The sequence below is a fragment of the Falco cherrug genome, chromosome 1 (assembly GCF_023634085.1).
Source record: "Falco cherrug isolate bFalChe1 chromosome 1, bFalChe1.pri, whole genome shotgun sequence".
NCBI lineage: Eukaryota > Metazoa > Chordata > Aves > Falconiformes > Falconidae > Falco > Falco cherrug.
This window is the reverse complement of record NC_073697.1, coordinates 72,140,457-72,284,635: the sequence shown is the minus strand read 5'-3', so window position 1 is coordinate 72,284,635 and position 144,179 is coordinate 72,140,457. Positions and strand designations below refer to the sequence as shown.

The following is a 144,179-nucleotide window of genomic DNA, read 5'->3' as shown; positions in this document are numbered from 1 at the left end:
AATGCAAAGAGATAATAATAATTTGTATACTTAAATTTATATAAACGATTGAGTATCTTGAACTGAAACCTGTGCTTGCTACTCCCTGGGAAGCTATAAATATATATACACACACACAATTATTCAACACTTCAATATTCAAAAGTTCCTAGACACCTGACAAACTCTAGATTGAACAGCCCAAAGCCTGTATAATATTTTATTAGGCATGATACAGAAACTGAAAACAGAGATTTAGAGTTAAGAAAGAAATGGGTTAGAGTAATCAGATCATACCGTTTCTCAGTTCTGGTATATGCACATAATGACAACTCCATTAAAGTAAATTTTTATGGCATAGTAACTCAATTCTTGAAGGCAAAACAAAAGGACTATATTCCTAAAAGATCTGCTTGAGGAAAGATGGTAGTTTCATCACTTGTTTTAGAATGGCACGTAGTAAGTACTATTTTCAGAATACGGAACAATATTCTTAAGTTAAAATACAGTTTAAATGCATCAAATCAGAACATGAAGCCTAACAGAGTACTTTTTAAAGTAATGATATCTACTTCTTTCTAAACTCAGTAAGGTTTGAGGGGGTTTTTCCCCCTTTGAAGACAGGTATGATCTAATACAAAAATGTGAGCAAACAGGAACTAATGTTAGTTCCCAGCAAATAATATGCACTAATTAGCAGTGTGATTATGTATGCATCTGGATTATGATGACATGCAGTATCAGCTTCCAAAAGGAGAAATATTATAAAAACAACAAGTTGAAAAGTTCAGGAATATTTTCAGTGACAAAACAGAGTTCATTCCTGCTACACTCATTTGTGCCAAGTAACTGTGTTTGGACTAAAATGTTCCAACTACCCCAGTGTAAATTACATCTAAAGGCACAGGTGTTTCATGTTATTATTAAACTACAACTATGAGGTTCTAAACTTTTCTAAGCTATGTAAATGTGATTTTACTATTAATCTTCATTTTAATTTACCAAGAAGCATTCATAAAGAATTAACATCTTATTCTGCTTAATTACACTAGCACTCTTTTTTAACATACAATAAATTCAACCATGATAAAACATAACTTCTGAAACAGTGAAATTCAATATCTAAGTATTTATAAATGTATCTATATAAGTGACTTACAGCCAACAGAAATGTGACAGTTATAAATTGCATTTGTAGTGATTGAAGCGACTCAGTTGTAAAGATGGCCCAGTTCAGTACACTTCTTCAAACTCTAAACAGTAAGTGTTTTCTTGTATATACATCTTTAAAATCTGCAGTAACAATGATATAAATGGACTGTTACTTAACTTACTAACCTGTACATTAGTCAGGTAAAGTATCCTATCCGTAATGGAATTAAAAAGCTTTTTAAAAATACTGACAGAGACTGAAGAATAAATTGATGCACTCTTAATAACTCTAAATCATCTAGCTCTTTATGCCAAGAAGTGTTGACAATACCAACTTCAAGGTCATTGTCAACTTGGTAAGTCATTAGCAAATAAAATATGGCTTAATTGGAGCAAACTCAGCAAGGAGCTGCATTATTTTAAGTGAACACTGCAATATAACTTGAAGAAAAATTACTAATCGCCACTCCCGTTGACAATGAAATGGATGAAGAAGGTGCCTTATAACTTTTTTTCTATGACTTTCCCGTAATTAAATATGGAAATAGATTCTGTGAAGAATTAAAAGTCCCTGAGTGCATTAATTCAGGCACTAATGGACTGCCTTCCAGTGTTAGAGCACACAGGTAGTTCCCAGCACGTTACCAACATTAGCTAATCTATCAGTGTCAGACTCCAGCAGTACCTTTAGTTTGAATACCCAGCTCTGTAAAGCAGATTTAGGCTGATTACACATGCTGTTTTAAATGGATATATTTTTCACATTCTGAAATACTACCTGAAACTTTACATGCATTGATGATACAGCTTGAGTAAGACCCAAGATCCAGTTACCTGAATGTATGCAGATGTATTACACATATACAGTGCTCAATGTAGCTTTTATAGCCACCTCACTAACCTCTAACATAACAATTGTCCATGACTACAAAAAAAAAAGGAAAAATAAATAAAACACATTTCAAAAATAACCCCATTCGCATATCTTTCCTCTTTCCCAGCACAATACATCACAAACTGCCCAACACAATGCCATTAAGAGTTATAACATTTAAAATAAAGGAGTTCCTCTCAGCACAGACTTCTTGATAATGCCTCTTTGGTCAAACTCTCCATTTTCTCACTTTATGCCACAGAATTATTCACTTCCTCCAGCTCTCCCTCCAAACCTTATTTTGTGGGCAAGCAGCCCTAACCTTGCAGAGGTCCCTAGGTCCCAGCCTGGTACACTAGCCCTTACACATTTTGAAAGCAACCGCCAGTCTATCAAAGCATGGTAATGTTCACCATAATAGCAAGTGAAAATGAAGAGCTGGTTTGTGTTTTTTTAACTAACTCTGTGATATTTAGAGTGCAAATGTTTAAATAGCTAAAATATTTGCATTACAAAATAGGATTTTAATTACTTTTTTTAATTGAAGACTTTGCAGATCTATATCTGTATCAGAGGGCCAAGCTCAGCAACATAATGCAAATTTGTTGCTCTTCATTGGCATTACGTGTGGGCACCAATCCACTAAAACACTTCAGTATGTATGTAGCTTCAAATATGAAAGCAGTCCTACTGCAGTCAAATGCAACAGTTACATGTTAATAATTAAATACATAGTTAGGTGCTTTGCTGGACTGAGGCCTACATTTGTTTGATACTGAAAATGTGCTTTAGGAATTCATTACTTATGTAAAATATGTACCCTTAGTAAGAAAAGGGCAGCAACTTGAGGAAACTGAGATGAGTGGGTCAGGCTTTGAAGGCACACTAAGGGAGCTCTGACCTAAAAATGGTTTTGTAAAATAAAAAAGATTCAATCCAACAATTACTACACGTATTCCGTCAATTCTTTAGGAAAAAAGGGCCAAAACAGCTGCTGCAAATGCTGAAAGAACACTCAAAATGGTTTATTATCCACTTAACACCTTACATATTGTATCCGTTTTCCATGTTGTTCCTTCTTGTGCTATTAAATTTTAACTGTGGAAACTGATTAAATTATTAAAACTTACATACTGCATTTACTTAAGCAAATTTCTATTAAACAAATAAAAATACATAATAGGGTATGTTTTGCTAACAAGAAATCACTGTGAAAAATCCCAGAAGACAATTGTTTTCAGAGTATTTGAAAGCCTTTTCTTTCCTGAGGATCACACTACTTTAGTTTTAGGCTGTTTGTGTGTCTCTCTAAAACTTGATAGCTATTATTGCTCATATATATCCACACTTGATGGCTATTATTGCTCTCTATATATATACATACAAAAAGTATTAACTGATCCCATTGATCCTGTAATAAGTATTAAGAGAAACGTGCATCTGCAGCAGGTTTTCTGCTATGAAGTATAACCTTGCAAACAAGTCCTTAGAACTAGTGAAAAATTGTCCAGTTCTAAGAGAAACAGGAAGATGACAAGACTCAGGCATGATTATCTCTACCCATACAGAGTCAGAAACATACCCTGAAAAATATGTTACTAAAACCAATGCATAGATACAGAACAAAAAGTTCAACATGTGAATGAACAGTCTCCAATTAATCACTGAAACATTTTCTCCTCTAACCCTCCATTTTGACTACATTAAAAGTATGATCACAAACTGTGACCAGTATTTCTGTGTTGCATTCAACTCCCAAACCCAACTAAAACAGGGCAATGAATCCGAGATCACACACACACACACACAATATCTATAAACAGAAACAAAGAGGAACTAGACAAGAAACACAGACAAATCAAAACCAAACAGGACCATACTACAACATTTCTATAACCTATGCATAAGAACAAATGGAGATTGGGCAATGACTGCTGAGACAATCACAAGGACTTGACTTAGAAAAGTACTGAGCCACTCAAACACTTTGCTCTGGCTATGGGTCAGTTTCTTAAACAGAAACTAATAATTACATTCATGAAAGTTGCCTACCTTTTCCCACAAAGGTGTTCATTATTTCCCTTAACAGAGATAAATAAAGCTCTTTGTCCTCCAAAGTCTTAATTTTTCCAAAAAATTCAACATACAAATATAGTAGGCAAATTAACATTAGAGTCCTTCAAGAGCTTTATAATTTTTAAAATCCTTTCATGGAGAATAACTACCTCAGAAGTAGCCAACCTTCTTCAAATACCAGCAGTCTTGAAAATAAACTAAAGCTTTCACAATGGAAGATCAAGATATCTTACAGTGTCTAGGACCCCAGATCTGACAAGTTTCCTGCTCTTCTTATACAGTTTCTTCAAGCTCCATTGTACCAGTATTTGCTAATATTCCTTCTACAACAACAGCAATAATTGGTATTTACAAAGGAATTGGCATCCATACAGAACTCACCACCACGGAGTTCTGAAACTCTTGTGCACTCATACACCAGAATACAGAATACTCTAGTTGTTACGATTTTTAACAGTGATTAAATGGTCAACATTCCTTAAAACACAAAAGTGCATTAAATTCTCATTACAAGCTGTCTTTCAACACCATCACTTAAATCTCAATTTCAAAAATTGTTTCTGAATGTTATGTAAAAGGAACACAAATTTTTAAGATAAACTTCAGTGATCAAGAAACTTATAGAATGTGCCTTTTGTCTCTCTCCCCAAAAGATAAAGCATACAGATAGCTAAAACACAACCTGAAATAATCCAAATCTAGAAATCTGAAGCTTACTTCAGATTGAAATCCTCACATTCCCAAACACCTTTTCAGTATACCATTTAATCTCCTTGCCTTAGCTCTCCATTTGTATAACTACAATAATTACAGATAACTACACATTCTACATATAATTACTTAAAGACTATTCATTTTGCTTATTCAGTGCTGAGAAAACATGATGCCTTGTATTTGTGCAACAGCATTCACAGAAAATATCGTTCCTAACAAAAATGGTGAATACCGAAGTGTTAGCATGAAACACTTAAGAAATGGTTGCAATCTGGATCACTACATGATCCTGCTGCCCCCTAATGCATTTATTCGAAAAATAATTATGGGGGAAATAGCAACCAAGAAGTAATCCCTTATTCTCTTCTTTATTTTGGTTAATTATGAACTGCAATTCACTGTATGCAATTAGTACTGCTCAAGCACTCCTTTTGTCATAAATGCTATAAATAGCTGATGTTGCTACCACAGAACCATCTGTAACAAGGAACAGTAGCTATGGAGGCCTTTCAAATGGAAGACAGACACCTTCAATCTGCAATTTGTTTCAGAAGATGCAACAGAAACATTAAAGGACACACTGTTTATTACAGTACCATAAAATCCACATCTCGCAACAGAACACAAGAATTATAACACACCATTTACAGAATTTTGAAACTGTCATGTTTTAAAGTAGAATTGCTAATCTGTAAAAGTTCTCCTAATTAAAATAACATTTTTTTCAGTGTAGATTTCACAGTAGATTTCAAAGAATAGTTTGGATTGGAAAAGACCTTAAAGACCATTGAGTTCTAACCCTTCCACTAGACCAAGTTGCTCAAAGGCCCGTCCAACCTGGCCTTGAACACTTCCAAGCATCCACAACTCCTCTGGGCCATCTGGGCCACCTGTTCTAGTATCTCACCAGCCTCAGATTACAGAATTTCTTCCTAATAGCTAATCTAAATCTACTGTCTTTCAGTAGAAAGCCATTCCCCCTTGTCCTATCACTACAGGTCCTTGTAAAAAGTCCCTCTCCAGCTTTCTTGTAAGCCCTCTTTAGGTACTAGAGGTCTGCAATAACATCTCCCCAGAGCCTTCCCCAGGCTGAACAACCTCTACTCTCTCAGCCTGTCTTCATAGAAGAGGTGCTCCAGCCCCTCTCATTGTCTTTGTGGCCCTCCTCTGGACCTGCTCCAACAGCTCCATGTCCTTCTTATGTCATGAGCCCCAGAGATGAAGGCAGTGCACCAGGTAGGGTTTCATGAGAGCAGAGGGGAAGAATTGTCTCCCTTGATCTGCTGGTCATGCTTTTGATGCACCTCAGGATATGGGCTGGCTTTCTGGGGGTGCAAGCGCACATTGCCAGGTCATGCTGAACTTCTGGCCAACCAACAGCCCCAAGTCCTTCTCCTCAGGGTTGCTCTCAACCCATTCTCTGCCCAGCCTGTATTCGTGCTTGTAATTGTCCAGACACACATCCAGGACTTTGCACTTGGCCTTGCTGAACTTCACAAGGTTCGCACAGGCCCAACTCTCAAGCCTGTCAAGGTGTCTCTGGAGGTATTCCTTCCCTCCAGTGCATCAACCACAACACACAACTTGGTGGTGATGTTGTAGTCAGAATCCAACTCAGTTAGCCTCACACGGGGCACCAAAAAAACTAGCAGACTGCAATGAGGCTTTTACCATCAGTCAGATTCTACTGCCCATGCTGTTTCTCCTTCTTCCAGAGGTCAGACCACACCACTCCTCCTAAATCCAACCACCTCTCCCACACTCCTCAGGGCTATTTAACCACTTAGCAGGAACGAGCTACAGCTGCACATCATCCATGTCAATCAACCCACTGCCTTCAGGCAAGGCCACAGCTGCATATTATCAATGCTAATCAACCCACTGCCTGCATTCCTTTACATGTTGTCAGCAAGCTTGCTGAGGGTGCCCCCAATCCTGGTGTCCTCATTGCTGACAAAGATGTTGAATTTATAGCCTTTCAGCTTTAAAAGCAATTTAACAGTCCGAGAAATATTCAAAACATAATTAATTAAGCAAGCAGTAAATTGAGCTAGAGCTAAAAAAATACAGGCAGTATAAAAAAGACTTCAGAGCAAAAATGAAGTGGTAATCTACAGACTTTGAAATTAGCATTTTTTGCACAGGCTGATGTAGATCTGTCAACTATTCCGTTAGCAGGAGTCACTCAATTAAATCCCAAGTACCTTTTCAAAAAGACATTAATATATCACTATCCTGACCTACAATTATACATGTTTAATTAAAGATGAAAATGTCAAGAATGATGAGGAGATAAACATTATAAACAGGAAATGGAAATACTTCAGCCAAAATCCTGTCAGTAATAACAGCTACTCAGCAGGCAGATTTCCTTGCAAGATGCCTTAGATTTGGGACTCATTTTTAATATTAAAGTTGCCAGATGTTTACTGTAATGTCTGACACTTTTGAAAATAATTACACATAATACAATTTACTAAGATCCTGAAAACAGAGCAGAACTATCAGAGCTCATTACTTTCCCAAAATAAAAAATTATGAGAAAATTTATTCAAAGAACTCAAGAAAGTCTGTGATTCAACAGGTCTCACACACTGAAATCTTATGTGAAATACTAGAACTTCAAGAGTTTTCTGCAATAGTCCCCTGTAGCTTAGAAAGCACTATCAAAGAACTGCATGACTTTAAGAAATAAATTCTCTTTTATGTATCATACATATATATATATGTACATTTTATGTATTACTCTCCTTCTTAAGAGATTAAAGGGCAAAAAAAACCCACAACCTCTTTCCCTTGAAATTTTTGTGTTGTTTTCTTGGGTTTGGCAGGTTTTTGGGGGTCTTCTTTCTGGGCTGCCGCTGTGCTTTCAGCTAGCATTTGCTTAGAATGAAGTGTTACAATTTTAAGATCTCTCTTGTGCCATATGTAATTCATTGTCCTTGGTTTTAATGTGGAAAAATTAAGATTGGTTTCCCAAGTGTATTTATATGCATTGAATCACACGTGCCATTTTATCACTCTATCATGCAGTATCATTACGTCTTTCTACAACGGTTTGTAACAAGATTTCATTTTTACTACCTTGAATAAATCAGTGCAGTGAGCAAACTTTACCACCTTGCTCATCCCGTTTTTCCAGATCACTTATTATTAGATGGCAGAGATCCTAGAACAAATTCCTGTGAGGTTCCCTTCTTAGGAAAGATACCAATTATTTCTTATCTTGTTTTCTATTTGTTGACAGTTATTAGACCTTGATACATGGAAGTTCAATTTCTTTAAGCTCATTTGGTGAGTGACACTAGTCAATGTCTTTCTGTAAACTCTGGTAGAATACATCAATTAAGTCAAAATTACTGCTTGTTTACTGGCCCTGTCAAAGGCCTCTAATAGGTTTGTAAGGCACCTTTTACAAGTCGTATAGAGCCTTTCCCATTATATTAATCTTATCCACATGCGTACAGCTCTATCCTTTATCACATAAATTTCACCAAATGGCTTCATACAGAAGCCAAACTTACTACCCCTACAGTTCCCAATGTTTCTGGTAAAACTCTTCAGAAACGTGTGTCATGTACACCACCACCTGCTCTCCCAGTGCTAACAAAATTGTAAGTAATATTTTGCATACCACAGTGTCAGTGATTTCATATATGAGTTTCGTTTAAACTCTTTGGTGAACACAATCTTGCTCAGGAATCTTATTCTTGCCATTTTCTTCTCCCAGCAACCCAATTCTAAGAAAGCTCCTTCAAAACACATACAAGGAGAGACTATACTGTGGGAATCTCCTCAAGCTCCTTTCCAGTCAAGGACAAGATTCAGCTTTCAGGTTTTTTTCTTACATCTTTGTTTTCTTTGGACAATCCTTTTACATCTGTAAAAGGATCAGCTGTTTGCCCTGTAAATTCTTCAACAGGCTTCCGACCTGTGATGTATTTGTACAAGGATTCTTAGTAGTTTCTATTTCCTTGAAAACTCATTCCCCAAAATAATTTTGGCCTTCCCTATTGTGGTTTTATATTCAATTTGTGAGTGTAAGAGTTCCATCTTACTCTCAGTGAATCATTTTACCCAGATTTTGTGTACACTGGTTCACTTTAATTGGTTCGGAATCCAGCTGGTGATAGGCATTTGCCCTACAATTCTTGTATAATTTTTATTAAAAGAGTCCACACCACTTGCAAGCATTTCACCCATTTGGCTGAGCCCTTCCATTTCTTTGTGAAAAGCTTTATCATTCTACATAATTCCCCTTTCTGAAATTAAACACGCTTACTATTTACTGCTAGGGTCTTTTTCTTTTCTTTCCTTTCCAGAATGCTAAATTTATTTACAGCCACTCTTAAGACTAGCTAGTCAATACTAACATTCTGAAACATGATGCTCAGAAGGTCAAAGTTAGATGTCTTCTTCTGCAGTTCATGAATCATTTCTTTATTATGCCTAAAGAGTACTGGGCCACTCTCAGCACACTGGCAAGCCTGATGAGGTCTCAACTCAACATGCAGAGGGGTAAGAAAAATCTTCCCCATAATGTTTTTTTGTCACCATAGCCCTCTTGATCTTCCTTGTTATGTCACTGCTCCTACCAGTCCAGCATCGTATTTTGCTATGAAGAGATATAATCTCAGTTCCGTTTAAAGTAGTTGTTGACAAAAGAACAACTTAGTTGTATGATAAGACTTTAAGGGGACTCAGGCAGGGGTAGTTTGTTTGGGTTCGGGGGATTTCTTTAATTTTACAAACTGCAACTAACACAAAACATGCTGCTGCTCTTCAAGAATTTGTATACTGACAAAGACCAATTGACTGTTTTCTTTCCAAAATTTTCTGGTATATTTTATCTCTCTAAAACTAAGCAATCCTGATCAATTTTCCTATTTTTCACATGAATACTTAGTTCAGTTGTCTATTTGTCTAGCATATTTAATTAACATCTGTCTTATCTTTGAGGTTTTCACAACTTCACTAACAAGAGGATATACTGTGCCAAATTCTGTAATCTTGCACAGGTCACTTTTGCCCCTAGTCCAAGTTTAAACAATAGGGTCCTAATGCACAGTTGGGTTATATGTTCTGATGAGAGGCATGCATGCCTCAGCCATAAGGCCTGCCCATCTCCTGCTCTCTCTCATGCATGGATTAAGACAACATGATCCCACATCTGCAAATTCTTCAAACTGTTACATTTTTAGTTCAGTAAACACAAAATTAATCAACAAAAACAACTACTAAACATACAGAAAATAATGCTGTTTAACTGAACAAGTTCTCTGTTTTGTTATTATTATTGAAAAATAGATGTATGTGAAAATAGAGCAGTAAAAATCTGCCCACCTTGGGAAGGTCTTTACTTTTGCTCTCCACATCAACTGAATCCACTATCCTTTCAGAGACAAGTATTTAACAAAACTAATGCACAAATCTTATTTCTTTAGAAATTGTTCTTTTGTTGGTTCATTGGGCTACAAAGAAATTTTCAGCTACAGCACAATTTGAACCTCAAGTAAGTAATAATAATAAAAAAAATAGGAAGTGTGACAATTATCTAAAAAGACTAAGGCAAAACTGTGATTTTTGCACATCATATGTAATGTAGCCCCTGAAGGTGAATGCTAAGAACCTTACTACAGAAAAGGAAAGAAACTAGGGGAAACATACAGCATACACGAGATAAAATAATAAACATAATAAATCATATCCTCCTATTTTTTTTTCCATTGTTGGCCAACTTCTTTGTAAGAAGAGATTATTCTAATTAAACCCGTTATAGGAACACTACTTGGGACTGTTATCCCAAGAACAAGGTTTCAAACTTCCCATGGTAAAAGATGCATGGAGAAGGCTAATCTCCAACTCCACCCTCCCCTATTGTTTACCTAGCTATGGAGCTGCAGTATTTTAAACTGGGTTCATTATGATCATGTACCCTAATAAATATGGTAAGTAGAAAGCGCTGGATTAATAAAAGCACATTGAAAACAATTTTAAGATTGAAACACTGAATGAAACAATGCCTAACTGCAAATCTATTTTTAGCAGATATTTTGTTGTGCTCAAATGCATTGCTATCTTCAGGGTCACCGGAGTAGTTTCCAATCTGTTTGTCACTATTTCTAAACTGTAGCAACACTGATGTAAAGGCAAAAGAAACTCAAGAAAAGAATATACCATTAATTCATATACTTTTGACCATTACTGTTATTTCCTTTCAGTAAGTCAAAGTAAAAAGCTTAAAACTTTTAAAATTGATTTAAAGCATAAAATTTCTCACCCAGGCCTAAATAAGTCTTACAGGTTTAACTGAGTTTATGTTTACAAACTGTTATCTTTAATCCCAACATTACTGGAAAACAAAGAATACTATACTTTTAGAACAGCTTTCTAAGTAATCTGCTGTAAAGGAGTTTAAAGGAGCACACAGTCATCACATATCCTAATAGCTGCAGATCTGAGGACAAGGAAAGGACTAACATTTAGATTGCTTGGTAATATTTTAAAAATGCACAGAGCTCTGGCAAAAAAAGGGAAAAGTTGATGAAGCCAAATGAAAACTACACGTGCTACAACTGTGTATATCAAGCCATTGAAAAGTTCCAAGGCATTTTAAGGCTTAGCGGAGATGGAAAAATTAAACTGGCTTCATAATATTGCATTTTTTTATATGCTAAATTATATCATCTTAGTCTTAACAAGAAAAAGTAGAAAACCTTGTTACAAGTAAGTATGTTTTACTGTGAATGCTCATATTTACACCTCACTGTACACTAACATTATCTGAAAATCACTTTATGTTAATCTGTGCTGGGGCTTAATAAATGATTTTTAACTTTAAAGATGTTATTACCTTACTATTCAAAAAGGGCACATCTACTTCACAAGAGCGCCAGGGGGCGGGGGGGGAGATAATTTATAGTTTTTATGCAAAGCATGGTGATCTCCAAGCTAAGGTAAAATACCGGAGGGAATCCCGCTGAAGAGGGGCGTGCCAGTGAATTTGCACTCTCAAACCTGCCCAGCGCAGAGCTACGCACGGCGAACTCAAAGGCACCTCTCCAGTCCGCAGCTCTGCGGGGCCTCGGCACCCCTCCCCTCACGCCGCGGCTGCTGGCGGCGAACAAAACGTGTTACCGCTTCGCCCCGTGCAACGTCTGTATGGCGTGCGGCCCCTACGCGCCTGGCAAACCGCAGAGCCAACGCCGGAGCGGCGCCGAGGGCTCGCTGAGGGGCAGCGCCCTCCTCTCAGCGCCGCCGCTCGTGCCCCGCGGCCGGGCGCCGCGCGCTCGGGGCGGGCGCCGACAGAGCCGCCGGCCTCTGGCACGTGCGAGGGGCGGGCGCTGAGCGGCTGCTGCGCGCGGCAGCTGCATAGCAGCGCGCGCAGCAGCCGGCAGCCGCGGGGGCACAGGCGGCAGCGGCGGGCACAGCGCGAGCGCACCGGCCGCCCGGCGAGCCCAGGGGCGCGGCACCCACCGGAGAGGCGGCAACACCAGCAGGCGCCCGCCCACCCGCCGCCGTTCCCCGCGTTCCCGGGCGGGAGGATGCGCCCTCCCGCCCTGCCCGCCCGCGGTCGGGCCGCACAGTTTTGCGCTACAGCTGTTGGCGGCTCGGGGTGCGGTGCAGGGTGGGCGGCCCCGGGCTGTAGCACCTCGTGCCAGGCACCGCGTCGGGCTCAGCGTGCCCGCCGGGGCTCAGGGCAGGCGTGCTCGGAAGAATTACTCCCTCCTGGGTTTTTGCTTCATCCTTTAAAGTCGTACTTGGCCCGCCGCAGAGCTTTGTTTCACATTCAGCCACCACCGTTTAGCCTCACAGTAAACCAGACACAGGAAAGTGATGGTGCTTTTGAACAGCCTTATTCTGTGAATTTTAATAGGTCTTACCCAGTTCTGCATCCTTTTTAATGACTGGAGAGTAGTAATGGCAGCTTGAACCCCTCAGCTAAAGTACTTTTGTCCTGCAGAAGCTGTAGGAGAGGTGAGGAGACAACACAGACTTTGGGGAGATAAGCAGCATGTCTCAAAAGCAGGTAGCAAAGTTTTCCTCCAGCAGGCCTCAAAAGAGGCTATTGCTAATAGTTATAATAATGATTTTTACACATCGCACCTGTGCTTCTATCTTTGTTTCCCAAAAACTCTTAAGTGACATATGCTGATCACATAACTCCTTGCTTTCACACCACAGTGACTGAGCTACATGGATAGTTTCCAGCCTTGCATCTACACGTAGATGCTGACTGGCCTCAATGATTGCTCTCAAAATGCAGTGCTCTATTGAAAAGGGCCCTCTTTCTGCTTGGACCCCAGGAGCAGCTAGATGACTTGTTTCTTTGCACCAAGCTTACCAGAACAGAGTATAGATGATTTCCAGAAGATGCTCGATACCACATCTTAGTACACTCAAACCATGGAGAAGTGTGGGATGACAAAAAAAGCGGTACATTTTCTCCCTTGATGTGTGCATTCAGATGGGGATGGTACATCAAGTGTTTCCCACTGCTGAAAAATTACAAGCATAGGTAAAGCATTTACCTCCAAGCACGAAATCATTCACACCCCATTGTTTTCATCTACGCTTTTTATTAGAATTGCATTTACCAAGGACTTGTTAAGGTTCCAAGTCCCCTATTTAAACATAACTCAGCCTTTCTGGGAACATCTCACATTTTCACACAGAACGTTTCTATAAAACTGGTGTGAATTCCTTGTGGCCGCAGCTGGCTGTGCAGGCAGCATGTTTAGTCCCCAGCCCAAAAACTAAAAATTCATTTTAAAAAATCTAAACCCAGAGGGATTTAATTCTTAGTGGATTTTTTTTTCTTAACATTAGCATATTAGCATAACTGCATATGTAGGAAAAAATGCAATAAACACAAGGTTAAAAATGTTTAGTCACCTTCATCATTGGTACTAACAGACAGAATTTCTTGATATGGTTTTCAGCACTATCTTTGTAGAAGAAATTAAACACACAAGCATAAGAAAAGAAATACCACAGAGGTAGCTGTAGATGGCGTATTTCCCCAATTTTGCCAAGGTTGTAGGGCTATAGCAACCCTGCCCATTTCACCATCGCAAACATGATGCAGCAGAAAGCTTTTCTATTTCCAGTCCTTTCACCAAAGAAAGTATTTGTAAGTAGTATCTTCAGGCTACTAAAGCTCTGAAATTAAACATATCCATACCATACTATCTACTCACATGAAGAAATGGTACTTCATCAACATCCATTCCAGAGTTAAATGTAATAAGGATCACTTTAAGAAGGTGCTATAAATGGATATCAATAATAAACTCTATCATAAGTTATATTCTTCCTGTTTAGATAAAGTATTCATTATTTTTATTCATGTTATGTATGCGAAATGCTAATGGAGCTCTCACATAAGCAAAGTCTTAAGTAAGACAAATTACAAGGATTAGAGTTTATCTGAGTGTGGGCTTCTGATCCAGGACTGAGTGACCCTATGCTTGTAACTGCACTCAGTATATAGAAGTCTTTGCTTTTCTAGTAATTTCTGGAGCAGGCTTCATGCAGCAAAACCTGCAGGCTTCTGCTCCTCTCTTTTTCTGGTATCATCCTATTTGAATTGGATGCAGCCATATATTCTCATCTGAGGCTGGAAAGAAATTGCTGTAGCATAAAATCTTGTAATGAGGGGAAGCCAATAAAAATAGATGTTTTACATATCCAAAGAAAATTTAGAAGACTCACACAGGCATCCTCATAAAAAAGTTTCACAACACTGAACTTGCAGATAAGCAGTTTTCCAAAACACCAGAATAAAGGAAAGAAAGAAAAACCAAACCAAGAAAAGAAGTATTTTTGGGGTGGTTCACATGAGAAGTCCCAGGCTTAAAATGCAGTATGAGACAGAGCTATTTGACATGAAAGAGAGCTTCCTAATGAAAAGCGTTTCATGAAACTTGTAGAAATTAAATAATACAAATAGGTATTTTTAAAATAAAAATGTAAATATTCAAAATACAAAGCAAATATATTTAAAATAAGATAGGTACCCAAGTATGAAAAGGTGATTTAACAATGCTGTGCTCATACTCCTGATGAACCTAAGACCATTTAGACTCTGAAATTCACTTACTCTGAATTCTGGTTTATAAAGATGCCGGTTAAAGACAATGTAGCAGTGAGAGAGGACTAAAGTTTAACTAAAGGGCTGGGGGGGGGAAGACAGGAAAAGTGGCCTTGTTTAACAGCAAACAGGGAAGCTGAAAATTACCAAGTGGATAAGTTATAAATGTTTTAAAATAATTCAGATAAATAGTACAGATTTCTAATCCTAGGCCAGATGTCTTTCTGTTGGGAATATTCCCAAGAGATTATTCTCCTTACCCTAGCATTTCTTTCTACATCCTGCTGCAAATTCTGCATCTGTTTCATTTTTCAAGCCTGTCATGTGAAAATATCTAACCATATCTTTCTGTGGCTAAGATCTCACTCTGTTTGCATTATCATCTTCCAGTCTGCTGTAAGATTTGTTGTGTTACTGAAAGATTGGTCAAAGAAACTTTAAGACTTGTTTTGAAGTTTAGAAAGCAGTCATTCTTTCTTACGGTACCAGGAGCACAGGGGATATCTCCTCCTAATGTGCTCACCTTATCCTCAAATACATGTTCCTTATATTCTGCATAATCATACATATGCATTGTTTCCCCAAAATCCACACATATTTAATTATTTCCCAGAATTCATTTACATTAGTCCCCCCTTCTTTTGCATGCATGTAGTTTATTCTGTTTTGAGCTTTTGTGACCACCAAACCCAAATCCATTTCTAGATACTTCATGACCCGATCATCTTAGTCCTCTTATGATGTTTTCTTGGCAAAACCTGCTAGGTTTCCATGAGATTCAGTCAGTCCTGTTCTTTCATCCTAGATGTTCCTTTCAAGTTAGATCACAAGTCTCATCCATACAAGACCAGGTCTTCTCGATCACAATCCAATCATTATACTGATACAAGGACTTCTCAGTTACAATCTAATAGTTATACCAAGGCTTTATGTATACTAAGGTTATAGATTAAACTTCTAGTATCACTAGTATCAGTTGATTAGTTTCCTTTTCGCATTTCCAAATAGCAGTAGTTTCAGCTGCAATTTGCTGTCAGTATAGCTACAAATTAGGTTACTGCATGGACAAATTGTATGTACAGTGTTTGTCTGGAAAAAAGGAGACACTTGTCTGGCTGAGGACAGCTCTGGTAAAGACATAACTTATTCCAGTTGTTTTCCCTAGTTCCAGTACTGTCCTCTGATTCTTTGTGCATGTCTTCTATTTATCATTATGCATATTTTTTTCAATTCCATCCAAAACACCAAATCCAGGACTAAATTCTCAGTGCAGTGAGCACAGTTGATACACACAAATACAAAGACTTCTGCACATAAAGAAATGCCCATTCCATCACCAGAATAATTTTAAAAACAAGCAAGTTGCATTGCTAAATATGGGCCAAGGTTGGTACTTTAGTACTGTTGCCTAAATTCCCAAATTAACTATATGTTGAACAAGTATGTGCACAAAGTCTAGGTCAAGCTGATCCACCCTCTCAAGTCATAAAAACAGATTAATGAAAGGACCTCTAATCACAGGAGTCAACCCTGGGAAACAAAGAACAGATAACAATGAGAACACAGTTATCTAAATTATGCAGAAAGAAGCCTCCAAGTGAGAAAGTTTGGGCCACAAGAGAAGACAAGCTGAGAAGGTGTTGCAAGCCACAGAAAATTAGTTAGAAGTAGGACAAAGGTAATCGTGGTAGTGGGAGATCGTGACCTCCAACTCAAATAACCATCCACCCCGCCCTCAAAGCGGGCAAACTCCTGCTTCAGGAACACACAAAGCTGGTAAAAAAAACTTCAGCAGTGCTATCTAAGGATGCGCAATAATTTGCATTAGAAGAAAGAAACCTGTAACCGATCCTGTGCATGAATGAAAATGAATATGTAATATTCTATGAATATGCGAGTACTCTACTGTATATAATGTGTACCCCTGAGTAACTTCGTGTGCACATTAGGAGGAGAGATCCCCCATGCACCCAGTGCTGCAGTAAACCAATGTCAGCTTTCTAAACTATCCTTTGGTTTGGGGAGTTTTCCTGATTACGATTTTCAGTAACAATACTGAAACAGTATGTTAGAAACAACTGCACAAATCCAGGACACGCTGTAGGCTGAGAAAGGTGGCATGTTGCATTAGTTATTGAAGCGAAATATTGGATTTCTAAAGAATGGGAAAAAAGCTGAAGTGTAGTTTGGGAGTTTTGCTTGTTTTAAAGAAGATACTATAAATAAAAGCATTATATTACAGCTGCGATTGAGAAGTTCTGAGCTTTCACACCATTTAATATAAACACATTTCATGTTATAATTCTCTCCAAAGAGGTGATTATTATGGATTATAGTAATTATTATTATGCTTTGGAACGTATAAAGCTGTCTTTATCTGCTTAGTATTTTCCCTTAACACATATAGTGTATGCATCTACCTACCTTTGCTGTCAATTGAAATGTCTCTTGACAGGAGCTGGTCAAAGACTGGCTTCACTAAGAGTAACCATCTTCTCCTACAGAAGACCAGTATAGCAGGCTTGGTCCTTTGGAAACAAATTCCATCAGCTATCTCAAGAAGCAGAACAGTGAACACTATGAACTACTAAAAATATATCCAAGGTTCAAAGTTTCTAGTTATACCCTCTGTACTTAGGCATGCATATGAAGAAAGAATTTCAGGGCTTTTTGCTGTTATCAGATGAGTATTATTAGAAAATAATAATCAGTGACTATAAACCATGGAGTCTCTGATAAGAAGGGCTGGACCTGGAGTTGTATTTACTAGAAAAAAAGAAAAATATGGTGAATGGTGTCCAAGACACTGGCAAGCAGGCACTTCTCAAGTAATACTTAAACAGCATAATCTACACAGCTAGCTGAATTTAGTATGTTCTATCATTTTCATTAGAACTGGGTAAGTGAACACATACTGCTGATATAAATATGACACCAGAATAATCTGTAACATTTTCCTTTGTTAATAAACTTCTAGTATCTTTTTCACTTGGCAATTGAGAAACTTTTTTCAAGTTAAGTTCCATAGTCTTACAAATGAGATAAAATATATTTAAAAAGTGGGTTTTAAATATAACTGTACTTAATTATGTTAGAATTTATTTTAAAATGTTCTTTATTATATCAAAAACAGTAATTCCAAAAGAAAAATAAATCTGTTTTGGCAAATACAACTGTTACCGAGTTTTATTAGGCACAAAGACATTAAATAAGACCCACTGAAGTATACCATGGAGGCTACACAAATATAATATTTAAGACTTTAGTAAGGATGAATAGTATTGGGGGGAGGGAGAAAGTCAGTCTTGTCTCATTTATAATGCAATTAAGTGAGAAGTGTGATGAAATCAATGCATAATTCTAAATTAATTACTACAAATGAGACCAGTATCTGGCATCAGCAGTTGCAAGGGACTGGTAACTAGGTACAATGCTGTTCCCGATTCAAATAGCAGGCAGGAAAAGTAGTAAAAAGAAATTAGATTCCCCTTACAAGGGTTCAGCAGCTTGTGGGAACTGAGAGGGCAGTGTTCTTACTCCAGCTGTCAGTGAACAGCTGCCTGGCTCAGAAAAAACAACACCACCACAAACTGACAGTGAGACAAATCAGCAGGTACAGCGGCTTTGTCCATATTCTGCACTGGCCAAAGGCATGTGGTTGCAGTTAGCATCACACCAGCCCCAAACTAACAAGCCCTCTTGAAATTTCAGTTTTAGCCTCAGCTCAGGACTGTAGTGGTATAGTCACATAATTTCTGGTTGGCTTTAAGAGCAAGTTGGGCTTGCCCATGTCTGACTGCAACATACATTGTGAGCATATATGGTGCACGAGCCATTCTTGTGCTTCATCACCTTCCATCAAAAAAATCAGTAAACTATATTCATTGTATTCATTAACCCTTCTGCTAAATATCCAGGATTCTGGGGATGCCTAAGTATGTCTGTCTCCTGTTAAATCTTCATGTTACCAAACTGGGGCTTTAGTAAATCCAGCAAAATGAGCCTTTTCCTAGTAACTCCTTACTACGGGAGAAACTTAAATCTGAAAGGAAGACAGGAGACAGAAGGAAAAAAAAGACTCAAGCTTCTAGCTCCTCAGTGTTCTGGGCACACAGCGGTATCACTTCAATGCCACCCAAAATCCCACCCACGCTCAGAAGCAAAACGGAGTGCTGAGGCTGAGCTTGGATGTCAGACAAGTTTCTGCTACATTTACCAGATACAGCTTTCAACAGTCTAGGTCTTTGACTCCCACATTATGTGATCATTCACACAATCTCTATAGATTGCTATCAGAGCAGAATACCTGTGCTCAGCATTCACATTGCCCAGCTGAAAACAATAACACAGACTCTAAAGCTGCAGAAAAATTAGTATTGCCTCTTTTCCAAGGAAAAATTGGATTTTTTCTTAGAACTGAAGAAAGTTGAATTCAATCTTGTTCACCAGGCTAAATAATTCATTCATACAAGGAAAAATTGGATTTTGTCTTAGAACTGAAGCAAGCCGAATACAATCTTTTTCACCTAGCCAAATAATTCTCTTGTACAAGCCTGTGCAAATGCAAAGGCGAGCAAGAGTTTCCCCATTAAAGTAAGATGGAAGCATCCTACACCCTGTTTCAACTATTGTACCTCTGAGGTGTTTTCTGGCACAAGAGCTTTATCAGCTTGCCCAGTCACAAGTTAATTCAGGAACATGACCACCCCCCACAGCAGTGAGAACAGCTGGGCTGGACCAATGCATAAGTTTCCTTGAATTATATATTACTTGAACACTACTCTACAGCACCACCCAAATTCATACTTCGCTGACTATGCATCCTGGACAATTTGAGCAAGATTTGTTCTCAGCCCTACACTTATTCTATTTTAGGAACTAAAAGGCTTATCCCTTCCTCCTTGTCTCATCAGTGGCTTTACGCAGCCTGTGGCCAGTTTCTATGGTAACTATAAGGACAGGTGGGAATGTATAGATACCACATAGAACTGCACTTCCAGCAGCAGTCAGGAAGGGTCAAGGCAAAAGCAGTTCATGGATATATATTTCTCAAAGCTTTTAGAAGTTAGATTAGCACTTCAGGGGTGAAGGGAAAAGGGAGGGTCAAAAGCTAAACACGAAGTAATTACAAGAAGAAAGAGGAGACAAAAAAATTTGAAAACTTAGACTGCAAAACTGAAAAACTCCTTGGAGTACTAAGGTAGAAAGATATGAACTCTCTCTAGGAATGATATTTGCATCAAAGCCTACTGTTTGTTCTTTGCTCTGCAAAGACACGTACCTACTGATACAAGATAAATACTTGCACAATTGGGTTTTTGTTAGGTTCTTCCCCTCTACTTAGTGCTGGATAAATTTTTATTTTAAAAAAGCAGTGGTTATTAAACATGGAAGCTTTTACTAAATCCCACTGCTAATACCCTTTGGGATATTTGATAGCATGCCAGCTGTACTGTGAGCTCAGAGGCAAGTAATGTAGGCATTTTAAACAGCAGAGACTATAGGCTCCCAAGCAGCATTCCCTAACTCCCCCCCACTGCCTCCAATATACAAACAGTGCTCTAGGAGACTCCTTTTCCTATGGATGGGCCCCCCTCCACCTCATTTGTAAATGCTGGGCTTCTCATTCCCATTTATGAATGCGTAACACCCTTCAGTAATTCAGCCCTTAAGTACAGGCAAAAGTTACTTTTCCTGAAAAATCGTTTCTGGTTTAACAGGACAGAAACAGCAAGCCAGCACAACTTGCCTCTGTGCTGTGGATGAGGGCTTGTGAGGCTCTAAAAGCTTTTGGTGTGTTCCAACTAGCAGCCACATGCGTGTCCAAGGGTAAAAAATATCTCTATTAGAGCTAGCAGGAAAGTGGAAATAGCATTGGGGTGAATGCAGTGGAATGGCAAAAGGCTGATGTTCCTCTGAGCTCCTAGGGGTTTCCCTGCCCACACTTATTTTCCAGGGGGTGGGGGAAGTAAAGTGTAAATCCTCCTTTTGTCTTTCAGTTTAGCTCAGCTCTCTCCTAACCAAACACCACTTCAAACAAATATAGAAATAAAACTGTAATACACTGTGGATCTAACAGAACACTTGACAAATAATATACTTTGCTATTCCACTACTATATATAAATAAAATACATGTAAATATATTGTATCCTGCTTTCCACCTGCAGAAATGTATATTCTTCAGGGAATGGATTATTATAATACAGTTGTGCAGTATCTAGCACCTTGATCATAACTAAGGTCTATATATGCTGCTAAAATATCTGCTTTGTAAGCAAAGATAAAGACACAACAGTGACGCAGAATTTAAGATCTAGCCTACATACCTGGAGATGGCTGATGAAAAGGGAAAGGAGTATTTCTTTTGCTTTAAACACACTGTTATACAGACAGTTCATGTGTAAGATCTAAGGCATGACTGATGATTCCAATCAGCACTTTCCAGAGTAAAGTTGCTTAGCATTTTGGGAACAATCATTGTGCAATTCCGTTGTTATGCTTCAAAAAAATATATTATGTAAATATTTCCTCTGACATGAGCAAACTTTTACAGATATTTTCTGAATTATTAGTGTTTTCTACAAAATATATGTATGTTTTGCATGGTGGCTGACTTCATACTAAAGGTTTTCTGGATTCTTCTGATTTTGATCTTAAATCACAGCTATTGGATTTGTTTCACTTATTTAGTTTTCAGTAAAATGTATGGATTTCTATAGACATCTTCACAAATACAAAATGAAGCAGAACTAATTTGGTTATTACAAAAAAAACCCCAAAACTCCCCACAAACAGGAAAATATAAAGTCCTTTCAAATTCAAGCATAAAGAAAGAGCAAATTTTTTAGAAATAAAGACCAAAAAAACACTGGGTAAAAAGGAGAGGACACATTAATCCTGGAATGTCTGAGCAATGAAATATGCATTCACGCTCATGACTTTTCTCCCCTACTTCTTGTTTACTTTTCCTAATTTCTGGTTAGCTTCTATGTTTATCTTACTGTGGACAACCACAGCTGCAACCAGCCTGCCTCAGAGGCTGTTTTCTTCTTGAATTAAATTTCACATTCTCCTACACATGCATTCATAGCACAGGATCCCAGGCAGAGACTTTTGAGTTTTTAGCTGTCTTATTGAGTAAGTAATTAGACTCTCTTCCATTTAGCTTTTAGGAAGGATAACTAGTCCATGCACTATCTTGATTTAAGTCCACAATCGCTTCCTAGTGCCTGCTCCCACATAATGTGGTTTCCTCTCCTGCCTTGCACTTCTAGCCCATAATTACTAAATCAGTTAGTGAGGTATATACTGCTCAATTCATGTGGCCTTTTGCAAAACCTCTGGAAATGGAAAAGTTAGTGTATAAGCCAAGCATATTGCATCACAATTCATCAAGTATTACTTACTGCTTGCCCTAAAACCATAGAAGCCACCTGGCAGGCATCCTATAGACCATATACAATATTTGTGTTAATGATCTCAACACAGAAATTGCATGGACAGTTTTAGCTGCTGCATGTTCAGGGAGCCCTCAGACCCTGCAACACCTTCTATCTCCTCCCCCATACAGCTCCTTCTTTTTCCACATCACCAGAGTAGATCCAGGCTTCCAGCACCTCCATGTGCAACCTATTATCACCCCATCAGAGAGGTGAAAGCAGTCTTCAGCCTGCTCCCAAATAGAAACTGAACTCTAGAGAAGGTGGTTTTCTGGGCTGGCATGCATTCAGCAGAATAATCATTGAATGAGAGCTCATAAGTCTGGCTTTGCCCACCCAAGCTGATTTCTTGTCGAGTGCCTAAGTGGCAAGCTCCTCAGGGCTGTATACTGTATAAAATGCTTTACAGATCGGGTGCAGTGCAAATGCATGCAGTCACCTTGCTTAGACCCAGCACTGCAACCAGGCTAATAAGCTCTTTTAAAAAAATATTATTAATAGGGAAGTCTGATATTCATGCACCTGTGTTGCCTGGTAAGAGACAAGAGGAGACCTGGGCAATATTTCAAAGTTTGGTTCTTTACTGACTCTGCAACATTTTTAGGTCTCTATGTTGCAACTTCAATATCTGAATTAGCAAAGTTTTTTCATTTGCAAAGTACACTTGTTCTTTACTGCTCTCAGAAGTTGAGAGCAAACTCTGTAAGAGATTGTGTTCTGGCATGCTGTTGACAGCTGAGCATGCCATCAAAAGAAACAGTAGTTAACAGATTCACATCCTTTTATTTCTCTGTTGACTTGAGGAAAGTGCTATAATGGCTTAATTATTTTTTAACCTACTTAGAATTAAATATTTGTAATTCAGAAGCCCAAGTGCAATGAAGAATTTAGTCAACAGAACATCTTAGCTAATGCTATAACATTTTGGATTCTTTCCGGCTAGATTTCCAACTATTTTAGAAGTTACTCCACCAGCCCAGGTATTAAAGAACACTGACTGCCAGACCCTCTCAAGCAAGGCCACATCACGTCAGTATTCATACACACAAAGCATTCTCCTTTAGTATTCTCACTAGCAGTTGTTTTGTCTTCTGCTGGGGCTTTTCATCAGGGAGAAAATGCCTTAAATTCCAATGAACAAGAAACTGGCACACTACCAATCTACTCTAGAATGCCTCAAGGGCTCTTGGCTACGTACAAAACAAATACCATCTCATACCTTTAACAGTGCAGATGAAATTTCTTATTTCTTTCTTGTAGTGCTCAAGTGTCTTGGCCAACTGAGACAGATAGGTAGTTCCAAGGTGCATATTACAGATTAATTTAAGCTTTGGATGATGAGATTTCTTTTCCTGTGGGTAAATTCTGCAGTACCCTCAGAGGTGGGTCACTTAAGCCCCCTACTGAAATCCCTCATTTTGTCCATTACAGTCAAATAATCATCACAAGGAGTTTTCTCTTCAAAGATAACATCAGTTGAACTGAGGGAATCCAGTTTCTTGCCTCTGCCTTCTGCAGATTATGAATACAGTGTAAAATAGGAGCAGGGTGGAAAAAACACGTGTTCTTACCCAAGCCCTTGGATGTTTGGAACATCTTACCCAGAAAGCTATCTCCTACTGCAGTCTGAAATATTTTTCTTCCTTTGTGAGCTAATTATTAAGTTGCTTCACTACTTGCAGCATCTTATTTCAGTATTTCCCAAATTGGCCAGCAGTTTCTATGTCTCCTCCATTTCCTGGAAAACCTTCCGGTTCTTGACAGCCAGGTCACTGAACACCTCATCAATCTGTCTTGCTTTTACAGACAGAAAGCTCTGATTTGACTTCTACATTCACTCAGACACTTTTAACTGCATAGCTGAGAGCTTTTATCTCCTCTGACAAAGCACTGGAGGTCTCCCAGAAGGGAGGAGAGGATATCTTAACTCATTTTGCAAAATCTGTAGTTCTTGGGTCTCATTTATTGGACTTCTAACAGCTTTTGGTTGCTTCTCAGTGCTCCCAGCACCTCTGTAACGTTCTGTTTGGGCTTATTGGGAATATCACATTACAAGTTCCCTGCCTGGAAACTCTCTCACTAACACCAGCGCATCAAAATTTAGCCCACATCTAAATGAACAAAATGATAGGATCTCTATATAGGTTGAATGCCTTGGATAGCACTTTGATTGTTTCACATATTATAGCCCCTATGTGTTAATGAAGAAGAGGGACAGGGTTAGCAAGGTCCAGGTTTGTTCGAGTGTTAAATGTCCATCTTCTGTCTGTCATTAACATAGCACCAAAGCAGCTGTGGAGGGCCTTGGCAGGCCAAGCTAATTGCCCGAAGTTCCTATGGTAAATCCACACCTTTACTTGCCAACACCCTCTTCTGGTAGCTGAGGAACACAAGCATCATTACATGAACTCTGCATCATGCCTAAGCTTTGATGCTACTGTTAAGGCACCTGCAGGTCTGCTTTGTGCCTCCTGTCTGGTGCAAGGCAGTGGCTGCCCATCTGCAGAACATTTCTGGTTTATGTTAGATAAATCATAAAAAAAACCAAACAAAAAACAACAAAACGCCCACACATACCACAACCACGCAACACAAAACTGACAGCGTGCCCAGATAGGAATGAAAATTGCACTAGTCCAAAGACTGGCTCTTGTCCAGATGAGTCTGGATCAGTACCATATAATGTTACTAGATACTGGAAGAGACCAACTGAATTTTAGTGGTCCTATAATTGTTAGTCCTATAATACTACAAATTCCAAAGCGCTCAAGAACCACGTATCTCATGTTTTCGATGCTGATAAACAGCTGCTTCTAGAATTAGCACGGATTGAACGACCACAGTTTCAAATTAACTGATGCATTTGCTAATTGGCATCTATACACAACAGTGCAGATCAATACAATTTAGGTATTACCAAACTGGCAAATGAAGCTTTAAATTGACTTAAAGTTTAGGGACTGATTGATAATTGAAGGCAGCAGTAAACTTCCACCTTTTGTAACACAGTTAGTCATGCTCACAAGCACATCAATCTCCATTCTAAACCAGACAGGTACTTCAACTATTCAGAAGGCTGATCCAGAATCCTGTTTTCTTTTAATATTTTCTTCTGTCCTGCCTAAATTAAGGTGCATAGCCCATTCATATGTCCCTATGCCATCCCTGCTTTAATTCTGTTTTTCTTGCTCGCTGACTTCTGTCTCACCTCTGTATACTCATAGATAGAAAATGTGATCTTTAGGCCTGCATTTTCAGACTACACAGCAGGTCATACTCCACTTTTAGGATATGTACTCCATTTTCTTGTAAGGCAAATTTGAATTTACCTTTCCTGAACCTGAGTAATCATAGAGATCCTAGATAAGAGCTAACCACTAAGAGACATCTTACAGCTTGAAGTTTCACATTGGAAATGGATCAAGAGGCCTATGAGATGCTAAAGAAAAGACATTATTAAGGATGTGTAAATTTGACCACCTAAGAGGAGAAGCAGCCCTGGATTAACATACATGTCCCTCTTACTTGAGGTCTCCTATAACCCCATGCTATTCATTACAAAAGAAAAAAGTAGCTCCTTGATTACAGGCTAGATTGAAGGAAGTGCAAAACCCAGCCCCTATTTATTCCCTTGTTTCACTAAAATAGCAGGACTGAAGAGACTAAAGCAGTTGTTCCTTGCTACTTTCTGCTCATTTAGCCCTTTGTTGCTAATGGATCAGGTTAATGCAAGCAGGCTTAGGAAGAAATGCATGCTGCCTTTTTAAATATTTTTTTCCCTTTTTTTGATGTTTATTTATACTTGTTTTTCATTTTTGGCCTGTCCACACAGGTTTTGTACTGCTTTAACTAAGGACCTACTGCAGCAAAAGAGAGAGAAACCTCCTGTGTATGTGGTTTTGTATTTATACCAGGGCAGCATCCAGTTCTAATGCCCTTAATCAAAATTAATATTGGCAGAAAATTTACACTGAACTAGTAAGTAATAAACTGTACTTAGTACTGACACTGCTGAACAGTTACACAATTCCTTAACTTGCAGCCATTGCTCACACCAAGACAAATACTCAATTTCAGCAATTACCTTTCACGTATTCTGAAAGTTGTCTTCATTATCATTAGTACCAGAGTGCTTGGTATCTTTTAGATCATTTTCCTTCTTTAGTCCTAGCTGTAGTATTCAAAGCATTTCCTCAGTGCTGTCTGAGGGCTGCAATTACACTCTGCCTGTGCTTAAAACCTCATGCCCAGCCCATTTAATTTCTCTGACAATATCCCATAAGGCATGTCTATTTTGCTCACTGAGCTCATTAGTATCTATTCCTGCTCCAGCAGGTAGATCTCAGACTTCCAGGGTCTTTTACTTGAAAGACTATTTTATTAGCAACCGTATACAAAGAAAAGGATTATTATGAATAAAAGATTAAAGGAAATCAGTGGCTATCGACTACAACATAAATGTAACAACAGTTATGCCAGCAAAACTTTGTCACGCAGATCTGACCTAAATGACTACTTGAACCAAATTGCAGAAAGAAGAGTGGGTTTACACACCAAGATGCAATTGATACAGTCAAACAATACCTACTTTACTAGCACACCGATGTCTGCATAAAGGTGATTTCCACTCCTAGATATACCTGCTTAAAGTATATCTTCCCCATAAAATTTCTTCCACACTATGGATTTTGTCAGTATGCCAGTTTTACATTAAAAAAAAAATAAATCATATCTTTATTTACTAGGCCAGAGTAACTACTCATAGCACCACACAATGTTAGGATCTGCTCTTTAAAGGTTTGGGTTAGGTATAACTTAAATGAAGCACCTAGAAGGACCAGGACAAACCCCCTTTCCCTCAGCTACAGAACACTTCATATTTTCTAAGATTTAATCATGCTTAGTTACTAATGATGGCAGTTACTGTGTCTCTACCCAGAAAAATAACAGTTTCTTCTAGAAGATAAATTTGCATGTCAATAAATGTCCTTGATAACACTTAAGCCTTTACTGAATTTTCCTAAATGAGCCAAAATTCTATGTAGTTCTCAAAAGTATGGCATACTCTTGCATTTAAATGTTTGTTAGGTGGCATAATATTTATGTCGCTGAATTGTAAAGCATTAAAAAAAAATCTTACAGAGAAAGGGAAAATTAAGATGCTGATTATGGGAATGGTACTAAATTCATATAGGAAGAGGAATGACTCATCTTTTGTGAGAAGTTATCTGAATGCACCCAGCCAGTACTGGCTTCATATCTGCCAGGCTTAGAGTATTTCTGGGAATCTAAAGAGCCTGACATTCCTGTCAGCTCCAACAATGTGTTCCCTTAATTAAGATATGCATACATACATTGATGAAACATCATTCCTGTCAACTGATCCGAGGGCTTGTCTGCGGAGGGAAGCTATTCTTGAACACACAAGGGTGTGAACGTAACCTGCCTGCACCAGGAGCTTGCATTCAACTGGTATCCTGCGATAGCTGTTTTATTCTATTTCCCCTTTAACCAAGGACAAATATGAAAACAAACAGATATGTTTAATTGCAAACACATATTACCTGTGGCGTTAACTTAAAAAGAAGCTTGCAAAAAGACAGAAATCAGTAAATCACTTACTGAAATCAAAGATTGGGAACCTTTACTAGGGATTACACAGAAAAAGTTTGCTGAATCTGTTGTTGTATATGCAGGAGAGCTCGCAAACTATGACTATTTGAAAGGTCATTCTTGAGACAACTTGCAGACTAGCATCCTATACATCTGTAACCATTTATTTTAGATAGTTCCAAAAATACGTAATTTGAAGAAGAAAAATCTTGTGGATTTTTTCCTGGAATACTTCTTATTCATTAAGCTCTGAGAAATAGAACATGAAAGATAATAATTTGATAACCTGAACCTATAGGTCTGAATTTTTCCAAATCCAAAGAAAATGAAATAGTAATAGCATACTGTGTACACCCCTACCAGTCTGGATACTTCTACCTATGGTGCACATTCACTCTAAAATAGAAGCAGACAGCACAAAATCCCTGGAACGCAGTCTGTCCTTTTTTCTTTGTGATTATTTTCTTGCACTGTCTGTGATGTGATGCAAATGACAGTCTCAATTTCAATCTGGAATTTCACTTTGGAAAGCCCAAGCATGACAAGTTAATTTTATTACACAGAACGTCTGCTGAACAATGCACAGAACTATGCTAACCACTCAAAAAATAACATCTTTGATGTGTGACTTAGCATGGCAACCAGGCAGAAAGCCACCCCTGCAAGGGTTTTACATTCAAAACCACAAGCACGGACTAGACACCACTTCGAGTTATAAAAGGTAAAATTTAGAACAATAAATGCTGGCCATCCCCATCATCTTAATACTTGAGCTCTACACTACGTCATGGAGTAACACAAGTTCCCTACATATTTCAGGGGTTAGGGATAATTCCTTTTCTTCAGACTTGTTCACTGTTTTGTTCATGAAATTGTTTCTTACAGCTAAAATACCTTACAGAAATTTAAAACTACACGATGAAAAGTGGTTAGGTTTCTTACTAAACAGTTTATATAGACGAAATTGCCATAATTCAACATTTACACTGAAGAATAGGAAGAAAGATTAATTATGATTTTCAATAAAAACATACAAGCTCAAAGGCACAGTAATCACAAATAACAAGACAGTGATTGTACCATAATCATTTATCCACATGCACCATTGTAAGGGTCCTGGCACTTAGCAATTACAAGTTTCAATCTTCAGTAATGAGTTTAAAGCACTGCTACGTAAGATCCAACAGCAAATCTGTGTCCACTCTTCCCTGAGCATATTGGCTAAACCACTGAGGATCATTAAACCAGCTGTACCAGGAAATTAAAAAAACCCAAACAACCCCACATGAACAAACACACCCACCACACCACACCACAACCTTATTTCTTTTACATGGTTTAAGTTAAGCGTTGAGATGGGGGTGGCGAGCAGGGCGGCTGAAGAAAAGCAGGAGCTGATGATTCTGAACAGCATGGAAGCTAAGTACATTAACATCTTTTCCTCATAATCTCTAGATAACACCCCCCACCCTCAAGGTACAGACAAGTTCCTTTTAAATAGTACTAAAAGGATATATACACAGACTCCAGTTGCAGGGCTTGGAAACTACGAGTGGAGTAAAATATTACAGGGAAGGACTCTGTAGTGGGGCAGGACAAAAGAGATGTCTGGAAACATAGGAGTGTTGATAAGGTTGATAGAAACACTTCAATGTATTTATAATTTCAGTATAAAAGGCCAAACTTAGCGTATACACTTAGTTTCCTAACATTCTAAAAATCAACAAGCAATTGTAACATGTCATAAATATTAATAAAAATATTTTAATAAAGCATATTATTTTTTAAGATCAGTCACACAGCTTTTTGTATGCTTCAGGTTAGATTCTTGCATCCAGGCTTTTCAAAGGATAAAAAAAAAATAAAAATAATAATTTTCTTCTTGTCCAAAGATACTCCATAAAATATAGCATCTGTGTAAATAAAAGGTAACCTCACCAAGTTTGCAACATAAACTAACATGAAAGCAAATGTAAAAAAACAAGCTCCATTTTATTCTTAGGTACATCACATATATTGTGATTATCTCCTTTGATTCAATTGGAATTGTATCATTTTTACTGAAATAAGAACAATGAAGAGCATGGGTAATTATCTTTTGATTTTCTATATTTTTATGGTGATGTCTTGTAAACCCAAAATCAATGGCTGCAAACATGGAAAAGATTAGAAGTGGGTATTCTCCTTCCAGACAAGATAATCCTGAGTCAGTAGAACTGCATGGAAAGTTACACTATGTTATAAGGACTCTATGAAGGGGTTACTTGAGCTTATTTCCAGTACAGAAAATGATAATTTTTCACATCACTGGCCAATTAAATGAGTTCAAACAAACCTCTCATATCCTGGGGTAATGCAAATTTATAAGAAAAAAAAATATAGCACTCAGTCTTAGAAATCCAAACCAGGACATCAAAGGAAAACACATCACAATATCACAAATGCAAATTAGTTTTTGCCTGGGAAACAAAAAGCTCTGCAAAAATGTCCACAACAGCAGAATTCCTAGAGCTCAGAGTTTTATAAAGCCAGTTAGCAGGGTTTGACTCATCTTTGATAACAGAAGCCTGACCCTTAGGAAGTTATTTGTGATATTGGAGAGACAGTCCCAGCTCCCCAAAGTTTGAAGGTTTGGAAATGTTTAATTTTTACTAAATATTGTATCTGAAATGTTTTTATTCTATTTGAAGTTATTGTATTCTACCTGGCCTGCACAACACAAAGTTTCCTTTAAAATAACAAGCCTAAGGAACAGAGAATTTTTCTAGATTCCAGTAGAATTTGGGCCTGGGTCCAAAAGCCTACAAGAAACTGTAATGCCTTTATTTTAGGTTCTCTCTCTGAGAAGCAAATATCATCCATCTTAATAATGCTTCTAATTTGGTAGAATAAGGTATCAGGGGAAAGTGAATCAAATATTGCAGTGAAACTCTGAGGTAGAGGTTACAGTTGTTGTAGGCTCCAGTTATTTATGCTTGTTCCCTCCTGCAAAATTACCCATGGACTTCTTATTTTCAACCCTTCCAATTTATCAGGGTATGTTATTACTATGCTATTCACTAGTTATTGTTTGCCCTCACTTCCAGATATTTTATGCAGATAAGACATTTGTAATGCTGAATTTTGATAGCACTGGATCCCACAGGCATCCGCATATGATCCCATAATGGGGTCTAGGAGGCTCAGCTTAGACTTTGGTGTGCATTGATGTTGTCAGAACACACAGCTGCTTCGATTAAGCCACGGTCTCATTGTTAGTCCAAGGGGAGAGGCAGTGGTCCGCCTGGAGTTAGGCAAGCACAAAGAGGAAAGGGAGAAGGCTTCCCTACAAAATACACAGCCCCACAGAATCTCTCTGGAGAAGGTGAGCTAGGAAAAAAACAATATATAGGAGACAGTACAAGGAAAAGAGAAAAAGAAAAAAAAAAAAGATTTATTTGTCTCTCTTTACACAATGAGGTAGGTGTAGCTCTCTAACTGAGCAATTTTAAGCAAGTGTTTTGCATGAGATGAGCTTCCTGATTTTTCAGACCCACATCTCTGACCTGCAGGCTCGCATACATGTTTGCACATACTTCATTGTACATGTGGATTATACTTCCAAGTCCACTATTTTAACAAAGTTAGCATGAATACACAGGTGTACCCATAGGCCCAGCTCCAGCTAATCCCTGAACTATTCTTGGCACATCACCAAGCAGTAGCAAATATAACGAACGACAATAGGAAAGAAACGATTGCCTTATCTTTCTGGCAAGCGCTCCACAAGAAACTCATCATCACTAATGCAAGCCCAAGAAAGGGGGGAAGTGTGCTTTCACTAAGCAGCATTCTCACTGGGGGCTCTGTTTAGGATAACATTCACAGGAGCTTAGAAAACTTCCTATAATAAAACAGTCAGTAAAGACTCATGCAGGACAAATGTGTCAAAGCAAACAGGGGAGCAAATAGCCATTTTAACTATATTGGTTCATGACATTTTTTAAATTTTCCTGCTAATCGTTTATTAATCAGGTTTGTGAAAATAAAAGAGTTTTGGGAACTGTTACTTGAGAATACCAGAGATCTTTAACTGATTTTAAATGTTTTTAAATTTAAAGCTTGGGTAGTTACCAGTTTCATACACCAAGAAAAAGGACCTAGCCTCAAACGCAACATCAAAAATCAGAATTCAGCAACATAAAGCAGCAATGAGATTACTTGAAACCTTTTCTTTCTCTTTAACATCCCTGCACTCCTTGCCATCAGGAAGTGCAAGGACTGCAGCTGCAGTCAGCCCCGCAGCAAGAAGTTTAAGGCTTCAAAGCTAATTTTTCAAAGGCCTCTCAGTTTGCTGTTGACAACAGTGTTTTGGTTTCAGTTCCAGAGTTCCTTATAACTAAAAACACTGAGATATGGGTACATATATATGGGTGTCCCTGAATGCAGGCTAACATCAAGCAGGAGACATTTTTTATATAGAAACTGCCAATTTGAAACAGTATCCTTTGGGGTGATGGGGAGGTCAGGGCCATAACATAGAGCTAGGAAACACAAGAGTAGAGGGTACTGGAAAACTGCAATGTAAATCAGAAATGTCTTTATAAGGCTAAAACATAACTCTTATAAAGAAGGTTTTAAAATTGAAGTTTTATATGTTCTACCTCCCATCATCTGTCCTCCAGCTTCAGTTTGTGCCCCCTACATTGTTGATTCCTCTTCCAGATTGGCAGGTCCAACGCTGCTGCTGCAGCCCTCCTCACCACGCCAAAAACTGTTCAGAGTGCACCAAGCCAGCGCTGCAGGCTTCGACTCCTACCTTCCCCATTCTTCCCCAAGGGAAATCACTCCTAAGAGCAATCTCCACTGCCTGAAGATCAAGGTACTTGGTAATTACCTTTGTTGTGATTTCCAGCCCTGCTTGTGCTGCTATGGATAATGTTTTCAGACATGGAAAGTACTGCAAGGTCTTGCAGTTTGTCAAAATGCCTGGCAGGCTAAATTGGCAATGGTGGTGGAAAAAATACAGTAACATATGTATGCAGCACTAAAATAGGGCAACTTCAAATCAGCTGTAAGCTTCAAAGTTGAGTAAACCCAGTATATTAATACCATTATTAGAACAAGTGTGGATCTAGCAGTTTTTAGAAATAGAGCTGTGACTGAACACAAGTTTATGTGCTTTTTGTACAACACATAGGCTACATTATGCTGGCAAGTTGTCATGCTCAGGAATGGTCACAAACATTGGGAGCACACCTGTACAGTTACTGGAAAATGAGGTCCGACCCACAGACTGTCCCACTATTTTTTTTCATTAAGGAAACAAAGAGAGAAATTTTCCGTTCCTGCACCTTCTTGTGTTACTCCAATTTTGAGGCTTCCACAAAATAAGAAATAACCCAGACTTCAATGTAAAATGCTGATGGAAATAATCCTTAAATTATATAGTCTGAATTTGACTTCTTTTTCATTTACATTTTATTTTCCTTTTTGTTTTGGTAGCTTGTTCAGTAGATAATGAAAACACAGAAGTATAAAAGGATCTCTGCATTCCAATTGCACTGACATTCAATTCTGTCTATGATCTGATCATCTCTTGCTGCTGCTGTGGCCTGGACATCATCTATCTTGGCAGCTTTCTCTGTATGTCAGAACACTACTGCTAACCACAAATCTTTTCCATCATGCAATATAACCATCAGATTTTTTTAAATCTCTCTATTGTCTTCTTTTCTCCAGATGCATCAGATTACCTTTCCCTTACTACTTGGTATAATAGATAATAACATTATTTCTTTATCTCAAGTGTAATTTCACAATACAAGTGTGAACTCTTCGCAGTCCTATTGTGTGTCTTAACGCTTAGTCCCTTTGTGGTCCAACTGCTGCATCTATCATCAAGTTGCTGTTGTATACCTGAAATCTTCAGCCATCGATTCCAGCCACTCTCACAGTCTTTTTAAGTATCATCTTAAAGATTCTAGACTAAGTAACACCTCTTTTTCACATTTATCAACAATCCTGACATCCTGTATTATTTGTCTGTTGTATTGAAATCTCAATCTTTCCCAAGGAAGACAGGTCTTAGGTACAACCCAAACAGCTTAGAGGCAACTGAACCTATGCCCAAAGGCAAGATTAGTATTGTGGGTTTTTTTAAAAAAAGATATTTTTTTTCCAGTCCCACTGGGGAAAGCAAATAAATTTGTTTGGGCCTGGAATATCATTATGTTTGGATTTTTTACATGGACCAAACCTTACAAAGGCAAACAATAAAAGTGGGGAACCTGGCTCAGTGAAGATGTTTTAGCAGTATTTTGTGGGAGACAGTTAAAAGTAGCACATTTCACAACTTTTGAGCTCTCCTGCTACTGTATGTAATTAATGCCCTTCTTGGGGAAAAGGAAAGACATTAAGGAAGGAGAAACTGACATAAACATTTTGAGATATCAGGCCTTCTCTGAACGCAAATCCCAAGAAGTCTGAAGAATCAGACATCTAGGCTTAATTTATCAGGTAATTAGAGTGAAGTGCTTTGACATCCTGAGAGTAGCTCTTGTGGGCATTTGAATGTCTCAGAATTGCCTTTCTGAAATTCTCAGCCTCAGCAAACAGCCAAGCTTGCCAAGAGCTGGCTATAACATTCAAAGATAACAAGGCAACAGCCTCACTTCTGGTGGCTAGGTGCAGATTTTCCCTAATTCTAGTTTTGGAAAACGCTACCTTTCTCTAGACTTGCTAGAATCTAGAATTCATTCTTGATGCTACAATGGATATGGGTTTTACTGGTAGCATCATTGTTGGTACCAAGATTTCAACATGAAAAAAAAAAAAAGATAATAAGAATGTGAAATTCACAGCTACCAAAACTAAGACACTTGCTGGTCCCCTTCATGAACACCAGCATCTTCATTGACTGAGGCAGCATTTACAGTCAATTGCTCCATCATGCACCTTTTACGTACCCTGCCTTAGCTGTTACACATTAATTACTTTCACAGCATAAACTGCTAATCCACCCCAACCTCCTGAACTGCATGGTAGAAAGAAATGCAAGGGAAAAAAGCTTGCGAGTCAGCAGATCAGCCCAGAGCTCAACATCTATCTGAAAATTCAGTTTTCTTCTCAGATTTGCCCAACTGCATTTTTACAACTATAGACATGTCAGATGCTATTACAGACTTAAGTTTCTTGCAGCATCTCAAATACAGTATGAGTTTTTAGAGCCTGTCTAGGAAAAACAACTCAAAAAAATTACTTCAAATCACCAGGTTATACCTAGAGCCGCCTGGCTGCAAAGCAGGCTCTAAGACCCAGGACAACAGGGTTCAACTAATTATTTATGTTGTGGAATGCAGTCAGAGAAATACGGGTTGCAGTAGCTCAAGGGATAGAAATGGGTAAAAAAAAAAAAAAAAAAAAAAGAAAAGAAAAGAAAAATTAAAGCCTAAGGATTTTGTCTGTGATATTCAAAATTGTTATTTCAGGCTTCCTCAAATGTAAAACGACTTTTTTTTCAGTTCATACCTAATTTATATTTTTAAGATATACCAGAAATATCTATGCACGTATACATATTTGTATGCATATATATAGACATATACATATTAAATATGCAAACATATATATATTTAGTGAAAGCTCTGTTTCTGAAATTCAATGAAACCTACAGCCAATCTTACATTTAAGGAACCACATAGCATACAGGGTCCTACATATATACACACACACAAATTTTGCTACCTTAAGATATAGCCTAAACTCCTGTACTATAGAACAAAAAAATTAAATAAACCATAGAGTTCATATTTCATCTCCTTGAACTAAAGACAGGTTTTAAAAGGACACAGTCCAAGCAGACAGATATTCCCTTCTCCACCTTATTGTAACACTAGCATGTTGTGGGCAATAATGTGGCAAGACACTGCCTCAGAGTTGCAAATTCCTCTGAAGACGGTCATCTGGCAGATGACAGTCAGAAGTAGATTGGTTGTCAACTGTAGCAAAATTATTTCCTGACAGGGATGAAGTAAACGGAGTCAAAATAGAGAGAGTTAAGAGTACTGGGGAAGCCCAAGCTCACTGGATTGCAGGGTCTGAAAAAAGCAGAAAGATTTAAATAAGTAAGGCTAACATACACATCTCTGTAATGTCTTATTTAAATTCTGAGAGCTTACTGATGCTATTAAAACATTGCAGTATTGAACTTGGCACTGAGGGATACACTATGTGATAAAGCATAGTGGTTTTTTTCTTTAACTTTTTTTTTTGCTATTTAATTCTATCAGAATACGTACAGCAAACAACAGATTGGTTCTTTTCCATCGGTTGTTGAAAGGCAATCCTCATGGACGTACAGTCACAGACCAAAGTAACTTGCTTATACCACCTAGAAAGTATAAGAGGTAGGATATCAAACCAGGTCTTTTTTGTAATTCTACCCTAAACCATATTTTTCTTTGTATTGTAATCGCTAACAGTTGAACACAGTGCCCTTGCTTAGCTACAGCTTTGCTCTTACAGTTACTGCTTAGATAGAATTCAGGTTGTTTCCATTAGTATTATCAAGTCAGAAGCTGTTTTTACAAATGAGAAGTTACTGACAGGGCTTAGTTTTATTTACACTGAAGTAGAGAAACTGGCAGAAGCAGACAAATAAATAGGGCACAGTTGTCCCACTAGAGGAGGAACATTATTTCTGTAGTAATAAATTATAACATTTAAACACAAAAATTCTTCATAACACTTAAAGAAAATACCATAGCAAACTCTGCCACAGAAGCACACACTTCATTGGGTTAAGTCCAAAAACACGTGATTTAATCAAATGAAGATACAGTAAAGGTATACTACTAGAGTATTGTATAATTGCTTTGTACATCTTTCAACTCCAAAATAAACCAATACCCAAGAACATGATTGTGTATTAGCACTCACTTAGAAACAGCAGCACGAACCTATCAAAAGGTTTAATTCCAATTTATTTCACATGCCTCTAACTTAAGCAGGAAAATAACAAAAATTGTGATTATAGCCAGTCAATATTGAGAAGAACATACTTACAAAACAGCTGAAGATGCCTGCAGACAAAACCCCTTTTTAGCAAACACTGTAATCTCTTTCCTTTAAACTAGCTGAGGAAAGCTTAAGTTCTTACCTACCATGAAGGGATATAAACCAGAAAGCCAGTTCATCCTTTCCTATGTTTTTTCTCCCACCCCTCTCAGCTGCCTTGAATCACTTCCTTAATGCATAACACCAGCAGGGGCAATGAGGTCACCTGTGTATCACAGGCCAATAAATTTAACCATGTTCCATGGATTAGTCTGACTTTACTCACCTGCACCCTAATGGGATTTAGTCAAATTTCACTGTGCACCACCACTGAGGAAGGGGAACCACCAAGTTCTCATACCCAAGACAGCTGCATGACTGGATGCTGGTTTAGGTGAGATTTATGGAGAGAGTTCAACTGGCAAACCACCTCCCATAGTGAAGGGAGAGGCAAATATAGGCAAGGCCCCTATCAATCTCACCTGGAAGCAAGGTCTTTTCCCAAGCCCAGATCTTGTGACTAGGTTATCCAAGTAGATTTTTTGTGCACAAAATAATCTTGGAGCTATTTTTCCCTCCAGTTGCTCTCCTAGCTCTTCTTGAGGACTGTAAGAAAGTCCGACTAAATACAAACCCCTAGCAAATAAACAAAAATTAATACATCTGCCTAGTTAATCTGAGGTGAAGAAGGAAGACTCCTTCCCGACTATGCAGGAAACCTTCTTCAGCTCTTACAATGTAAGACTAGCCTATAGGCTTGAAGTGTAATGAACATACCAAGCATCATATGCCATTTTACTCTCCCCAATACCCAGGAAGAAAGCGGGAGATTGTGGTCATTCAAAAAGTTCCACATTTTCAGGCCAGAAAGAGTTACTGCAATCTTGTAGCATGACAGACAATGCACACATACTCACACATAACTCACACAGATTTTTCCTTCAGCCAAATTAAATCTTTGAGTTTTTTGAAAGCTTGGGATTAAGAGATAAAAAATTCCCATGAGTTTCTGATTTCACTTTCCCAGGTCAGCCATTCTGGTATTTAAATTGCACTCACAGCTCACAGCTAGAAAGATGTACTTATTTGAAGGTTGGAGTTTTCTAATTGCAAGTTCCAGCACTTAGCAGAAAGGCTTTATCATGAATACTTACACACCAGATATGGGAACATGAATTAGTTATCATAGAACAAGGTCAGGTGTTCACTTTTGTATTAATAATTGCGTTTACCCCATGGAAAACATGAGGCAGCTTACTCTCAGGGAAAAGGACATCAGGTCATCCCTGGCAACACACCCTGTGCACACTTTGTTGTCTTCCCATTCACATATCACAGGAAGATCTCAACAAGTAGCTTGTTCTGTTTTCCATGTGCAAGTTTACAGGCAGCCCTGCACTATTTCCACCTCTAGTTTTACAAGAACTTGAATTTCTCAGGGCGCCAGGACTTGGAGTGTTGTCTGTGCCTCTAACAGGAAACAAAGGGTAAAGCACTACCCACACTTCTGCTTTTCTTGCCCTTCCTTTACTTACTGTGGAATCAGTTGTGACAGCCTATTCCCATCAGATGATTCAAATTCCACCAAGTTACAGTACCATATTGTATTTCCCTATGTAATTAAGCATCCCAACACCCTCCTGTTGCTCATGTAGGTTTCTAACATCAGTACAGAGGCAATTAAAAAAATATATTCCTTACATACGGTTTTGTGCCAAATTAAATGATACAATGTATGCAAGATTTTCAAGGAGTTGCTGTCAGGGGTGAGGAGAGGCGCTGAGAATTTGAAACTGGTGCAAGATATGACAAAGAAAATTCATGAAGCAGTAAGCACTAGAAGGTCACTTTGACTCAATTTTCCATTTTCTTGCAGAACATCAGACACAGTGTTTGGGACTGCAGAGACAGAACTTGCTAACAACTTCATTATTTCTGTAGTCTACAACTCAATTTTCACAGCTGTATTACAAGACCAGAAACAAGCAGTGATCTCATAAGCTGTTCTAAAGGATATTTTTATGAAAGAATCTTCCATTCACTTCCCTGCTGCTGAAATTAAACATCCCCATGAAATCCACAGAATGTGTTTGCACAGGTTTCTTCCCAATTTCTATTGCAAATCTCACTGGTAGCTTAACACATTGCTTCTAGTTTCGAGTTTTCCTCAAAACCCTTGGTTTTTAATTAATTTTTAATTTGATGAATATATCAAGAGCATCATCATTTCTTTGTTTATAATGAGATACTCTCACAGACATCACTGCACCACACTTCACAGGTGATAATCACTTCAAAAAAATACAGCACACTGATTATGTCATTATCTTTTTATAGTTATGGTATCTAAAGCCCGGTGGCCCAAAGCTCTTCCATATAGTCTCTTGGAGATGGAAATTATTTTCATGAAGGCTCTCCTCCCTTCTGCAATATAACAGGAGTAGCCATACTTACAGGATCTTGCATTCAGCTGCAAGAATGGCAGGGCATGCTTTGGAGTTTTTTTACAACGGTCCCTTTGTTCTAGTGTAAACTTGTACCTAATTGAGGCACTGACAAAAAAAATCAAGTCCTCGGCCCCTCTGGAGTTTTCTCTCTCTCCTAGAATTATGAAGTATTCAGTCAAAAGATCAAAAAGTCTCCCTAGTTTTGCATCGTTCTTTTGGATTTGCTAAAACGAACTATAATCAAAGATATTCTGTAGTGCCAGGCCTCTTTCTGCCAATTTTTTTGAAATCACAACTGCCCTCAAAATCCTCTCTTATAGCAGGTTAACAGGCTTACCTTTCTGGGTCTTGCAATGATATATGCCTGCATTTCAATTAGGACATGTAAATTAACTTGTGAAACCCACACATTTTACAGATTGCTCCGATTTATGCCAGGTATCCAAGTCCAAGTGGGAAATAATATGGAATAATATGTGGAATATCTCCTTCATGATCTCTCAGAGACAGATCAGTAAGAACAGTATTTCACTGCCTTTTCCCCCAGACAAGTAGAGGAAATATTTGGGAAAGTTATAAAGGCGAAGCAAAATTTATTGCCCGGCGAAACAAATGAGGAGGCAAAAACAGAGGACAAATGTGAATTTCAGGCAAGATTTTAAAACAGAAGCAAGAAGAAAAATACAGCTTTTCACCACAGACTCATTTAAGAATCCCTGTATTTTATTAGGTACCGAATTAGACAAACCCTGCAGTTAAAAAAACAGCATGTTCTCATTTGAATTTTCTGCACTCACAGTGCAATGAAAATGGTACCAAAAGTGTTTTAGTTGTCTAGCCATTCTAAAAAACATACTAAATGTCAGTATCAGCTGATCGTAAAATTACATATCTTCAGTGTCAAAAGTTCTGCATACGGGGACAGTGGTTAACCCCAATGAAGTCAACTGCAAAATTCTGCTGATGCCCTATGGAAGGAGTTGGTCAATCGTAACACTGCGCCAAAGTAAATGAAGAAGCCCCAACATGTCCAGTCAGTACTCCATAGAACTGATGAATTACCCTTTGCTTTGTCATGTCACGCTGCCCTTTTACAGGCATGAAAGCTCCCGGGACCTCTTCCAGAGGAAACCCCTGGCAACTGCTGATGGCTGATGAAAGCAACTACTGGCATCACTTGTGAAGCCACTGTGGGGGCTGACTCATCTGCAACTTCTTTTTACATCACTCATCTCAATTGTCCCTGGCCTATCTGTTTCTGCAGAGCAAGCAAAACACTCTGTCATACTCTTCGGTCCTACTCTATTTAACCACACTTCAGGATTTACTCAGTTAAACCTGTGAATACATAAATATGGAAAGATTTGGAAAAAGTGAAAATGCTACAAGAACTACTCAATTTGAAACACCATCACACACACACAAATATTAAAAAAATTTCTCACTGAAAGCGCTATAATGAGAGGACTGTAACAGCAAACCGGTCCTTACCGTTCCCTGCATTATAGACTGACTATCCCAGGGCAGAAGGGAAGGGGGAAAACCAAATAATGGAGATTTATCTTCTTGTTAAAACTGCCTTCACACCTAAGTACTTTGTGCACAAACCTTTCAGTTTTGGGTGTAAAACTTGTAACGTTCATTCAGTAAAACGTACGGCAATCGGACTTCACTGGGCAGTTTCCTCCCCCAATTCTCCCCACGTATCCCACATAAAATACGCTTTTCCATCCGGCTTAATCCCCCGCTTCGTGCAAAACGCTCCTCCTCAAGTCCCTGCTCTCGAATACGAACTTAAACGCCACGCTCCCCATTTTGAAGCCACCCGCCTCCTCCCTTACGTCCAGCCTGTGCCCCGACCCCGCGGCGGGGGCTGCGAGGTGGCAGCGCCGGGCCCTGCCGCACCCCCGGCGGCGGCCGCCTGCCCACCCAGCCACCGCGGCTCCCGCGGCACGCACCGCACCGCCCCGCCCGGCCTCCCGCAGCCCCGGCCACCGGCGAGGCAGCCCGCCTGCCACAAAACGTTCAGGGGTGGCCGGCGCCGCAGGGAAATCCCCCCACCGCCCCACAGGTAACCCTCTCCCCGGAGGGCACGGGCAGGTGGAGGGCGGCGGGAGAAACGAGGAGCGAGCTCAGGCGCCCGCCGCGCCCAGAGATGGGGGGGTGGGGTCGCCGCGCACGCTCCCCGCCGCTGCCAGCGGTCGGACCGGCGCCCCTCGCTGCCCCAGCGCCATGCTGCCCCCGCGGCCCGGCGGGCGGCCCCACCCCAGCCCTAACAAAGGAGGCCCGGGGCCGCGGCGAGGGGCGGGAGCTGCTGCTCTCCGCGGGGACCCGCCCCTCGGCTCCCTCCTTCCCAGCCGGGGGCGCTGCCGCCGGCCCCGCACCGCCTCCGCCCTCCGTAGCTGCCCGCCCTTCCCCGGCGGCAGCGGCAGGGTGCCGCCGGGCGGGCGGGGTGTCTCCTAAGCGGCCTTGCCCGGATGTGCTACCCTGACTCATAGCCGCGCCGCACGCAGGCTCCGCGCCGCTGCCGCGCCCGCCCCGCGCTCACGCCTCCCGCGCCTCTCTCCGCGCCCGCGGAGAGGCGGCGGCTGCAGCAGCGGCAGGAGGGGAAGGAGGAGGAGGCCGCGGCGGCACCATGGGTAAGTCGCCCCAGCACCACGCCGTGCAGCCCCCCTGCCGCCGCCCCTCTGCCCCTGGAGGCCGCCGCCCGCTCGTCGCCGGTGGGTGGGGAGAGGCGGCTGGCCCAACTTCCCCGTCGGCCGCCTGCCGCCGCGCCGCGCCTCAGCCTGGGGGGCAGCGGGGTCCGCCGAGCCCCCGGCGCCGCCGCGGCCACCGGCCGGCCCCTGGCCCTGCAGCGCAAAGTTTCCGCGGCTCCTGCGCCGCCGCCTGCCGGCTCTGCCCGGCCCGGGGTGCCCGCCGGGGCGGATTAGGGGCAGGGTCGGTTCTCCGGGTGCGAAGGGGGCTTCGGGGCAAGGAGTTATATAAGGCACCCCCGGACGCGCTCCCAGTTACCGTTTGCATAATGGAGACGGTTGGGGCAGTGATTATAAAATAATCTCCCTTCGCCGCTCGTGGAAGACACAAGGATCCTCGTATTTCTCCGGCTTTTAGGAAGGCGTTACTCGTGCCTACAGATGCAGCCATATTACCTCTGCCTTTTTTTTTTGGTCTTAAGACTGTAAATTAAGTAGCTTCACGCTGGCTGCTGCTTGCACGGAGCTTCCAACAAATGCCATGTGAATCTAAGTAGTACAGTATTTGATTTTTCTTTACAGAGTGCTCAGTGAATTTCTTTTGCCTCCTCCACCTCATCCTCTTGCACAAACTACAGCTCTGCTGGTATTAAACAGCCACCATAAAACAGATTTCCCAGAAATCTGGCTGTAACGCAGATCCCAGGGATGGGTAGGGAGCGCCCACATTGAGCTGCCAAAGACCCAGCCAGTCTGCCAGGTGTGATGGTGAGACAGAGGGTGCAGATCCGGAGGGTAGGGAGCTGTGGCTCACAACCAGGGTGAGGAGGTGGTGGTTCCCGAGTTGGGCTCAGGGGTTTGACATCAGCATTTCCTGCGGCCTTAGGTAAATCAGTAGTTTCTTTGCAGATCACATGCATCTTTCACTTTTAACTAGAAGTTTCCATGGAAAGAAGCAGTTGCAATGCCTCAGTTTTTCTGCTTATGAGGTGGGGGTAGATACTTATTTAACTCCTTTAAAGCAATGGAGAACCTTTGGAGAATGGTTCAAATTAGAAGCTGTCAGGGTCAGGCATGAGGAATGTCAGGTTTCATCCTAGGTAAACTCTTTTCTTGTGCCTTGCCTTTTTAACCCGCGTGAATTTAGTTTGGGTATGTTTTCTGTCTCCTCCAGTCACTAAGTAGGACTATGAATCTCATCGTTCTGTTTAAAGTCTGCTTGTTGGTAACTCTGTTTTGGCTTCCAGAAAAGAAACAACTTAAGGGCATCACTTAAAACCTGTTCAGAAAAGCTGGTGCAGAATGAGCACAGCGCTCCTTTTTAGAGGAGTCTATGCTTCAGTTGCAGGCAGGTTCGTAAACAGCTTGAAAATCTGCTACAGCTTGCTGCATAAGTAAGGGTAGTTATAATTATTTTTAGGAAGACTGAAATAATTTTTCTGTGAATCTATCAGCACCTATCCATAATTGCCCAGAGAGATTGCACGTGAAAATACAGAGGAGCCTTCCCCACCCCAACTTCGTCAAGTATCAGGGTCTGATTCCACTGTCTTTAAAATCAAGGCAAACTGTAAGTAGCCTCTGCAGCAGATCTTGTTGTGAGTGGCAAAGACTGAAATCAGTTTCACCTTGGCTCGCAACTAATAATGACTTTCCATGCGAGACTTATGTTTAGGCTCATACAATCAATGCACTACCTTCCCTCGTTCAGCTTATAGTATTCTTTTTGCTAATGCATTACATAAAAGCTGAAAATCCTTAGAATTAAATCAAGGATGAATTTGTTCTTCCTGTAGCTTTTATATCTTTCCCTAATTTGGGCTCAATAAGCTAGCATTTGTGGCAGAGAGAGCACTAATGTCTTACGGTTAAACATATGATCTGTTCTGTATTTATGAAGGTTGGTATGATATTAAGTGGTTTGTATACTGATGATATAAAACGGAAGCCGAAGTAGGTATATTCTAACTCCAATTAAAATATTTCTATTGTTAAAAATACTGGTTATGTATACGTGGATCTGCTTTTTCTTGACTGTGTAGAAATACTTCTGCTGCCACTCTGATTCCAAGTGTGTATTCCTCTGAAGATATTATGGCTGTTGTTTCCTCCTAGAGGATACTGATTTGCTCTCATTAATATCAGTTCTTTCCAAAATTACCATTTTTGTTGCTTGCATTTATTCAAAGTTCTGTCTGAGTACAGTTTAAACAATATTCAATGTTTGGTGCTGAGAAGCAAGTTGCCATAAGTCCTTCTGGCGGTAGAGCACTTTGAATACTTGAGATGACATGTGCACCACCAGTACTTGACTTCTGTTTTTATAAGAACAATTACAGGTTTTCACTTTTCAGTTACTATTGTAATACTTCGGTTTCACAATGAATAGCGGTTTTCCAGAGTCAGTTCTTGTTATTTAACCTTGAAAAACACAAGTGGTATACTTGTGCAAACACACTATATCTAAGAAAATCTTTCTATTTTAGAGCAGTGTCCTGTGGTGGTTATTGTAAGCAGGCTGCAGTTATTTTACAAACGTAAATTAGTAAAATAAAAATCAGGAACTTGGTTACATGTTGACCGCTCAACAGTAATCCTTTGGCCCCAAAAGATGGAGAAACACCACTTATGAGAGTTTGTATGCGGAATGCAAATACAGATGACAATTTTTTTTTTTAATGAGACTTAACAGTTTGTTTGAAGTGTTATTATGGTCTGTAATAGGGAAAGCTTATAGAAGTATTCTTCCATTTTGAGACTATTGGTTTTGTTAGCAGAAAATGGAAGGCAGCCGTTGCTCTGATGAAGCTTAATATGTGCTTAGGCGCTTTGTTGGGCAGCAAACTGTGAAAGCAACCTGCTAAACTCTTTTTACAATACCTAGCCGTAATGGCATGATGACAAGATATAGAAAGCACACAGGCTGCGATGTAGTTGGATTTAAATACTGTCCATTTAGCTACATTGTTGTCAGAACAAAGATTTGTATTGCCTCTGTCTTCCCAATATACTCTTGTTTTCTCTCCCAGATTCCCTGAAGAATTACCACGTGCAACTATGTATCGAGTTTTGGGGTCAGCCTGAGGGTTGTCACACACCAAATCCAAAGTGAACCACAGGTCAGGGTGTAACAAGCCACTCCCTGTCTTCAGGATGTGAGTTCACAAAATAAAGGAGGCAGGAAGGTGTGAAGCTTCAGGCGTGCTTGTGTGTAATACTGTTTTCAGGAAGACAGGGATAATTCTCCCTGCTTTTAGTTAAAAATGTAATCACTAGCTTCAGACATGAGAGGAATGAAAGCTAATGAAAGTCTTCCATCTTGAGAGATTTCCTGCTAGTTTTGTTATAAAAGATGCAAGTCAGACTAATAAGTTGCTTGGAAAAGAGATCTATCCATTGCACAAAAAGATAATTTTTAATTCTTTTAAAATTTTTGCTAAAACAGACTTCTTACACCACCAGTGTATTAGTTCTAGCCAGCCCAAATATTTCAGTTTAAGCCAGTATAAAATATTGTATTAGCATTTCCTAAAAACAAGACTGATTTTTGGTGAAAGTCTTGTATTTAAAAAACAAACATGGAGAAGACTGGTTTTAGACTGCATCTCTTTTGCTTCAGTAATGTTCCTCGAAGTATGCCTCTGAAGCAGCCAGAGAGGTTAGGTTAGTTTGACTGACATTCCTTAATGAATAACTGTTCCTGTGTTCAGGCCAATATTTGTGATCTTTTGTTATTACGTGAGACTGAAATGAAGTAGTTCTGTCTTTAGCTTTAGGTTAAAGGCTTCATTCGTAAGTAGGTTTCCTGAGAGCAGAATATTCGGAGGTAGTGTCAGAAGTCTGTGAGGAGCATCTGGCTTTCTGTAGCATCAAACTGAAAGTGGAAAGAGAAAGGGCAAAAGAACAGCTGAAACCTGAAGGAAACAAAGCGGTAACAATGGAAATGAGAAAGCTACCAAGACAAGAGACAAGAATAGAAGGGAACAAAAATCCCTTAAGGGAAATGCATGGAGGGAGAGAAATACTAGAAGCAGAGGAAAGATGGGCGTAATAGATGGATGAATGGAACAACAGAGGACAGAAATAGGAGAAAGAAATGAGGATCTTGACTCTGTGTTCCCCTCCCATCTCTCCCCCCACCCCCCCAAAAAAAAAAAAAGTTAAGAAAATAGTTGTGGTATAAATGTAAATAAAATCAGATAATTTTTACCCTCTTTTTTTGTAGTACCATTTAGCTGCTGCTGACAGCCCTTGAGAAGACCCATTATAATTTTCCGTGTTCCTCAAGTAAAGCAGATTTGTTTCTGGGAGTTCTGAGAATTTAATTATTTATAAATATGTTAAAAAATAACATAACCTACAATTGGTTCAATAAAAGGAAAAATTATGTCATCACCGTTTGATGGAAAGCAGTGGAGATTCATGTATGGCATCTGTCAAGGAGGTTGGTTGTTATCCCTTCTTAACTCTGTGGCAGGATGTAGTTCATGTTTTAGCATAACAAAGGGACATTAAACAGTGACTGATGTAAGAGAAACTTCATTTTCCAGTGTTGACTAGTCCACCTGGGTCTGTTCACATGCTGTGTGTTCAAGAAAACGAGCATCCCTGCTGTCTTGATATACTGTGGAGGCATCACATTTCCAATTCTAACTTCTTTCCAGATTAAAATAATTAGGAACTATGTCTAAACTTCTGGAAATTAGGAGTCTTAAAATGTCAATACATGTTCTTCAGCTAATGGAGAAATTTTTTTAATGACAGTTTGAATTTTAATTAGACAAGGAGCTTTTCCTAGTAAGGGATTTTATAAGTAGAGCTTTCACTGCGAGGACAATCTCCCAGGGCCTCTTTTTGTTAGATATGATGTAGAAAATTGTTTCTGTTTACAAATTTTAATGTAATGGCAAGCAAATGAAATTTGTTCTGGTAGAGTAAAATAGTAGTTAAAAGTCATGGACTTCTGAATGGTGAAGTTCCTTTTAGTGAAAAAAAAAAAAAATAGCTGTACTAGAATTTGTGTGTGCTCTAGATATGCCTAATACAATTTGTAAACTCTGAAATAAATGACTGTGGTTTAAGGAGCCTCAAAGCTGTGCACACAGCCTGACAACATTTGTTCAGCCTGAGAGTTGCATGGTTCTTGTTCAGAGAGTTTAAGTTGTGCAGAAACTCTGGTGATCTCACTGTGTTCTTAAGCTCTAGTTCAAGTAGGTTATGAAGTCGGCAGATATCCAGAAGAATTTGTCAAATCTATAAACCAGATAATTGCTGTTCATTTAGCTCCAGATAGAGGACAGAATTTAGTGCAGGATGCTTTGGGACCTGCGAATAAATACAGCATACCTTAGCTGTACAAGTATAAGCGTTTGTTGGCAAGGCATATGTCTTGGAAGTATCTCTGACTTGAAATACTTTCAGATACATCTTCTTCACAAATTCTGATAAGAAATGTCAGGGAATAAATGTATGTGTGTCTGAAGAAGTTGGAATTCAAAATATGCATAAATTGAGACAATGCAGATGCCTGTACAAAGTTGTGTTAAAATTTGCAGTATAAAACAAGTGAAGTGCTTTCATTTCATGTTTCCCATTTCTAGTTTAGACACAAACATCATACAAAAATCAAATTTACACATTTAAAAATCCGGGGGAGTGGGACAGAAATCACACTTTTGCAAAGGAAATACTTTGTTATCCATTTCAATATTAGGTTCCATTTTCCTCACATTTCACAGCTCTTACAAGCTTCCTGCTTCCTAGTCATGTGTTGTAGGGACATCTTAGACATAAGTCAATTTTGAGCTTTTATTAAAACACTAAGCTATTCATTGTGTTAGTGATAGCTCAGGGAGATTAATGAACGTTAATCAGTGTTGTTTAAGTTCATCAGCTGGTTCCATCCACTGATACTTGCCAGGCACAGACAAAAAGGTGGGAGAAATATGCAAAATTTTTCTATACCTTTAATTTTTTTGTTGACCCCTCCAATCAGTCGACTTAGATTTGACAAGTCATTTCAGTATCTGATTAAATCCAGTTAAGCAGGTGCGTAAATTCCCATGGTGAACAGCAGCCTTTCTTTCAGGCTTACTGCTGGTGCTCTGGAAATGTGGACTCCCAAGTCTGCTTGGGAGTACAACTGGACAGAGAGACAGAGACTGAGTGAGAAGTCTGATTCATGGCGGAGAGCAGCTAAGCGGTATAGGATAGATGACGCGATGAGGATTGAACTAAACCTTGGAGAAATTTGTCAGGGCTACCAATGAGCCTGTGGGGAACAGGCCAGTGCTTGGGAGACCAGGGGAGGTGACAGCTCAGCATCTCCTGGTATTCTTGAGTTTGCATATTTAGTCAGCCACCTGTGCATTTCTATGGCCTTCCCGATGTCCCAGTACCGGAGCATCAGGGCACACAACCTGCAGTTGAAAGCCCTATCCTTATTTCATTCTTCACCTTTCAGTAAATGTCTTTACCTCTGGAATACACCAGTCCAGAAACCCCCAGATATTACAGAATACTCATCCTACTCTCATCTTGTCTTCCATACAGTAGAGGTCTACAGTTGGAAGAGAATTCTGTCATACCTAGCACTTTACAAGTTCTGTTCTACCCCTTTTGCTCTTGATTATACCTAGGCTGGAAACTAAAGTTGCATGGTACCATATGGATTAATTCTGTGACAGCATTTTTGTGGAAGGAAGCTGAAAGTTCTGCTAGCTTAGCTATTTGACTTAAATATCAAAAATGCTAAAACATGGCCTGCAAGCCTTTATGGTCTCTAGGGTGAGTGGGGCGTTTGACTGTGGAGGTCTGTGAGTTGCTGAGAGTGGCCTGCTCTGGCAGCTAGGAACTCCTCTTGGGAGCATATTTAGAAACACTTCCCATCTTTGATGTTGGACATGACAGTCCAGGGACTTAAATTAATGGGACTATTTTAACATTTCTAGCCTTAAATACAACCTTATAAGTACGTGTCAGTATTTACAGGGCCAGTAGTGTACCTGGTCCCTTCTCTAGCCTTGCTGAGTTTATTCCCATATCCCTTGTCTATGGAGAAACCCCATCATGCTCGCAGTCTATATAGCACCCAGTACCCTGCAGGCATAACTTGAGTTCAGTACTGCCAAATAGCTACTTGTGCTACATGAAGGCTTTGGAACAATTTCCTTAAATCAAAATGCTGTTCTATCTTGACAGCAGGAACAAAGCATGGGAAGAGAAAAGGGTTTTAAAACCAAAGCAGGACTGTACACATCTTTCTTATCTAAATCTTCCCTGTCCACAGAATGTTTAACTTACCTCCTGGGCCTCTGGAGGAACTGACTGAAGTCAGTCTTCTAAGTCTGGTGTACTTGGTAACAGCAGCATCTTCATATCTCTGATCGCTTCGTTCAGCAATCTTCTGATGTGCACACTGAAAGTCACTGGATTGCTGATCATGTTAGGACCCTGTTGTACAAATACCTAAGACACCCCTCCTGAACTTCAGTGAGAAATTTAGGAGGAAATGCAGTGAGTGAACGTGACCATCAAGAGGTGTGGTAGCAGCAATGAACAGGTATTTCCACACTTAACTTTCTCTTCACACACCCCCCCACCCCTTTTCCCCTAAGTAACTAGTAGACATTATTTTTCCTCAGTCCTCTCCCATGCTTATGTGTTGAACTGATTTTAGGATCAGGATGCAGTTCAGGGGGCGGCAAAGGAAGGCCAGCCACAACAGAACACTAGTCTGTGAGCACATTCATTGTAGAATTGTCTGGTATGATTAAAATCCATTAATATGCTTTATACAAATACATTTGCTATCATCCTGCAGAACCTGTTGGGCAGTCCCCGTTCTTGCCTGGTTTTCCACAAAGCTCAGGCAGAATATACAGACATGCTGGCTTCTGCCATATGGAATTAGGGGAAAAGCAGGGAAATGTTGGCAATTGAGGGAAAGAGATGGAACGTGTACATAAGGAATTGCTGACAGGAACCAAGCAGTTTCAGGAGGATGGTTTCTGTTGTTGTGTTGTGTTTTTTGTTGTTGTTGTTTTTTGTTATTATTTTATTTAAACCTTTGCAATAATAATTCCATCACCCATTTGCGGCAAGATAGCGCTTCAGTCCAATCACAGATACTAATCAATACTTGTACATGCAGCAGTGCCCAAAATACAGTGTGCGTTTTCCAGACGAAAAGCACACTTCTGTATCTGATGTTACAGTGTACTTATTTTCTTTGTCTCATCTATTTTACCAAAGAATCCTTTCATAAGCTTCACACACTCTTCCACGGCCTTCCTGTTCCTTTAAGACTTCTTTATTTCATTCCCCAGGTTTCTGTGAAGTCTTCCTCCTCTCTACCTCCTCCAGTTATCTGTTCATTTGTGTCTTTCTTCCCATCTCCCACTCTCTTTTCTCCTCTGGTTCTATCTTTATTAATTAAATATCTAACAGCTTCTTCCGTCATCTATGCTTTCTACTATCTTTGTTAGGGAAAGAATTGAAAAACTGGTGTTCCGCTTTCTAATTTCAAGAACTTAAGTGATTATTTTTTTTCTCTTTAGTTAAATATGAGTTATTTATAACCAGTTTAAAATCATGCTTCAGTTTTTTCTAATGTACAGTAAGTGAGAATATATGAAAGAATGTATCTTGTAGGAAAGAAATTAGGCAGAACTGGGCCCTATTCATGTAAATGCTATTTATGCAGCATTCTTGTACCCACACAAAGCCCACACTGAGTACTGCTGAAGTCATTGGGATCCTGCTTTTTCTGACTCAGCTGTAGTAGAGTTTAAACTGCTCTGTTTTGGTGAAACCATGTAAAAAGACACGCATCACCCCATCCGTTCAAGACATAGTAATGTTGACTTTCCAGTTTTACAACTGGGGGAAAATGGCAGACACTGGACCGATTTTGACGATCTGTTAAAATGGCTTTTATTCATAGGTATGGTGCTATACTAACATGTAGCATCTGAAGGAACTTGCCAAATGAAGAAAGAGCCATGTCCTATGATAAAGAAAATAATTTGTTGAACTTGGCTTTTCTTAAAAATTTATAGAATTGTCATTTATGTAGTATGTTTTATCAAAGAGGAAACAAACTGAACATTGAACATCTTCCAGTGAAAGGAATAGTAAGCATGGTGTCTTAAGCTATTAATATACATATGTTCTAGCTTGTAGAAGCATAGGGGAAAAAGAAAAACTAAGTTTTCAGAAATCTGTTTCAGAAACTGACTTTGTAGCCATTAGGTGATGGCTTTTGGTGCTTTCTGATATTTCCAGCAAATGTTAGGAATTCCGCTTTGCAAGATTGCTACGCATTATGCTTCTGATGACGCATATATTTTGAGTGTGGACACTTAATGCTCTGAAGGCAAGAATGATGGAGAGAAACAAAAAGCAATTCGGTACACTTCTTCAGAATACATCTTCATCCCAGAAATGATCTGAAGTGCTTGTTTATCTTTATGAAGGCCATAACTTCCGAGGAGGGTGAAGGCATCGCAGTTCTTTTTTTTGGCTGTGGAGGGCAAGGTGGAATTTAAGACTTCCTATGCAGTCTCTGGAAGAGACTGGAAGAGTTCTCTTGTGAACATAGAATTTGAGTTCGGTACATGTACCCAGTTCAAAACAGATGGCTGGAGAGAGAAATGCCCTAGATAATCAGCACTTCATGTTAGCAAGGGGTGGCCTGTTTTACTTTTTCTTTAAATTGATATTAAATAGGCTTTCCAATAAAAAGCAACAGCTGTAGACTACTGGATTGTTTTTAGCCTGCTTAGCTCTTTCAGTTCTGAATAGTTTACTGCAGTGATCATAACAGCAAGGAGTCACTTGGAAGCCAGCATACTTAGCAACTATTTAAACTAAATTGCTTTCTTTTCTAAAATCAGAAACGGTCATCAACAAAACAAGCATATTTGGCTGTACATAAAGAACTTACTGGATTTTTTTGAAAGCTGTTTAATAGGCACATTTTACAAAACGACTTAATCATTGGCGTGTTTTTTGAAACATAGGCTTTTCTGTTTGACCCTTTTTATGCTTTAAAAATAAATAATGAGCCTATTAATTTTTTTCCCGTTACCAGAAATTTATTTCTTACAATCAGAAATATGCCGAGGAGCCTGTTTGCAGGTTAAGATTAGACTCTCTTTGAGAAAAGATGTAACTATGAGACCAAGGATTAGATATCAAACTTTAAAATTCAGGAATTCTTGCAAGTTTCTGATTTTTATTTTTTTTTTAAATCCTTCTTTCTTCTCCCTAGATTCATGTAGTTCTTGCAGAAGCAGCCATTATAACAAAACAGGCCTCTTCAGGTTTTGGTCACAGTTTGGAATTAAAATGTTTTTAACAATTCTTTTTTAACACTTAATTGTTGGCCCCTCAAAGAACAATCAGAATAGGTTTTTGACGGCCACTATGGTTGTTGTATTTATGTAACAGTAAAAGATTCAGTACTATTTAGGCTTTGATCATGTAGCATGTGTTAGACTTTAGCATTATTTTGTAACACCTTCAGAGGGCCAGTGCAAGTTTAGAAGCCAAATTCTGCTTGTTTACATAAGCATACTATTTTGCTCTGTATTTGTAGAACTAATTTGTCCCCAGAATTTAGCATGTCATTTGAATCCTTTCATTCTAGAGGTTTCTGCTGCTTCATGTAATGCAATCTGAGGTTAAGATAAAACCATCAGACAAGAAAATCTGGTTGCTTTGACATGAAAGATCTGGATGCGCAACACAGAGCTTATAAAAAGGCATTAATTGAATTAAAGTAATTTTTTTTTATTCAGTGCTGAGACATGACTTCTTTAAATTGAATACAGCAAACTTCATTGAAATACATGTTTAAGTGTGTGTTGTAGTTTTAAATGACTCTGTGTTGCAGTGCTTTTAAGTGACCTGGTTGCAGAGCATTTAGAGAAGGTAATCTGTTGAAACCAGCTTTGCTGCTGAAGCTTCTGTGTAGTCAGATTATGGCCTCAGTTCCCCATTGCCCTGTATTATGCATAAAGTGACTGCAAATTTGATTTAAGATGGTAATTGGGCCCAAATTGTAGCTTTAATATTCTGCCTGGGCATAAATGGCCATAGGATAATGGCTAATAGTGATGGGTAATAAAATGATGCCCATGGTGCTTTCATATTTGAGATGACTTGAAGTCTCATTTTTAAATACTCATCATGGTTTAGTAGAATTAATGGATTTAAGATCTGCACACAGTTTTGAGGCTACAGTGACTCACATCTGTAGAAGCCAGAAAAAGCTGCAGGTGTTTGGTACACTGGAGAATTTGTGGCACGGGGAAATTAGGAGTTGTATTCTCAAAAGACTAGTCAGCTCAGTGTATGATGGCAGACACAGATGAGGAAATTAACTTCTCAGGGGTTAGAAAAGGTAGATGTGCTACCTGTGGGTGACAAAGAGACAGTTACTGAAAAGAGAAGACCACTGATCTCTATCATTAAAAAAAACACTCTTCAGAGGGATCTTTAAACACTAATTCATCTAAATAGCCTTTTAAGTGAGAGTGTGAAGCAGGGAAATAAAACCAAATTTAGCCTTCCCCCACCCCCCAGTCTGTTTCTTTAAAGAAGTGAAAACGACAAGACCAAGATAGTAGATTGTAAAAAGGTGTCTTCCCCTCTACTCTTTCTCATGCAGGATTTAAAGTTTGTATGTTGAAGAAGGCTGCTATTGACCCAGATAGGGAGATAGGAAATAAGTGAAAACTAGATTTTTACCTTGAACTCTGGAATGTGAAAGTAAACAAGTAGCCTACCAAATGAAAGGCGTGCTGTGCAAAAGAGATACTGGTTTGATATATGTGGAAACATTTGCTCCTGAAATGTAGTTTTCTACTGTGACACTGCATCATTAAAAGAGACATCAAGGTGCAAAAGGTGTTACAATGACAGCTAGAATTAAACCCAGCATTTTCAAGGGCCTGTGTTCAGACCACAACTCCTTATTTACCTCAAAATGGTAAAGTTTCTGGATATTTTGATAATTATTGTATACATAGAATCTCCTAACAATTGGCTGGGAAGTTCCTAACCACTTGTTTTAGTAGGAATGTGCAGAGTTAATATGCTTTTGTGGTTCTACTAGTAAACAGTTCACAAAATGGCCTCTGTGGTTTGTGTCAGGTACAACATCTTCTCACAAATGCCAAATATTTTTTTAACCAGAATTCACATTTTTAGTCTTTTTTTTTTTTTTCTTTTCAGAGATAGAAATAATTAATAATCTTTCCTTGGTATTAAAATGTAGCTACAGAAAGCAAGCCTCATTCAAGCGCTTTTTTTTTTTTTTTTTTTGCCTTTACAACTGAAGACCACAGTGAAAGGGACTCCACCTTCTCTGTTCTTCAAAGTTGTGCTCAGATCCTTCTGGAATAGTGTGAAGGACTTAACAAATCAAGATAATTATGTATCACATTCAACAAGTTGCTTTTTCCCAATAGTAAGACTTAGTCTCCATGACATTTTACAGTCACAAGCTGTCATCTTATATGTGGGAATTCAAGCAGTACTGAAAATACATACACCGCTGAGTAAATGCAAGACAAGAATCTCACAATAAAAAATAACAGAATGTTAGCAAGAGAAAGGGAATAATTTTATACATACAAAGGAGTCTGCTCTTACCTGTGTTTGAGGATTTTTCTTCTTGAGCCCCAAACTGCTACATTATTTGTAGAACAAAAGGGTACTTACCTGTTTGGAAAGAAAAGGAGAAGTTTTGTTATGTAAGGGTTAAATAGCAGGAATAGTCAGATCAGGATTTTTCCAGTCTGTGCTCTGCTAATTTTTAGTAAGACCAAGTAGTTACATTTCTGTCATGCAGCAAGACTTAGATATACCTGTAATAAGCATGTCCTGCCTGGAGGCATTGTAATAAGCCCTGTGGTATTTACAGTGAAGATGTTCCGAGCTGAAATTTGTAAAGATTCATGGAATTATATAAGAACTACAGAATTGTTATTTGGAAGGATTTTAAAGCAGGACTGCTGCCAGCACTAGAACCAGGTCAACTACGACTTTGTCTAGCTACTACTTGAAGCCTCTGTAGTCTTTGTAATGTCCCTTCAGGTAGCTACAGGCCTCCTCTTTGCCAGACTAAAGCAGTCCCCAACCTCCCCTTACATGTCATGTATTGTGGGCATGTGCCCATCTTGTTAGCCCTGTCCTAGACTCTGTCCAGTTTTTCAGTATCCTTCTTGATCTGGGACACCCACAACCAAGGAATTTTGGGACACACAAATCCTTGCCAGGCATGAAGCACAGTGTTGATCTGCTGGCCATGCTCCTAATATAACCAATACACAGTTTGCTTTATTTACCTTGAGAGCATGCTGCTGCCTCATGTTTTGCTTGGCATCCACTGTAACCCCTGGGTCTTTTCAACAGTTTGTTCCCAGCCTGCATTGATGCTTGGGGTCATTCTGCCTTAGCTGCAGAATTTGGCTCTTAGCCTTTTTGAACTTGATGAGACTCCTGTTGATCCAGTCCCCGGGTTTCTGAAAGGTGCCTCTGGATTGCTATTTGATATGCTAGCCATTCCCCCAAATTTAATGTTGTCTGCAAAAGATTACAAATGCCTATCTGTCTTCAGACTATACTGATATCAAACACAAACTGCATACTCGAAATCTGCAGTTTAACCTGTCCATATAGGGCCACGTAGACTCACATTTCACTTCTTGATTATTAAGTAAAGCAATGATAAACACTTTGTATCTCTAACTCTAGAAAAAGTAAAAAAGGCTGTGTGCCTGAAAAAAATTTCTAGGAGTGTTTGTTAGACTAGCGTTTGTAGATGCAAGTGAATATGAGTTACTGGCAATCATTTAATGCAAGTGAATGGAGGATGGCAAACAATTTGTATGCACTCCAATGGACTTAATTCTGCAGAATCACACTGGTGGTGAAATATGGATTCTCGGGTGTAGCCTAAATGGGATTTCAGCTTTTTCTGTGGTACTTGCTGAGCTGATGAGAAATGCATTGAGATTGACTTGCAGGAGCAATTAATGGGAACCATTGGGTCCAGATCTCCCAGTCATTCTCGTGAAAGCCCTACTGAGCATGGAATAGTTCCTACCTTGTCTACGTGTCCAGTTTCCTTTCCAGCTAAGCAGGTGACAGTGCATATCTTGAGCTGTCTCTGACATAGAATATGGTAAGCCAGAATGCATCCTTAGAAGCTCTCCCAAGTCCCCCAGTTTAGTCATAGCCACAATCTGTCTGTCATGGCCCATATCTTACTTTAGAGGTAAAAGACCCTTCCTACATTGGGTTCATTTATCCCACACATTGTGCTTTTACTTGTGTATTACTATTTTTAAAATATAATATTTTTTTCAGCTTCAGTAATAAATTTTTATCAACCTGGAGCAAAAGGAAGCTTTTCCAAGATAGATGAATCTACACTAGCAGATTTATTTGGTAGCATCTGCCACTATCTTTATCTCTCTAGAGCACCTATGGTATAGATCTGAAATAGGACAATCAAGACTTCTGCTCAACTAGATCAGAGAATAATTCATTTTCCTTACAGGAGTTCAGCTTTGATTACACATGGGAAGTGCTGTCATAGAATAGGGGAGCGCTTAGTCTGAGAAGGCCCAATGTCTAGATGGAACTATGCATGTCCTGTCATCTGCTGGATTTGTAGGGAATTTGAAATTACCAACTACTACTCGTTGTGCCTAGCTGCCTGTTTCAGTGGGATGTGAGGAAGAAGAAAGACTTCTTTTTGTCTTGTGCTGACAGCTGAAACATTAGCAATTTTCCTGATAAATATTGCTTTAAGAATCAATTGCTGACTGAATTAATTAATATAACCTCAGTAACACTCCACGTGAGGCTTTGTGTGTTAATAAAATGGAAAGGATGGATATTAAACCTGGTAATGCTGCTTAAAATTTTTATTCTTATGCGCAGCCTCTGGAAGTAAATGGAATATGGCTAGCAACAAAGCTGCACTGATTTATGCCTGCTGATACAGAAGCATTCTGGTCTTTTCCTCATTTGATTAAAAACTCAGCGTATCAACAGTAGTTAAAATTGACAGCAGCTTTTGGCTTGTGCATAATCCACACATTTACTCCATGAAATGTGTCTCTAAAGTTTCCCCCTGTAAGGTGTGACAACTTCTGAACTGTTCTTTTCTCCACTTCCCCTTCCTTCTGCTTTCAAGGGACCATAACAGTTGAGAAAACAAAGATTCAGAAAAAAACATAATTGGAAAATTTAAAAGGAGAGATTCTTCCCTCAACTGTGGTTCCTTTGTGGCTGGCATCTGTGGGAGTTATATATGCTGACCAAAAGGAATTTCCTTGGCACAAACACTATGAATGTACAATATAGAGAGGACTGTGCTGGTCCTTGATGTTGGTGCAAGATGCCTAGTGGATAATGGGCTGGGGCACATGGGAGTTTTTTAGGCTATAGACAGACTTACAAAGATTCTTAGTGTCTCTTGACTGTCAAGCAGTCCATAAATTACTCCTCTGTACTCAGTTATGCTACAAGCTACAGCATCCTTGCTACGTGCAGGAGCTGGTCAGGAAATCACCTCTCAGAAAATCATGCTGTGTCCCTGCATCTTTCAGCCCTAATGGCAAAAGGACCGGCAGTCGATCAGTAGCTCAGTCCTTCTAGGAGTCTGCCTATGTTGGGTAGTCTACTGACATTATAGACCAGTGTAAGAGCACAACTGCAGTTAACAGCGATACAGTTCTCTGAGACCACGTTTGAAAATGGCATAAAATAAATAACATGAATATCCTGAAATATGGACTGACTACAGTGGAAGTTTCTCTGCAGACAGGTGGTTAGGGACAAACTGCGTTACACATTCGCTCTGGATTTTAGGTGCTGGTTCCCAGCATGGCATTCAGACACCTGAGCCAGGAGTTTTATCTCCCAAAGCAAACAGTGCCCGAAATGTTCAGAGTGGGATCAGTTACCAAGCTCAGCAGGAAACCACCCGTCATTAATATGCATACCATTTTCTGATCAGCAAAATTTCTGCCTTAAGCCCAGGGCCTGGAATTATTTCTCAGGGGTGGATGCCTGCACCTTTTCTATTAAATTCTGAACCTTCATTTCTCCTTTTCAAATGTGAGTGGAAGAAGAGACACAACTGGGTTACCACCTTTACCTTCCTTGGGATAGGCACATGTTTACGCAGGAAGCCGAATGGTCCAGGCTTTTTCTCTGCCTGAAAGTGAAGCTGCGCCATCAAACAGACCAGAAAACCAGACAGACCTAATAGTGGTATGTGTTCATAGCCTGTTAGTCAAGGCTTTTTTCAAAAGGTGGAATTGTTCAGTTCCAGCACTTCTTCCTGTGACTGCTCATTTGTTTTATGCAATGACTGCTTAATATAAAATATATCTCAATAGAAGAAGTAGATGGTGTTTCAGTCCTCACGTGGAAAATATAAAAATCTGATTTGAGTATGTTTCTGGGAAATTGTGTTTAAATCCTTTCAGGTTGAGGAAAGCAATTGGTTTCTTTTCATGTTTAGGCTAATGTGCAAAAGTCACTTTCACATTTTTGCCACCTACTTTCTGTTGGATGCTAGTGTCTGTCACCAAGAATTCCTGTGTTGACTTTGTGTATGAGGCACATTCGAAGAAGGGACAGGAAGAGTCACTCTCTCAGAGATCGTGATAATGCTAATACATTATTTTGGTTATTAAGCTGCCTGAGAGGACTAGGAGAGTTCTGCATTTAGGCTTAAGCTGAATGCATGTGGAACCTCAAAGGCAAAAAGGTTAAATTTCTCCAGAATTTTGTGACATGTGAATGAGACCATGGGAGCTAGGCTTCCTAGAGTCTCCTCTGTGTATAAATGTGATTTTTAAATTATTATTTTTTCCTCCCTTGTGATTTAAGGGTCAGTCAAGATCTGCTTGGTCATCAGAGGGATGTCTTTGAGAGTACAGTGGACATTCTTGTTTTTGGGGCCATAGCATTTGCAACTGTACCCAGCTGTCACAGAACCATGCATCCCTTGTGAAACATATTCCAAGGACTTGTTTGTCCTCCCCATCTGTTATTAGCTCTACCCTTCATTCTTGAGACCTGCAGGTTGTATGCAGAACCTGACCCTTTATTCTGTCCATATGACTATTTAGTCTGAGAGATGGTTATTAAGCAGAGAAAGCAAAGCACTCCTCCACTTTGCAACGCAGACAGATCCTGCTTGTGGGGGAAATAAATGACTTGTAATTTAATATAGCAAGTGGCATTTTGCATAATTTTTTTGTCTTTTAAAAATACATTTCTTTTGGAAAAAAAAATTAAAGTCTTGGTTGCCTTTCTTATTGAGCTTTGTACAAATACGTCTGTCTTGGGAGCATTTAATTTGTTTTTGTGATGTTGTCCAAACACAGCTAATCGCAGATTGGGGGAATAATAGTTTAATTAAGAGTCACAAGATTTAAGACAGATAAAGTAGCCTTTTCTTTTGAAGATTTTTTTTTCATTTGATTTTACACTGTTAGATTTTTCTCTCTCCAAACCCATGTTTTCAGTGGGATACGTATTGCATCTTCCCATTCATTGAAATGTTTATTGCAGTGGTTTGAAGTAATACTTGAGGCCTATAGCATTTGGCTTATGATTTACCCAGCTGTGCATATGTACTGTAATGTGCTGCCTCAGAACATCACTATCATGTTTACTGCATTGTCACTGTTGTATAATTTTTACTAAATAAACCTCTTAAATGCTGTGCAGAGGTTAATAATCACTTATAACTGCAGCAGTTATGCAGAATACTAGTGCGTTTTGTGGAAATATTTCTTTAAAAAACGGTTATATTAAGCATTTTGTGCTCCATTTTAATTTTGCCATCTGATTATGCAGTTTTATGTCAGTCTTACATGAAAAGTCAGTTAAATTCTTTTCCTCTAGAGAGCATCTGATCCTATCACTGCAGTGTTTTTATTGATGCTCTACATCCTAGGCATTCCAAAGTGAGAACAAATAACTGCATTAATAGGTAAATATTTATCACTAGAGAGATTAACCACAGATGTCTACTAATCTTAGTAACACCAGGTTTAAGGCAGAACATAATACCTATAAAAACAAATTCTAGAGTACATTTTGGCCCTAAATTCTTATAGATGAATGATACTGACAACCCAGTCTTCAATTTACAATATGTAGGCACCACAATCTGCCTACAAAGTGTACATTGTTGATTTGGGGCAATTTTAGTAATTTGTGCTAAACTGCTAAATTGAAGAACTAGTGACATCAGACAATCTCACCAGCCAAGAAGCAGTGCTTTTCAGGATTGAGTTGTTTTCCTTCATATCCTTCATTGACATTAGAGAACATCGAAAGCCTTTTTCTCCAAGGCACGAGGAGACTGCCACACTTCTATCAGCCCTTCTATGGTTAAAGGACATTTTTGAATTACAGGTTTTAACAATCGTGTTTTTAGGAGGAAAGACACATTCTTATGTGATAGTCTTTCCCTCTCTTCCTTCCTTGGGACAAAAATGTTTTGCTGAGAGTAACTGTAGTAGGAGAATAGAGCCAAACAAGTACTTATCATATGATTTTTCCATTGAAAGACACTTGTAAATAAGGGGGTTTAGAGTCACTTATTAGATTTGCAGCTGATCTCTTTCTAACAAACTTTCATTGAAAACCAAACAATAGCACAAATGGCAGGTCATTTCCATTATGAACTTGTTTGCAGACACTCATCGGGTTCAAACAATATATTTTCAGGGCTGAAAGCTTTCATGCATAGTTTGTAATTATCATGTAGTTTGTGATTAAAAGTAGTTATTTTGGGGAAAATTAAATAAAAACAAATTAAAAGCAGATTTTGAAAGTTCTCTGGGGAACAGCATAAATCACTGTTAAGACTTCCAATCTAAGGAACAGGTGCCCTTTGGGACATCATTGTGAAGTCCCCCATTCTGACGAGATGCAGAGGCTGCAGCTCTGGTCTTCTGCTGGGATAGAGAATTGCGGGAAAACTGCATGTAACTGTGGGGACAGGTGTAGTGGATCAGTTGGTTTAGGATATGTTTCATGTTGTCAAGAAGGAAAATGGAACTTGCATGAGTGTCGTTGCGTAACAGAACATCTTATGTCTTTAATTAGGAGCAGCTAAGCTATTTATGAGTCTCTTTAATTTGTTTCTAAGCTTTATTTTGCCAGTGGCAGATGTATTATTTTACATTTGTATCTCTGTACAAAGTGACCTTTATAATTATATCAAGGTAAACATTTACTCTCCTTGCTGAGGTTTTGTTGAAGTGTGCTTGCGAGCCCTCAGCCTTTCAGTGTCTAACGTTAGATTCTGTGTCAGGGTGGTTTCTCGCAGAGCTAACACGCTAAGGGAACTATATCCGCACAGGACACCATGGTAGCAACTGCCGTTGCTGGACCAGGAGAAAATGGGTTGCTGGAGTGCTCTGATCAGCCTTGAATTTAAAATAAGCTGCTTGAAGATCCAGAAAACAAAACCATTTCTTAGCTTGGAAAAGGACTGGGAAATTAAGTCTCCGTATTTCAAGAGTTTTTAAAGGGCTTACCATTCAGAAAGATGTTCAAGGTCCAGACTTCTTCCTAGAATGGTATACATTTGCAGACAGGTACAACAATTTAAATCCATAATCACATGCAAAAAGACAGTAGCAAAAAAAAAGAGAAGTTATTAATTGATTAAAAATGTAAGATTTCAGACCGGGTGTACAAAAGCATGTTACATAAATTGCTAATTTTCAATGACAACTTCATTTAAGGTGCCAAGATACCTTTAAAAATGTAGTTCTAAGTAATTATAGAACATGTAGAAACATTGTTATGTTCTGTTATTAGGTCTATTATAGCCTTTTCTTAAAGTTTCACAGCTTTTCCTAGATATCTACTTTTCCACTGCTCAGGCCAGTTTTATTTTCTGTAGTATTTTCTTTTTGGGTCCTAATCATATATGTTATGGCTTTGAAGATTGGAGTAGCTAGTTTTAATTAAGTCCACAGCCAAGAGCTGAAAGAGTATGTCAAAGCAAAATCCTTTAAAAAAATCAATTTTGTCAAATTGCCCACAAATTAATTAAAACAACAATAAAAGTAGTCTTTATTTTTACAGTTTTATTCCCTTTAGTATCTCATTACGTATCAGGACCTCCAAGTGTTTATGCACATGTGGAAGACTGACTTACAAAAATAATCCAGCAAGAATGAAAAAGTTACTCACAGATAAGTAGTGACAGAATCAGGCTCTTATCTGTCTTCTGAGTGCTTATCCTGAGATTTAAGATAAAAATTAATCCCATTAATTCACAGATTTTGTACTTGATTCAGTTAAAAAGTGTGGAGGGATAGGAATGAGGAGGGAGTGTTACTAAACCACTTTTTATAACTGAATAGCGTTTTTGTCTCACTGTATTCCTCGCATCCCAGATAACTGATCTCCTAGCTGAGAGTCTGGTGGGACATTCAGTGTTGTTTTATCTGTCTGTTTTGACTCAATGTAGTGCAGAAGTGGATCACCTAGATTAATTCTGCCAGTCTTGCAATGCTTTGATTCCTCCCTGATAATTTGGCTATTACTGTGATTATTTTAGTAGTTATTTTGCATTGAAGGCTGTAGACCAGGCCAAGCAATTCAGTGCTGTGTGTTTATGATGTATACATCCTTATCAGATAGACTCATAGCATCACACGGAAAAGTAATTAGGGACATAAGAGGTCACCTAATACAGCTTCCTGTGCCAAGCTGGGCTATCTTTGAAGCTAGATCAGGTTGCTCAGGACATTATTTTTTATTTGGGGGTGGGGTTTTTTTGGTAAATCAATTTCAGTTTTCCAAGGCAAATTTGAATATAAGTTACAGTATGGGGTTTGTTTTTCTCTATTAAATACCCATATATTAGCACAGTGACTAGAGAATAATTCTGTAACTGATTTTGGCACTAAAAGATACATACTTAATACACACTGAACATAGTACCCATCTGTTGCCAAAATCTCTCTCATTGCTCAGAGCAGTTCTTGAGATTTGTTTCCCCCGTGAATATTTTTGTCACTGAACATTCCTTTAATTTGCTCTCTACGGTGCCTTTAACTCCCTGTACCTCCTCCCATTCCATTGGCTCTGAGCAGGCTGAGCGTATCCTTACTATGCTTGTGGTTTTAGAACAACTAGGCACCAAGTTTTCACTTTCACTTTGTATTTGCCTAAGAAGGAACTTGGTGCAGCAGTAGACTGAACAATCCTAAATGCTATAAAAAAAAATACACAAACCAAAGCAACAACCCAAAGCCAAACCTCAGCAGCTTACTTTCAAGGTTAGTGTCAAGTTTACATGCAAGTAAACTTGTTAAAACCTAGCCATCTGTACACTATTAGGTGCATATTTGACAAAAAAAAAAAAAAGGTAAATAAAAAACCTGTCAAGTGACTCTTGAACATTCAAATAGCTCAAAGGCTCTTTGTGTGGTAATGTTGGCACAGCTTCTAAGTGACCAGATGGAATTTTATTAACACTCAACAGGACAAGGGCTGAGATTTTGTTTATTAACTTACTATATTTGCAACACTTGTAGAATGTGTCAGAAAGCTTGATGTTTTTTCCTACTACGCAAAATTACACATATACCTTCCTTTAATGCAAAGATGCTGACTGCTTCAGAGGGTGTCATTTCTGTAAGGTGGGTAAGAAAAGAGATATAAGATGTACGGTAATTTAAATATCACAACTTTTTAGTGAATTATAAAAAGATTGTTTCATATGTACAATTAGTGGTCATACTAAAAGCAGAATTTAGAAACAGCCTTTTAATAAATAGACTTGATTAATGTATTTTTATAAGAAAGAATACAAAATATCTTCATTACTAAAATTACCTTGATTTCTGACATCAATAACCACTGACAGTATTGATGTCAGATTCCCATTTAAGGATGCTGGTAGACATATAAACCCATGTGAATTTATGTAAATTCTCCTTTTCTAGCATCCTCATGGGTGTATTGTTAAGTTAGAAATGGCTGAGAACTAAGAATCTCCATTGTCTCTGGTCAAGTGCAGGATTACCTTCAAACCAGACAATTTAAGAAGCAAAGGAACAAAACCTGTAACACACTCTGGACTCCTTGTTTGCCTTGTGCCTTGTAAGTGCTTCCTTTCCATATTCAAGGTTTCTGAGGAACTCGGGAGAGCTAGAAGCGTGCTGTGTTGCAGATTAGTATTTCATAACATCTGACAGAAGAAGACTGATGTGACATACAATTAGAGTTAGCAGTACTAATTTTGAGCCTGGGTATCTTAGGCAAAATTTTCACTGTTGCTTGGTGAAAGATGAGGCTGAGGGCTTTGTAAGAATCAGATCCTGTATTTGTTCAATAACTCAAACTGGTAGCATAAGTATAGTTATGACAGATATTGTACTTTGTACTTATATTGTATAATTTATATGTACTTACTTGCATAGTGTAGGCCAAAGACCAGATACAGAGCTTGTTGAAGTAAATCAGAGTATTTCTGAGCTTCTTCTTCAGCACTGTTGCTAGTCCTGGAACTTTGTATCCTCAGCCTTGTGTTGCCTGGTTTTAGTTTATTTATTTATGTATTTATTTTGTTAAAGCCTCAGCTGTGTTTATACTCTTCAGGTAGGAGAAGATGACAGGCCCAGTATCATTACAAGAGGAAAAAGTCATTTTAACTAGTTTATCGAAAGATCTAACAGTAGATCAACCTTGTTACGTAGATTAGAAATGTATAATTCAAATCTGAATCATTATCTTGCATTATAGCATCCTACAAAGGCCCATTCAGATAAACTTCTGGCATTGCATATGCGTTACTTTGTTGCTTATCAAGTCATATTTTGTACAGAACCTGGAAAAAGTATAGTGAATTGGGAGCCCCTTTAAATTATGCGAGGAAAAAACACACCAGTGTTTGTTCTAATATTATATATCTATTAAATCAGTGCTTGTTCTAATATAGTAAATGGAATAATTTAAAGGAAAATTAAAAAACATTTTAGGAAAGTGCTTTCTTCTTACTTGATTTTGTAGTGTCTAGATTAGCATTTGCCATCTGCAGTCACTTAACTTGAATGACATTAGGATCAAGACGTTTAGAGCAAGTATGGTCAGAAAAGGTTATATGCAGTACCATGGGCAGAGATCATCCCAAAGAAAAGATCAGGCTGAGAGAGCTAACAGTGTTAAATGTGCTGTTTCTAGACTGTACTATTTCTGTAGATTAATTTTCTTTTGTTTGTTTTTTATCACCTGTTCTCTTTTCTTGCTGTCTTGACAAAGTCTCTCTTGCTTGTGAGGTTAAAAAATGCTTCAGGCAGAAATCATCTGGAGGGGCAGAAGAGGAAGGGAAAAGAAAGAGGACAAAAGACAGCTAACATGAATGAAAAAAAGAGCCAGTAAGCAGACGCAAGCCCTGCTAGTTTCGTGTGTGTGCATACACATACAAGTTTTTCTTTTCTATAGTCCTGCTCTGTATGGTTGTCTATTTATATGTAATATAGCATTGTAGGGAATAATAGCATTGATTGTTATGAAGGTTACCCCTTTATTTGAAAAAATCTGTTTCAGTCATTTACTGACTCTTCAGGAAGAGCTATATTCTATGTCAAGTGTCTGCTTTAGGCTGTCCGTTTTCATTTCTTGGTTGGTTTTTGTTTTAGTGTTAGCAAAATACAGGTTTGGACTATTGTCTGAAGTATCAGTAGCTGTTTAAGAGACTTTTTGGTCCTGTCAATTTTTCCCCACAAAATATTTCTCATTCTGTGCATAGGGTGGGCAGCAATCCAGGATAATCTGGTGACAGAGACCTTCTGTTGCCTCAAGGACCGTTGCAGTGCTTGGAAGCCATGTCATAAATTAAGGAGGAGTGGACATGTATAGAGAATAATTGGTCTTGACAGTTAATAGTTGAATGTTCTTACAAAGAACTGGATCCCTCTGTCCCTCATGACACACAGTTTCTGTGGGAAAATATGGTAGACAATTTTTCAAACCAAAAATAACCCTGGTAATCTATCACATATCTCATGCTTTCCTGATACCTACCCATGGTGTGTTGCAGTCTGCTTTACAGAAGTGCTGAGGAAAACTCATATCTGCATCTGAAGACTCCAAAGGAATCCAGAATGTGCAGTAACTCTGGAACCTGAAAATCAGGAGCTGTCTCGTGTTGGAAACCCCAAATTCCCACACAAATACTTTTCACCTTAAATTTTCAAGTTTCAGTTCTCCCATTCAGTCACATAGTGTATTGATTCCATCTTACCTTATAAACACCCTGTGAAAATAAGCATATTAATATTTTTGAAATACTATGACATAAGGTAATGATACTAATAGTGTCATTGCCAATGAGAAAGTAAGTAATCTTTCAGAACAGGATTTTTTAATAGTATCTGGTAAATAAGACTAGAACCACATGCCAGGAATGAGAATAAGAGAAGACATTAAGTAGTTGTTCTTTGACAGACCATTTGTCCTTAAAGAGATAGGGGTCCCTTGGAAAGAGCTCTTATAACATGGAATACATGCAACTTTTGCTTAGATACATATTTTACTTATTTGGGCGATTACATTAGTAATAGTATTTGTTGATATCTAAGCAACTTAATGAAACTGACAAGCGTGGGTATAATTGTGGGAAAAACCCACAATGGAATTTGAAAATGCTGAATGAGGAGCAAAACATAAAAAAAAATAACCAGTGGGATTATTTTGTAAAGAATAAGCCTTTAGTTTGTTTCTGTTATCTAGTTCATGTTTTCAGGTTGTTGGGTTTTTCCCAAATGTGAGAGCTAAAAAATGCATATTGGGAAATGAAACCTGGTAATTCTCAGATATTTGAGACTCATCGAGAGCCATGCCTTTGGAGAAATGCCAGATAACACATGATAATATTGTGACAGTTGATGACCTGGGAGCTGCATAATTTGAACTGTTCTTGGGAGCTGTTGTGGGAGGCCACCAAACCAAACAATTCATTTCTATAGTTTGGGCTAAAAAATCAGAAGCTAGTTAACAACAGAAAGAGGCTGTCTCTTTTGTGAACCAAGTGCTGTGACTACATACAGCAGCCAGCTGGTTGGCTTTTTCGCAAAGCAGCCTGTAGTACCTTACATCCTGGAAGAAACCTGTCTACTTCTTGTGGCCACTCCCTTGTTCTTCAGTAGGGACTGACGGGGAGACCAGCAATGCTGAAAGAAAGGATACCTGCAGCTTGAGCTTCAGCTCCCAAGCGCTCTTCACATGAGCTGTCATGTATTATATTGCTACAGATCAGACCTATGGGAAGCAGGAGGAAGAAGAAGCATAACACCCATCACACCCAGCAAGCAGAGGTGTGCATTGGTGTACTTACACAGCTTGCTTTCAAATCCTTAATTGTGTTTCCCTTCTTTTTTCTAAACCACCTGTTCAGTCCATTTGTCTAGAGGCAGCAGTGCCCCTGGCCGTAGTGCTTCTGCACAGCATGGCTAACATAGTAACATAGTTTTGACACAATCTGTCAATGTGAGAACATTTTATCTATTAAATAACATTGCATTTTTGTTAGATGTTACACAGAGGAAGAAAAATCCATATACACCACAATGCACAGGTATTTGTCTCCTGCATTAGATATATTCTCAGGCTATAAAAAAGTTGAGCCTTAACAGGACTCATTGTTTGAATGCTTAGGTTGCGATACACATTTTATAATTTTTCTTTTGTTTTTGACTTGGATCTATGCCTGAGCTATTATTTCTGATGATGGTGTAATCTCTTTACCAGGGAGATGGATTGGTACTTTTTTTCATGTAAATACAGGAGGAAGGTTAGGAAGATTGCTTCTGCTGTGCTACATTACCTGTACGGATTTCCTTGGAAGAGATTTAGAGACTCCACATAACCTAAGTAGGCAGATAAGAACTACGCAAATCCCCAACATGCTAAAGTTAGGCTTTTGACTGTCTTGCAGCTTTTCTTTCTGTGTTGTTGCTGGCAATAGCTGAAGTGTCAAAGGACATTTTTATTTTGTAAGGACACTGGGCAGATGCCCTGCCTTAGCCTTTTTTCTTCATATGGAAAAATTGCTGCAATGAACTTTGATTTTCCTCTATGTTCAAAATTCTGATGCTGCTTTCCAGAAATGCAAGTACCCTGAATAGTAATATGGAGAGAAAAAAAACCTTAAAGATTGTCTTTCTAAAAGTAAGGGAAAAAGCTAAGATCTATTCAGTAGGGCGACTCTGAAGAAATCAACTGAGATATGCATGAAATTTGATGAAAGCGATACATCTATTTGAATTTTTTATGAAAGTAACACATTTTTATTAAATGTATGTAGTTATAAAAAGAGTGATATGAACATGTGAGAATTAAACCAGATGACACAGAGCAATATTATGTACTACTTAGGGTAGAGATGATAAGACATTTTTCTTCCAATCAGCACCCAAACCATTTTTCTCTGAAATTTGGCTGACCTTAATACAACACATCATTTAGGATAAAACAGTCATCTTACAGTGTTTATTATCAGTTTTATAACAGAGCATTGAATAAAGCCACTGATGTAAATTGTTTTGATTGCAGATGATGTTGTGTTTTTCTTGCTTACTAAGGATCCAGTGAGAATTTAAAAGGCTTTTGTCCATCAGAGGTTCCAATTAGTATTTTCTGTTACACCCTGCGTGTCTCCTGGGTTTTTGTAACATAGCCTGGTGAAGATCAGGCACCTGGAGAAAATAATCTGTATGAAAATAAAATGTGCAGTTACCTGTCATTTAAATGTAATTCCTTACAAATTGGTAGCCATCTTGTGCATGATTTTGTTTACTAGACCTAGTAACAGAGTACTAGAAAAGATCTTTCCATAAGCTGAGAACCTGTATGTCTTTCATTGAAATAATTACTTTTTCTATCATTAGCTGATTTTAAAATGAAATTAATCTAGTATAGATTATCAAATAATATTTCTTTTTTATTTATGAAAAAATCCATTTCGTCCTTCTTTTATGACTTGTGTTAAGCAAGACCTTTTAGGGCTTTTTGTAAATCAGTAAAAGTTGTTATGTTGATTTCACTGAATTTTAATCGGTTTCTTTGGACCGTAAGACAATTCCAGATCTTCAGTGTTTAATGATGAAATATAAAGGTAACTAAATCTGTACACATTTTCCCAGGGAAGGGATAAAAATCTTCCAAGACTCTGCAAAGTCTTCTGAAATGTTGTTCTTATAGTCTAGCCTTTGAAAGTCAGGATTTAAATAATAGGGAAAGGATCATTAGCATACAGAAACCAATTACAGCAGCTACAGATCAATATACTATGCAATAGTGTAAATGTGTTTGTATTAATGTTTTGTTTATCTGTGACTATAGTAAAAATCATAGAGATAATTATTTTCAAAGATCTCAAATTTCCCCCAAAGCAAAGAAACCAAAACAGAAAACAAGAGAACAGTCAATTTAGCTAATATCTGTTTCTGGTTATCTTTAGGGTTGATCCTTTCAATTCTATTTACAGACATGTTATTGAGGGAGTTCAGAAGTAGTAAAAAAACCCAAACAACCACCACCACACTACTCTTTTTGCTTAAAATGAACAAGAATTCCACAGCAAAATGAAAATTTTGCATTGGCAAGAGATTCCAAGTGAACTGAATGCCAGCTGATGTTTCAGGTTTGTTTTAGGTTTCTGTCCTGATTTTGAATACAAACTAAGTAGTTGTTAGCATGTATAGGCTGACCTGATAATTACAAAAAATAATTAGGTAGTTTACTGCTCAGGTGGCAGCGAGTCATAGCATGTCAGTATTTTCAGGTAATAAAAATGAAGCTTTGTGAGGGGTCGAAGTGTGAGAAAAACAGATGCAGAAGCAAACAGATAAATGAAAGAGTAACAAGTCTCTAAGGCCAGATGGTATATATCTAAGATTCAGAAAGTGTTTAAGAATGAAGCAGCTGAACTGTTAACAAAAATAGTCACTCTCATTAAAATTAGTTACTATACTAGAAAAGTAGAGCAAATGTACCTAAGTTACAAACAGGTTGCAGTAAAAGCCTCGCAGTATTTCTCTAGAACTAGTAAAATCAGTTGGAAAACAAAAATATTAACCCACCTCAGTGAAGATGTTAGGACAGAAACAAACAAGCAGGATTTCTGTTTTAAAAAAAAAAAAATAATCCTCCCTGATTAAGATACCTGGATTCATGGATTTAAGTGTTAATCTGGTTTAGGGCCAGGATCAGCCTCAGGACCTGTTCAGCACCAAAGATGCAGCCGATAACACAGGAATTACCTTACTGGCTGTGAAGAAACCACGGAACCCAAAATCTTTTCCAGCTTGCTGGATCCAAACAGAAGGCCCAGTAAAGTCCAAACACGTGGGGAGATTTGTTGGCCACCTTCTTGGTGAACTCGAGCACTGAGGTGCAGTGTGACAGTGCAAGTACTCTATGGCCCACCTGTAGCCGAAAGTCTGCGCACCCAGTTATCCTATTTCTGACAGTGGATGACCAGTAGCTGATGTCTGGGAAAACACTGGGTGGGGCAGGGACAGGGACAGGAGGTAGGTAAGTACAGGGTGATAATTCTCCCAATTTCTAGTAATCTAACATTTGAGAACTTCCAGAAGTTTTGTGCATATCATAGTATTAATAGCCAAGCATGAACTTTATTTTGCTTGTAATTTTTTTCTGATTGAATAAATTAAATGAATCTGTTTATAGTTCCAGCCTCTTAATAGTTCCACAGTTTAATTACGCGTGGTGTGAAAATATACTTTGTCCTGTTTAAGTTGCTTGATAATTTCATTTTGGTATTCTAGTTTTTGTGTTAGAAGAAACAGTAAATGCTAGCTTTCTTTTCATTACCTTAGTCCTATTCATGATTACATACATCTGGATCATCTTTTACCCAGATTTAAAAAAAAAATTAGGTTTTTTTTCAGAATGAGTCCTTGCCTATTTAACTTTATAACAAGTAGTTGTTCCTTACCTTTGCTCAGACATATCTGTGCCTTTTCTAGTTTTGCAGCATGTCATTTGCAGCACAAGGTGCCTAGACTTGTGTGCTGTATTAAAAATGTGAGTACATAGTGATCATTTAACAGTAGCAAAATAGTTTTCTATTTCCTGTTTGTTTCCCAACAAAGCTGTTGACCTTTGAATTGTCTTAGACCATTTGGTCTGTTCTGTTCTTACCAGGTCTCCTGGCTGTGCATCCTCAGACAGTTTAGGTGACCTCAGCCAGGAATAGCCCCAGGCTGCCAGCACATGTCTTGCAGGGCAGCAGAGCAGGCAGAAACAGCATCCTGTGGCTCATGCTACATCCATTCACCCTGGAGAGATGCTGTGTCCCTTCAGAGTCTCAAGAGAACAGGAATGCTTTCAGACTGCCCATTCCACTAGCGGCATAACTCACAGAAGCAACATCTGTAAGGGTCAAAGAGGAATCCCATGCCAGGTTGTTGCTTGGAAAGGTTATGTACAAGAGCACCAGTGCAGCCAAAAGCATCTTATTCAAATGATGATAAGTGAGGAGAGCCACCTCCAGATACAACCAGTGTGGCTACAGCGCCTGTGCCTGTTTGTCAGCTTTCTGAGACGTGTTTCTTGGCACCTGGAGATCCTTCTCTGACATTGCTGACTGAATGACGTCTGCAGAATAGAGTGTAATTCTCAGGTAGCCTAAATTTCCACAGCAACCAGGCACAAGAGGGCATGGTAAGGAAAAAGGGCATTTGCTTGCTTTGATGGCCAGCATCTCAGTCTCCCAGCTCTGGCCTGCAATGCCATTATGTAGCAAAGAAGCAAGATGGAGCACAGGTTCATGTAGCAGATGCAGATCCATCTCCTGCCTATGTCCAGCAGTTGCTAACCCAGTCTGTGTGTCAGGTGTGGTTCACACTCGGGTTGTCCCAGGTGTGCCCTGGCAGTGTGTGAAATGCTGCATTTGTAAGGACCCGCTCCTCCTGGGCCCACCTGTTTGTTATTCCTGAGATGAGTAAAATGCTGTGGGAATCCATTGAGTCACACTGGACTTCCTTTGCTATTTGAAGGGCACTGTTACTTCTATCATTTTTAGGAGACAATAGCCAGCTAAGTTTCTCCTGGCATTACTTATCAAAACCTAATTCTTTACCACCAGCCTCTGACAGCATATACCTATGTCCTGATTAGTTGCCAAGTTTCAAAATTTCCTGGATGGGAAGATCTAAGGGGGCAGGGGCAAGATCAGAGAGTTGTTTCAGATGGTGAATTTGGGTGGTTTGACAGAAAGCACTGTACACTTGGGAGCGCTTGAGGGCAGCTGCTGTGAAGAAAGGAGGGGCTGCAGTATTTTTTGGCAATGGCCTAAACATGAGGATAAAGTTCTTTTGTCCTCAGTAAGCTGTGTATTCGGGGTATTTTGCACGTCTAGGGAGATATACTATTGTATGGGACTAGGTATCTTCTGACAAGGTATCTAAGGGGAAGTTTCTCAGCTTTTCGTCATGTAGATTCAAGAAGGATGCATCCTGTGCATTCCTGTCAGTTCAATGTCCTGGGAACTACGGGTTCTGCCTGTTCTGGGCCTGCTCTTCAGGCTTGTGCCACTCCTGTGGCCCTGACCCTGAACAAGATGGATCAACTACCAAATTTTTACAAGATGAAAGAACAGTTTTCTGTATAAAATGTTAGTGGTTGAAAATAGGAATGAGTCAAAGGAAAGCTCTCATAAGAAAGGGTAAAGTGAAATGAAATGGAATATTAAAGCATTCACTTACGTTAGTGTCTGACTGTTTTTTCTCTGTAAAAAAGCCTGTGCAAGAGATAGCAAAAGTTTGTGAGAGATAGTAATAATGCTGTGCCACCAAAAGCAATGTGGGCTACTATAGTATTTAAACCACCTCATTTGTATGAGTGCTTGTGCAGGCATAGTTATCAGGGGAAAACAAAATGCAGCCATTGGTGGAATGGGCCAGGCAGGTCTGATAGCTCTTGCCAGACTCCACTTCCTGACTTATCAGTTTGTGTCATTAGGATATATGGGATTAAGGTCTGTGGGATTCAGGGCTTTCTGTCTAGATAGGAGAACTAATTCTTCTGAAAGCAATCTGGTAAACCAGGTATAAGTATGAGCAACTCCTTCTGTTTGGGGTCATCAACAAGACAGCTGATAGTTCTGTTAAATTTCTGACTCGATGCCTAACAAACTCACAACCTGATAAAAGATCACTGAGCAACTGTGCTGTAGGGAACCTTACTAGCCTTATCTAACCTTTACTATCCTGATCTTGCCCCAGCCCCCTTAGATCTTCCCAACTAATGTGAGTTTTCTTATGACCTTGCACATTGACAAAATCTACTTAATTCACATTTCCCTGACACTCAGCCAGAAAGATTCCTTATATTGTTTTTATCCTATGGGGTTTTGTCTGTTAGAATCTGATCAGCCTATGCAGTAGTAAGCCTGCTGAAAACAGCTTCTGTAGAAGGAGAGTAAGAGATAGAAAGGTAAGCAGGAGACGATCATAAGAAAACAACAGGGTTTTTGTACATGGAAGACAAGCATCTGCAGCTTCTTCCCTAAATGACAGGTTCAGGGCAAATATGAAACTGCAGAAGTCAGGAAGCCTTGGGTAATTATATGGTAAGAGCCCACTGGAACAGTACAGTTCTTCCTCTCTGAATATCCTTGTCGGTGTCATCTCAAACTGTAAAGTTTTGTTCTTTTCAGACCAGAAAAAAAACCAAACAACAACAAAAACCCAAACAACCTCTGAATCTATTCAAGATGTATTTGCATATGTCCAAGATTCTCAGGTTTCAGAAGTAAATGTATCTTTCAAAGTATTGACCCGGTTTAGAAGGGAGACCGGCTTTGACAGAAAGAATCAAAGTGGGCAAATAAAGTCTTTCCTGAAGGGTGTTTTTTTCCTCTGCACCAGTGGCCTTCTGACATTGTGTCAGGAGGTCTGTTGTTTCTGCAGTATTCCTACTTATGTTTTCTCCTTTTGCACAAGAATAAGTCTCAAGCTGCAATAAATTTAGAATTGTAGGCTTGTTAGAAGATCAAGGATTATTGTAATTTATTTTAGAAACATACTTTATGCATATAGTTTCTAATTTAATTTCTACTATCATTTTAGAAGTACCTATAGTATCCAGTCATATCTTGTGAAATGGCAGTTTGGCACCTATTGCAACATAGTTTCATTAGATATTTTTAAAGTAACCCGTCAATTTATTTTTGAAGTGTCTGTCTAAAGTTGAAGTCAAATGTCCATGTATGTCAGTGGGATGTGCAGATGCTTGGTACCATGAAAAATTTAGTTGTCTTAGGGAATAAAATATCTGGATAGTCACATTCGAAATTTTTGCCCAAAATACAACATTCTGCATATCATATGTAACTGTATAGTGATAAAATAGTGAGCTCTTTCCCCAGAAGAACTTAACCTGGCACTGAGCAGGAAGGGGAGGTAGGAAAAAAGTCTGGGAAGACCTTCATAATTATGTTGCAGGTTCTGATGTGGCATGTAGTGGAAGAAATTACAAGTATTTGAGGTAAAGCACTTGTTTCTTTGCACAATGAAATAATAAGTGGGATCTAGTGATATATTGGGCACATGCAAGGTAGAAGAGGCTGTAAGAGAGAAATAAAGTCTGGTGTGATATCTGATCACAGTAGCCTCTCTCCAGTCTGCAAAATCTGGTGTGAAGGTCAATTTCTTACATATGCGTTTTCTTCTTCCACAGATTGTAGGAACCCCTGTTTTTAATATATGTAGTAGATTTAGTCCTTGTACTAGAAATGGTTGCTACAGTATCAAAGCTGAGTGTGTGAGTATACAGGGACATGAGATGCCTGTAGGATGGAAGAGAATTGGTGCCATACTAGTGGAAAACTGAAAAAAAAAATATGAGAGGGAGGTGGTTGAGAAAAGTCTAAGAGGAGGTGGAATGTACAATGTTCTGTTGTAGTACTGGGGCTGGACATTGGGTACCATACACCTGTGTCTTTTGAATATTCTTTCTTGAATAATTTAAACCATGAGACTTTTCAGTGCATGCTCAGCTCTACTGTTGGTTAAGTGTCATTCAATAAATGTGCTGCAGTAAGCCTGCTAGAGGGTAACGTTAAGTCAGTACAAGGGAAAATGATAAATCTTTTCTTCTTTTTTTTCTTGTTAGCTTGTTCCAGGAGGTATCAGTTCAGTGTAGTGAGGACAGGTGGCAAGGAGGCAGGTTTAAGATCTCAAGGAGCACAACCATGCAGCTGCCCCAGAAACTTTTACAGAGTTGCCTGCATGCTGCTGACTGCATTTAGGAGTAATGGAATACCTGGCTATAGTGTAGCTAGGAACATGTTCATTACTTAATAGACAAACTAACAGCCTGATAAACAACTTCATGACAAATTTCTTACCTAAATACTGAGCACTTAAAAAATGAAGCATCTTACCTTTATCTGCATGGGATATTGGGCTTCAAAAGCATATGCTAATAAAAGATGGGTGTAGGACAGAAGCCACAGCTTTGAGCAGCAGAACAGCTCCAGGAGTGAGATTGCATGCAGTCTCCTCGTGAGGTGCTTGCTGCTGTGTCTCTGCTGGGCAGCCAGTATCTCAGACAAATAAAGGGAAGTTCTTGCCATGCCTCCTGTCCTTTGCACCATGCCATATGTGGGCAAGTGAAGAGGAGGCAAAGCACAGCAGCTGCCAGCTCGCCTAAGAAGGGGGCTTCCTACATTGGTGTGAAGCTCTAAGGCAGCACTGGCTGCCATTCAGGCGTAGAAGATACAGTGATGCATTGCAAAGAAACTGTACCTACAGTTCTGTAGGGCTTGGGTCAAGGCTTTTTGGTTAGTCACTGGGGAACAAGAGACAACTAGACACTATTCAACATTATTTGTTTTGAGTAACACTTTCCGCTTACCGAGAGAGTTGGCATGGAAACTGAATCAGCACTCATTTTTTAGAAGGATAGTCCATTCAGAGTGAGGTTAGTCATCAGCAGGCAAACCAAAGAAACTCAGTCTGCAGCTGCTAACACTTATACCTTGCTTGTGAATATTCGAAATGGTAGCAGTCATATTACTTCAGCTTTTACGGGGAAAAAAAATGTGCATCTATTAAGAATTATATTATGTGGTTTGCATTGGGATGTTGGGTTGTTTTTTTTTTGAGGGAAGAGTTGTTTAATTATCTGAAATCCACAAAATAACTTTTTTATTTCTACAAGAAGCCTTATGTTTTTATGGATCAGTTGAATTTCAAGAGTTAACACAGTTCATATAAACAGTGGTGCTTATCACGTTGTGGTGGAAAATGGCATAACAGATTAAAAGGCTATAAGCTTAGCTTTAGGGATCTTTGAATATATAGCCTACACAGCACACAGAAAATGACATTTTCAATTAGCTTCCCTTTATTGATGAAAAAAAATCAAGATGTGCTTATTTCCATAGTATTTTTTTCTCGCACACAAAGGTAGAAGCAAAGAAACAGCTGCTGGTTTTCTGCATTAACTAGGCCGAGAAAATATTGATGGCTAAATTGCTGTTCAGTGGCATTTCATAAAGTGCCTGTTGGCATCCTATTCTCAGATGCAGAATGATAAAGGTATATCTAAATTTGAGAGGTTTAATTTAATCTATAAACTTTGACTCCTGGCTTTTTATATCCTCAGAATACAGACCATACATGCCTTCTTCATTGCTACAGAATCTTGTTGACTTTACAGTAACTATTTACATTCAAGGCTATAATGCTGTTACCAAATTGATGAGGACACTGATTTCTCTTTTCTTGGTGTTTACCAAGCAGATAATCTAAGTGATGCCCTGAAAAAGCTGCAGATAACAACCACTGACAGCACAGAAGATAGCTTGGAGGGATGCTTGGACTGTCTGCTTCAGGCTCTGGCACAAAACAGTAAGTTGTATGGACCTTTCAAATTTTATATCATATAATGAGATCAATGAAGTAAAATGGAGGTAGTAAAATGTGGAAGACTGACTTAAGCAGTAGGCTCCTGGATTGTCTCTTCTGCGTTTTGGGTTTTTTAACTCATGTATTTGTAACGTTCAGGTAGCAACAAAGACAGTGACAGGTGAATACCTGGATATTTGGAACAGCTGTAGTCCAGTCCTTTTTCCAATATCATGTAGTAGCACAATTACTTGTCCAATTGATCACTCTAGAAACCAAGAAACTGGATGGACAAATAAGCCTGATAGGATTGGGAGAGGGACATGGGAGCTGCTTGCTAACTCTGGTTAAAAGGCCAGAGTTTCCTATTTGTAAGTATTTTTCTTTATACTTCTGATCATATATTTTTTACTTCCAGTAGTTTCAATTAGCAGAAATAGGCTGGATGTCCAAAGATCGTCCAAATTTGACATGTGGTATGATGATAAAAATAACTGAAGAATGGAACAAGATGTCTTTTTCACCAAAAGCTGTAGAATGTATGTCCCCACACACAGTATGCAGAAAGGTACGGTAAATTAAGATGACAGTTTATAAGACTTTTCTGAGTTTAACTTTCTTAGCGCTTCAGATGATGAAAGAAGAAAAATCTGTGTACAATTTCAGGCTGAAAAACTTGTCAGGATAGATACAAGCCATGATTAGAAATTCTTCATTTAGAAAAAGTATTAGTCCTTTGTAAATATCAATACAGTCAAAAGTATGTACTATTAATAAGTTATGTTTCTTTCCCATGATGGTATTCGGTAAATCACAGCCTTTTGACTTAGTTGTTGTAAAATACTTCATGAGGGTTTTCACAATAAAATATATCCATATCAAACCAAATATGAATTATAATAGTCTCTGCAATTAATGGTAGTGGGTTTTTAATTCTGATTATTTTGCAAGGAGGTGTCAGCCAGAAGATAATAAAATATTTGGGGTTTAGATCAACCCATTTTTTGAAGATGCTGAATCATTTTTCTTATGGGTTTATTTATAATGTATATCCAATATTTCAATCCAACTTCCAGTTGGATTTCATATTTCCAGTACTTTCAAGTTTAATACCTAAATGATAATTACTAAAAAGAAGATGGTTTGAAAAGTGACAAAGTACTTAGCGCAGATAACAGAATTTACCATTTTGTCTATGAAGGTCAGATAGCTGTATCACAGAACAAGTTTTGGCACACGCAAAATAATTTTGACTGATGTACAGCAAACTTAACCAATGCATCCTGGCAACCCGATGACTCTCTTCTGTCTCAGTCTAGGGCTTTGCTCTTCCTTCCAAAATCTTTTCTCTTTGAGTCTCATAACTGCCACATCAGATAAGCAGATCATTAGGATTTTGACCTTTCTCTTTTGGGTAGTATTACAAAATTTAGCTATAAACCCTCCACCATTTACCATGTTCTTTGTGAGTCAGTAAGATGGATATGACCCTGCTGAGCTACCATATGACATGCATCTCCACATATTTTCAGTTGCCCAAGATTGAGGGCAACTAAAATAACTCACTGAAAATGAGATGGGCTATAGATGGACATTTTTTTCAACAGATTGCTGCTGAATTAGACACTTCAACACCTAAGTTTTGCTGAGTCTCTTTGGACAACAAACAGGCTTTAGTTCTCAAGATAGTCTGATGATTTTGAAAAAAATTTAAAATTCCTCATAGAAGACAGATTTCTGGTTTGAAATAAATTTGTGAGAACAGCAGTACGTTCAAAAGGCTTCAGAGATTATGAAGTAAATTGCATGTAATAAATTGATTCCACAAACAGATAGAGAATCAGCTTTCTAGATGCTGCGGTCTCTGTGTTATTACTGGGCTACCAATATATTATGACTATCCTTCCTTTGGATAGTCAACAACAAATGAATGTCCTTTCTCATAGTTCTCATCCATCCAGTTAACATCTTAATATGGATTTTGTTTATTGATTGATTGATTGATTTTTAGTTACAGTGTATACTATCATATATATGAGATATGATACAATCTAGACAGAGGATACACATTGAACTTCTGTTTCTTTGTATAAATTATTATACAGTAATAATTAGAAATCAGATTGTTTATATAAAACTACAGGTTAGTTGTAACCCAGAAATAATTTAAATAAGATCTCTCAAATAATTATTCTGCCCTCCTCTAGTATATTCCCATGTGTATGATTATATTGATAAAGTATACGTTCTATTAGAGTAAAACTAGAATAAGCCATGAAAGGAATACCTTATTTTAAGACAATTTTGTAGGACTATGTTTTCATTGGAAGTTCATGATGGTATCATAAGTCATAGAATTTAGTTCTATTTACTTTATTAAGACCTGGAGATAAAAATATTATTCTATTTTATATAAAATTTATATATTACTAATACACTAATGCAACCCACTCCCATCTACTGTCAGCCAAAAATGGCAGTTAAACCCAGTGTTAATACAATATTGTGATTTTTAGCAAAGGAAATCATAATTTCCACAACTTCAATTTGGGCATATTGCATGTTCATATCAATGTTTCAGAGACCATTACACTGCTTTTAATTGCTAACTGCATGCATGCAGCATAGGGTTGGGGCTGCTGCAGAAATGTAAGTTAAATTCCTTAGTTTACAGTGACAATTATAGTTCCATTTACTTTGCATCCAGTCTTTTAACTTTTCATTATGTTAAAACATTACAGACTACTTGCTTCCCATATTGTCTACCATATAGAAAGAGATGGCAAAGTTATAATGAATATTGTGGCTTTAAATTTCTTTTTATGTAGTCTGCTGCTCTTTCTTTTGTTTTTCACACCCATTCTGACAGCTGATCTTCTGATAATCCCAAACAGGCTGTATTGCCCCAGAACTGATATCTCCTGTGTTGCTTTACAAGCTATTCTGCTTTTTGTCACACCAAATTAAGGTGTGTGCACGCATGTGCTATGCTACACAAGGGTGAATCTAATAGTTTGCTGAGTGTGATAACTGCTGGTAAATATTTGGCAAGCCAAATTCAAATGGTTTTAGCTACTGTTTGTCCAGGAAGATAATTGCATAGCCCTTCATTCACATCTGAGACCCAGGTCTGAAAATCCTGCACAGATGGTTTCTTTAAGAGACATTGTTTGGAAACATGAATATTCCTGTTTATGCAGATATTTTAGTTCTTATCTGTCACCAGCACTTCTGGCTGAGACCAGTCCTATATGGCCTAGCTTGAGGCACTTGATAAAACTGAGGACTTTAGGATGGAAGAGGCAGCAATGATAATGTGTCACAGTTTAAACCCAGCTGGCGACTGAGCACCAGGCAGCCGCTCACTCCCCCCACAGTGGAATGGGGGAGAGGATTGGAAGAGTAAAAGTGAGAAAACTTGTTGGTTGAGATAAATAGTTAATAATAGTTAAAGCAAATGCTGCACATGCAAGCAAAGCAAAACAAGGAATTCATTCACTGCTTTCCATAGGCAGGCAGGTGTTCAGCCATCCCTAGGAAAGCAGGGCTCCATCATGTGTAACGATTACTTGGGAAGACAAACACCATAATGCTGAATGTCTCTCCCGCTTTCTTCTTCTTCCCCCAGCTTATATATACTCAGCATGACCGTCTATGTTACGGAATATCCCTTTGGCCAGTTCGGGTCAGCTGTCCTGGCTGTGTCCGCCCCCCGCAGTTTCCCATGCCCATCCAGCCCTCTCGCTGGGAGGGCCAGAGAAACTGAAAAGTCCTTGAGTTAGTATAAACCTTACCTAGCAACCACTAAAAAGATCAGTGTGTTATCAACATTGTTCTCACACCAAATCCAAATCGCAGCACTGCATGGTCTACTAAGAAGAAAACTAGCTCTATCCCAGCTGACACCAGGACACAGAGGAATAAGAGAGAAGCATGCATTAGAAATGCTTTAGAATAATAACATACCTCATTTTGTGTGGCCTTCCTTCAGCATTTCCAGTGAAGTTAGCTGGCATTGCTGGGAACTTTGCACCTGTAAGGCCTGCAGTAATGAAGACATGCAGTAGGTTAGCTGGGAATCTAGACAATATTAAGTCTGCACAGCTCTCTTCACCTCTGTGGATCTACCTCATTCACGTAAGCTGAGATTCTGCCCACCTTACTTCTGAAAGGAAAACATGAATGCTTGATTTCTCTCTACCTGCCAGCATTCACCATCTCTAGATGGCTAAACTTTCCATAATTTAGATTTTTAAAGGAAGGCTGTGGTGCATGATCCATAAAGCAGTGTTAGCAAAGAAATACTCAGCCATGCATTGAATGAAGTACTGGCCTATACTGAATGAGGAGATAAAATCCATATATCACATGTGTTTTCTTTTAAAACTATATATTAAAACAAATTACTCCATTGTCTGCCCCACATAATTGGGTTCTTTCTATATAGATGTATTTTGATGTGTTATTGTCAGAAAAGAATTTTGCTGATCTGGAGGCAGACTGCTGTTATATGGAGCGTGGAATGATCCTCGCAGTCAGAAAAGGCAAAACCCAAAGAATTACTTGTCGGAGAATGAGATTCCAAGGTTCTGCAGCTTTTTTTTAAAATTCAGCTTAAAAAAGCCCCTCTGAGATTAACTGTGCATTGCAAAATGAAATTTCTTTTTGTGTTTAATATGTCAGAACTCCTTAGAATTTGAGACTTTTTACAAACAGAGGTAATTTTCTACCCCTGCGATGGGCTAGAGCAATAAACAGCTTATCTTGTAGCTGCTTTATAATAATGTGTGTAAAAAAGAAAATAATTGAAGTCTGCAGAAAAAGTCCACAGGAGGAAACTGGGGGAAGGAGAGCTGTAGTAGAAGAATCTGGATGTATTTTTCTCAGAGAAATGCAGCTGTGTCACCTCCCTGTGCTGCCTGCCCTCCCCTTGGGCTTCAGACAGCCCTCTGACCAGTATACAAGTGTTGCATGCATGTCTGCAGCCCACAGCCATCTAACTCAAGGTCTTAGCCATAGTTATGGAAGCTGTATATTTGCTCTGATATTTTTGCTAAGTTTCTGTCATATTTAGCAACTTCGGAATTCAAGGGTATTTTGTGTTGTTTTTGTAAATGACAGTTTACAGAGGAACATTCTCTGAAATCTCATTCTTCCCCTGCATACAAGTGGTGCTGAAAGTTACGCTAAAGATGCAAGGGAGGCGTATTTGCTTTCCTGACCAACAGAAATTTTTAGTGCAAATACTGTAGAAAAATTACAGTATTAAAACATCAGCTCCAGTGGCATCATTAGACTGGGTATATTACTGAATTTTACTATTTTTTGAATAATAGGAAACAACTAAATGTTACAAGCTGAAGTGACTTTCTGTTTTGGAACCAAAACCTATCTTGTGAAAAAGAAAACAGTTATTGGTTTCAACAGTTTTGTTCGTTCTAAAAGCACAATGTTACATGTTTTACTATGATAATTCAAAGAACATAAGAGAACTAAACTAGTTATATGTAGAAAAAAATCTGTGAGACAATGGATACAACTTCATTTATGATTTTATTGGCTCAGATATTTTCAATATAAGCATTAATGGCAGGCTAAGGTAAGAGAAAAATATGATAACTTAACATATGCTTTGCAGCTTGGAATCTATTTAAAAAAACCCCAACTTGTCAAAAGAATGAGTAAAGCACTTACTGGAGAAAAGTATTTTGAGAGATCGTACACTTACATTTCTGGAAAGAAGTAGTAAGTGCTTTATTTTTTATCTTACACTCAAAGAAAAATATGGGTATGTACTATTGGGTATTGGAAACAATATGTTACTTGTATAGGGAAATACAACAGAAAACAGTATTTGCCTTGGTTTTATATCAACATACACATATTTATACCTACTAAGAGCTGTCTCATAAATATTGTTCCTATCAAAAAAGTGCAGAAATCCCAAGATCCTCAAATAAGAGGTCCACAAGAAAGGACTGCCTGAGGAAAAGAAAACAAGAAGGAAATAGAAGTTTTCTTTTAAACCACAGGCCTTCTGGGACATAATTATTGCAGCAACAACAACAAAAAAAATGTTATTGCTCGTCCAGACATGCTGCGTTTTAGATACAGGAGGTTATAGCAGACATAAATAACCCAGTTTTGATAAATGAGAAATCTGAAAATCTGCTGAGAACGTTATTTTTGGCTCCGGTATACTCAGTGTAAGAGGCTGGAAATGCCTGCTAATCCCAGCCTTCAGCACCTGGCTCTGAAAAATCTGTGACATATAACCGAAGTGCAAAGGCTAGCATGTGCATTTGAAACATTTTTTTACATACACTTTTTGGGAGGCTAAGAGTATGAGTTTTCCCAAGTTTGTGTGGGAAAATGGCTGAACAAAATCACATGAATAAAGATAAGCTTAACTGAGAAGCCAGGGCCCCAATTTTGAAAGAGATTTAGAAAATTTGGAAAGCTCTTGGAGTTCAAAGAAGATTTAAAATAATGCACTTTACCTTGAAGATGTGGTTGATTAAGATGCGGTGTTTTGTATTTGTTGAGCTATGCTGGTACCTGGTAAGTCAAGGAATCGTCAGATGACACATGAAAATTTTAAATTCATGTTTGAAACTGAAAATTTCAGATTATCCTAAGGCTTCTTTGGCCTTTCATTTTTCTCCTCACACAGTTTCTTTAGGTTATTTTGCTTTGCCCCAAAACATATTTTGATTGTATACTGTAGCAGTGTTTTGCTTTGAATATACTCACTGTGTTGTATCAGAGAAAATAACTTCGTTACAAACTGCCTGAGCAACTGTAAGCAACTTCGCCATCACCGCCCGCTGATTCAGCTCTGTGGTCTTGAGATCGTAAGCTCAGCCCTCCTACCTAAAGCTTCTGTTCAGGTTTTTCTCTTGAAAGTCACCAGTGGGTTTTCTCAAATGCGTTGGTTCCTGTTTGACAGCATCACAGAGGAGGATGTGTTAGCATCTGGACTGCTTAAGAAAATGTTGGATTTTTGCAGAGACTGCAGATTTCTCACATTCCTTCATCAGTGATGAAACTTTCCATCCAATGCCCTGAATCTTCTGTAGGCACTTGCTTTCAAAGGCATCTAGTTTCCTCTCTTTAATGTTTTGGTGGATTTCCAGTTCTCACAACCATATGTTAACACAGAGGTTATATTCGAGTTGGAAATTCTTCATTTTATTCTGCTCTTTATGTCTGTGGCTTCCATATGTTGTTGAATACAGTTAGTACTTATGCTCTTCCTATACTTGATGTCCTTTTTCCTGATCTTCACTGGCCATAGAAGATGGAGCAATTCCTCTGCTGAAGCAGAAAAATCATGGAGAATTTAGAGATAATGTTTTGTAATTGTTAAATTCAGAGCTCAGCTAAAAAAAATACAAAATTTTAAAATATATTATTGTCACTATTAATGCCTTTGATTTATGAAAAATATGAGAGCTTTCCTTTTTGAACATTTTTGACAGTTTAGTGTACGTACTCTTATTTATTCATTGCAGAGTCAGGTAAGCAGCTCTCTGCTTAACTTTTAACGCATGAGAGTGTCATCGGATTTCCATGAAATCTTGTACTTCTTTAGTACACACAGGATTAAGCAATAGTCATTTCATCTTTTGTTTCTGTGATCCTCTCACACATTAGTATGGCAGTAAAAGATGTGCTACCCTCCCACCCCAAACAGAAAAAAATTAAATTGTAGAACCTCTTGTCCTAGCAGAGTTATTCTGAGGTATAAATGTTATCAGAAATCACTTCCATTTTGTCCCATTAGCTAGACATCTTAAGCTTACTCCTTTCCCTTTCTGAAGCATGGAGAAAAACCCTCCACATTTCACAGCTTACTCAAGCAAACCTGTCCTTAAACATCACCAAATTAACCTTTCTCTATTTTGAAGAGACTGTTAGAGCAGATTAAGAGTAAAATCAGGTGACAATCATTTCATGTGGATTGTGACCAAGTAACAAGGCTTTCATGATTGTGAATGCTTGATGTTACAGCAGCACACATGTTTAGAGCACAGAGTAAAATTAGTAAAACAAATATAAGGAAAGGTCCTGATTTTGCCAACATTTATATATATTCTTACTGTTAAGGTCGTATAGTCTTACATTCTGGTAGTCCTGCTGAGGTCAAGAGGTATATTTTGTATGTATAAAGCTATATATGTGGCAAAGTGTTTGCATGTTCAAGGCTAAAATATGTACAGCCTCTTTTAGCGATTCCTTTTTTTTTGGGTCACCATCCATCTTTATTCTTACGGCAGTAGGTGTCAAGGAAAGCATTCTTCTTTCAAAGGTGTATTTTCAGTTTTTTAATTAGTACACTGGCTATGTTGAGCGTCATATGAACCTGGTTTTCTTGATGCAGAGTATAAAGCTGTAAAATCGAAGGAAAAAGCACAACATAAGCTTTAGCTTTTGCCATTGATTTGTTTTACCACATCTATATTAGTAGAAATTAATATAACATTTAACATAATTGGGAATATTTTGCATGATGAAAAATCATTTTAATCAGCTTGTATGCATAAAATCAAGTCTTATGCTCACAGAAATGGTGATAATGGATTACAGAGGAAAAAATTTTTGACAGGAGCATTTTCATATGGAGAGATTGTTTTGGTGAGTGAATGTAACAGTACAGCTTCCTACCTGCAACCCCTTACTGCTGATGCAGCTATACTGCCAAAAGCTACAAAAATAATAAAAGTCTGTTTTGTTGGTGACGTTACTTTCTGAGGGATGTAGTGTAAGGAATTGTAGCAAAGGAACATTTTGTAGCAGAGCCAGAAGTTCTAATTGAATTGGGCCAGCTCAGCAAATGAAGCTCATTGCAGTCCATTAAGTTTACCTGAGAAGACTTCTAGTCAAATCCCTTTCTGAAAGTCGGAGATCCTGATGGATGTTTTGTAAGAGGGAGTATTTGCTCAAACACTGTGTTAGAGAGTGTTCCTTCTTTTTGCTGAAGTAAGATATTTGTTACATCTTGGCTCAGGAAGCTGTTGCCTTTTCATGGCACTGTATACACATAATCCAGAGAAGTTTCATCGTAAGTGATATATATAATATATTATTACAGTATACCTATTTAATTGGAACATACTAAATCAAGGTGACTGCTTTTTATTGGACTGCCTCCCAGTAAACTGGCATACCCTAATGATACTGAATGGTAATCACTGCTGCTTAGTGGGATTACATTTTACATAAATTCCTCTTAATAGTGATGTATTTAGCTAGTGCCAGATAGTTAAATGATGTTTATCCAAGTGTTAACTTCCAAGTGTTATTCATTGAATACACAATGTACCAAATAAAGATTATATATTATATATATTTTTCTTCGCAGAAGGCATCAGTGAATAGCAGTTCCAGATAATAGAATTGACAAATTTCTTTTTAGACTGTGTTTCTGAAATGCAATACAGAAGCGAAGGAAAAAGCTTGGTTTTTACAAAAAGTTGTAGTTAGAGATCATGTAAGTCACAATTTCATGTCTGAAATTTCATTCTTAGTTTTGTCTCTGTCCCTTATGACTTACGATTAGCTTTTCCTTAAGCTAATTTGGCAACAAAACTTTGTAAAAATATCAGTAGCTAAAAAATTCCTTTGTATGTAGATGTACTCTTCCAATAAGCATTGGGCAGAATTTTACAGCAGGCATTAGAGCTTGCTTGAGAACACTCTTAAGAGATTGCTTAAAAGGAATACAAAGCACTTCCTGCATATATAATTTGCCGCTTTCAAATCTGATTTGTTTTTTAAACTAAATTGAAATTGGAAAAAGGATTTTACACTATGAGTCTAGTATTTCTCTTATGCAGATTGAAAAACCGAAGCATGAGGATACTTAAGGCTTTACCCAGGGTCTTTGTAGTAAGTCCAGTTAGTACAAGTAACAGAGCAGGCAGATTAAAATGTCCACATAGGCCAAGTATAAAACATGAAGGTGCTAGTGGATAACATTTCTACTAAGATGCTAGACAATGAACTTGGCAGCTGAGGCGCTAATATCAAACTTTCACCAACTGTGCTACTGAAGTGGTTACCTCCTGCAGAGGGTAAGTCAGAAGGAGGGAGCGGGGAAACTAACAGCTCAGATAAATCCACCAAACTATGTGTCAGGGCTCTAAACTAGATTGAGTTCAGGAACTCAGGGGTTCTGAGCTGCCTAACTTTAATGTTCTGCCTTGTGCTGTGACATATCCGTGGAAGTATTGATGTGCATACATCTTCATTGAAGGCAAAGCTGTCATGTATTTTTATTAAATTACTTCATTGGTACCTGCAGCAGGCTATTCAAGGGGTGGGTCTCATCCTGAATTTCCTTTCCTCTTAGGATACAGCTTTTTGAGAATTTAATCAGTAGGAATCATGCAGCTACTTGCTTGATGAATCTCTCTCCATCTGTCCTTCCTTCCTTGTTAGAGCTGAGATTTTAATTACAAACATCTGTGCACTTTCTCTGTTTCGTCATCAAAAATAGGAATTGAATGTCCCTGTTGCTGCTGGCAAAGACAGAACAGAGCAAACACCATGATGGAAACATTTGCACAGCTAAGGGAGAATCTCTCCCCCTGCCTCCTTGGGGTCTAGTTAGAAGGGTAGGTGAGCAAGCAGATTGTATTTTTGGGGGCTTCTCCATGTGAGGAGGAGCATAACAAAAGGAAGTTATATTTATACATGTATTTCTATGTATAAATTATTACTAGAGGATTTTTTTCCCCCTGTAAAAACAACTCTATAGTTGGAACAGTCTTTTTGGCTAAGGTATGTTAAGCAAAAGCCTCCTTATCGGTGGTGTATTCTTTATTACATGAGAGCACATAGATTGTTTCACTGAAGTTCTTTACAACCCACTTTTTGTGCTCTTGTAGTCAGACTAAAACCTCCATTTTGTGGTTTGGAAAATACAGTAGGAGGCTATGGAGAGAGAGAGAGAGAGAGCAAGAGCTTGAGGGGGCCATATATGGAGAGAGAGAGCATTAATACTTACTCTTGGTCACGTAAACCTTTTTTACTGTGGTGGTTAGGAAAATGTGCCAGTTAAAAAGATATCCCTCGCTCCCTTCATTCTCCTCCCTTTTGCCTTCTGAAAGAGCAGGTGGGAAGTTCCTTTCATAATACACATGGCATATCGTTATTTATTCATGTGTTCATCTTTCTTTTTCTGATGAAAGTACATGTAGGAGGAACATTATAAATCCAAGGTAATTTTCTACAGTAGCTACAGGAGGCTTATAAAACATTTTTGCAGCTAGAAATACATGCATTTTTCAAAAAAGTGTATTGCAAACACAGCTGGCTTAATAAAGAGGACACACAAAGCTGCTCACTTACAGTTCTGTGGCGTGCCTCATTTCTCATGTAAAGCTCCACAACATGGGAATTATTGCAGTGCTAGCCTTCACTACTGTTGAGTTACATCTAATAGTGTAACTTAAACTTAACGTTCATAGAGAACAGGAACGGTGAACCTATAGCTTCCTTCTGCTGGCAAGGACAAAGTAGTAGTGCTTCTGAAAGGTATGCTTTGCCTTGCCTTGCCTTCCCCGTCCTTGCCTTTTCTTTCACTTGAAGGTGGATGAAATGATGCAGAGAGGAGAAAAGAGTGAATAGAGAGGAGTGAAATTTCACAGGAAATAGAGCTCAGAGGGAAGAGAGTGTAGAATTTAATCTGAGACATTCATTGGATTTTTTTCCTATAGTGATTTCTGCTACTTAATTAAGCAGTCTCATAGCCACGGTGCTCAGCTCTCCAGCTCTGATCTATGGCATTAAAGAATTTCCTGCCCACACCCTTTATTATTCTGACTTCAGGCGCTGCAAAAAACATGAGAAGCAAGGATATTGATATTTTAATCATCCGGCTATGACGTTAATAAGATTTTGGCACTATGTGATATAACATACCCTTTGTCTTGATATCTAGTGATACAAAGAGACATCTAGAGCTGCAGGTTTAACCTTAGAGGTTTTTGCCCCAGTTGTGCTGCCATGGCACATCACTGTATTATATTGTGTGCAAAACGGCTGTTTCTAAAGCAGCAGTTACAGTCCTACAGTGTCTTTGCTTTAAGATAGAGGGCAGCAGGTGCTCTACAGGTGGGTTGGTGCATGCAGTCTGAAAATCAGGCTTTAAAAGGAAGCATTTGAAATCTGGACATCACACATAGCAAAAGGATTTTGAGGTATAGCACCCTAACGTCAGACTACCTAGGTTGTTAGGTTTCCTTAAGAGACAAGTTGAACAGATTTGAAAGGGCGTGCAATTCTGCTAAAGGAGTTAAAATGATAAGGCATAAGCCAGCTTTTTAACGTGTGATTAACATTGGCTATAATTTCCCTTTTCTCCATTATAGAAAGCATGGAAAGAGATTATATGGTCGGGATTTTGCCAAGATCTTTCTTGCTTTTAGAGAAATGTTTGGTTTTACTTGCTCCAACTGCAATTGACAATACATTGAAATAGTGATTCAAAAGATTACAAATGAAATTATTTTGAAAACTTATTTAGGCTCTAGTAATTTACTAGGGTGCCCAGAATGAAACTACCATGCAGCAGATTCATGTCCTTAACAGACAATACCCCTTTTGTGCATACACATGCAGATAGGAAGCCAGGCAGGCCTTCTCCAGCCTCCAAAGAGAACAAATACAGGCAAAAATTGAGGGTTGTCTGTGATAAAGCCATTAGCAATTTTTTCCCTTCGTTTCTGTCCCTGTCTGTGTCCCATTGCCTTTTATGCATTTATACAGCACTTGTGTTATAGAAGCTGAGCGAAAAAGAGGCAGAGGTGCATGGGCCCCAGCGGATGGGCAGTCTAAATCCATGCTTTCTAAAGGCCCTGCCCTAAGAACCATCAACCATGCCACTCTCTAGTTATAAGTCTGGCTTGATTTAGGGCAGTTATTTGCTTTTCAATCGCAGCTGCAGTCCCCTCCTATCGCAGTTTTTGCCTTCAGTGCTCACTGCAGAACAGGGTCTAGAACTGCACACGACATGTGCGCAGTCACACACCAGACTCGTAGCTCATGTTTTGCAAGTATCTAGAAAGTAATTGTTCCATTTGGGCACTTCTAAGAAACATGAACTGCTTATATACCTACAGCTGTGCTGAAATAATCTTCAAAAGCTCCAACTTGGTATTTTTTTCTACAGCTATGTATTTCTGAGAATCAAGGAGGATGGGGAGAGGGGCTCCAGGCCCCTGAGCAGTGGGAAGCGGTGAGACACCAAGAACGACAGCTCTGACTCAGCGTGGGCATGGTCAGGAGTGAAGGTGCCCGGACCCCTGCACATACCAAAGCATCCCCTGGGAATGTGGCGAGCAGAGACAGGGCACCTGGGGGGGACACCACCCCCCTACCAGCTCAAAGAGGCGAGCTCCAATAGTGGTCATTGTCCCCCCAGAAGGAACCTAGCTATGGTTTCCACCTGGCCAAAAGCCAGTGCTGGAAGGCATGTGGCGGCCGAGATGGAGCTCCCTTGTAAACATGCAGCTGTTCAGGTCCTGGGCTGCAGGGGAGAGCCTGAGCCTGTTGCTGGTACCAGAGGGCAGCAGAGATGACAGCTGTGTGAGGTATGACCAGGTGGATGATCTGCTCAGCCTGGTGGCAGAGCTGAAAGGGGAAGCATGGGCAACAAGGAGGAGGAGCAGGAAGCCATCGTGCAGCAGCAAGACTGACATAATCACCATCATGGAAACATGGCAGGATAACTTGCATGACTGGAGTGCTGCAGTGGATGAGTATAAACTCTTCAAAAGGGATAGACAAGGAAGGAGAGATGGTGGGGAAGCTTTGTAGGTCAGGGAGTGTTTCAACTGCCTAGAGCTGAATGATGGTGACAGTAGGGTTGAGTGTTTGTGGGTAAGAATCAGAGGGAGGGCCAACAAGGCGGGTATCCTGGTGGGAGTCTGTTATAGACCACCCAGCCGGGATGAAGAGACAGATGAAACGTTCTACAAGCATCTGGGAGAAGTCTCAAGATCACTAGCCCTTGTTCTCATGGGGGACTTCCACCTACCAGGTGTCTGCTGGAAATATGACACAGCCAAGAGGAAACAGTCCAGGAGGTTCCTGAAAAGTGTGGAAGAACTGCCTGACACAGCTGGTCAGTGAGCCAGCCAGGGGAGATGTCCCGTTGTGGTGGGTTGACCTTGGCTGGATGCCAGGTGCCCACCAAGCCACTCTATCACTCCCCTTCTCAGCAGAAGGGAGCAGCAGCAGGCCATCCCCATGTGCCAAAAGATGAGCCGGCAGGGAAGAAGACCAACCTGGCTGAACAAAGAGCTTTGGCTGAAACTCAGGGAAAAAAAGGAGAGTTTATGACCTTTGGAAGAAGGGGCAGGCAACTCTGGAGGGCTATAGGGATGTCACGAGGTTATGCAGGGCAAAGATTAGAGAGGTGAAAGCCCAGCTAGAACTCAGGCTGGCCACTGCTGTAACAGGTAACAAAAAATGCTTTTACAAATACATTAGAAACAAAAGAAGGGCCAAGGATAATCTGCAATCTTTACTGGATGTGGTGGGGAACATTGCCACAAAGGATGAGGAAAAGGCTGAGGTACTCAGTGCTTTCTTTGCCTCACTTTTTAATAGCAAGACCTGCTTCCCTCTGGGTACTCAGCCCTGTGAGCTGGAAGACCGGGATGAGGAGCAGCAGAATGAAATCCCCACAGCCCAGAGGAAGACAGTCAGTGACCTGCTGCTCCACTTAGACGTGCAGAAGTCTATGGGGCTGGATGGGACCCACCTGAGGGTACTGAGGGAGCTGTCAGAAGAGTTCATGAAGCCACTCTCTTTGGACCAGGCTGCCCAAGGAGGTGGTGGCATCGCCATCCCTGGAGGTGTTTAGAAAACACATAGATGCAGTGCTTAGGGACATGGTTTATTGATGGACTTGGCAGTCCCAGCTTAATGGTTGGACTTGGTGATCTCAGAGGTCTTTTCCAGCCTGAATACTTCCATGATTTTTGGAATACTACCTGAATTTTGGTTTGGACTTCCAAGTTTCCACGGGGCAGTCCTGTGCATCATCTGCCTGTTAAGCCCTCCTCCTTTAAAAGAATATAAAAAATACTGAGAAAAAATGCTAGATTTAACAAGGAAATTTTAGGTTTATATATAAGGAGTCTTGGTCCAATTAAAACACCTTTCCTTGTGTAAGCATTTCAAAAGCCCACCAAAAAGATTGATTTGTCTGTAACTGAAATGTCTGCCAATTACATATGACTAAAGAAATTAATTTGTATATTTCAGCACATATCCCCCCCACCTTCTTTATTAGAATGTTAATGTGATGAATACATAATCCCAGAAAAAAAATATTATTTATTCTGCAGATACAAAGCAAGAACATTTAGAGTAATGTGCATGAGGATGTAACAGCAATTTTATTGGCACATTCCCTTAGGATGCCTTATATGGAGGATGTACTATAAACTACCTGCAAGGATTTAGTGGCATACAGTCATATCTCTATTTTGACACCAAATTAATTTGTATATTACACCAAGTGTAAATTGTAGATGTTCTGCAGAGAAAGAGCAGGGCTTAGGTAGACTTGTAGTAGACAAGCTGAAGCACTCCATGGCATTTTTTACATCCAAGGCAATTACTAATAAAAAAAACCTCGGAGAGCACTGTGGGTGGCATAGGTAGTAGCTATTCTTCTGCTTGATGCCGGAGTAATGTGCTTTTCCCCACAGTTATGCACTCAGTCTGGGTAGTGGAGGTAGTAGTGGTGTCCCTGCCCAGTGATAGAGAAACACTCACTGCCAGTCAGATTAATCAGTCTTCCCCCTTTTGTGACTAGCAAAGGTTTGTGGTTGGTACTTAGCCTGGGTAACAAGAACCAGTGAGATGTTGGTTTGAAGGAGAGTGTATATGCAGGTGTGCCTCCTGTACTGCCTGAGTAGGAAAAAAGGCAATGCTCTGTTTTCATCTATGTGATTCCAGCAAGGTGATTACCCAGTTTCTGACAGGTCTGTTAAACGCTGTGCAAAAGTGACCTTATGGTCACTCGCATATCTTAATAAAATAAATCAGTGCATATCTGCTACACAATTGACCTGGAGAAGCATTTAATTTTATTTTCCCACTTCTTGCAGAATGTATTTTGTTCTACTTATGCAATTTATGCTTTGCACAGTAATGCATAGTCCTTCAAACTACAGATCATAAAAATAAGACTAGATACTGTATAACTCAGCAGCATGTCAGGAGAAAATGCTTTAATGCCTTCTGCCTACTATTACAGGTTCAGAGATATCTACATTTTCAATTTTGAATTCTATACTTTCAGTTTTGAACTGAAAGGAGAAGGAGGATCTCTTCTTTAATAGACAGCTAAGATGTCTGGACCAGTCTTTAGTTCTGATATGATTTTCTCTGAATTCAAACCTTTCTTCCATCTGCATATATCCATGGGAGAATATAAGTGTATGCTATATGTCAGAACTTATAAAATATTCCAAAGAAGCCATAATATCACTGAGATATCACTTAATATCACATTATATCACTGAGAGGGTTTCTCAGTGCATTTGAAAAATTGCAGTTAACTAGATTGCAAACAGGTTAAAAATAATCAGCACATATATTATGCATGATATATTGAAATTAATCTTTTTTTGATACCTGATCTATTTGTCATCAGATGTCATCACTGATACATTGTAGATGAATAGTCCTAGCCAAAGACCAACATCCCGAGATGGAACTGAATACAGAAATACAGAGACATAGCTGCAATCCAGACTTGAAGTTCTCTCCTTTTAGTCCATTTTCTGTAGCCTAGATGTCACTGGCTCCTGGCCACTGAAGCATGTAGATACTGTATATGAGCCATGAAACCCATGTGAGTTACCTCTGCCAGGCTTGTGCTGACTTCTGTTCAGGGTCAGCTCATGGAGATCTCTCCTGCACTTGGAGGCAGGAGGGCTTGTCCTGGAGCTGACACAAGTGAAAAATCAGTTGCAGCCCTGAGAATGGGCAAAGGGAGGAGGAGGGAGGAGGTGGTGAGCCCAGTGACATGTTACCAATTCACAGGGAAAGCACAGCTAAAGAGTGGTTGGAAACTTGCTCTATAAGACTAGCTAGTTGTGGTGCATAAAATATGCATTTACTTGATTAGGGTAAAACTGGAGAATGTTGTCTTGAAAAAAAAATATTGGATTAGTTTAAGGCTCTCCTTTGCTGTTCAAAAGTATATAATATCTTGCAGATTTGAAAGATACTATATAAACCCAAAATCCACTGATTACTGCTGTTGCTGCCGAGCCTGACTGTGTCAATAGCTCTTATACCAGAGTAAGGGCGCTTCTAAGAAACTGCAGATAGTGGTGGTCAGAGGCCTGTCTTTTCAGCTCTGAAATGTCTACATCCGTTTCTTACCGTTACTGGCAAGCTCTAGCAATTTTTTTTAATTTTAACTGGCACTTACTGTAAAGCTTTTAAGTGATATGAGGGGGTTTGTGCATGATATAGTGCTTAAAAATGCCCCTGTCAACCAACAGAGTTGCATTCAGATGGATTTGGTTTGCTTTGCAAAAGTCATCAATTAGAGCATCTCAAAGCCATCTTTGGAGAATGCAAGTAACTTCCATGACGATTGGCTTAAGGAGTCTTGCTGCTTTCTAAAGTGATAGCTGCCATCTAATCATATTGTGTGTCACACTAATATTCATCTCAAATATGATGTTATTTGAAAGCATTAGCAAAATACATTTTAGCATCAAGTACCTTATCTTTAATTGCAGTTGAATCAATGTTAATTTTCAGTTTGTAACAGAGCTGTTGGCCAGCAATGCTACGTGGGGCCCTGTTATGGAGCAGCTGCACAATTTGTCCATACTACAGGCAGAAGGAGGAAAGGTTTTGTCCCAAATCTTTGATCTCTACTACAAGAAACTCAGTGTTATTTTTCCCTTTCCCTTCTACTGAGACTATACTGGAACTACTATAGTTTAGCAGAGTAACGCAGAAGGTACTCGAGCTGAGTGTAAGTGGAGTCTAGACCAGGATCTGCATGGCTCACCCTCTTCTCCAGTTTCTGACTCCTACACTGCATTAAGCTGTGCCCTCAGCTGTAAAGTCTTCCTCTGTCATTCCTTGAACGTTTCAAATAATTATAGAGTACCATTCCTTGATTTTTACATAGTACTTTAGGCTGCTGCGTATCATTCTGTGACCTTTAGTCTTTCTACCAGTCTCTCCAATAGTTTCCTTATGTATGCATGAGTATGTGTCTGTATTTGTTTATATATAACGCAGAGTCACCTTGCAAAGATCAGGAAGATTAGGAATAGCAAAGTATTAAGTTTTATGAGCACATCATATAAAATAAATACGATCACTGAAACAGCAGTTAGCTTTTGATGTGGGAAAATAATTACTTTAATAATTACCTTTGAGAAGACTTCACTTCCCTTCTGCTTTTCTTTCTTTTCTTCCTCAGAGCAAGCTGATGCATAAGTCATTTTTGTGTAATGTGTTTTTCAGATATGGAGACAAGTGAAAAAATCCAGAAAAGTGGAGTTCTTCAGGTGTTCGCAAGTCTGTTGACGCCACAATCTTCCTGCACAGCAAAAGTAGCTAACATCATAGCAGAAGTAGCCAGAAATGGTGAGGTTTTCTACAAGAACTTTTCTGCTGGAACATCTTCAGTTTTTCACCTCACTTGTCAGTATGTTTTACTTCATTTATGTTTTCATTTTGTAGATTAGACACTTTTCATATCCCTCTCTTTCACTCTTTTTGTTTTGTCAAATTTTATTTCTCTGCTTTTTAATATAATCAAAACAGCGTTTGGCTGCTGGATTTTTTTAGTCCTTACTTTCATGCTATTTAGTTTTTAACACAATAGTATAATTTATTGGGCAGAAATAGCATGCACCTGGCTTTATGAAATGCATATAGAAAAAAAAGATGTGCATAATTTGTGCATCCAGTTATACATAGTGCACACAGTTACAACAGTAGTATGTGTAGAGATGGTTAAAGGATAGTAGATCGTTTCTTTGGTCTGAGATTTATGATGACATTATTATCATTATGAAGCCTTTGATACCACATGGAAATCAGTTACTGCTATCAAAAGAGCATTATATGTGTTAGAGCAAGAGCCCAAGATCCATTTTGGTATGTATTACATACATACAGTCATATAATATATGAGATGATCTACAACTGTTTAGATTTTTTTTTTCTTTAGGAGAATTATCTTAAAGCTCACCCAATCTTCTGTATACCTTGAGCTCAAATAAATGGTGTCATATCTGCAGGCAGGCACTACTGTCAGACCCTGTGACACTGGGGTAGAGGAGGTTTGTGGCTGACACTTCTCACTCCTTGACTTGCTGCTTTCCCAGCCAGAGAGGCACAGGTTGCATTTTGCACTTTCCTTTCTCAGACACGAACCAGAGAAAAGTAGGATGCCTCTTAACTGCTGTCTACATGCAGGCCTGGCAGCTGTATCTCTCTCCCTCTGTAAACTCTCATGCTGATGCTCTACAGAGAAAGGGCTACATTATTGCTGACTGTTTCCACATTCCCTTCCTACCTTTTCTTTGGAATCACAGTATTACAGCTTCTTACTGATAGCCCATGTGACCTCCTCTACCCAATTCACTGATTTTGAGACAATGTATATATGGATATTCAGAAACAATTATCAACAAGAAGACATATGTATGTATATATATATATATGATTAGGTTTTAAGTTTTAAAATTATTTAATAAATAGTAAAAAGTGTAAACATAGAAATTTAAGCTTACAGATGTTTCAGAATAAGATTCATGCAACTATCACATGCTAATAATAACACTCATAATAAGTATATTTAGAATATTGCAGTCAACTGTGTATCCTCATAGTTAGTCCTTTTAGCTCCTACCTCAGAATGGGGAAGTTAAGAATAAAACCAATGTTCACAATTAACTGATTACTATCCATTGTTTCCTGCCAGATTCTCTTACAGAGCATTTTAGCCAGTATCTTTCAAATCTGAATTAATACACAAAATCTCTGAATAGTTTCTCATGTACCCTTTTCCTTGCCAGCTTTTAAATTGTTGTTATGAGTACACTCTTCAGAGTGTACTTTGAAAGCATTTTACCTGGTTCATCATACAAAATAGCTTTTGTCTTTTTCTTACAGTTATTAGCAGGTATAACTGGGACCTCTGGCAGGTAAGGTTAAAGTGAAGGTATTCAGAAATTATTTAAGGTGCCCAGTGCTTTCAAGACTGAGATGAGCTGGGTGTTCCTCTTCGGATTCTAACTGTTGAAATCATTGCTTAAGCAGGATACCAGGGAACACCTTATTTGAATTCTGTTCTTTTCTTTGTCCTCTTACGTAAGAATACAAATGCTCATGCTTATATTGCAGCTTTTTTCAACAAGCTTCAAAGGCACTTAGAGAAAGTTGTGTTATCAACATCCTACAGATAGTAGGCATTAAACCCTGGCAGTTGAACTGATTTCCCTATGGTCATGCCAGGCAGCCCTGGCAGAGCTGGTAGTAGTGCCTCTGACTCTGAATCTGGGCTTTACTGATAAAAGAACATCTTTTGCTTCCCCACTTCTTCGTGACCTTTCCTATTCCCCTCATCTGGTCCAACACACAGACACACACACAGAGACACGCACACACACATATACAGACATGTCACATCATATCCCTCTGCCTCAGTAGTTTTGTTACGTTTCATCTCCTCTGTGCCAGCTCTTTGTGCTCTTGCTCTGTTTCACCTTTCCAGTTCACATGACTTTTCCTCCTCCAAACGTGAACCTGTGTTAATCTCTCCCATTTTAAATATCCAAACACACAGATTTCCCCTTAGTCAGTCTTGTCTCTCTAGCTACAGCCATTTCCCTTTCTACTGTGGGCATACTGAAGGCTCAGATGTGCTTGCTACATGGGGTTTCTCTCCCCACTGTGGACCTTTTAAACCCTCTTCTGAGGTCTTCAGTGTCCTCTTCTTTGCCAAGTGTAGGAATGAGAACATCATCTTCATACTCTGTAATACCAAGTCACAATTACATTTCTCTTTTGAAGTCTTGTCCTCCTTTGGTTTGTATTACTCTGTCCTCAGTGGTTCTCCTCCTAACTTCTTAAGTGATTCTTCACTGTTTCCTTCAAAGGATCAGCTTCATTTCCCCCTTCCAGGTTAGTGGAAACCTTCTAAATGGTTCTTTTTCTTTCTTCTATTATTTCTGTGTAGTATCACCTTCAAACACAGTTGCAGTTACCACATTTTTGTTGCTGTCTCACAGATCTATTTTGCTATATATGGCATCATTTCTTTACTTGTTGTCCTTACACAACCTTGATAAATAAAAGTTTGTTCAGCATATTGCCTAATTATTTTGCTGCTGAATGGGAGACTGAAAGCTTCTGCTCATTCCAAATGGAGGAAGGGTTTCTCACTCCTTTTCACCACATGAGCAAGAACCTAAACATATGACAGAACAGACTGAGACCTCTCAGTCTCTTAGGAAAGATCAAGTTCTATTTCCTGTCACAGACTAGGAGAAAAAATATATATCTAATTTTGATAATGTAGAAACTATGGTAAATTAGTGGATGTAAAAGAAAACGATGCAGGGAGAAGCTGAAGAACAGACGAGGTTTTATAGGCAATTAAGAGGAAAAGGCTGAACGGACAGAGGAAGGAACATAATACATTTAGTAAGTAAACATTGAGATGAAGATGAAAGTGGATGATAAAAAAATAGATAAAAAGTTACATGGACATGGCAAGACCAGTTTTAAAGAACAGATGTATCTGATATTTGCTCAGTTCATTACGATGGATACCATCACCATTTATCACAGTATAGCATCTGTCTACAATTTTAAGATGTTACATTATCTCAGGAAGGTGGGTCAGTTGTGGTGACTACTGTCTTCTGTTGGACCTGTGCAAGTGTATAGATATTGCTTATTCTGCTTCACCTACTTGTTGGTATATCAAAGTTTATCATCCTGTGAGAATTAGCTCTGTGACAATTATTTCTTTAGCTGAAATAACACTGCAAGATTAACTACAAAAGGTACAATATGTAGCTACAGAAACATCTAAGAACATTGTAATAGGTGCAACAAAGGGAGTATTTAAGAAGATATATTTGTACTTCAAGCATTGTATGAAATCTTTGAGTTATTGGCATGTTGATCCAGAATCAGAAAAACTTTCTTATCTCTTTTTATGGAAATTGGACACTGGTTCATTCTGTTTCATAAATGACTAAGTAACAGAAAGGTAAGCTGATTTTAGAAGATCCAACATAGTCTAGGATCAGGAAGAGATATAATTTGCGTTTACAACAAATGTATTGACCTTTTGCCTATTACAATGCTACATCTCTGAATGGTGCTCAGTAGTAAACTATTAAGTAACACTGTTGGTGTGTCAGGTGGTTACTTCTGTAAATTTCCTTTGTAAAATGTGCAGCACAGTGCCTGTGTAACTGTAGCTCCTTATGGAGACCAGTCCTTTATCTCTCTGATACCAGGATAATTCTCTATCTATGACTTGCATGGATGTGAAATAATACTTTGGTTCTCTGTGACTGGGGGACATAGCAGGAAGGAAGGACAGAAAGGCAGAGAGCTTCCCAGTGGATGGATCCTCTAGCTTTCCTCCCATGGTGGGCATCAGTTAGACTGTGGAAAGGTACAGGCCTTTGGGCTCACCTAATCTCTCTTGTATTTCTCATTCTTTCTTTTTCTTTTCCTTTCCTTACCTTCCAAATAAAGAGCCTGTTACTTGGCATTAATTCTTTTTTTTTTTTTTTTTTTAAAGCAAAAGCTTCTCGGGAGTTCTAATTAAGGGAATAGAGAGTAAAAAATGGTGCTCATTTTGGAATATGAATACTAGTCTTAAGTCATCTTTTGTGTTATTTAATAATTTTAAGTTGAATTTGTTGGGGTGGAGAAAAAGATTGTGAATTCACTGTTCTTTTCAGCACTTCTTTATGATGCTAAAAACATGCTCAGTCTGAGCTATGCTAAATTAGTTTCCATGGAAGTCAATTAAATACTCTTAATTCCTTCTAAATTAACGAATAATGGAAAGAAGATAAGCCCAAATCCTGACTTGGGCTTATTCTCTAGAAACTTGCATGAGAACTTACATTGTTTGTCCATGGATATGTTTATTCTCGCAAAAGGCCCAGATGCAATGCCAGTGTAACTAGAATGCATGAAACCGAAAACAGCCAGCTTGCTTTAATAGGCTTTGCATTATTTCCAGAATTTATGCGGAACCCATGTGTGGATGCTGGGTTGATCCCTCCTTTGGTGCAGCTGTTAAACTGCAAAGACCAGGAAGTATTGCTTCAAACAGGACGTGCCCTGGGCAATATATGCTACGATAGCCGTGAGTGTTGAAATATGCCATATTTTGCAATGCTCTTGTAGGAGGGAGGGAAATGCTTTAGGTGTTCTGTACATTCTGTACTAGGGGATGATTTTCCTTTTTTCTTGATTTTTATTTACCACATGACTTTTCTGATTGTATGGGGCAATTGAATGTCACATTTGCATTACACTTTTGTGACAGAGAGATTAAAACAACTGTTTCAATATTGTGATACGCTGGATATAAGAATAGAAAAAATTGTGATCCTGGGTTTGTTTTCTTTTAAACATAATGAGCTAGGTTTTCAAAGAGCAGGTATTATATACACAGAGGCCTGAAAGGTGTTTTTTTCTTCAAACAATGTCTCAGAAGGGAATGGAGTCAGAGGGGAATATTCATATTCTACCAGTCTCAAAGCAGTGCAGAGCTAAATATGTGGCTGAAATGATGTCTGACCTATGTTGCTGATTCTCAGAATCCTTTTGTGGCCAATCAGTTGCTTCAAGATTACATATTGGTAGTTTTGGTAGTCAGAAGTTATAGGGAAGGAAGGTTGGTGAGGGTTTTTTTTAGCCTTTTGTGGGCACAGTAAGTTTTGCACTGCCAAGTAATTGAGTTTTGAAATTAAATTGTGACTTCGCATGTTGATTACATGCATGGGTATTTCATTTGCAAAACCAAACCAATAGTCGTAGTGTTTTGAAAATGCCACTTCATTATCCCTTACTTTAAATATTTTGATAAAAAACAATAAATATGGTACAGAAGCAGAGACACCAGAAACATCTTTCTATGCACAGGAATTTAGAAGCCTATGGATGTCTGCAGATGGGAAGTCAGATGAAATTGTAAAAGCATTTCATTATCTTGAGATTTAGTGCCTTATTTCATATGGCAAGAAATTTTCTTTGTTCTGTGTTGCATTTACTAAAAGTTTTGTTGTTCTGAATACTGTCTGTTGAAAAAACTTTCTCCTTGCTACTTTTTCTCATCCTAGTTTGGAAATGTACATTTTGTATTGTTTTAAACTACTTTGCCTTTGACCTCAAGGAAATTGATCAGATTTTCCATGCTGGCATTTCCATTTACAGACTAACAACTGCTTGAGGATGTTAATGTATAATTCTTTCATTTAGGATCTTCTTTAAGGTGAGCAATCAACTGAACAGCTGCTTCCCCATGGAAACTTCAAGTAGAAGCTGTTGAGCTTTCTATAATGTAATTTGTTTACTATATTTTATTTCAGGGTCATATGTGATGTAAAGGTCACTCCCAGGTGGCACTGGTTTATTTCATATAAGTAAAATCTATATAACTATTCATGTCATTGTTGTTCAACCCAGATTCTTTTCATAAAATACAATAAAGACACACAAAAATGGCTTTGTAGTATCAGGTATTGTGGACTACTGCTGGCTTTTACAGTGCAGGATTTATTCAGTACAGAGAAGCTGTATTATGTGCCTTGTGTTGGTTGTCCTTCTGTGGAGCAAAGCTGGCACTGATAAAATCTACGGTAAGCAGTGATGTGTTCTGTATGCCATGTGTTGCCATGCTCCTGTGGGAGGGCAGTCATTACCTTCCCTGTCTATTCAGATAAGACTAATGAATAAAGTGTAATAAAATGTCACAAAAATCAAGATATTAGCATCTTGGATTTGAGTGGAAGAAGTTATTTACAGTGCTTATTTATTACATCTACCCTACCTGACTTTATTTTGTATGTTATCTTAATGTGTAATGATTATGTAGGTATGTATCCTATCCTAAATTCTTATCTAGGACAAATACTTTCAATATGATTATCACTATAAAATTTAATATATTTTCATGTATGACTATTATTTTTCCCTAACAAAGGGCTTTAAAGTATAACAAAGACAAGGTGTGGAGGCCAATAATTCTAATAAAAAAAATGTTATTATGTATTGATAGTCTTTTTTCTTTTCAGTTGACACAAACACAGGTGTTATCCTTCTGATAATTGAGACTCATATAGGGAACTTGAAATACATCAGTAACTATATTTTACCATATACATATGCTTTTTTTTTAACTTGTACTGTGTGTGTAATTATAACATGCAGTAATGAGGAAGGACTTTAAGTCCTAAATCAACGTTAGTCTGAAACTATGAAATCAATCCCATACTGAATGGGTCCTATTTATTGAAAGCCCCAATTATCTTGTATTTCATCCTAGCAAGCATGCATCACTTTTAGTGACAAGGAGTTAATCAGGTCTGTGTTTTTGAGAGAGGTCTGCATGGCACAGGACAAAAGTTGTGGGTCAAATGGCTTTTCTTCTAGAGAAGGCTGCTTAAAAGTGGCCTCGCAGAGGAGAAGGATTGCCTGAATTTTTTTCATGATCAAATGAAAATGGCAGGGGTTTCTCAGAGTTCACAAGTCCCAGAGTAGCTGCAGGAAGGCAAGACCATTTCCACGTAAGTTCCGGAAAGGCTACTCCTGGAACACCGCTGCTGTGGGAAACTTATTTCATGGCTAAGTCCCAGTGCTGGAAGAAGTTTAGTACCTTCCACAAGGTAAAAGGGGAATTACTTTCTGGCCAGAGACCTTACTGAATGATTCATCTCCTCACAGAAAACATGAAGTGAAAAGCTGTTGACTTACTGACAGATTTTCTTCTCTATTAAGTTTGAGGTATTGCATGCACAGTGTTATTGTCTGGGTGGTCGTCAGTGTTAGCCTCCTAAAATAATACTGAATCACTGAATCACTTCTTTGAGCAAGGAAGAAAATACAGAGAATTAAATGTATTTTGTAAACAGTTAAGGAGGAAAAAATAGGTCAAATTTATCCCAAGCAGCCTTGAGAGCATCCTTTTTAAAGTATTTATGTTGTGAAGAGATCTGCTTTATGTGAGTCTGAACGTCAAGAATACAGGCAAATATAATTGCAAAGCAAAGTAGAAGAAAGCTTTGTTAGTACTGATGAGGCTTCTAGCCTTCCTCTTGTTTGCAGAGATGAAAGAAACAATTGAGGCAGCCAAAAATATTTTAAGTCAGAAGCGATGAATTTAACTAATCACAGTATGCAGACTGTTCAATGCTGCCCTACAATTCAAGAACAGATACATTACTGCATGTTCCTGCACAGCCTGTAATTGTTATGCATGCTTTATCTAGTAAATGCTACACACACCTCGGCCCCCAAATATTCATCAAAGCAGAAAATGCAAAGCAAAGAAATGGAGATGTGATCTCTGCTCCTGTCCTTCCTGCTTTCTCCCCCACTGTATCTACAGACTGTACCAAATACAGCTACTTGTACTTCCATATCCCCAGACAATGGATTCCTCAGCCTCACTCAGGAACAGAATTTTGTCTGAACTATATTACTAGATGCAAAGCTCCTAGCCCACTCATTGCTTTTAACCACCAGATATGGGTTTTTGCTCATAATCAAAGCTAAATTCTTAAGCATTGTCCAGTCAGAGCATAAGACCTGTCCCTCTAGCTGCTTCACCACTCTCTATCCATGAATCAAACTATAGCTACTTTTCTACTGTCTTTCTTTCCAGTCCCCCTGCTGTTCTCCCCAGTGCTATTTCTTTAGTCAGTTTGTACAGATGTTATAGACGGATAGGGCATACCTCCAAAACCCTAAGTACCCCCTGCACCTTGGTTCCACGTACAACATGAAGCTCTTATCTCCATTGTCCGGGAAAGGTTATGTTTAACGTAACATGGTTCTTGCTATGAAAAGCAATGCCTTAAGTCACAGCAGAAATGGTTAATTATGCTGTAGGTAAAGCCTAAAAATTATTCCCTACCATCAGCTCTGCCAGTTGGGATATTAAGTTAAACACCATTATCCAATTTGCAGCTTGTGGTCACTTCATGAACAACCTGATGGCTAGTACATGCCCATGCCTCGGCTCTCTCTGCTGGCTTCTTTCCCAATAGGCTGGGAAGACTCTGATGACTTTAATCCTGTGGCAGATTGAGAGCTTGGGGGACAGGGAGACGGAGACCACAGTTTTCAGGTTAGGCCTGCCTTCTTGCAAGACCCACATGACAATGTAGGAAAAAGGCAAAACCTGTCTGTAGCCAGGTCTCTGACCTCCTTTGACAGCCGACACACCAATGCAGTTTGTATAGATGAAAGATCAGGCCAACCAGATCCATTTTAGTCAAGAATTTTAATGGAAGATGATACTGTATTAAAATAGTAGTGTTTTCTGAACAGATAATAGCCTCACGATGTTTTTTATAATTGTTTGTGATGCACGTTCTGTCTTAATCTCAGTGATCTTTCCATAAGTAGTTTGTTAAACACTTCAGTTTTGAACTGATTGACAAACTGTTTTCTTGTGATTTATATAGCATTGAGCACACTAGAAGCTACCATCATTATACTGTAAAAGTGATAATTAAAAGAGGAAGTGAAAAGCTAGGATATTTAGAGCCTGATTCAGTAGCCATACAGACTAGAGGGAGTCATTCTGATTGGCTTCAGATGAGATTAGATTAGACTCTTACCCATTAGAAAATAATTCCTTCTTGCTATTTGGAGCATCCGCATATTCTGAAAGCTATCAAAAGGAAATAAGCTCTCCATATATCTTGTAACAGAAATGAAAAATTTCCCATTCTGCCCTTGCATAATATTTATATTAATGGCAGTGCTTAGAGACCTCCTTGGGGAGTCTCAAAGCTACTCCTTTCTGCACCTGTCTACAACCTTGTTTCTCCATGAAGCCACCAGCCTGGGTACATGTTCTCACCAACCATACTTCATGATATAAACAGCTATAGAATTGGAAAGAAACTAAAAATGAGAACTCATTCTATAAAGGCTTTCCAGACAACTGCTTATCCAGCTTTTTCTGCAGGAAATTTACTGGATCCTTTTTTCATTTTCCAAGCTGTGTATTTCTTTGTTACCTACCCAGTCTTACTTGGGTTGATGGCAGAGCTCCTCTCTGAATTGCAGCAGTGTGGCCTTTCACATAGACCCAGATCTCTCTTGATCCCAGCCTTAACATCAGACCATGAACATTATACCACTTCTTGTTAGAAAGATCCTACACATGCTATAAATTCTCTATACTCAGTTGTCGATCCTGTAAGGATGTACAGACCTCTTGCAGAGATCTGCTAAGAAAGGCTAAATATAAAAACTACTCAATTGTAGAGTTACATCTCCTCTCAGGAGATGAGGCTAGTTTCAAGATCTAAAGCAGAAAACCAGACAGCTGAGAATTAAAGGTACTGGAAAGAAGTCAGATTCAGTTTTCTCCAAAAATGGCATAACCTTTTTCAGTACCATATGGAAAACCGGCAGAATCTTAGAACACAACTGGTGTTGATAATGGCACACTACTGGCTAATCATTTCTATGAAGGTCACCCTGATTCATGCAGCCAGGCAACATCTTACCACAGTCTCACTTTTCATTGCACCAGATCCTAGCAAATGCAAAGGCCACCTATTAAGCTGTTTCCCAAGCAATACCATGAGATTGAGACCAGAGGTTTTAACTTGTTGCTTGAAAAGTGATTGTTTAGAATGGCTTTCAGAGAACAAAAATTCTAGTTTTCAGTTGTACAGTAATAAATATTGTTTTACCTTTAGATCTGTCCTCTCCAAGACATATCAGTTCTAGAAAACTATAGCATTTTTAACCTAGAAATCCTTGATAATGCAGAGTACAAGTATTGCATCAGCTAGAAACTAAGCACACCATATGCATACCAACACATACTTCCACAGTAATATTTAGTACTTATCAGCAGTTAATCATGAATGTACTTAGGAAGCTGTTAAACAATATTATTGTAATTTACTTATTTTAAGCTGGTCTAAATGGAATCAGAATGATGCGGAAATCTTCCTAGAGCATCAGAAGGAGCCAGGCAAGAGGTCATATGAAAAACCTGAATTCTCATTCTCAGGCTATTACTCTTTCTGAAATTTACATTCTAAATATTAACTCTACTGAAACAAGTGGCAAAATTCTCATGACTTAAGCCAGAACTTAACAGAAGGCCACACAGGGAAGAAAAAAACCCACAAAACCACCAAAACCAAATTGCCATAGATTTGCAACTTTAACCTTCTTTAAGATGAAGGTATAAGGCCTGATTTTCTGTTTGCTTTAAAGAGTAAAAGGTATGATAGGTTCTGCTTATTTTCTGCGGTGCAAATATTTTACCTCTTCCTGTTTTTTCCAGGAAGATTATTTGAATAAGCAGAATAAGTAGATCAGAATTCTGTCAGTACAGTTGCAAAATAAAAATCTAGAGAAACAAAGCAGATTTTTTTCTGATTCCTTACTTGCTGCTTCTCCAATATTTCATTCACAGTCTGTAAAGTTTGTGTATTGCTCAGGTTCCAACAGGCTCAGAGACACCTGCTTAATTTACAGTCAAAATAGAAGCCACAAGCAACAAGGAAATTTAACAAAAAAAGAAAAAAAGGGGGGAAAAAAAACCCAGAGAGAGATGAAAGGTGTTTCCAGGGTATTAAAGAAGTTCATTGGCAGACTTGGGAAGGAATTCTGCTTTATTCACTAGATCTTGCTGCCACCCTAAAAGCAAGTTAAGGATTCAAACTTTGGTTAAGGACTGAGCTATTTTTTCATACTTCAAAGCTAAAAAAGTAGGAAAGGCAAAAACTTGGAATTCCCCATATATTTATGAAGATTATTTTTAGAATTTCAGTAATAATAAGTGAACAAGACATATAACTCACTCTTCTCCTTTCAATTCAGCCTCTCTTTTCATGTCTTTTTTTCACTTTGCCTTTTAAGATATTTTAATTTGTTCATATTTGTAGATAACTGCAGAGCCACATTTCATTGCTTTCAAGCCCCTCAGAAAGCAAAGCTCGTTAATTTGGTGTCTAGACATGGCCAAAGTGTCTAGCTTATTCTACTTTTATTTAGACAAATAGGCATTATGTGACTAGAATTATCAACTGTCACTGAATCAGCAGTGGTAGAGAATATTAACTAAATTATCATGGAAAACAGAATAAAGGATCTGTGAGCATCTTGCTAAATATTGCTTATTTGTAATTGGGATGTGTTTATTAGACTTTTTTGTTAAACTTGCAGCCATTGTTCTTTTAACTTTGTGTTTTAATACAGTCTAATTATATAATCATAGCTTATTAAATAATAATGTAGAATGTAATTTTGTTGTACTCTCATTTTTGCAATGCTGTGTGCATATGTTGCATAGGCCAAGCCTTTTATTTGTTTATATAATAGCTACACAGGCATCAGGTTTTATACAGCATTTCATACAGTGCAGTAACAGCATAGAGTTAGCACACAACATGCAAACAACCTGAATTAATTCCATTTGTTGTGTCCCTGTCTAAGGAATACTGCACAACTCTCAGAAACAGGAATTGGACATTATTATCAAAGAACGATATTAGTAAAATCTATCCCTTAGTGCAGTGAAAGTCTTGAATGTCACAGCCCTGGCACCAGGACTGTTTAGTCAGTGTCTTTTTATAATACTTTTAGTACACTAATATAATCAAGAGATGGTGCCCACCAGAGGAAGTTGCAGCCGAAGCATTTGATAAAAGTTGGTGAGGAAAGAGTTAGGTAAAAGTACAGATTATAGCAAGAGAGTTAGCATCAGCAATTATAAAGCTGTGTTCCTGTCACAGAAGGTGTTGGTGTGTATGAACGAAGTTGGTCTTCAAGCCTCCTTAATCCTGAGACTGCTGTGTGTCTGCATAGTTGTCCAGCCAGCAGAATAGCTTGAGGACTCAGGGTGGATGCCTTGAATACCCCGCCTACAACAAGATGCACATTTCCCTGAAAAAAGTGTCACTTTCCCGAGACAGTGTCTGGTTTATCAAACACATCTTGGCATCACTTGGCCTCTTGAGCACCGGCTGTTCTGCAGTCATTGTATTGCTAGTTGCCCTCCAGTCAAATCAGTGGGTTGCCTTCTGCTAAAGAGGTAAAAGATTTCCTAAGACAAAACACTTTGCTGGTCATTCTCAGGTTGTATTCCACAGCCGTGCAAGATACAAGTATCTTCTACAGGTGAGCTCCTCTGTGCAGGCTGCACACTAACAAGCAACAATGCCCATGTGCTGGTGCTTGGAGCTGCTTCAGAAGGCTGGGCCCTGCCACCCCGCCTTAGGCTTCGTAATTTGGGGCAAGGATAGCACTGACCCCAAACGCAAGACTCACCCCAGCTTTTCCTAGATCCCAGGGTGATTTGTTACTTTCTCACTTCTCCAGATAGTTTTCTTTCTTCCTAGTAAGATCCACGAATACGTTTTATGGCGTGTTTTTTTGGTATTGTTTCATTTTTTGCTTCTTGGGCTTTTCCCAACCTACTCCAGATTCCCACAGGTTACACACTTTCTGAGTCTGCTTTTCTGGCAGCTTTGGTGGAGACCCACAGCTCCCTTGCTCTCCTTCAGCTGACAGTGCCACCCTTACACCATACCAGGCAATGCCCCTTGCCAAGCTCCTTTCAGAGGCACCCAGCAGGATGCTCCTGTTTTGCACTGGACTGTGACCATGCGATGTTCAGGCCACAGCCTTGTCCTGAAGAGTTTGAAGCTGAGAGACATCATTGCTCTTAAAGACTTAGGAGTAAAAATTCTAAATTAATTGCTGTGGGCAGGTTTATTCTGTTAATAGCATGACATGCTATAAATGCCTATTTACCATTCTAGAAAAATTTCCTGATGTTTTACTGTATAATTGAATTCCATGATTTATTTCATGCTGTATGAAATAATAAGCATGGGCTGGCTTCAGCTCTAACCAACCTAATTTGTTTGACTGCAGTGGAATTAATAAGGAGTTACATAGAGTTATAAAGTCAACTGAAGAATCTGCTGTAAGCATATTGCACATGAAAAGGAAGGCAGAGGGAAGTGCTGCATTCAGATTTGAGGACCTTTACCTGAGTTTTATATATCTAGTAGAACTTTCTTCTACTGGTTAGCTTCTTTATTTTTAAATAGAATTTAGGAGTGGAAATTACTGCACTTTAAAATTAGTATCTCCTCGGAATCCAGAACAAATCATATCCCAATACTGAGACTAGTAGTATTTTATATCGATGCTGATAAAAATATTTCTGCTATTATATTAGAAACTCAGATCCACTAGTAGAAGTTGACTGGAAGTGAAGTATTAAAAAGTCTTGAACAGTAAACACATCCTATTCTTTTGCCTGAAATAGAAACATTATTTTTCTCATATGTATCTGACATAAGAAGAATATGAAAAATAAGCTAATTTTATTGGAATTAAATTGTGGAGTTGAATCTGGCTTGCATTTGACTGCTGCCTCAGCATAAGATTATGGTGATGTGGTAGTGGCACATTTACCTCCCTTCAAACGTTCTGCCAAACTCATGACTCTGTGGACAAAAGAAATTCCACAATACTCATGAGAGAGATTAGGGCTTGTAGACATTGATATCCTATGGTCCACACATTGAACATATTATAAGAATACCACTAGATCTCCATTTGAATGCAACATTTTAAAGTTGTGTTTCTTCGGAAAAAAACCAGTTGCATAAGAGGGCCAGTATGCTGCTGCATCAGTTGTCATTAGCCAGCAAATATGCTGGCAACAGTTTTATCGAAAAAGATCAGTGCTATATATTCTCAGTCCTTGAAGGCGCTATATTAAGTGACAGCGTTCTGTTAGCATTTCTAGTTTACTGTTTACAGATTTATCATTTTAGCAATAATTTCTAAAAGAATAATTTATGAGACAATACCTTCAATGCAGCTGGAGTTGTAGGGCTAAGGATAGTTGCTATCAATTCAAGATGAACTGATTACCAGACTGTACTGTGAAGCAAGCGTGAGTAATTTGAGATTATTTTTTCTTCATAAAGCAAAAATTTTAAGGCTATATTGATTGATTTTGGTCAGTAAGCAAATAAAAACTGTACTTGTGGTAATCGGAGTATTATAATTCCTGAAGGTATTAAATAAAAGGAAATGAAATTACAGTACAAGATAGAGCAATCACCAAAATTATCTTTCATATTATTAAAACATGAATCTCAAAATAAAGTATTGCTGTATCCTGTCCCTTGTAGACAACTGCACAGAAGACATGGAAAAAGCAGCAAACAAAAATAGTGCAATATAAATACATGAAGCTTACTTTCCTTGAAAAAATAAAATTAATGCAGTGCTGCTGTCTGTTCTGTAATAGGGCTGTAGTCTGTAGACTTGCAGTCAAAATGCTGACAGGGTCCAGAATCCAGTGATTTTAAAGCATACATAAACAGACTGAGGATTAAAAGTAGGGTCAAATATTGACTGACTGAATGACAGCATGGCATTAAAAGATTTATCTTTACAGTGTTCAGACAGAAAAAAAAAACAACAACAAAAAAGGAAAACTCCTAGTTTATGTAAGTAGCAATGTTTTTCCTAATGTCTACATAGATAACATGGTTTATACTAGCTAAGGGTTTGCCCGTAACTGTTTTCTGAATGTTATCTCTATTTCCTTAATAAGGAGAGAGAGAAAACACATAAGCAGGACCTTGCTTCCTTTGGAGTTCTACTCCTGCTGTTTTTTCCCCACACATGGTCATAATTTTCAGCATGTCACACCATCATTTCCTCTGCAGCAGCCAGTTTGATATCATAGATGATTATGACTTAAGCTGAAAGAATAAACAGCAGGAGCAGATGAATGCCTCAGTACAAAAACAATGCAAAGAAGATCTAACTAGAAAATAGAGGAAAACAAAAACAGAACATGTAGAAAGAGTCTTCCCCCCGCCCCCCACCTTGGGCTACTGTAAATTAGTTTAATCTAAAAAAAATAAATAATAAAACTTATTTATAAAGCACTCATCTAACGTAAGCAATATTTTGGTCAAAAAGAATGCAGGATTGTAGCCAAATGTAATAAAGATTAAGTACTTCAAGTAAAATGGCAGTATGTAATTTAAATTATTTTATGATTACACCCAATTGCAAAGTAAAATTATTTTAAAAGAAATATTTTTTTTTTTCCATGTCACCAAAAGCTGCTGTCTTGGCAGGTTGGTTTATGCAAATCGGGGACCTTGATCATAGAAATCATCCTTTCCCTCACTGACTTGCACCATTTATACCAGTGTAACTGTTTATACCAATAAACTTTTGCAGAACATGAATTGGCAAAAGGAGAATTTGGGTTTCCAGTTGCAAGGCAAAACCAGAACATTTCAAAGTACAAGTCTTAAATTTGAAGCCCGTAAGATCATTTTTAAGAAATACTATCAAGTAGTTTTCTAGCTGATTATATCTAAGAAATGGGTATATATTTGAAGCATACATATATAACAAACATTATAGCAACATGGTAGCTTGTGATTTCTGGTGCTTTTTAAAGGTTAAATCTATTTTATGCATTTTGAATCTGCAAACCAATATAGGGCCCCTACTGAGAAATATCATTACATATGATTATTGTAAAACACAAAATTCACATTTCAGAATGATGATACAGTAACAAAGACGTAGTAAGTAAAGAACCGTTTGGAAAGCAGTGGCATTGTGGCCATTGTGATGTAAAGATATGATAGGCAAAAGTAATAGAGTGTTCATACCTTATCTGTTTTGTGAGGAAAAAAAAAGGGGGCCCAGTTTTCGAACAACCATTTAGTACCTCACTATACTAAACATAATTTTCTGTGCTTTTATTTAGTCTTTATTTAACTAGCTACGATACCATCATCACCATAATCATAGCCTAATTTTTACCAGTCTGTGAGTTTACTCACCATATACACACTTAAGCTGTGCATCTTTGCAGGACCAGGATCATTTCAGAAGTGCAAATTAGTTCTAAACTGTAGTTTAAGTATTAGAGATTATGAAGAGAAAAGTGTGGACTAACGGAGGAACCAGACCATTATATATATATTTTTAACTTCATTAAAAATTGGTTAAACCACAAATTTTCAGAACTGTCTGAAAGAGTGTTGGTTTTTTCTCTTGTGAAGACACAGCTCCGTATCCTAATAGAACATCAATAAGAAATGTTTTTCTCCCAATCTATATGAGATGCATCTGTTTCTTTAATGTCACTTGGATTGGCAGAGCTTGAACTCTGTATTAAAAAAGGGTCCAGTATGAAAACAGCAAAGTTAAGTTAAAGTTTAGATTAAAGAGCACTAGGTGAGTATTTGCAAAAATATTTTCTGATACCTGTCTATACTATGTCACCACCCTTTGCCTGATGTAACTATATTTCCAGAAATAATAAGCTTATAGTGGTGACAAAAATCAAAGTATTGGTGCATGTGTTTTAGAAATAACTCATTGGCTTTGTATAGTTTATCCTTTACATTATTCCCATACTTTAAGCTGTCACTTTAATTCTTTTTTTCATGTTAATCTTTTATGACAGTGGCTTGTTTTAAGGTTTAGGAAACTGGAGAAGAAAACTCAAGGGACAATTATGCAAATGCATCTTAGGAAAAGCAGATTGAAACTAAATGCATTTTAAAGACCTACCAATCATATGCACTAAAAAAATTTTGGTCTTTGACCTGGGCATCCGTTGGAGAAGACATGGCTGAGTCATGGGAAAGTTTGTCAAGACTCTTATTTGTAGAGGGAATGAGAGCAGTCACAGTAATTTGATAATATACATTAAAACCCAGTTTTGCATAAAAGCAAAAGAGACTATACTAGTTCTTAGAGATGGTTGCGGTACATTGGGCTAAAGAACAGTGTGGAAGTAACTCATTCTGTAATAAATCTTACTGTACATTTTGTAGAGAAAAAAAAAATCCCTCTGTTCTCTTGGGTTGTCATTCTGGCATCTTTAAACAGTATTACATGTACTTAAAAAAACCCTATACAACACTATTGCCCATTGTGAGCTGTAGCGAAGCATTTTTAAGCAGAAATGTGAATGCTGTCGTTGAAGTGTTCAATCACTGATCTCTTAGGCACAGCAAATGTTTATTTAAAAAGGTCACAGGAAAAGAATTCAACACAGCTTCTGGGAGGCTGGAAGCATGTTAACTGTGGGAGTTCATATTGCTGCTGAACTGCAAGGTAGCAGTTGGATTGAGAACAAGATACAGCAACATGCTGTGGTCTTGTTTTGACTGTAAATGATTTGGAGTTCAGTGAGTGTTCTTCTGTGCAAAATCTGTTTCTTAGTGACAGAGCAGGGAGAAGTGAGTCGGTAATAAGTACATGGAGCATTCTGAGTCAGAAATATGCTTTTTGCTTGGGGATGCGGCAGGGTGTCATAGCCTGAGCTTGGAGTGGGTAGTCAGGACCTTCAGAATTTTCCTCCTACATCTAGTACAGGGTTCTTTGTGGCCCTGCACTAATGAGCTGAGTTAATCCTCTTGGGCTTAAGGAGGCAGCACCAGGAAATCCTAATTATAGCACTAGCCCAGGTCTGTTCTTCACCCATCTGGCTAGGACAGAGAAGCAGCTATGCAGGATGAGCTGTAGCATGGGAAAGAGGTAGAGCAACAAACTCAGTTAAGGCATCTCTTTTATGAATCTACCAACCTATGTAGTCATGTCAAAGTCTGGCACTTATAGCCTGCCACCTAATTGGGAGGGATCCTGAAGTTCATTTTACCCTGACTTTTTGAGTATACTATAAAGACAGACATTTCTTGGAGTGAGATTTGTTTCTGAATCTTTCTGCCATACTTTTGCTGTCTGTACAGTGTGAAGCTGATTGTCAGTATCTACCTAACAAAAATACTGTGTGGATAAGAATTTTGTCATGTATTTGACATGAGAGACTATTATGTACTTAAAGATACAGTTGTTTTTTATGTATAACTTCTTTGACAAACCAGAGAGAATGGAAGTAAAAAGACATACAAGCTAGATTTTCATTTGTTGTAAAATATTACCACACAATTATTTTCAGTGGAGTTGTGCCAAATTCCATCCAGGTAAGGAACCTGGCTTGTGATTGTTTTTCAGTTTTTTAAACGTTGCTTCCAAATCTTCACCCAGCTCTACCTTTATATTATTCTTTGCTTACATTTTTTATATGCAGTTCCATATCAAGACATGTGACCAAGCCTGACAACTGATTCTCAACTCAAGCTTAATTTTATCATGGTTTTAGTTTGTTGAATCCAATTGTGTTATAGCAATTTGAGAACCATATTCAGTACATCTGATATAGAATCAGTGATTAAGTTTGGTTTTGCACATCTGTTTTGACTCACAGAACAGGTGAGTCAAATACAAAATCATGTATTTGCATAACTTTTGTAATAAAAAATGCATGAAGAGGATACCTAAAACAAGGTGCTGGAATATTCCAGCCAAATTTGGGGTGTTTTCTCTGCTGACTAGGTAAACATAAGCACTGAATATGAACACCTGACTTTATTGTCTCACTATATTTTGGTCTGGGACTTCCTTTAATTTCAGCATTATGTCTATGTTTGTCATTGCATCAAGGATGGAAGAGATTTATTTCTTTTATATTTCTTCTGTTTTTTATAGTTCTTTCTTGACACAGAATCTTGTCTTGAATTTGTTTGACTGTACGCTGATTCCAGTTTCTCCTTTTTCAAAATGGAACATACCTACCTGCAGTGAAACACAGTCCCCTGATGTCCTGATCATGTCCAAGATGGAGACAGTTGTGGCAGTGACATTTTTCCTCTTCTGCATCTATTTTTTATCCTGCAAAACACTTATTACTTTCGTAATAAATTTCGTAGTTAAGATCCACCAAGAATTACCCTTCCTCCTTCAGCTCCACACAGCAAATTCTCTGAAGTCCATTTATATACCCCTCATATATATATATGTATATCTATATTTATGAGTATATATAGTGTAACTGTATATGCAATACTTATAATCCTTTTTTAATATATAGTATGTAAGGACTATGTATAGTATAAACCGTATTAACAAAACTTGGAAGATTTATAAACTTCTTTTTGCAGAGCTCTGGAGCAATTTATAGCGGAAGATCATATTCTGAATATGGACAGCCTTGGTTTTCTTACTGAATACATTGCAGAATGAGAACAACTTAGTAGCTTGACCTCCACGTACGATAGAGAGAGAGAAGAGTGGCAATGGAGTGATGAATAACAAAGGAAAGAGGAGATTTGCTTTGGGGCCATTAAGAAATTGAGGAGAGGGGTTTTTTACGTACTTTGCAAAACTTTTGCTTTAGTGATTTCCCCCTCAAGGTTTTGTTTTCGTCCAGATTTTCCAGTTGATTCCAACTCTAACTCACCTGGAAATCCCTCCTTTGGAAGCCCTGGAATTTAGGTTATTGGCTGTTGCCTGTTGCTGATTGCCTGCTGGGAAAGGAAGCAGTATTGTTGATTATTGCAATGGAAGGCCAATTTTTCCTTTATTCCTACACTGATACATCAAATCTGATTTCTTACTCAGAAGGAGTTCCATCCAAGATTATAGTGTGTTACTTACGACACCTCAGAACATTGTAGCCTTTTGTAGATGCAGAAGATTTTGTCTTTTAGCCATGCAAAAAGAATCTGATAGTGGTATTAAATTTCAGGTATAGAAGTACAAAGAACATGCTGTGTGGCAAAGTGAGTGCGTGAACAGATTTTGCAACTGGGAAATAGTACCTCTGTCTGCTTTGTCCATTTTATTCCCGATTTTGTTTTTAAGTAACCTAAGCAATTTATTTTCTGTATTTCAATTTCTTGGTCTGCATAATGGCAAAGGTAATTTACCACAAGAGTGTATGGGCTAGGCTTTGAAAAGTGCTGAGAACCTCCCTCTGGCAAAACCCAATGTATCTTCAGAATATTATTGATCACCTCCAGCAGCTCTGCCTTAAACACTGGATTTCTTAACAAAGGTATTAGTGCCAGGTGGTTAATCCCTTTTGTTGTAGGTGTTCTCACTTTCCTAGCTCTGTTGCACTAAAAACTGGCCCTTAAGCATCTCTCTAGATGAATTTGACAAGACTGGAGGAATGACTTCACTCTATTTAAAAGCTTCGTTTTGTATGATTACTGTTACGTTCGGGACTCTACGGTGGGTTCTGGTTTCATTTTTTTTAATGTAACTCTTTGTTTTACAGATGAGGGCAGGAACGCAGTTGACCATGCAGGTGGTGCACATATTGTAGTAGACCATATAAGGTCACTTTGCAGTAAAACAGATCCAGCCAGTGAGAAGCTCTTGACTGTCTTTTGTGGCATGCTGATGAACTATAGCAATGAGAATGGTAAACAACACCGAAAATTTGCTTTATGTCTACCAGGAGAACAATCCCATCAAAAAAAGAAAAAAGAGAAAAGTTAAAGTCAACTGTAGGTTTGCACTGTGAATACAAACACTAAGTTATTCTGAAAAGATCAAGTACCTCAATTCACATATACAATTTTCTGTTTCAGTAAAATTATGTTCCCAAAAATGCTAGATATCTTCCTGATGCAATTCCATATAGCATATCGTATAAAATTTTAAAATCGACATCTGGAATTTACTACTTTGTCTAAAAGCAATACATGGAGATATATCATACACCTTAGGAAACAACTTTTTTTTTTAATTATTTAAAAAAACCAAGAAAAACCCAAGATTTTTGGAAAAAAAAACCAACCAAGATTTACAGAAGTAAACTATAAGGCTACATTAAGTCCTCTCTTTTTCATTTAGTATCAAACACCGTAAGACTAATTTGTTGCAGGCATGCAGTGTTGTCTTGATGATTTGGGGGTATGTATGCCAAACAGCTTTCCTTAATTATTTTTCTCCTTGTGAAATGTATATAAAACCACATGTTACTTTCTTCTAAGATAAATGGGGAATAATTAATGTGTATGTTCAACATGTGTATGTTCTGTGTCTACAGATTATAAGTTTATTTTCTTTATGCCATTAAATGGAAATGTTTAGGGGCTGGGACAAAAACACAAGATAGTATCTTAAATGAGTAAGGGTAAGAAAATAGTGTTCTACACTAGTTGTATAAACATACTGATATTTTAGTACCTAGTTTGCTTCTGCATGCAAACATGGTAAAATGCCAAAGTATATTTTACAGCATTCACACATTTCCAAGTTTTTTAAAATTTGAATCTCTAAGAAAATGGGGATAAATGAGGAAAGCTAAATAGTAGCTGTTCTCCTGACTTGTAATGGCACAGATTGCACATGTAGTTAGCTAATCACATTTTGTCTTCAATCATGCCCATTTCCTGAATTGTAGTGTTTTATGATAGGAAGAAGTAGCTTCTTTATTAGCTACTCACTATTTCCTTAATGTTGTCACTTGCTGTAACTCACTTTCCAAACCTATGTCCCCCAAACTCTTCTACTTTTCAGGATGGTCCATAGGCTTAACTTTTTTTTACCTTTACTGTATAAATTTTTAATCTGCTTTATCGTCTCTTCTAGCATAGTTTCCTTGTGTGTTTTCTGTGCCATCTCTCTGGATCTCTCCGCTCCTAATGTTACTTTTCCACCTCCGAATATCACTATTGTATATGTCTCATCTCTTTCTCTTGTTCTTACATGCTTGCTTTCATCCTCCTTTCCTAGTATTATCTAAGAATACTTGTTTACAGTATGTCCTCCTCCTTCTCCAAATAGCAACTTTCTAGTTCCTTTATTTCATGTAGTTTTCAGGAATTGTTTTGCTTGGTGTCTGCATGAGCGTCACATTTTATTACATTTCATAGTGTTAACTTTCTGTTTTCCTTATTTGTTAAAGTATTTGAAACAAATAGATATTCTGACTTCTAAGCTACCAGAATCCTCTGGATTAAGACTAAGGAGCATCTAGTATATTTGGTAGCAGAAGACAGATGAGTCCAAGAGGGCTGTGAAGAGATACTGTATCAGTTTTGCTTCGGTGACCAAACTCCCAGCAGATATTCCCTAGGAAAACTAATTATGAGATAAATCTCGCAAACAAGCAGCTTCTGAACACTTTAACTGTTATGAACATTGAATACATGACTCATTCCATCTAGTAAGAAAGCTTATTCTGATGCAATCAATAAAGCAGTTGTGTAGTTCAGTGACAACTAAGGAGGATTCACTAGTGGCTCTCTACTCTGCTAAATGACATCTTTCATTTCGCATGAACTAACAGACTGACACAATATTCACAGGAGCCACTGAAGCAATGTCAGAAGTGAGAAATGCAGGAGTATTCCCAGCTTCTGGATCTGGGTGCACACCACCATCCTGTCCTACTACCACATCAGGGAGGAATACTGGGGGCTTTCCCCATATACTTGGTAGTCTTCATGAGAAAAGACCTTGAGTAGGGACCTAGCTCCTGTTTGGCCCAGGACCTGTGGCTGTGCTGTGTAAGACTTAGAATCATAGAATGGTTTGGGTTGGAAGGGACCGTAAAGATTATTTGGTTCCAACCCTCTGCCATGGGCAGGGACACTTTCCATTAGACAGGTTGCTCAAAGGACCTGTGTTCTCTAGTTCCACTGTGAATTTGCTCACCGACTAAGGCAACCACTGAACTAAACCCCAAAAAAATCTGCCAAATCAATATTAAATAAATAAATTAAAGAATTAATTTTTTAGAAGAAAACTCAGTGACTGTACCTGCAGCATGTGAACGGAGAGTCAGTTAGTTGACCTGTTATGCCGGTTTTATTTTAAGAGCCACAAGTACAATTGGACCATAGTTGTGAACTGCTCTAAAAATATCACCTGCAGACCACGGTAGATTTCAGGACAACAGTCTGTCAAACACGAGCCCAAGACATCCATTAACTTGCACACATTGCAGCGTCAGATGAATAATAGTATGACTAAATACAGTTCTTTGCTGACCTGTTAAACAAGAGAACTCAGATTGCTCTGACAGTTAATTGGGCTCACAGATCAGTGGGTAGCATTTTCAGAATTTACTTGCAAAGGCTTGATCCCATATTACTTAGGAAGAAGATAAACACTCCATTTGTTTTGGTGAAGGATGGGTAGCATTGGGTTGCAGCCTGGAGTCCCAGCTCGCTTTGTAGTTATGGAAACAAATTGGACAAAAATAAAAGAAGTAGTGTTAGAAATGTAAGAAGGAAGTGTTTCAGTCTTTGAAATAGCAGTTTTACCTTCTCTTTTCTTGTTTCTGTAATCTTTTCCTGCTTAGCATGCTATGTTACAAAATTACAGGTGGGGACTTCTTTGAAGATTTCTTTACTGTTTTCAATGACTTGCACTCTTAAGTTGCACTAGCTATCCAGATAAGGATGATTACAGCATATTTGGTTCTTAGTTGCATCTAATTATCTGTGAACACCCAAATATTTTCTGATCCGTAGCATGTTATGAGCAAAGAGTATATAAATTGTTTTATTTGATTCTAAACAGTATGTCATTCCCAGTCAACTAATTGCCCTCTTTTTCCAATATGTACTGCTTTTTTTAATAGCTATCAACCACCTTATTTTTTAATATGAGAGACTCATTCCGGAGTACTTTAAGTTTTTGAATTAGTACAGGAATTTATCACACATGAGTTTTACAAAAATGGCAACTAAAGAGCAGCTGTGAGTCATACTTACTTTTCCTAAATGGAGCAAATTAATGGAGCATTCTTGTACCTTGTCCTCATTCTGGACAATCAGCTTGCAATTATAGCTCCATTCATAACACTGTTGTCTAAACTTTAAAACTAATATTCCTTTACAAGGTTCTTGTGCCATCTGCTTGTGTTCAGGAATTATTTTTGCCTGCTGTCAATTCTTCCTTTACCTCTTTGGTATCTTTTAATTTCAGTAGTCACTGCAAGGTTAACAGAACAAACTCGGCTCTGGCATCTCTTGCAGTTCTTTTAAGCTTCAAAAAAAAAGTGTTTGTTTTTAATTGCATTGCTAGTAATCAGAGGGTTTTTTTCTGATGGGACGCATCCCTTTGCCTTCAGCCCAGATTATCTTGGCCCTCTCTGTCATAATCGTATTTTACTACCCAAATTCAATCAGACACAAATAGCTCATCCCTACTTTCAATTACTTGTTCTTAAGATGCAAAGTTGCAGCTATGGCTAGGAGCAAAACAAATGTGTCACACATGTTCGTGAATGTTTTTGCTCATAGCTGAATCCTGAAAGAAGCAAGTCTTGGCAAAAACCTACAATAATTCTTTTTCAAGCTATTCAGACTTCATTTGAGGTACAGAGCACCTATGCTTAAAGCTGCTGTTTTGGTACCTTTCAGTGGGTTCAGTATGTTGTTGTGCTTCTCCCATTCTGAAGACTGTTATGCCATATAGTCTCTGTGTAAGCTATGAATCTGCTTAAGAGCAAGAGGTAAAGCAGGCTTGGCTAAAGAGTGAAAAACTAATAACTAATCTAATAAAACTAATAATCACATGCAAACGCTTACGTAAAAGAGTTAGTGACACGAGTAGTTATTCTGCATATCTCATAATCCTGTGAGCCCAGACTATTTACAAGTTAATGGGATCAGTCTATAAGGTAGCTAATTGTCTCTTGAGATTTATAAAACAAACCAGGAAAGCATTTTTAAAGAAGCAGAAATGGTGGAAGAACTAGGCCAATTGGCTTATTACGTATCAGATTGGAGATAAAGTTAACTGGATTCAGTATGCATGTGTAAAATTATACATACGTTTATATATGGGCATATATATGTAGATAAATGCAATCATGTATTGGTTGCTTCCTCATTTCATTTCATATTAAACTTCAGTCTGTCAAGGTTGTCTTTCCTTCAGTGCCTTCGTAAAATGCAACATCCTGATGTTAAATCATATAACTGCCAAGCTTTTCTTATTCTCACAAAACTCTTAGTGACTGGAATGAATGTTGGGGACTGATTTTCTCTGTTTTACCATCTGTATGTAAATACACAAGAAATGAAAACGAGAGTCATGGCACCATTATTATGGTCTAACAGCAATATTCTAGTAGTGCTTCCGTCTAAGACTTACCTTTGCTAATTTTCATGCTTGCCGTGTTTTTTTGTTTCATTTACATCACAGCTAAAGATGTCTAGCATGCTTTCAAGACCTAAATATACTTAAATGCAAAATAACCTAAAGCATGTAAAAGCAGATAAAAAGTATGTTTCTTATGATAGTGAGATAATCAATACAATCATTTATATGTTATATGATGATCTAACACAGACACGGGGATTGCAAGCAGGTTTCTCTAGGGTACAAAATTATGCCACCAAATTGTACAAAACAGATTTTCCTTTAGCATTAAATTCACAGTTACTGATGAAACACAACATGATCAGTTGTTTTCTGAAATTCTGTCCAAAATCATGAACTAACCTAAATCAGCATTTTAAACTTAAATGCCCCCAATAAAGTTCTCAATTTGGGATATTCTCCCCAGATCTTATTGTTGGGAGTTTCCATGTGTGTCACCGAAGGACATGGAGCCATTGAAATTTGAGTTTTAGGTAGGTAATTCTTTGTGCTGGCGCATGTATTGATTGCCTTTTATCTACCTGTACAGCATCACTGTCAGTGCTTTTCACCCCGAGAGAACACAGATGTGTTTTACTAGTGCAGCATGTGATAGCGGTGTAAAATTTGAGAGTTTCTTTTGTGGCTTTAAGTCATAAATTCAGAAGAGGCATTCAGGTTTTCATGCTTCTGGCTCACTACACCCAAAGTTCTGCTTAGGAAGCTGGTAGAAATGCTGTTTCATCCTGAGACAGGATGTTGCCTGGCTTCGTGGCTCACTTCAGTCCAGTGTCGGGCAACTGCTTGTAGGATGGATGCATGTGTCCCCTGAATTTGTCTCCTGCTCTAGTAGGACCTTAACACTTTGTGCAGTGAAAGGTGGAGATACGCTATTCCAAGTTACGCAGTCTGCAGTCTTTCGTAGGACAGCCAGGGAACTGCTGGCAGGCAGTCCATGCAGCTAACGCTGATCCACTTGGATGTTTTTAATTTCTCTGAAAAGTGCTGTAGGTCTCCATACCAGTGAGAAACCTAATACAATACCCTTAAACTACTTCTTAACTGGTTTTGATCTTGTATTTTTTACTAGAGAAAGAGCCTTTTATTGGTGGTAATGACAGATGTAAATGGCAAGTTCAGAATTTGTATGGCAAGCCCAGGCTTAAGTATAAACATAGCAAAGAGCTGCTGGCAGTCTTTTTTTTTTTCCCCAAAAAAGGTTTCGTCTCCTATGCAGCTTTGTGACTTACAACGTTGTTCTGTCTTTAACAGAGGAGAAAATTCATCCTTTCACTTACTGCTGTTAAGGTATCAATAATTTACCTTATTGACAATTCTTATAATCCCATTCCTACCACTGTAGACCATTCCTGTGCTCAGGTGCCACCGGTCTACTCCAGGGAAATGAGACCAGTATGACCTGTATATTTGTCACTGGTTTGACCCAGTCCAATTGTTCTTTCTTGGTATATTTCTTTTTCTCTTTTTTCCTACTTAGGAAAGGCCCTTTTAGTACACTCAGGCCTTTTAGGCCCTTCAGTACACTCCATGCTCTCTTGAACAATATATCTTTCTATTTGGCTAAGATTCTAGTTTCCTTTCAAAGGTGGACATGGTTTCCCTTTTTCCACTGGTATTCTCCTCTATGCTTTTTATATATTTTGTATTAAGAAAGAGATAGCAGAAAAAAAAAACCCTACTCAAAATATACTTTATGCTAACACATTGCCAAATGAAGCCCGTAGAGATGAATTGTCTCTTTGTCCATTACAGTCGAATAAAGTGATGCTAGAGTCACTAAAGGCAGTCTAGTAACAAAGCAATTTCTTTCCACATAATTTTCTATGGCATTTGTGGTTTGTGTCTCTGTTCTCCTGTTCTCCATGACTACCATTTTTCCTTCAGAATTTTTAAGTGTCTGCAGGGGACAATCACAAACCGAGGACAAAAACAGATTATTTACCAGTAACTTGAGTTCTCCTACATGATCATTTTCTCCACAGAACCATTTCAGCTCCCCCCTCCCCTATTTTCCTATTCAGAGACAGATTTTTACAGCCCATTTGAAATGAAGTAAGAGGGTGTAGTAGTGACTCACACATCTGCTGGAGGTAAAATGGCATTCAATGCATGCGCTAGTGCAATTTGTACTTACCTGAAATTTGACAACTTCAACAGCTCTTTGATGTCTGACATGGCGTTCTCATAAAATTCTGTAAAAAACACCAATCTGTGGAAGAAGTAAACCCTCCCCCCAGAAAAGGAAATTCAGTTACTGGTAAGTAATACAGTTTTATGAAAGATCTCAAGCCATAAGGATTCCTGCTCATCCCCAATAACCTGCAATAACAGTGCCATTCGTTTATCTAGTGTACCAAATTGATAATTATTATTAAAGTGTTTTACACTGCATATAAATGAACTAAACATTCCAGAATTTTTCATAATTTTTATTATATGAAAAATCCAGACACACTTGGCAGAATCATGAAGGCAAAGAGTTTTCTAAGAGCATGAGATGATACTAAATATGCTAGTCTTGAGATGTAATATGGTTTTATCTCCCTGTAAAAATCTGCAATATTTATGGGTCTGATTCTACAGGTATAAAAACTCCAATTGGTTTCAGTTGCTTGGAATGAATTACTTAAAAAATAGAAAAAGAAAGAAATAATTCCCCTGCAGGGCTTGACCCAAAGCTAAATGAACTAATACAATTCTCTTGAAGTCACTGGGCTTTGGATCCTTGTCTTTTGAGCGTGTAACATCTAAACATAGTTAAACTGGTTAGAAACAAAGCTTAGGAAAATTACTAAACAACAGCTGGTGTGTTCATGTCTGCTTCATTCTATTCAACTGTGAAACAATGTTTTTCTTCTTTGCTATGTTATAGGTAAAACATGTAAGAGAAAATATTGTTATAAATAATCCTTTAAAACAATCATGTTTCTGCCTAACCATCAAAGCATCTTTCTATTTGCAGACATCTAGGAGCAATAACTTTCTTACTTGTAAATACTATAAACTTTCATTCTATGCAAGAAATGATCAGAATGGCTTCTAAGGACTTTTCTTAAACCTTCCATTTTTTTGTCTTTATTAAACTTTCTTTTTTCTCAAGCTCCTCATAATCTACATTGTGACTTCCTGTGTTTATAAAACTTTTCATGTTTATTTCAGTGGCAGTTTATATTCATTCTAATTTTAATTTTCCAGTTTTTATCTTTAAGGGAAAACAGTATATAGGAACAAGCTCTCAGATAATTATTTCACTGATGTAGTTTTGTTTGATTTCAGTCAGCTACTCTCAGTGAGCTCAGAATCAAACCCAGCATGTATTAGGAACGTGATAACCACAAAATTATCAGTAGCTGCATAATTCCCTATACCCTATGACCAGATCAGGAGGGAATATTTCTGGGAATACATCCCATTGGCAGGAACAGGGGAAATTATAAGTCCACATCACAAGTCTGGACCAGATCCTAGTGTAGAAGGGTACAGGAGACAGACATTTTAATGCTGCTTAGACTAGAAGTTGCTTTGTGTGAAAAATGCTTTTTCAGAACAGAAATGTAAACTTACTGTTGTACTTTCTTTTTATGTAGATACCCTGCAGTCACAGCTTATCAATATGGGTGTTATTCCTACATTAGTGAAATTGTTGGGTATTCATTGCCAAAATGCAGCTCTGACAGAGATGTGCCTTGTTGCATTTGGCAATTTAGCAGAACTTGGTAAGTCCACAATATTAATTTCAAATTTACATCCAGTTTTCATCCAGTTGGATCTTAAGACTAACGCAGGCTTTGCACTGATGCTTGTTCTGTTCCTTTTGGTACATTCAAAATTTAAAGCAAACATTTTCTGCTTAACGTCTCTAAAATCTATAGCTGTCTTTCCCTCCCCCCCCTTCAGTAACTGAAATTTATTTGGGTACTTAGTACAACCTTATGTTTTATGTTAACGTTCTTCAATGCAACTAAGCACATTTTAAATCATCTAAACAGTACTTCCTGAGTGCTGTTGCTTACTGTGAATTATTTATTAATAATATAAATTATGTATCCTAGTGTAGCTCCATGAAGTTATATCAGGATTAAATTTGGCTCATGGAAATCACTGAATGAAACAGAGACAGGCACAGTTCATAAATCTGCCTATACAATATTCTTTTAGGTGTAGAGTTTGAACATGTTCTAGTCTAAATACTTATATGTATAAATCATGAATACTACTAAGCTGTAGATATTATTTTCAGCAAGTTTAGTTACAACTTCATTTAAATTGAAGAAGTTTGTGGTCCTGCTTTTATCCAATGTCTTTGCAGGTAGATTAGTATTCATTGGAATTCCATCAAGTGTAAACCAACAGGCTGTTAGACCCCCTGTTTTATTATCACTTGTGTTTTACACTGCTGTTCTTCTGTTAACCTATTTTCTGAAATTTTAGTCTTAAGAGTTTTTTTGCACTGAAGTACAATATCAGAGTAGTTATGATATCATCCTATATTTCTAAGAAGATTTCAGCAGTTAAAATATGAAAAATATATCTGTGTGTTTGTACTGTTTGGTGGCCTGAAGTTATTCACAATTAATAATTCCTAAATACATAGATTTCAAGGCCAGAGAGACTATCATGTTATCTAGTGTAGTCTGATCACACGCATAATACCTTTGCTTATAGCAGACAAGTCTGCTTAACAAACCAACAACTGAAAGAGCCATCAAAATAGCCCTAAAGAAATGAATATATCAGATGTCTTAAAGGTGGGCACTGTGTATTGTGTCTGCACAGCAGGAAGTATAATACGAGATGTGTACTAGAAATTCTAGTGCTTAAATGCAACTAAAAACCAGAAGGATTTTAAATATAATAAATGGTATCTTTACTGAGAACTACATTTCCTTTCAATCTTTGGAAAGATCCAGCTCTGTCCAGTTGCATAATAAGAACCATGGGAAAGGAGCTTAACAGCAGCTGCTTCTTTTCCTGTTCCCATACACCAAAAAGATGCTCGTTCTTTAAGATTGGCACAAAATTAATTTCGCTTGTAATACTTTTATCTCCCTTAAGCAACAGCTTAGTCAATCACATTGTAACAGTAATATTTTATTTTTGCCTTTTAACTTCAGGGAATTTTATTATGCAGTTGTCATTTTTTATCACTTAAGAGACAACTGCATTGCACAGATCCCTTGAGAAGCATTATATGAAACTTTTATTCTGTGTCAAAGCAGGTCAAAAACCCAATAGAGTGATGTTCTGCTTTTAAAAACACTGGAACAATCAAAAATCCTCTTAGAATATGTTATGTACTTCTGCATATTGAGAGAAACCAATAATGGGATATGCACAAAAGGGTCTAGGTCTGCAGTTCATGCTTTTCCCCAGTCCTTGGGGTTAATTCTACATTAAAATAATCCCTAACCATCCATTAGAGCAGTAGCAAAGGTGCTGGAAGGTTTTCTATCTACAGATGGTCCTCAGGAGGTGGCAACTGCAGAATGCAGAACACCAGCCCCTACCACCTGCACCCCCTGTGATACTGCCAGTGAGTAGGAATAAGATACAGGCAATAGAATAGGAGATGCTTTTGTTGAATGTACATTTGAAGAACCGTTACCTGCTGGCTGATCTCCTGGTAGCAAAGTAGCCCATCTGCAAAGCCACTTTATGCTATCTGTGCAGTATGAAATGGCCCTGCAACAGCCACACACAGGTTTAGAAGGAAATGTCACCATCATAAAGCCATGTAAATACTAAAGCATTCAGTATGACTCTTCATCTTGCCCATAGAAAATGCAGTATATAATCTGCTCTCTTCCTGTTAAGCTGAGGGGAATCAAATGCTTAACAATTTTTGTAATTTACTGTTTCTATAGCTACCTTTACATTCTGTTGGGCAGAAACAGCCCCAACAGCCTTGATCATATATTTATATATTTTTAACACCCTTAGTCATAATTAATTCAAGTCAGTACATTTATCTTAAAGTGTTAGACATTTGTCTTTTTATTTAGTGACAAGCATGTCTATTGTTCTTGTCTGTGAAGAGCACTATTAGTCATCTTACTGAATAAACCTGGTAATAAAGAGAAAAAAATAGTCCTACCTTTTGATGTGGTTTGTTGACTTGATACTGAATTTTTCCTTTTGCTTCACAGAGTCAAGTAAAGAACAGTTTGCCTACACAAACATCGCTGAAGAGCTTGTGAAACTGTTCAAGAAGCAAATAGAGCATGATAAAAAAGAGATGATTTTTGAAGTTTTGGCTCCCCTGGCAGAAAATGGTGGGAAATTGATTATTTTTTTTTTCTTACGCTGTATTTTGTTTATTCCCTTGTATATATTTTGGTTTATCAGTGTCTTTCTCAGGGACTAAATGCAGAGTAACTGGCTGCCTTGTTCAAAAGCCACCGTGACTGATCCTCATGGTGATAGTTTCATATAAAGTGTATGAGTCTTGTCTGAGCATATGACAGGAGCCAAAAAATTGTTGATGCTAATTTCACCTCTGATTCACTCTATATACAATTATGTTGTATTTTATTTCCCTGTAACCACAGTAGGAATATTAAAAGCGGCTTTTTAAAGGGCTTTACAATATTTGTCTGCAAAACACAGGCTCAAGCGTTCATAGGCTGTTACAGCACCAGGACATGAGTCATTATGTCATTTTCTGGGATTGTAGAACCCCTGGCAGTTCCATTTCGTATGGACGTTATTTTTGCAAGGGGCATGTTAATTGCAGAATTAAGAGCTGGATGCTCTCCCCCTACTGTCCATTGACAGATCGATCATATGAATTTAATTTGGGTGTTTAATTTTAATTTGGTCACATGGTAGCCCCAGGAGACCTGAGTTTGGTTCACTGCTCAAGCCGGAGCAGGCAGTGCTGTGTGCCCAGTCACCCCTCCAGGATGTTCCTCCCAAAGTAGCTCTGGGTGGTTTGTGTAACTCCCATCTGCCTGTTAAGGAAACAGAACTGAGTTAACAGGTGGAGCTGGACTGAAGTGGGAAGCACTTCCGAGTATGAAAGGCATCATAGTATTTGGTGGCACTATAACCTTATTTTAATCACCTCAGCATTAAAGATCATTTGAATGGGATAAATTATTAGATAGAATTGTAAACTCTGAAGATTTAGGTTTCATCCAACTGTGTTGTACACACTGTCTGTTTCTTTTTTACATAATATAAATCAAGATAAATTCTTACTTCAATTTAAGAAGTTGTCTTTTAAGTGGTATGTGAAAACCGAATTTCTTTTTACAGTTCTGAAAATGCATATCTTGGCAAAATATATTCATTTATTATATAATAACTAGCAAGTTGCTAGAAGAGTTCCATCCTTGGAGACTTACATAGAATTGGGTTGAACCTGTTGCGAGTTTGACATATTTAAGTTCAGAGTTTAATTTTTCTTAGCCTATGTTTTATAGTCACAATAAAATTTGATTAGTTTGCTGCTGCTGAACACAACTCAGGTGTTTGCATGGTATGAGGTACTCAGCTGAACTCTTCCACTGTGGATTCAAGGCATACTTAAAGGAGTTCACTGTGCTGGTACCATTTGGGTGCTTTTGACTGTAGATAATTAGCAATAGGTCGGAAGGCAAAAACATCTAAAGTATTTGCAGAGTCTGCATTTTAGTAGTTGGGGTTTTTTGAGGCGTTTTTTATGTTTGTTTTGCTTTGCTGTTGTTCAAGCACACTGGTGTAGCAATTTGTATTTCAAACCACAGAATATTGTAACATGGTATTTTGTAACTAAGGGAACTCTCTTATTTTTTAAAGTACCTCAGTGCAAAAGTGCAAAAAGATTAAAAAAATCCCAACTGGATATTTTGCATTCCCTGACAAAGTTCATGAGAAGGTCAGCTGCTCTTAGAGGAACAATTAATTTCACGCAGACAAAAAGCCTAGTGACAAGAGGAAATTGAGATTCATTCAGAGTCTTCCTTCACCAGAGGCAGAACTGTTTCCTCACCTAACTGTTGCTTGTAAACTATGTGACAAAAATACTTCCAAAGCTTTGGCCTTCAAAAATATTTCAACTTTGCTTAAACTTCTTATTGTTAAAACACCCATTTCACACAGAAAGCTAAGAGAAATCAATTTGTTTGCACATTTCTGCAGTAGTTTGACTGTGCTTTCTAAAATCAGCATGCAAAAACTACCAGAATCACTTTCACTGATCAGAAAGACATAACATGGCATCAGGCAGCCTGCCAGACAACCTTAACAGAAAGGGAGATTAGGCATGTAAAGGAGATTTCCCAGCTTCAAGTTCACAGGGAAAAACCTGTTAAAGATTATGTTGTAGAAACAATAGAAAAAACATTACTCCCAAATCCTATGTCACCACCTGAAAAACATGCTTATCACCTCTGTTGAGCCTCATTGCCAATAACAACTAAGAAATTAGTTTACCTCATTAGTTTCCAGTTTTTCTTCAATCACAACAAATTTCTCTCCCAACCCAGCCTTTTGGATTTGGCCCTACTGTACTTCCAACAAACAGCACAGATTCTGGCTCAGCTAAAAGCAATGGCTGATTACTTGCTCTTGAGATTTCATCAAAAAGTTCTATGTGTCATACTTGCACATCTCAGTAAAGTACATGAAACAATAAGAAACCCCAAGTTTGTTCTGCAACACAGTCCAAAGTCTTTTGAAAGCCCAAACATAGCACAGTCCTTATGAGTCTGCTGCATGGTGACTGAGATGCCAGAAGTTTGCTGTAGAGAAATACCCTCATTTTTGAGAAGTCAAGAGCAGCTCCATGCAGCTTCAGTGTAAAATTTTGCTCTACAGGCATTCCAGAGCAGGGGGAATGCCTGGTAAATGAATAAAGTTGGCCCTGAGAATTTAAGATAAGGAAGTTGCAAGTTTTATCTACCCAAGCTCTCTTTGAAACCACTGACATCGCTGCTTCCTTTCACAGTCTGTCCTGCATGTTTGTAAAATAGATGTATTTAAAATCATGATTCTTACTTCTATTATCCATACTATTCTTCAGATGTCATTAAACTGCAGCTTGTTGAAGCAGGCTTGGTGGAGTGCTTACTTGAGATTGTCCAGAAGACTGTGGACAGTGACAAAGAGGATGATATTGCAGAGCTTAAAACAGCTTCTGATCTTATGGTTTTATTATTGCTTGGAGGTAAGTACGGTGTGTCACTATCTTCTGCAAAGCAACAACAGATACTTGTAACGCCATTTGGCTGCTGAATTTTACTATTTATTAATTTTCTAAATAACCTAGAGGACCTGCTACCTGCCAGTTAACATTTAATAGGTCAGATTTTGTCTCTCATCCCATTGCAAGAATGGATTAATTGTAGTGAAGCCAGCAGAGCTTCACAAATATAATTTTCCCTAACAAACACTTCTTTGGCTTGCTGATTGTCTGTGCTTTTTACCCCAGATGAATCCATGCAAAAGTTATTTGAAGGAGGAAAAGGCAGTGTGTTCCAAAGAGTACTTTCATGGATTCCGTCCAATAGCCATCAGCTACAGCTTGCAGGAGCATTGGCTATTGCAAATTTTGCCAGAAATGGTAAGAATATGCCATAATAGCTTATGTAAATTTATCTGTGCCCTTCTATCATGCTCTGTCTGTACAGCTACAAACAAAAACTGTATGTTGCGGTAAACCTGATATTAAGCTATACAGCAACATCAGTAGTTTTATACTTTATAACTCTGAAAAGTGTTAAACCTACTTTAAAAAATACTGTTTCACATTTGTAGAGGTATAGGGGATTTCTGCTGCCTTCAACCATCACTCTTAAATTTGTCATGAGCATTGCAGCTCCCATTGATGATGGTGGTCAAATTCTCAGCAATGAAATCTAGAAATGAGCAAGGAAATGGGTAACCCTTCTATTCTTAAAAAGCTCTTGTAAAAATCTTAGTAATAACCTTCCATTCACAAGTGACTTATCTCACACAGACGGAAACTGCATCCATATGGTGGATAATGGCATAGTTCAAAAGCTGATGGATCTGCTAGACAGACACGTGGAGGATGGAAATGTAACTGTGCAGCATGCTGCACTGAGTGCTCTCAGAAACCTGGCTATTCCTGGTAAGCCTCACTTTGCATTGCTAATTACCCAAAGGTGAAGTTCTGTTCTCCCTCTGCCCCCCTCCAGGGGATGAGGGTGGGAGAACTGACTGAGTCCTAGAGGCAGGTCAGACTGCTGCTTTTCATTCAGGCCCGTCATTGCTTTTATGTCTTCTGCACAGCAGCCGTGACAAGCAGTTTATATATATCACAGGCACATTGACCATTCCTTTGCAACTTTGATCCCACATATTATCCCCCATCACGGCAAGGGCAGCTTTGTAATGGGCAGGGAGCTGAGGAGGCCTTGGATATGATTTCTCAATCCTTTCTGTCTCCAGAGCACTGTATTTCTACTTTTTTTTGTTTGTTTCATTTGGGATCTCTCTCACAGCTAAAGGGCCCCCACCAGGGAGCAGTGCCAACTTTGTTGAAACACTGCATCTTACTGTAACTTCCTGATGCTTTGACAATTCCCATATTAGAGCTAGAAGTAGACTGCTAGAATAGCCAGCCTATTGCAATTAGTTACTGTTTGTAGGCAATGAACTGAATGCTAATTTTTTCATTTTAATAACTTAATTTGTATGAGTTTTGATTACCCAAGCATAAAAGGCAGGGCATATGCACATAAAAACAAAGCACGTCTCTAATACTTGCATATGCTTTCTCATACCAAGCCAAAAATAAGCCTTTCATCCATTTAACCTTATTTTACTATTTCCAGTTTTGGCAAACCAGAACGTTCTAAAAAACGATCATGCGTACATAACTAAACCCATGCAGCTTCACAGCATGCCATTTGCTTACGTTTCTCAGCTGAGCGATGCTATTAGCTTCCATCAGTCGGCAAGCTTTCCTGTAGCCTATGCTCAAAAGCATGTCTGCCAGAGACCTACTTAAGATTTCATGTATATTGTTATAGAAAAATGAGCAAGTAATAACCGGCCTCAGTGATGAGCTGCTTATTAAACACTACTTTGATTATGAAAGAACTACTTTTTCCGAGTACAATATTGGACCACATTGCACCTTACATATATTTCAGACAGCTCCATGAAAGTGGAAAATGTAGACTAGAGGAGGGGATGAATGAGAGTTTGGAGGGGCAATACAAGGACTACAGGCTCCAGACATGTCAGGCCACGTGTTGTTTGTATAAAGTATTCAAACCAGGCAAGAGACTATTGTGCTACTTAGGTGCTTTAGTTCCTTTGCCTATGTGAAATAGAAGAGTGTTGTTGGGAACCAGAGAAGATTCCTCATATTTTGGGGTGCAAGTACCAGCCTGGGCTTCTATTTGATGCATTTTGTGGAAGACGCCTTTCCCAGAGAAAGGGGGAAAAGTCTAACCTTCAGTTTACGTTCAGGCTGAACACTGAAAATGTTGTGCATAGTAGGAAAAAGCACTTAATTTCATACCTGTGTCTTAGCAACTATGACATTTTTTCCACAACGCAGCATTGTCAGTGCACACTCATGTTCCTGAAGTCTGTGTTCACAAGCTATTTTTCAAACCGCGTCTGAAAATTTGCTTCAGGACTGTCTTGGAAATAAACTGCATCTTCCAGAAATGTTCTTGAGATCATCCCTGTTCTTTATTCATGCAGTTGTAAATAAGGCTAAGATGCTATCAGCTGGTGTTGCAGAAGCTGTATTGAAATTTCTCAGATCGGAGATGCCCCCTGTTCAATTCAAGTTGCTGGGAACATTAAGAATGTTAATAGATGCACAAGGTAAAAATAAACTGTTCTCTATGTTAAGTGATTCTCTTTGGTTCGGTTTGTGATATGCTGCCAAGATTCTTACAAGAGAGAAGCAAAAGGTTTTTTAAAACTTTATTCCTGAAGTGTTGGAATAAATCTAATGCATACACAAAGGAAGAAGAATGTGGGTTGGGTTTTTTTCAGAACTCCTAAATTGACTGCCAGGGACCCTCAGAATAGGTGTAGAATGCTTATTTACTTCTGTACTTCAGAACTCTCCTACACTGTCACATTACGAGTATGTATTGAGGCGTATTTTAAGCTACCACTCCTGTTTGGCTGTTCACTTACTGCATTTCCTGGCTGTACCTAGCTCCTTGGAACAGACTAATGCACTTGTTAATTGATAAACTGCAGTTTCAAAATGAACAAGCACCTTTTAGTTTAACAGCTTGTTCCAGGACGAGGATTTATAAAATCAGAGGTCTACTAAAATCTCAAAGTATGAGAGAAGCTAGCCAAGTATTTATTTTTGACCCAGCCCTGCAGGTTCTTTCAAAAGATCCATTCTAGTTCTAGCAAAGCTATTAGATGTGATATTGAAATTCATCGAAAGATTGTATGTGACTTACAGTCTATAAAACCAAATCTAACTGACCACAGTGCTCCCTTCTAGCAGCAGTCCCTCCTGGTTTTAAAATTTTGAATTTAAAAATTTAAAAAATTTAAAAAAAAATTTAAAATTAGCTCATCTGGGGCTGTGACATCACCTGTATTTTCCCTACTCTTAATCAATGCACATGCCTCATTAGCTGGCTGGTAAGTTGTTTTTAAAAACTGGATTATGAAGTTTTCCTGTATTTTGTTTTCATTTTGACTGGCTTTACTTGCTTCCATGAAACCTAGACTTCTCCCACTGTCAGTGCAAGCTAGTGAAGTTCTACTAACTCCTTCTAGTTAGTAAATTGCAGCTTATTTTTCTAGCACTTGCTTTAAAAAGTGACTACTTTTTTGTTGTGTTGTTGGCTCCGGCATCATGTAGCAGAAGCAGCTGAACAGCTGGGCAAAAATGTAAAACTGGTGGAACGATTGGTGGAGTGGTGTGAAGCCAAGGATCACGCAGGTGTGATGGGAGAGTCCAACAGACTACTTTCTGCACTTATACGACACAGCAAATCGAAAGTAAGTTAGTGGTGAAAAAGCTTGTAAGAACTAAGAGTTACCTCTGCACTTGGTATTGATAGCCAAGCCCTTCAGTATGTAATCCTTCTAGAGAGCCAGGTTGATTAATTCATGGGTTACATCTCCTCCACCTCTGGGACACGCCAGTCAGACACAAGCAACAGGTTTAAATGCTCACTGGAACTACGTAGTTAAAAAGACGACAAAAGCAAGGCAATGCAATTTCAGAGTGGCAGGGCAGTTGAAGGAACACTGTTAGGATTGACGTGGCTAAGTCGTGACTCATTTTTATTTGTATTGTATCCTGTAGAAGTTCAGCATGCCATATTTTCTACATTTTTAATGATGCTATATATGAAAAATTGCTGCACTCAATTGTTACATACTTCAGAGTTTTAAGATTCTAGTGGGTCATTACAAATGATCATTTATTCTGAATTCTAACAGAAGTTTGCTTGTACATGGCAAAAGGTATGACGCTAAGAGAAACTGTGGAGCAGGAATTCTGTCTCTGGGATCACCTCCTCATCAACCTTTACATAGCAGCTCAAGTCCACCTCCTTGCTCAGGAGAGTATTAGGCAGAACACAGCCTTAGAAGGGACAAAAGCATCTCCTCTAGAAACAAGCTATTTCAGGCTCAGACTTCACTGATGTGAACACAGGCTGCATGACTGAGCTTAAATAGCAAGGGTGGTTTGGAGAACTCAGACTTTTAACAGTGACCTCTTCATTCATGCATGGCATTTACGAAGTGAAAAACATATTGCGGACCTGATCTATTGAGCCTCTCCAAAAGCAAATCAACAGGCTTTACAGACATTTAAAGCATTGCTGATTTCTAATACTACTGTCTCTTTCTCATACCCATTCTCCATTTTTATGTTCAGCCGCAAAAACTGATCAGGTTTCATTTTTTCTGAGTTCTTATTTTTTTCTACACCCCACACATAGAGTCCCTGAGGCACACGTTTATGGCATACACTGCCACACCTGTGAGTTTTGATCAATACTTTCTACAGCAAAACAGAATTCAGTTCTTAATACAGAGACACTATTGATGGCATCAAATCGATATTAATACAGAAGTTAACAGTTATCACAGCTGAACTTTCATGTAGTTTATGTACTCATAGAGGAAATATAACTGAAATGGGAAAACAAGGCTGAGAGGGTGGTTTGTTTTTAATGCTTTTACTGCCCTCTAGGCTTGAATATGAGTACAACTGTATGGTTCTTTACGGCAGATCAGATCTGAATTTGGTTTTTAATTTTAAAGTGTTTGGGGTAATATTTACAAAGGCAACATTAGTTTGGAAAACTTATGTCTCATTCTAAAAAAAATGGAGTAGGTCATTGTGAGGTAAGCCACACTAGCACCAAACCTGACTGCTGTCACCTCTTCTGTCTGTTTGGTACTGCCTTTTAGAGGGTGATGTTCACCTACAAAACAAAAAACCTTGATGTCAAAGGTACTGATTGATCCGCAAGGCTTATATAGCCAAAACTTCACACCAATTCAATTAGCAGTTCCCAGATTATTCCATGAAGTCTCAAAACTACTTTGGAGTTCCACCAGAAAATCACAAATAATAAAATACATCATTGCAAGTAAGGAAAACCATAAAAATACTTACATGTTTGTGCACATCATGTCATTCAGGAAAGAAACAGATTTTAAATATGAAATGCTTGAGTCATTAGGCTGTGACTTGTGCCATTAACATCTTCAGTATGATTATCTAACTATTTCAGTTTTCAAGGATTATGATTATATTGTGGCTGTTTCCTTGCATAAAGAATGTCACCACATAGCCTATGCGAGCACTAGAACATAAATCATTCTGAACACATGTATCAGTTAATGAGTTTTGGCTTGTGGCTGGAGTTGGAAAGAGATGTGTGCTTTAAATGGAAATTCAACACTGATTAAAAATTTAAATCAGATTCTTATTTCAAGAACTATTATTTCAAAACTTTGTGCACCCACAGAACAAATAAAAAACAATAAAAAACAAACCACGTTTCCTGGAACAGTTTCCCTTGGGCATGCCAAGTTACCTGGTTTTCAGGTAAACATCTTGCAAGTAGTTTTGGGACATATGATGGTGAAAACATCAGGTGCAAACTCACTTTTGAAACAGTAATTATCAAGTAATCAAAGGCCTGCAGACACCAGAAATCTCTATTCATCCTTTGTCACATATGTAAATTGGATCAAGTTGTAGATGTGAAAACAGAATCCCAGCTGTGTATTTTTAAACTGCTTTAAAGCCATTTAACCCAGTCAGTTTTTTCATTTCCTACATACTGGGCAACAGTTCATTTTAATTGCTGGCTTTAGAACAGAAACCAATACATTGGTATCCCATAACTATCCTTTCCTAACCTGCTTTGTATTTGAAGGAAAATTCTACAATACTTCAAGAGAATGCTGGTCATTTTCCTGCCTGTTTCTAAATTTTTTTTCAAGTACAGCATTTCTGTTACGTAGTAAGGTGTAGTATTGGTGATCTCACCTCTCTGAACGTTTTGAAGAAACTAAAAATTCATGGAGAGAGATGATTTTGTAACTTGATTAAAACTATGTTCTTGTGTCTCCTTATCCCAAATACATGGTTTGTTGGGTGCTTTTGATAAGCTGCTCTGAACATCACAACATAAGGGAAAAATACACATCCTTGAACGCCAGCTGAGTTCAAACATAAGAGAGAGTAGACTCACTGTTAGGCAATTCATGGCACGCCATGAGAACTTGAGTTACACAGTATAACCCGAGTTAGTTGTGCATCTTAACTTAGTCATGGGGTTAACTGGCATGGTTTAACAGGTTGTATCTTATAATTGCAGAGTAATAGCAGACAATTTATAGGCTCACATGCGTGTATGTTCATGTATAAAGTGATTATATGTGCATAGCACCAACGAGTATCCTTACCCAAAGATGACGTAGCATCCATGACAATTTAATTATTTAATACAGTTTGTATGCAATGCAGAATTTTCTCATTTCTATGTTATTTATTTTAGGATGTTATTAGGACCATTGTACAAAGTGGTGGCATCAAGCATTTAGTAACCATGGCAACCAGTGAACACGTAATAATGCAAAATGAAGCTCTCGTTGCGCTGGCATTAATAGCGGCTTTAGAATTAGGTGAGTATCCCAGTGGTTAACTACCTGTTTTCTTCCCAGTCTGCCAAGAGACGTCATAGAGAGAGCACTGCGCAAGTTCCTTTTGCAGTGCAGGGCAGCCTCCCACCTGCCTTTCAGTAGCACATAAGCACACAGCAGTTCATGCAGACATAGGCAGGCAGTAAGGTTATGCAGAAAACTGGAGTTTGCTGGTAAAGCAGCATCTGCTGCACCATTCTGGTAGGTGATCATATGATCTAGGAAGGCCCTTCAACATAACTTTCAGATTCTGGGTAAAACCCTGAAGGCCAACAGTTAAGAGTCATGCTTTAGAGTGGAGACTGTATGTATGACCTGACCACACTCCTACACTGGAATGGTTAATCCCCTTTTGAGAGGGCTTTCACTTACCTAATTAGTAAGAGCTACAGAATACACACAAGAGGTGGATACTGCCCCTGAAATGTCTTTATTATTAAGTTCCACAGAAACAGGTACAAGAGTTGCCATATGAAGGCAGAGATGATTACATGTCTTGACCTGCCTTTGTAGTACCTCAGCTTACCAAACAAAAAGGTAAATGCCCAACAGAGGTTTTGTTTATCCTGTCTGCTTGCTTCTTAACTAAGGAACAAGCAATATTACATATTTTTGCTCATGATTTCACCTCTTGCCATCTCATCCTACAGGAATGCTGTGTTCAACTTCCAAATCAATGCATCAGGGAATTGTTTTAATTAAAAGGAAAAATGTTCCTATTGACATGAATCATCTAACCCTTCTTTGTCTTGTCTTCAGACATTTAAAGGTTTCAAGCCCCAAATTCAGTACATAATGTTTCTTAGAAAGCTACTGAGGAAGTAACTCACACTCTGATCTTGAAGTTTTTCACAGCCTTTATAATGGGCTCCGAGCTCCCTCTACCACGGAATCGGGAATTCACCATCTGTTCCAAAAGCAAATTCAGGCAATGGAAGTCTTGAAAGCTGAAATATGCTGTGTTAGCCTAAATAGCTAGAAAGGCTGATGGCTCTTCTGTTAGCTCAATGCACATTTAAGATTGGATTTTATCATTATTCTGTCATTGTCCTTTCAAGCAGTTAGGCTAATTTTACATTTCTGTAGCAAGAGCTGCGATTCCTATCATCATACCTTCTAATAAGTGCTTCAGGTTTATGCCAATAAGCTATGTACCATAGCACCACTTTCACTACTGTGAAATAAATAGCTAGCACAGAAGCATCAAAGCAAGCAGCACTTCCAGATTTATAAATTTTCACTTGTGTTTCAGTCACTGCTGAAAAGGATCTTGAAAATGCTCAGCTTGTTCAGATTCTACACAGACTGCTCTCAGACGACAGGAGTGCTCCAGAAATAAAATACAACTCCATGGTGCTGATCTGTGCCCTTATAGGATCTGGTGAGTATTCAAGAGAGGCTGCTTTCCCAGGAGATTTATGTATTTAAACTTAGATCTTTCTTTTAGCCTAAACACAGAGCATATGCAAACACACTCCGAGACTGGTTCTGTGTTCACAACAAACGTACACAGAAGAGTTCAATTTACTATAATGCTTTATTTACAGCATATATATAGTTTCAAGAAAACTCAGTTCTGGATGTTAACTGCAGAAATTAGACTCTTCTTTGGAATGCAGCTAGCTCAAAATTTAATTGACCGGAGAGAAATGAAAGGCATTTAAAACTGTACAGTATCAGGCTGTCTTTGCAAACATGCAGATAACAAGAACTTTCTTTTCACCTGCAAGTTCCCAATAATTGATGTGATGGTTTTTTAGATTGGTCAATTTAGTCAAGTAAGATTTGGTGGAATTTTGCAAGGAGCCTTGTCACTTGTAGTTTTAAGTTCCTGCAAAAATGGTAGGAAGCCAATACAAATACAGGTAATATTTGCAGGGACATGTGCACACAAACAAGTACTTAGCACAGCACATAGGCTATAATCCTGATTTAGGAGGGAACCTCACACCTCACTAGGAGGAGTCCTTCCCTCTGCAGCCCTCACATGCTCAGCCCACCAGGTGCAACTGTTCATGGTTGCTTTGAAAGATGAGCAGGACACGCTCCAACACATGTCAGTGCCGAGTACTGTAAACTCTCCTGAGCTAACCCTCTGCTAGAGGTCAGACTGTTTGAAAGATGGTGTAGCAGGCTATGGTTTGATATTGCAACTTCCCACCTGTGTGTGGGCAACAACAACAAAAAAAAAAAAACAAAAACCCACAAAACCAAAAACCACCACCACCACAAAACACAAAACCACAACAAAACACAAATGAGCTAGGTGTCATGGGGAAATTTGATTTCCAGCTGAGGTTTCAAGAAGGGGCTATGTTTCTTTCATTCAGTTCTTTAAGAAGTATTTACTCTATGGAAAGAAAACAAATTTCATTCCCTAAAGGTTTCAAAATTTACAAACAACTAAGATGACATAGAACTGGATTAAGTACAGAAAAGTAGAAACTCAGAGCCTGTCTGCACATGACTTGCCAACTGTAAAACATCTGAAGGTTCTCCAGAGATGAGTTTACAACAATTCAATTGTTATTAAAAATTATCATAGCTAAGTGTGTGCTGTGTCTGTACACCAAGCTGCCTTTTTTTTTTTTTTCTTAGTTTAGCATGCCTACTGTAACTCTGGTGACCTGTAAATCCATGTGCGTGAATGCTGTATTAACTGCCACCTTAAAGGAACAAATATTTTTTAGAGCACTATATACATCTCAGTGTACAAAGATTGCACTTAAAATTTGCTAATGAGCTTCAGCCCCCAGTAGGCATTCACTGTAATGTTAAGAAATAATTCAGTTGTTACTCACAACCTTCTTGCGCCATTTTGTGCTTGGGATTATCCATCCATTTTAGAGCAGAAGCCTTTCTAGAGAGGTTCCCCCTCAGCCTCACTGTGATGTTCTTGTGCTTATTCCCACTGCTTCCAACCAAAATAATCATCCTCAGAAATTCTGCCTGACATTTGGATTAACAGTTACTTAAAGTCAAATACCTGTCTCTCTATTCCACCAAAGTAAGTAGCAGTTTTGTCTTAGGGTGTTTTTTTAGGGTTATCCAACTGGCAGAGTTCCGTCTGCCACCGTACTAGAAGCTTTGCCTAGTCAGGAGCCCCCTCCCAGGCTCACAGGGAACAGAGAGCATGTTCATGCAATACGCAGCTGTAAAGGTAAGGCTCAGCGCTTGGCTGACCCAGTGTTCAGCCCTGCTTCCTGATGAACAGACCCATGTAAAATCAGTGAGTACATGAGAGTAACAACTGAACAACCCTGGTATTAACTTTTTTTTTTTTAACCAGTGGGGGGCAGGATCAAAGATCCAAGTCAGCTTTTTACACGTGAAAATACATCTCTCTCCTGGCTCTGTTGCCTCTAACTTATTTTCACCACTGTCTCCACAGAGTGAGACATTATATTTACATGTTTCCATATTTTACTGTAAACAGACCTGTGTAGTCATTTGAAAGTAATTGACCACAGTATAGTTCCATAAAGACTAGAAGTGGTTGCACTGGTTTCATTAATTCTCCAGTGACTGCTTGCTGTTACTATCTTTTGTTACAGGGCATCGCATTGAATTTGATATTGCCAACAGCTGTGTGCTAAGCAGTAAATAGATATATATTTATATGTGATCTTTTCCATCTGGAAGTTGCTCTTGCAACTGAGTGAATAGATGGAAAGAGGGAAAAATGAGGACAATGGAAAATGGAAACATGTAATATAGAGAATCAGCAAAAGCAGAGCATTCATAGCTGGCACAGTCATTTCTGTGTGTGACCATCTCCAGGCTCACAGGAACCTGGATGTTAAGCAGAACTATTCAGCCACTGTAAAGCACAGCAAATTCCTGAAATTCAGTTCTCTTAACACCTGCTTAAACATGATGCAGGAAGGAGAAAGAAAGCAGCAAGTGCTTACACAGCATAAGCACCCCAACAGCTTCACTGGCGGTGCTCGCTATAAAGAAGTTCCCAGGTGCACAGCAGTGTGAGAGTTCCCAGCTCTTACATGGTATGGGTTAAACTGCAAGAAAACTGAAAACATGTGAACAAGAAAATAGGTAGGAAGGGAAACAAATGTCAAAGTTTTCTTTTGAAAACTTACTTAGAAAAAAGTAAATGTGCACAGCATACAGCATAGCTCTCTGAAACAGATGGTTGGGATTTCTCTTTGGAAGCTCAGGGATTAGCCCCCCGGCAGCACCTGGGAAGCAAAAATATATAGTATTTGTTGCTGAGTGGGAGTTCACTAAGGTGGTCGGAACAGAGCATAAAACAAAACCAGCTGCTTTAGATCTCAGCTGTGAGATGTCTAGAGTACAGGGCTTCAAGAAAACTTTTTTTTTCTTAAATTGTTCAATTTTATAGGTTGTTCCCAACCTGTACTTATTAATACAAAGTACAGCACAATCCAGGATTGCAATCATGAAAGTGTCTGAGTAAAACATAAGCGCTGCATACCTATGCACAGCATTGGGCAACACACCATGTGTTGTATTTGCTTTAACTTCAGAGCTGAACTGTAAATGGACAGCTAACAGTGACCAAGTGGTGACACATCCATTAAAGAACCATCTCACCCACTTCACACCCCCACACAACCAACCAGAGCTGATCCGATGCAGACAGATGACCTAGTGGACCTTTCAAGGCAAGCTCACTTCATCAGGCTAGTTGTAACAAAGCAGAAAAAAAAATTCACTAAAAACACTTCCTAAACCTCTGTTTTGGAAGGCAGTCCAGGTGGGTTTTTCTATACTGCTATGCACCAGCTTCATCATTCATCTCTACCTGAAATCTGTGGAGTCTCTGCATGCCCCAGGCCCTGGAGAGCTTTCTTTCCATCCTCAAAAGAGATTCAAAGTAGTAAACAAAAAGGTTATGTGTACACACACATTTGTGTGCTTATGTGTGTGCAGGGTTCAGTAGGAAAGTTTCTCACATGTGCCAAGCTTTTCTGTTCCTTTGCCTCTCTCATACAAAGCACCATTTCTTTTACTATTTCTTTTTCCAGAACCTCTCCAAAAGGAAGTGCAGAGCATGGCGTTTCTAGAAGTCGTATCAAAACTCCGCAGCCATGAGAACAAAACTGTTGCCCAGCAGGCCTCGCTAACAGAGCAGAGACTTGCCGTAGAAAGCTGAGGAAGGTCTTGTTTCCAACGCATCCCATCACAGATTTCACCTTTGTCCTCCGTCCTGCTGCCGCTCCTGCTATGTTTTCCACTGTATCACTTGTGCATGCGTGTAATGTTCCCACACGAATCGATGAACTGCTGTAGGTACCCGTCCAAAAAGGTTTCTACAAATTCATAGGTGGTGTTAACATGAACCTGTCTCCACCCGTAACTGTTCTACTTGTATTCTTGTTGCTTGGGCCACATAGTAGAATGTGCATGTTGTAGTCCTATGATGATGTAGAAGTGGTACTACACAATGACTCTTTCCTCACGCCCCCTAACTGCATAACAATGTACTACTAAATTAGGGACAATACAAGTTGCAGCAAGTCCAGACTAGTGTGCTGACTATAGGATTAAGTAGTAAATCTAGCTCCATTTTTGGTGCTTTGGAGATTCAGGTTTGAATGCAATGTACTGCTGCTCATTCACTGGTCTTGCCTATTAATGTCAAACTTGCGGTACCTAGAGATAACAAATAAAAAATTCAGTGCTTTCACTTTATCCTGTGGTTTATCCTTTTTTGTAATAACATGCTGAAGCCGCGACTGCACCACCATGCACTGGCAAGGAGCCCTTTTCGTTCCTGGCTCTGGCCCCAATGCAATCACTGCCTTTCAGTTGAGCAAACACAAAAGGAAACTATTCCAACCACTTTCACTGCGTGTGCTCACACAGAGGCACTGTGTGGTTTAACAATAAGGTGTTTTAACAGGAATACACTAATACAGTCCTTATCCCATAAGGCCATGTGGGTATGAGTGCTCTTGGGCTTGCCTGGGATTGGGGTTTTGTTTGTTGGGGTTTTTTTGTAGATTAATTTTTAAAGGCATATCTTGCAGCAAATTTTCAACAGAACCCCATTGAGAAGTGCAGCGTGCAAGAGTTCTTTTTTCTTCTTTCCTAGGTAAAGGAGTCGGGAAGCTGCCAGTTTAAGCATCTTCTCTCACAACTGCTCTTAGTAGGTTTGTAACATGCCAGCAAGCAAACCAGCAGACAACTCTTTGACAAAACCAGGAGCAGTTGGGATAGCAGTTTCCAGCAAGCCAGCACATGTCAGTTTTGACTGTGCGATACACTGTCTAGCTTGATCAAGCCCACAATGCACAAAGATCGTAAGATCTGTAACATTTCAATGTGAATACAGCGCTCCCAGTGCTGAAGTGCCAGCCTTGGAAGTATCAGGCTCCTTTTTTTATCAGCAGAGGCAGCAAACCCAGAGGCCAGGCCTACCACATGGTTGCAAAAACACTGCTTTTGACCCTCTCGAATTCACTTCCCAGCTCCATGAAACCACTGGCTATCCTATAGACACTATGATCAGAAGATGCTGGTTGTGATGGGAAAGGGACTATGTAAACACGCTGGGTATGAAGAGAAACTTGCCTCAAATACTCAGTTTTAGCTTTGAGACTGTACCAAAACTCAGCAGATGCTACAGGAGTATTAACAGCGGAGATTCCATGCCCATTTAATCCAGCACCAGAAACACAGGAAAAAACTCTAATGCTGAACTGTACAACAGCCTCTTATTTTAA

The 144,179-nt window shown here is 38.6% G+C and overlaps 1 protein-coding gene and 1 long non-coding RNA gene across 13 annotated transcripts; both read left to right on the top strand.

Moving 5' to 3' along the window:
* The first annotated feature begins 41,822 nt into the window (after window positions 1–41,822).
* On the top strand, window positions 41,823–143,145 carry RAP1GDS1 (Rap1 GTPase-GDP dissociation stimulator 1). Of its 12 annotated transcripts, none has more exons than XM_055701044.1 (15): window positions 41,824–42,064; window positions 76,966–77,073; window positions 95,593–95,715; window positions 100,352–100,477; window positions 116,507–116,653; window positions 124,944–125,072; window positions 127,503–127,628; window positions 130,361–130,504; window positions 130,769–130,900; window positions 131,297–131,431; window positions 133,021–133,146; window positions 134,159–134,298; window positions 137,328–137,454; window positions 138,725–138,853; window positions 142,479–143,145. In XM_055701044.1, exons 1-15 carry the CDS (start codon window positions 42,061–42,063, stop codon window positions 142,604–142,606), a joined length of 1,824 nt encoding a protein of 607 aa, XP_055557019.1. In that variant the 5' UTR covers window positions 41,824–42,060; the 3' UTR covers window positions 142,607–143,145. The 12 variants fall into 12 exon arrangements, with proteins under 12 accessions (XP_055557023.1, XP_055557020.1, XP_055557022.1 ...); XM_055701043.1 differs by having other exon boundaries at window positions 76,963–77,073; XM_027812054.2 differs by lacking the exon at window positions 41,824–42,064 and adding an exon at window positions 77,489–77,638 and having other exon boundaries at window positions 76,963–77,073.
* LOC129735295 (uncharacterized) lies at window positions 100,484–102,607 on the top strand. The gene is made up of 2 exons (XR_008730718.1): window positions 100,484–101,608; window positions 101,706–102,607. It is a non-coding gene; the product is annotated as an uncharacterized LOC129735295 (long non-coding RNA).
* Window positions 143,146–144,179: the final 1,034 nt, after the last annotated feature.

Excerpts from the sequence above, each read along its gene's own strand:
- RAP1GDS1 (XM_055701043.1), top strand. Across the intron at positions 137,455-138,724 it reads AATAGCGGCTTTAGAATTAG|TCACTGCTGAAAAGGATCTT; the intron begins GTGAGTATCCCA and ends CTTGTGTTTCAG. Across the intron at positions 138,854-142,478 it reads CTGTGCCCTTATAGGATCTG|AACCTCTCCAAAAGGAAGTG; the intron begins GTGAGTATTCAA and ends TTCTTTTTCCAG.